This window comes from Engystomops pustulosus, unplaced genomic scaffold, assembly GCF_040894005.1.
Source record: "Engystomops pustulosus unplaced genomic scaffold, aEngPut4.maternal MAT_SCAFFOLD_195, whole genome shotgun sequence".
Classification (NCBI taxonomy): domain Eukaryota; kingdom Metazoa; phylum Chordata; class Amphibia; order Anura; family Leptodactylidae; genus Engystomops; species Engystomops pustulosus.
The window spans coordinates 2208-143453 of NW_027285075.1; the positions used below are offsets into that span (position 1 = coordinate 2208).

Here is a 141246-nt window from a genome sequence, read left to right on the forward strand (position 1 = left end):
GGGAGGAGGTACATGTCAGGAGGAGGAGTAGGGGGGGGGGACTCTGGGAGGAGGTACATGTCAGGAGGAGGAGTAGGGGGAGGGGTGACTCTGGGAGGAGGTACATGTCAGGAGGAGGAGGAGTAGGGGGGGGACTCTGGGAGGAGGTACATGTCAGGAGGAGGAGGAGTAGGGGGGGGGACTCTGGGAGGAGGTACATGTCAGGAGGAGGAGTAGGGGGGGGTGACTCTGGGAGGAGGTACATGTCAGGAGGAGGAGGAGTAGGGGGGTGGGGGCTCTGGGAGGAGGTACATGTCAGGAGGAGGAGTAGGGGGGGGGACTCTGGGTGGAGGTGCATGTCAGGAGGAGGAGGAGTAGGGGGGGGTGACTCTGGGAGGAGGTACATGTCAGGAGGAGGAGTAGGGGGGGGGACTCTGGGAGGAGGTACATGTCAGGAGGAGGAGTAGGGGGGGGGGTGACTCTGGGAGGAGGTACATGTCAGGAGGAGGAGTAGGGGGGTGACTCTGGGAGGAGGTACATGTCAGGAGGAGGAGTAGGGGGGGGGACTCTGGGAGGAGGTACATGTCAGGAGGAGGAGTAGGAGGGGGGGTGACTCTGGGAGGCGGTACATGTCAGGAGGAGGAGGAGTAGGGGGGAGGGGACTCTGGAGGAGGTACATGTCAGGAGGAGGAGGAGTAGGGGGGGGGGACTCTGGGAGGAGGTACATGTCAGGAGGAGGAGTAGGAGTAGGGGGGGGGACTCTGGGAGGAGGTACATGTCAGGAGGAGGAGTAGGAGTAGGGGGGGGGGGGGACTCTGGGAGGAGGTACATGTCAGGAGGAGGAGGAGTAGGGGGGGGGGACTCTGGGAGGAGGTACATGTCAGGAGGAGGAGGAGTAGGGGGGGGGGGGACTCTGGGAGGAGGTACATGTCAGGAGGAGGAGTAGGAGTAGGGGGGGGGGGGGACTCTGGGAGGAGGTACATGTCAGGAGGAGGAGGAGTAGGGGGGGGGGGGACTCTGGGAGGAGGTACATGTCAGGAGGAGGAGGAGTAGGGGGGGGGGGACTCTGGGAGGAGGTACATGTCAGGAGGAGGAGGAGTAGGGGGGGGGGACTCTGGGAGGAGGTACATGTCAGGAGGAGGAGTAGGAGTAGGGGGGGGGGGACTCTGGGAGGAGGTACATGTCAGGAGGAGGAGGAGTAGGGGGGGGGGGACTCTGGGAGGAGGTACATGTCAGGAGGAGGAGGAGTAGGGGGGGGGGGGACTCTGGGAGGAGGTACATGTCAGGAGGAGGAGGAGTAGGGGGGGGGGGACTCTGGGAGGAGGTACATGTCAGGAGGAGGAGGAGTAGGGGGGGGGGGACTCTGGGAGGAGGTACATGTCAGGAGGAGGAGTAGGAGTAGGGGGGGGGGACTCTGGGAGGAGGTACATGTCAGGAGGAGGAGGAGTAGGGGGGGGGGTGCTCTGGGAGGAGGTATAAGTAATAGCCCCTTGAGCAGTCCTTGTGAAGGGACCAGTTTGTGCTTTCGGGTGGCCCTTATAGTAATGTATAAGGTAGGTGATGATGGTGGCCCTTATAGTAATGTATAAGGTAGGTGATTATGGTGGCCCTTATAGTAATGTATAAGGTAGGTGATGATGGTGGCCCTTATAGTAATGTATAAGGTAGGTGATGGTGGCCCTTATAGTAATGTATAAGGTAGGTGATGGTGGCCCTTATAGTAATGTATAAGGTAGGTGATGAAGGTGGCCCTTATAGTAATGTATAAGGTAGGTGATGATGGTGGCCCTTATAGTAATGTATAAGGTAGGTGATGATGGTGGCCCTTATAGTAATGTATAAGGTAGGTGATGATGGTGGCCCTTATAGTAATGTATAAGGTAGGTGATGGTGGCCCTTATAGTAATGTATAAGGTAGGTGATGGTGGCCCTTATAGTAATGTATAAGGTAGGTGATTATGGTGGCCCTTATAGTAATGTATAAGGTAGGTGATGATGGTGACCCTTATAGTAATGTATAAGGTAGGTGATGAAGGTGGCCCTTATAGTAATGTATAAGGTAGGTGATGATGGTGGCCCTTATAGTAATGTATAAGGTAGGTGATGATGGTGGCCCTTATAGTAATGTATAAGGTAGGTGATGGTGGCCCTTATAGTAATGTATAAGGTAGGTGATGATGGTGGCCCTTATAGTAATGTATAAGGTAGGTGATGGTGGCCCTTATAGTAATGTATAAGGTAGGTGATGGTGGCCCTTATAGTAATGTATAAGGTAGGTGATGATGGTGGCCCTTATAGTAATGTATAAGGTAGGTGATGATGGTGGCCCTTATAGTAATGTATAAGGTAGGTGATGGTGGCCCTTATAGTAATGTATAAGGTAGGTGATGGTGGCCCTTATAGTAATGTATAAGGTAGGTGATTATGGTGGCCCTTATAGTAATGTATAAGGTAGGTGATGATGGTGACCCTTATAGTAATGTATAAGGTAGGTGATGAAGGTGGCCCTTATAGTAATGTATAAGGTAGGTGATGATGGTGGCCCTTATAGTAATGTATAAGGTAGGTGATGATGGTGGCCCTTATAGTAATGTATAAGGTAGGTGATGATGGTGGCCCTTATAGTAATGTATAAGGTAGGTGATGGAGGCCCTTATAGTAATGTATAAGGTAGGTGATGGTGGCCCTTATAGTAATGTATAAGGTAGGCGATGATGGTGACCCTTATAGTAATGTATAAGGTAGGTGATGGTGGCCCTTATAGTAATGTATAAGGTAGGTGATGGTGGCCCTTATAGTAATGTATAAGGTAGGTGATGGTGGCCCTTATAGTAATGTATAAGGTAGGTGATTATGGTGGCCCTTATAGTAATGTATAAGGTAGGTGATGAAGGTGGCCCTTATAGTAATGTATAAGGTAGGTGATGGTGGCCCTTATAGTAATGTATAAGGTAGGCGATGGTGGCCCTTATAGTAATGTATAAGGTAGGTGATGATGGTGGCCCTTATAGTAATGTATAAGGTAGGTGATGATGGAGGCCCTTATAGTAATGTATAAGGTAGGTGATGGTGGTGGCCCTTATAGTAATGTATAAGGTAGGTGATGGAGGCCCTTATAGTAATGTATAAGGTAGGTGATGATGGTGGCCCTTATAGTAATGTATAAGGTAGGTGATGGAGGCCCTTATAGTAATGTATAAGGTAGGTGATGGTGGCCCTTATAGTAATGTATAAGGTAGGCGATGATGGTGACCCTTATAGTAATGTATAAGGTAGGTGATGGTGGCCCTTATAGTAATGTATAAGGTAGGTGATGGTGGCCCTTATAGTAATGTATAAGGTAGGCGATGATGGTGACCCTTATAGTAATGTATAAGGTAGGTGATGGTGGCCCTTATAGTAATGTATAAGGTAGGTGATGATGGTGGCCCTTATAGTAATGTATAAGGTAGGCGATGATGGTGGCCCTTATAGTAATGTATAAGGTAGGTGATGATGGCGGCCCTTATAGTAATGTATAAGGTAGGCGATGATGGTGGCCCTTATAGTAATGTATAAGGTAGGTGATGATGGCCCTTATAGTAATGTATAAGGTAGGTGATGGAGGCCCTTATAGTAATGTATAAGGTAGGTGATTATGGTGGCCCTTATAGTAATGTATAAGGTAGGTGATGGTGGCCCTTATAGTAATGTATAAGGTAGGTGATGGTGGCCCTTATAGTAATGTATAAGGTAGGCGATGAAGGCCCTTATAGTAATGTATAAGGTAGGTGATGGTGGCCCTTATAGTAATGTATAAGGTAGGTGATGATGGTGGCCCTTATAGTAATGTATAAGGTAGGTGATGGTGGCCCTTATAGTAATGTATAAGGTAGGCGATGATGGTGACCCTTATAGTAATGTATAAGGTAGGTGATGGAGGCCCTTATAGTAATGTATAAGGTAGGTGATGATGGTGGCCCTTATAGTAATGTATAAGGTAGGTGATGGTGGCCCTTATAGTAATGTATAAGGTAGGTGATGATGGCCCTTATAGTAATGTATAAGGTAGGTGATGGTGGCCCTTATAGTAATGTATAAGGTAGGTGATGATGGTGGCCCTTATAGTAATGTATAAGGTAGGCGATGATGGTGACCCTTATACTAATGTATAAGGTAGGTGATGGTGGCCCTTATAGTAATGTATAAGGTAGGTGATGGAGGCCCTTATAGTAATGTATAAGGTAGGTGATGGTGGCCCTTATAGTAATGTATAAGGTAGGCGATGATGGTGACCCTTATAGTAATGTATAAGGTAGGTGATGGTGGCCCTTATAGTAATGTATAAGGTAGGTGATGGTGGCCCTTATAGTAATGTATAAGGTAGGTGATGATGGTGGCCCTTATAGTAATGTATAAGGTAGGTGATGGAGGCCCTTATAGTAATGTATAAGGTAGGTGATTATGGTGGCCCTTATAGTAATGTATAAGGTAGGCGATGGTGGCCCTTATAGTAATGTATAAGGTAGGCGATGATGGTGACCCTTATAGTAATGTATAAGGTAGGTGATGATGGTGGCCCTTATAGTAATGTATAAGGTAGGTGATGATGGTGGCCCTTATAGTAATGTATAAGGTAGGTGATGATGGTGGCCCTTATAGTAATGTATAAGGTAGGTGATGATGGTGACCCTTATAGTAATGTATACGGTAGGTGATGGTGGCCCTTATAGTAATGTATAAGGTAGGTGATGATGGTGACCCTTATAGTAATGTATAAGGTAGGTGATGGTGGCCCTTATAGTAATGTATAAGGTAGGTGATGGAGGCCCTTATAGTAATGTATAAGGTAGGCAATGGTGGCCCTTGCTGCATCCATCTCTCGTCTTGTAGGCCATGCCTCGTGCAGCCGCCTCTAAGTCTCGTGGTGACAAGTCGCGGTCAGTGACTGTAGCCCCCCTCCCACAAGTCAGTGTGGACATCATACCGGGGCGCTTCACCGAGGACGACTGGATGACCATGGTAGGTGCTGAAGATGGAGAAGATGTGGTGGGAGACATTGTAGACTCTCTGATTGACCGCGTCATGGAGGAGTGCCTCATGGTCCATCTCCAGAGCCAGGTGGGTGTCAGCTGGAGGAGGAGTTATGATGCATCATGGGAGGAGATGTACATCTAGTGGGAGGGATTACATGGATAGAGGGAGGGGTTATGCATCATGGGAGGGGTTATTTGAATAGTGGGAGGGATTACATGGATAGAGGGAGGGGTTATTATGCATCATGGGAGGGGTTTTTTGAATACTGGGCGGAATTACATGGATAGAGGAGGGATCATTATGCATCATGGGAGGGGTTATTTGAATACTGGGCGGGATTATATGGATAGAGGGGTTATTTGAATAGTGGGCGGGATTATATGGATAGAGGAGGGGTTATTTGAATACTGGGCGGGATTACATGGATAGAGGAGGGGTTATTTGAATAGTGGGCGGGATTATATACATAGAGGAGGGGTTATCATATGTTCCGATTCCCCTGCAGCTGATCCCGTACACGGTCGGTCAGGCCAGAGACGCCATGCTGCAGATCGTACAGTGGACATTTGTTCCCAGAGATGAAGGGGACGTTGACCTGGATACAGGGAAGGACTGGCGAGAAGAACCACTACCTTGTCCACATGACTCGTGGGCACAGGGGTGTGTGCCAGTCACCCAGCACGTCCTCACACCCCGCTCCAGCCAGTCTCAGGTATGTGCAGTAACATCTACACCCCGTACCCCCTACACTCCTCATCACTGTACCCTGCAGGAGAATAACACCCCTGGCTTCCAGCAGGGACCACCCCAACACCTTGCCATCCCAGAAGAAGAGTCACTGCAGGACATAACACCCCCGGAGCCTGAGAAGAGTCCTCCCGCATCCTCCGAGGAGCAGACCACCCCACCAGAGGCAGAGACCAAGAGAGCATCTGAGCCAACCAGAAAGCCAACTCCTCCTGCTGCTCCTCCAAAGAACAGGCCTGGATATCGTCCCCATCGCGGTCCCCTGCCCTCCGCTGGCCTGAAGAACATCACAAAGTCCCTGGAGGAGACAGAGAAGGAGATGTTCCTGGAGCAGCTGGTCAGGGAGGAAGGTGTGACAAGCGAGAACCTCCTCCCCACCTCCTTACACAACATCCTGAAGATCCAGCTGGGCAGACCTCCCCAGAAGAAGGACGTCATGTATGATGATGCAGGCAATGTCCTGTCCATGCCCAAGGTGGCCATCTCCCGGCTGCCCCAGCATCATGTCCGACCCCGCATACAGGTCCTAGATGTCAGCAGGGAATCTACAGACAACGATACACGGAGGAGGAACCGACAGAATCTCAGAAAGGGCAAGGAGGCAAGAAAGGCGTCTCCTGTTATAGGGACACGGGTCTGCTCCTTCTCAAATGATCCCCCTCACCTGCACTCCACCAGAGCAGAGGACCTTCCAGGCAGGGCCTCCATGCCAGCTGCCATACATTTAGACACCATGCCACTGACTCATGGGGTGATCCTGAGACTGGGGGACAGCACAGAACGGGGGTCCGTGTATAGCCTGCAGCAGAGGGAGCGTGCCCAAACGGAGAGGGGGGAACTAAGGCCCATTCAAGCCGCCATCCCCCACCCCAACCTCCGCGTGGAGCAGCTTCTCAGGAACAACATCCCCCAGGTGCAGCCGCTTGTCTCCTTCATGTCACATTGACACAACTCCACCACCATTGTAACCTGGTGCCCAGAAGATGGCGCCACTCATGTAACCAGCGCCTCCCCGTGCCCCCCGCTCCCATGTAACCAGCGCCTCCCCGTGCCCCCCGCTCCCATGTAACCAGCGCCTCCCCGTGCCCCCCGCTCCCATGTAACCAGCGCCTCCCCGTGCCCCCCGCTCCCATGTAACCAGCGCCTCCCCGTGCCCCTCTCTCCCATGTACCCAGCGCCTCCCAGTGCCCCCCTCTCCCATGTAACCAGCGCCTCCCCGTGCCCCCCTCTCCCATGTACCCAGCGCCTCCCCGTGCCCCTCGCTCCCATGTACCCAGCGCCTCCCCGTGCCCCACGCTCCCATGTAACCAGCGCCTCCCCGTGCCCCATGCTCCCATGTAACCAGCGCCTCCCCGTGCCCCCCGCTCCCATGTAACCAGCGCCTCCCAGTGCCCCCCACTCCCATGTAACCAGCGCCTCCCAGTGCCCCTCGCTCCCATGTAACCAGCGCCTCCCAGTGCCCCTCGCTCCCATGTAACCAGCGCCTCCCCATGCCCCCATGTAACCAGCGCCTCCCCGTGCCCCTCTCTCCCATGTAACCAGCGCCTCCCAGTGCCCCTCGCTCCCATGTAACCAGCGCCTCCCCGTGCCCCTCGCTCCCATGTAACCAGCGCCTCCCCGTGCCCCTCGCTCCCATGTAACCAGCGCCTCCCCGTGCCCCTCGCTCCCATGTAACCAGCGCCTCCCCGTGCCCCTCGCTCCCATGTAACCAGCGCCTCCCCGTGCCCCTCGCTCCCATGTAACCAGCGCCTCCCAGTGCCCCTCGCTCCCATGTAACCAGCGCCTCCCCGTGCCCCTCGCTCCCATGTAACCAGCGCCTCCCCGTGCCCCTCGCTCCCATGTAACCAGCGCCTCCCCGTGCCCCCCGCTCCCATGTAACCAGCGCCTCCCCGTGCCCCCCGCTCCCATGTAACCAGCGCCTCCCAGTGCCCCTCGCTCCCATGTACCCAGCGCCTCCCCGTGCCCCTCTCTCCCATGTAACCAGCGCCTCCCAGTGCCCCTCGCTCCCATGTAACCAGCGCCTCCCAGTGCCCCTCGCTCCCATGTACCCAGCGCCTCCCAGTGCCCCTCGCTCCCATGTAACCAGCGCCTCCCAGTGCCCCCCGCTCCCATGTAACCAGCGCCTCCCAGTGCCCCTCGCTCCCATGAACCAGCGCCTCCCCGTGCCCCTCGCTCCCATGTAACCAGCGCCTCCCAGTGCCCCTCGCTCCCATGTACCCAGCGCCTCCCCGTGCCCCTCTCTCCCATGTAACCAGCGCCTCCCAGTGCCCCTCGCTCCCATGTAACCAGCGCCTCCCAGTGCCCCTCGCTCCCATGTACCCAGCGCCTCCCAGTGCCCCTCGCTCCCATGTAACCAGCGCCTCCCAGTGCCCCCCGCTCCCATGTAACCAGCGCCTCCCAGTGCCCCTCGCTCCCATGTACCCAGCGCCTCCCAGTGCCCCTCGCTCCCATGTACCCAGCGCCTCCCAGTGCCCCTCGCTCCCATGTAACCAGCGCCTCCCCGTGCCCCCACAACTAATAAAGGTTTTGTCTCCATCTATGGCTACATTGGTTATTCAAAATATAGCACAGGGCATGGTCAGGAAGGGAGTGTTCTGTCATAAAGAGCATGCGGCATTTAGAGTGTGGGAGGAGAGGACATGTACGGTGTAATAGGAGGGAGCCCTGGGCGTGTAGGGTGTGATAGGAGGGAGCATGGGGCGTGTAGGGTCAACATCCCCCATCCCCCTAACCTTTTCATGGGACCTGGCAGCCGGGGCCCAGAATACCGGAGTGACATCGCTAGTGTCCTGGTGCTTGGTATGGGGACCGGAGGACTGTCCTACAGCCTGGCAGCTCTCCAGCAGGTGGTGTGTGCAAGAAATATGGAGGGAGAGGCTGATGTACTGGATCTCCCTGGGGCAACCCCTGAGTGTCTGTAAGACGAGTCCCTGGGTAATGGATGGGGAGCCCGTGGTGGTAACAGCCGTATCCAGGGAAAAGACAGAGGCAACGTAGTGTAAAATAACTCACGGTTCTTTATTGGATCAATTGCAGGCAACGCGCCTAAACAATCTTAGAACAGATGCCGGATTGTTGGAGATTCCTGATTACTGGAGTGGTCATAGAGAGTGATCCTCAGGAGTAGATTCACCAGCCTGGTAGTAGATACAGGCTGGGATGGGGCTGTGTACAGATGAGAATGCTGCAGCCCTTGTCCTGGGTGTTCTATGTGTCTAGTGGTGTTCTAGAAGAAGTGCTGAGGCCTAGGAGGCCAGTGGTCAGAGTATGTGCTCCAAGAGAGGTCTCTGGTAAAAGAGATGGGTTCCAATAGGCTGACCTCTCTGGTGAGAGGTGGCTGGCCAGAGAGATTTGCCCCTTCCTCTCCAGGGGTTTTGTTAAACTCTGGTCAGGTGGTGGCTCACTCTCCAATCACACTCCAGTTCACATGAAGGAATACAAATTAAAAAATAAACAATAACTTTAGTAAACTTAACCCTTGCCTGTACAGGCAGAATCTACAGCAACTAATTACCTTAATTGACTGCATTACCCTAAAGGTGAGTTGATCAGACTCCCCTAGAGGGGTCCTACAGGCAGAGGGCCTTATTTGCAAGCACCCCCTTTCCTATACATTGGCAGGGGTGTTGCATACCCCTTAGGTAATTGAGAGTGCAGCCGACGGCTCGGCTATGGACCAGATGGGTATAGGATTACCATTGGTGACCAGCGGCAGATGGCAAAGGTTGCACTTGCTAGGAAGTGCTGGCTATGTGCAGTGTAGGGGACAAACCACCCATGGTCCTGGCTATAGGTACCTGGGTTGGTGTCAGGCTGGGTACACAAAATACAATGAAGATATATGATAGCTAACGCAATTAAACCAACTGTTTGTGAGGGAAAGGTGTGGTGTCTTGTCCTTGCACCAAGGCCTGACAATTTGTTCTCAAACACTTCGTCCTTGGCGACAAGTCTAATACACATAACCGTATATTTAGTGCATACAATACATTAACAATTTACCTGGCGTCTGACGGTCTTACCCTGAGTGTATGACATGTAGGTGCTTCTATGTGAACACCACGGTCCACTAAGGACCCGGAGTTTACAGATCTCATACAGTACTGAGTTCCAATTCTAGGTGTAAGCCTGCGGTCAGGATTTGCATATAAAGATACAGCCTCAACTACAGTCCTGCAAAGCCTATGAAAATGTTAGCTGCAAACTCACTGACAGTACTATGACAGTGGTGCAAACATAGGATATCTGGCTTTGGGAGCCCAATGGGTACATGAATTTAACATTACATAGGATTACCTGCTCAGGTAGCAGGAGAGAATCAAAATGCATAATGTCCATTCCCTGTAAAGAAAGGCATAAATAGCATACATATGAAAATGGCGATTTCTTTCTTGCACAGGATGGCTACGAGTCTCTCAGACGGCTTCCAGAAAAAGTCCATAGTCTGGGTGCAGCCCTTGTTATGGGAAAGAATTGTAAAACAAAGCGTCTCCTCTTCAGTGGAGGGACAGAGTCCTTTGTGGAGATCTCTGCTTCAGATTGGTGCTAACATAGCACATATAAATGGATTACATTTCAAGGAAAGTCTCTTGACTGAACAATAAATAAATAGGGGGAGAGTCAGCATAGTCTCTGGGTCAGAGGGTATGAGAGCACAGACCAACTGGGATTTAGCAGCATATCCACATATATTTACAATGTACAGTACCTGTTAAGGGCTACAGCCCATCAGGGGTTACTCTGCATCAGTGTCTGAGAGTGCAAGATCTGGGAGAAGAACAAGATCCGGGTGAGAAGAAATAACAGCCAGCTGGGGATACCCACCGGCAGCTTCAGAAACTGCAGGCTCCTCAGGTCAGGGGTCAGCATGGGTGCTCTGACCCCTCTGTGACTACACCCCCCAAACACAGCGAGCTGCCATGTCCTGTGTGTCCTGACACCTTTCTATCATAGCCAGCAGTGGTCAGGGGTCAGCATGGGTGCTCTGACCCCTCTGTGACTACACCTCCCATACACAGCGAGCTGCCATGTCCAGTGTCCTGACACCTTTCTATCATAGCCAGCAGTGGTCAGGGGGCAGCATGGGCGCTCTGACCCCTCTGACTACATCCCCCCATACACAGCGAGCTGCCATGTCCTGTGTCCTGACACCTTTCTATCATAGCCAGCAGTGGTCAGGGGTCAGCATGGGCGCTCTGACCCCTCTGTGACTACACCCCCCATACACAGCGAGCTGCCATGTCCTGTGTGTCCTGACACCTTTCTATCATAGCCAGCAGTGGTCAGGGGTCAGCATGGGCGCTCTGACCCCTCTGTGACTACAACCCCCATACACAGCAAGCTGCCATGTCCTGTGTGTCCTGACACCTTTCTATCATAGCCAGCAGTGGTCAGGGGTCAGCATGGGTGCTCTGACCTCTCTGTGACTACACCCCCCATACACAGCGAGCTGCCATGTCCTGTGTGTCCTGACACCTTTCTATCATAGCCAGCAGTGGTCAGGGGTCAGCATGGGCGCTCTGACCCCTCTGTGACTACAACCCCCATACACAGCAAGCTGCCATGTCCTGTGTGTCCTGACACCTTTCTATCATAGCCAGCAGTGGTCAGGGGTCAGCATGGGTGCTCTGACCCATCTGTGACTACACCCCCCATACACAGCGAGCTGCCATGTCCTGTGTGTCCTGACACCTTTCTATCATAGCCGGCAGTGGTCAGGGGTCAGCATGGGCGCTCTGACCTCTCTGTGACTACACCCACCATACACAGCGAGCTGCCATGTCCTGTGTCCTGACACCTTTCTATCATAGCCAGCAGTGGTCAGGGGTCAGCATGGGCGCTCTGACCCCCCTGTGACTACACCCCCCATACACAGCGAGCTGCCATGTCCTGTGTGTCCTGACACCTTTCTGTCATAGCCAGCAGTGGTCAGGGGTCAGCATGGGTGCTCTTACCTCTGTGGCTACACCCACCATGCACAGCGAGCTGCCCAACGCTTTAACCACCCGCAGGTCTGCTTCTTATATGCGAATGCATCTGCCAGTGACTCCCACAAAGGCGGAGCTAAAATAGCATCACAATATACAGACTGATTTTGTTAAAACTTTTAAAAACAAATCAGAAAGTTGTTACTGACCTGATATTATACCCCATGTGCCATGAAAAATGTGGGATTATTATCGTAGGATTCTCCTCAAGCCCTTCTGGTTATTTAATCTTGTTTTTTCATCATCTAATCACATGTTTACCTGAGGGCATGTGCACGTCTCCAAGTAATCCTCCTATTACCAAAGGGCTTGAGTTAGACACATAATCCGTCTCACGATGGGTCGTCTAGAATAAAATGGGAAGAGTGCCTGCCCTGGTAAATGTGAGGTTCAATTGGGTGTCCTGACACCTTTCTATCATAGCCAGCAGTGGTCAGGGGTCAGCATGGGCGGTCTGACCTCTCTGTGACTACACCCCCCATACACAGCGAGCTGCCATGTCCTGTGTGTCCTGACACCTTTCTATCATAGCCAGCAGTGGTCAGGGGTCAGCATGGGCGCTCTGACCCCTCTGTGACTACACCCCCCATACATAGCGAGCTGCCATGTCCTGTGTCCTGACACCTTTCTATCATAGCCAGCAGTGGTTAGGGGTCAGCATGGGCGCTCTGACCCCTCTGTGCCTACACCCCCATACACAGCGAGCTGCCATGTCCTGTGTGTCCTGACACCTTTCTACCATAGCCAGCAGTGGTCAGGGGTCAGCATGGGCGCTCTGACCCCTCTCTGACTACACCCCCCATATACAGCGAGCTGCCATGTCCTGTGTCCTGACACCTTTCTATCATAGCCAGCAGTGGTCAGGGGTCAGCATGGGAGCTCTGACCCCTCTGTGACTACACCCCCCATACACAGCGAGCTGCCATGTCCTGTGTGTCCTGACACCTTTCTGTCATAGCCAGCAGTGGTCAGGGGTCAGCATGGGTGCTCTTACCTCTGTGGCTACACCCACCATGCACAGCGAGCTGCCCAACGCTTTAACCACCCGCAGGTCTGCTTCTTATATGCGAATGCATCTGCCAGTGACTCCCACAAAGGCGGAGCTAAAATAGCATCACAATATACAGACTGATTTTGTTAAAACTTTTAAAAACAAATCAGAAAGTTGTTACTGACCTGATATTATACCCCATGTGCCATGAAAAAAGTGGGATTATTATCGTAGGATTCTCCTCAAGCCCTTCTGGTTATTTAATCTTGTTTTTTCATCATCTAATCACATGTTTACCTGAGGGCATGTGCACGTCTCCAAGTAATCCTCCTATTACCAAAGGGCTTGAGTTAGACACATAATCCGTCTCACGATGGGTCGTCTAGAATAAAATGGGAAGAGTGCCTGCCCTGGTAAATGTGAGGTTCAATTGGGTGTCCTGACACCTTTCTATCATAACCAGCAGTGGTCAGGGGTCAGCATGGGCGCTCTGACCCCTCTGTGACTACACCCCCATACACAGGGAGCTGCCATGTCCTGTGTCCTGACACCTTTCTATCATAGCCAGCAGTGGTCAGGGGTCAGCATGGGTGCTCTGACCCCTCTGTGACTACACCCCCCATACACAGCGAGCTGCCATGTCCTGTGTCCTGACACCTTTCTATCATAGCCAGCAGTAGTCAGGGGTCAGCATGGGCGCTCTTACCCCTCTGTGACTACACCCCCCATACACAGGGAGCTGCCATGTCCTGTGTCCTGACACCTTTCTATCATAGCCAGCAGGGGTCAGGGGTCAGCATGGGTGCTCTGACCCCTCTGTGACTACACCCCCATACACAGCGAGCTGCCATGTCCTGTGTGTCCTGACACCTTTCTATCATAGCCAGCAGTGGTCAGGGGTCAGCATGGGCGGTCTGACCTCTCTGTGACTACACCCCCCATACACAGCGAGCTGCCATGTCCTGTGTGTCCTGACACCTTTCTATCATAGCCAGCAGTGGTCAGGGGTCAGCATGGGCGCTCTGACCCCTCTGTGACTACACCCCCCATACACAGCGAGCTGCCATGTCCTGTGTGTCCTGACACCTTTCTATCATAGCCAGCACAGATCCTGACCCTGTGAGGACAGAGACCTGAGCATTGTGCAGAGGTTTCTGGTTGTAGACAGTGGGGAGGGTAAGGTTTGTTAATATGTAATAGAGGGTAGGCTCTAGGACCTGGCGTAGGCTCGGGCACTATAGTAGTGAGGGTGCGCTGCACTATTTCCTGCACTCTACTCGCAGCTGTCATGGAGCTCCCGTCCTTCCTCAGTCACCCGCTCTGGTTCTTGTGCTCTGTGGTCCTGGCTGTGGTGCTGCGTCTGCAGAGGAAGGGGAGCTGGGAGGCTCGAAAGTGCCGCGCCGACCTGACCGGGAAGACCGCCATAGTGACCGGCGCCAACACTGGTGAGCACCCACGCCTGGGACTCTGCGCATGTCTACTTTTTCCTTTGGGTTTTGGGCTATTTGGTTTATTTTAGAGGGGGTGGATTTGCTCGGCAGCTGAGAAAGTTGCACATTTTTGCGGATTATACGCAAATGCGCAGAAAAAGTCATAAAAATATGAGAAAAAAAATGAAGGTAAATGACCATGTAGATTTCTATAAGGACTGATGGCGAGGTGGTGTCCTGCTCCATCACAGAGAGGGAACCTGTCAGCACAGACGTCATCCAGTGTGATGCATTGTCCCTGGTGAGATGTGTAATCATACCGCTGTGCATGTGTTTAGTAGCAGCAGGACTGTGAAATATTTATTCTCTGGGATTGTACTGGGGGCCGTGTCCAGCACCCCAAATAACTGCCCAGAATCCATAGATCACAGTCCTGCTGCTACTAATAACATACACAGAGGTCTGATCGCACATCTCTCCAGGGACATGACACTGGCTGCGGTCTGTAAGGTCCCTTCCTGTATGATCTGCAGGATATAGAGGAAGCGGAGGAGGAACGTGTGAGACTGCGGGGTGAGGGGCACGATGTAAGGAAAGCGACCTCCCTGATAATCCACAGATGTCCCTGTACACAGAGGACGACCTCTAGAGGAGGACCTGACAGGAGGTCAAAGTGCAAGGAGATAGTGACTGGGGCAAAGTGCCGACTCCTGGTCTCTAAGAGGAATAATGGGCCAGGGTCAGCACGTGGTGGCGCACATTACATAGCACAACACTATGGGGCTTATTTACGAAGGGTCCACGGACGCACTTTTGTGGGATTTTCCAAGGTTTTCTGGTATTTGCGGCGCTGGGACAGGGATTTAACAAGGGATTGTGTCACATGATCGGATTTTGGCGCCGCTTTCATGCAACAGAAATTGGGGCGGGTAGGACTATCCGACTGATTTGGACTGAGCGCATTCCGGTCGGACAATGCACGTCTGGGGAATGGGTAAGGACGGGACTGACGGCTTCTGAAATAATGGGGGTCATTTACTAAGGGCCCGATTCGCGTTTTACCCGAATATTTCCGATATCCGCCGATTCTCTCTGAATTGCCCCGGGATTTTGGCGCACACGATCAGATTGTGGCGCATCGGTGTCGGCATGCACGCAACGGAAATCGGGGGCCATGGCCGAACGAAAACCCGACGGATTCGGAAAAACCACCGCATTTAAAAAAAAAATATCCCGCTGGTCCCGCTGCCCAGCGAGGAATAAGCGGGGGGGGGGGGGGGTCGGATCCCGTCACCTGGAGTCCAGTGAGGAGGGGGTCCTAGTAATAGTGCTGTACGCGGATGCCCTATACCTCTCCCATCAGACCCTCTTGCCCCATGTTCACACTTCTCCTCTGACTGATATCATTGCTCAGCAATCCCAGGAGAAGGATCCCACAGTGCAGAGACCCGAGGTCAATAACCCTCAGGCTGAGACAACAGAGATAAGGGAACCTCCAAGGTCCTGTGAGAAGATGAAGGCTGTGAGAAGATAAGATAACGCTGCTGTCAGAGCAGAGGTGACAATGGGACCCCACGCATGGAAGTGGTAGAGCATCTGGTGTGTATAGAGGCGTCTAACCAGGGAATTCAGCTGTAGGGAAGACACCTGAATAACACAATAGATCAGACAAGTCACCACCGAGAAGGACCCTCAGTGGACATGGACACCACTGCACGAGTCTGGAGAACATTCAGACAATCATGAATCCAGCCATGGAGAAGACCCCTGGAGGTGACCACCAGCGAGCCGGGAGGACTGAGTGTGCATGGAGACCTCCAACCTTCACCAATGGGAGCTGTACACAATCATGAATCCAGCCATGGAGAAGACCCCTGGAGGTGACCACCAGCGAGCCGTGTGTGTGCATGGAGACCTCCAACCTTCACCTATGGGAGCTGTACACAATCATAAATCCAGCCATAGAGAAGACCCCTGGAGGTGACCACCAGCGAGCCGGGAGGACTGAGTGTGCATGGAGACCTCCAACCTTCACCTATGGGAGCTGTACACAATCATAAATCCAGCCATGGAGAAGACCCCTGGAGGTGACCACCAGCGAGCCGTGTGTGCATGGAGACCTCCAACCTTCACCTATGGGAGCTGTACACAATCATAAATCCAGCCATGGAGAAGACCCCTGTAGGTGACCACCAGCGAGCCGGGAGGACTGAGTGTGCATGGAGAACTCCAACCTTCACCTATGGGAGCTGTACACAATCATAAATCCAGCCATGGAGAAGACCCCTGGAGGTGACCACCAGCGAGCCGTGTGTGCATAGAGACCTCCAACCTTCACCTATGGGAGCTTACACAATCATGAATCCAGCCATAGAGAAGACCCCTGGAGGTGACCACCAGCGAGCCGGGAGGACTGAGTGTGCATGGAGACCTCCAACCTTCACCTATGGGAGCTGTACACAATCATAAATCCAGCCATGAAGAAGACCCCTGGAGGTGACCACCAGCGAGCCGTGTGTGCATGGAGACCTCCAACCTTCACCTATGGGAGCTGTACACAATCATAAATCCAGCCATGAAGACCCCTGGAGGTGACCACCAGCGAGCCGTGTGTGCATGGAGACCTCCAACCTTCACCTATGGGAGCTTACACAATCATAAATCCAGCCATGGAGAAGACCCCTGGAGGTGACCACCAGCGAGCCGTGTGTGCATGGAGACCTCCAACCTTCACCAATGGGAGTTGTACACAATCATAAATCCAGCCATGGAGAAGACCCCTGGAGGTGACCACCAGCGAGCCGTGTGTGCATGGAGACCTCCAACCTTCACCTATGGGAGCTTACACAATCATAAACCCAGCCATGGAGAAGACCCCTGGAGGTGACCACCAGCGAGCCGTGTGTGTGCATGGAGACCTCCAACCTTCACCAATGGGAGTTGTACACAATCATGAATCCAGCCATAGAGAAGACCCCTGGAGGTGACCACCAGCGAGCCGTGTGTGCATGGAGACCTCCAACCTTCACCAATGGGAGCTTACACAATCATAAACCCAGCCATGGAGAAGACCCCTGGAGGTGACCACCAGCGAGCCGTGTGTGCCTGGAGACCTCCAACCTTCACCAATGGGAGCTGTACACAATCATGAATCCAGCCATAGAGAAGACATTGGGTCACAGGTCGCAATAACGCTGCTACAAGCGTCTATGACACTGATTGACTACCGAAAATAACATTTTCTTGTATCACTGCCCGGCGGCTCTGAGCTGCTCCGGCGCTCACTCCTATCCTGAAGGCAGCGTGTGGGTCACCAGGACATGCGATGCCTGCAGGGGGCGACAGATTCAGGATCTTCATGCATCTGGCGCCCCCTGCAGTGCCACGACAGAGTAAAACACTTTTTTTCTGGTGCACCTGTAACATGGGGCGTGTGACACATTTCTGTCAGACTCTGCATTATAAATGTGGCGCACGGTGGGCCTGAGCACCAGACCCCCCTGCAGTGCTGACATTAGTGGCGGCAGGAACAATGCAGCTGCGCTACAAAACGGTTGCGGGCGACGCTTCTTATATACACGTACAAGCAGTTTACACTAGACACAAGGTGCAAAGTCCAACAGAAAACTGGCGCACGGAGCTTAGTGAATGAGCCCCAGTAAAAAAATGTGATTAAACAACAACAAAAAAATTTAATCTTTATGCACATGGCTAGAAATCCACACGTCACATGGAAACTCCAAAACACAAACACCAATAATAATCATAACAACAATAATAATCAACAATAACAAATAACAATAACAATAAATAACAACAATAATAATAACCTTCCGCAGATTCTACTCACTGATTCTCACTGTTACGATGGCCCCAGACTCCTTGCACCTTCCCCAGCTGCAGCTCCAGGACCCGCTGAAGGCGCCGGGGGCCATTTATCTGTAATTGGGCTGGAGGCAGAACTGGACACCTGAGGCTCTTAACCCCTTAGTGACCGGGCCCTTTCCTGTTTTTTCATTTCCATTTATCACTCCGCACCTTCACAAATCTAGAACTGTTTTATTTTCCATGTGCAGGGCTGAGCGGGGGCTTGTTTTCTGCGTAACACATCGCACTTCATAGTGATGGTATTAAATATTCTGCGCCGTGTACTGGGAAGCGGGAAAAAAATTCCAAATGCAGTGAAAATGATGAAACACGCATTTGCTCCGTTTTCTTGTGGGCTTGGATATTACAGGTCTGCTTTATTCTATGGGTCGGTGCGATCACGGGGATAACACATTTATAGGTTTTATAATGTTTTCATACATTTAAAAAACTTTTGGGGGATTTTGCCATCTTCTGGCGCTAATAACTTTTTCATACTTCGTTGTACGGAGCTGTGGGTGGGGTCATTTTGTACGACTTTTGTTGATGTTTTCAATTATATCAATTTTAGGACTGTACGACCTTTTGGTCACTTTTTATAGATTTTTTTTTATTTTTCAAAATAGCAAAAAAAGGGCCATTTTCGACTTTGGGCGCTATTTTCCGTTACGGGGTTAAACGCAGTGAAAAAACATTATTATATTTTGATAGATCTGGCATTTGTGTTTATGATTTTTTATTCATATTTATATCAGTTCTAAGGAAAGGGGGGAATTTGAATTTTTAGGTTTTTTTATAATAATTTTTTTTTAAAACTTTTTTTCTATTTTTCTTTTTACTATTTTTCAGTACTTTAACCCTAGGTTGTCTGTATGATCCTATCATGTACTGCCATACTATAGTATATGGGGATGTCCCTCATTCATTACAATGTGCTGATAGCTGATAGCACATTGTAATGAATGGGTGAAGACAAGCAGCCTAGGGTCTTCAGGAGACCCAAGGCTGTCATGGCGACGGATCATGGGTGTTACCGGTAAGTCTATGCTGCAGTATGCAGCGGTTCTGTGGCTGATCTGTTGATAGGACACCAGCACCTGGACAGGAGCCCCTGAGCATTGGAAGAGGCTGGGGAGAGGCTTTTCAGTTCAGTCTCAGCCTCTGGAATATTATACATCTGGTAATTACCTTTGTATTGTAGGTGTCCGTTTCTTTCTCTAACATTTGATCCTTTGATTTAATGTCCATCTCTTCCCCACATGTGTAACGTCTCCTAGAATAATTGTTTTACGAGCTGAATGGGGGCCTGGTCTCTTGTCTTCTCTGGGCATAAATTTAGTGGTTAAATGCGCTTACATTCATTGATTGTTTGCTTAGCATCATAGTATGAGACTGCTGTTACACATTGCAGTATAATATTCTAACAAGTATGCTGCTGCCGTTATACATTGCAGTATAATATTCTGACAAGTATGCTGCTGCAGTTATACATTGCGGTATAATATTCTGACAAGTATGCTGCTGCAGTTATACATTGCAGTATAATATTCTGACAAGTATGCTGCTGCAGTTACACATTGCAGTATAATATTCTGACAAGTATGCTGCTGCAGTTATACATTGCAGTATAATATTCTGACAAGTATGAGACTGCAGTTATACATTGCAGTATAATATTCTGACAAGTATGCTGCTGCAGTTATACATTGCAGTATAATATTCTGACAAGTATGCTGCTGCAGTTATACATTGCAGTATAATATTCTGACAAGTATGCTGCTGCAGTTATACATTGCAGTGTAATATTCTGACAAGTATGCTGCTGCAGTTATACATTGCAGTATAATATTCTGACAAGTATGCTGCTGCAGTTATACATTGTAGTATAATATTCTGACAAGTATGCTGCTGCAGTTATACATTGAAGTATAATATTCTGACAAGTATGCTGCTGCAGTTATACATTGCAGTATAATATTCTGACAAGTATGCTGCTGCAGTTATACATTGTAGTATAATATTCTGACAAGTATGCTGCTGCAGTTATACATTGCAGTATAATATTCTGACAAGTATGCTGCTGCAGTTATACATTGCAGTGTGATATTCTGACAAGTATGCTGCTGCAGTTATACATTGCAGTATAATATTCTGACAAGTATGAGACTGCAGTTATACATTGCAGTATAATATTCTAACAAGTATGCTGCTGCAGTTATACATTGCAGTATAATATTCTGACAAGTATGCTGCTGCAGTTATACATTGCAGTATAATATTCTGACAAGTATGCTGCTGCAGTTATACATTGCAGTATAATATTCTGACAAGTACGCTGCAGTTATACATTGCAGTATAATATTCTGACAAGTATGCTGCTGCAGTTATACATTGCAGTGTAATATTCTGACAAGTATGCTGCTGCAGTTATACATTGCAGCATAATATTCTGACAAGTATGCTGCTGCAGTTATACATTGCAGTATAATATTCTGACAAGTATGCTGCTGCAGTTATACATTGCAGTATAATATTCTGACAAGTATGCTGCAGTTATACATTGCAGTATAATATTCTGAAAGTATGCTGCTGCCGTTATACATTGCAGTATAATATTCTGACAAGTATGCTGCTGCAGTTATACATTGCAGTATAATATTCTGACAAGTATGCTGCTGCAGTTATACATTGCAGTGTAATATTCTGACAAGTATGCTGCTGCAGTTATACATTGCAGTATAATATTCTGACAAGTATGCTGCTGCAGTTATACATTGCAGTATAATATTCTGACAAGTATGCTTCTGCAGTTATACATTGCAGTATAATATTCTGACAAGTATGAGACTGCAGTTATACATTGCAGTATAATATTCTAACAAGTATGCTGCTGCAGTTATACATTGCAGTATAATATTCTGACAAGTATGCTGCTGCAGTTATACATTGCAGTATAATATTCTGACAAGTATGCTGCTGCAGTTATACATTGCAGTATAATATTCTGACAAGTACGCTGCAGTTATACATTGCAGTATAATATTCTGACAAGTATGCTGCTGCAGTTATACATTGCAGTGTAATATTCTGACAAGTATGCTGCTGCAGTTATACATTGCAGTATAATATTCTGACAAGTATGCTGCTGCAGTTATACATTGCAGTATAATATTCTGACAAGTATGCTGCTGCAGTTATACATTGCAGTATAATATTCTGACAAGTATGCTGCTGCAGTAATACATTGCGGTATAATATTCTGACAAGTATGCTGCTGCAGTTATACATTGCGGTATAATATTCTGACAAGTATGCTGCTGCAGTTATACATTGCAGTGTAATACTCTGACTAGTATGCTGCTGCAGTTATACATTGCAGTATAATATTCTGACAAGTATGCTGCTGCAGTTATACATTGCGGTATAATATTCTGACAAGTATGCTGCTGCAGTTATACATTGCAGTATAATATTCTGACAAGTATGCTGCAGTTATACATTGCAGTATAATATTATGACAAGTATGCTGCTGCAGTTATACATTGCAGTATAATATTCTGACAAGTATGCTGCTGCAGTTATACATTGCGGTATAATATTCTGACAAGTATGCTGCTGCAGTTATACATTGCAGTATAATATTCTGACAAGTATGCTGCTGCAGTTATACATTGCAGTATAATATTCTGACAAGTATGCTGCTGCAGTTATACATTGCGGTATAATATTCTGACAAGTATGCTGCTGCAGTTATACATTGCAGTATAATATTCTGACAAGTATGCTGCAGTTATACATTGCGGTATAATATTCTGACAAGTATGCTGCTGCAGTTATACATTGCAGTATAATATTCTGACAAGTATGCTGCTGCAGTTATACATTGCAGTATAATATTCTGACAAGTATGAGACTGCAGTTATACATTGCAGTATAATATTCTGACAAGTATGCTGCTGCAGTTATACATTGCAGTATAATATTCTGACAAGTATGCTGCTGCAGTTATACATTGCAGTATAATATTCTGACAAGTATGCTGCTGCAGTTATACATTGCAGTATAATATTCTGACAAGTATGCGACTACAGTTATACATTACAGTATAATATTCTGACAAGTATGCTGCTGCAGTTATACATTGCAGTATAATATTCTGACAAGTATGCTGCTGCAGTTATACATTGCAGTATAATATTCTGACAAGTATGAGACTGCAGTTATACATTGCAGTATAATATTCTGACAAGTATGCTGCTGCAGTTATACATTGCAGTATAATATTCTGACAAGTATGCTGCTGCAGTTATACATTGCAGTATAATATTCTGACAAGTATGAGACTGCAGTTATACATTGCAGTATGATATTCTGACAAGTATGAGACTGTAGTTATACAATGCAGTATACATGTATCCAGCAGGATAACTCTGCCTCACTTGCTGCTTTTCTTATGGTGGCTTACATTTTTCCACTGCTCCAGCCCTGTGAATAGGCAGGGAGGAGGCATACTAAGCCGTGCTGCATCCGGAAGCTAAGCGCAGCATTTCAGATATATTGTAAGCTCCCGGCTTCTTCCCCCCCCCCCTCAAGCTCTTGTGTCACCCCTCATCCTCATAGACTGTAAGCCCTTGTGTCACCCCCTCATCCTCATAGACTGTAAGCTCTTGTGTCCTCCCCTCATCCTCATAGACTGTAAGCTCTTGTGTCACCCCTCATCCTCATAGACTGTAAGCTCTTGTGTCACCCCTCATCCTCATAGACTGTAAGCTCTTGTGTCACTCCCTCATCCTCATAGACTGTAAGCTCTTGTGTCCTCCTCATAGACTGTAAGCTCCTGTGTCACCCCCTCATCCTCATAGACTATAAGCTCTTATGTCCCCCTCATCCTCATAGACTGTAAGCTCTTGTGTCCCCCTCATCCTCATAGACTGTAAGCTCTTGTGTCCTCTCCTAACCCTCATAGACTTTAAGCTCTTGTGTCACCCCCTCATCCTCATAGACTGTAAGCTCTTGTGTCCTCCTCATCCTCATAGACTGTAAGCTCTTGTGTCACCCCTCATCCTCATAGACTGTAAGCTCTTGTGTCCTCCTCATCCTCATAGACTGTAAGCTCTTGTGTCACCCCCTCATCCTCATAGACTGTAAGCTCTTGTGTCACCCCTCATCCTCATAGACTGTAAGCTCTTGTGTCACTCCCTCATCCTCATAGACTGTAAGCTCTTGTGTCCTCCTCATCCTCATAGACTGTAAGCTCCTGTGTCACCCCCTCATCCTCATAGACTATAAGCCCTTATGTCCCCCTCATCCTCATAGACTGTAAGCTCTTGTGTCCCCCTCATCCTCATAGACTGTAAGCTCTTGTGTCCTCTCCTCATCCTCATAGACTTTAAGCTCTTGTGTCACCCCCTCATCCTCATAGACTGTAAGCTCTTGTGTCCCCCTCATCCTCATAGACTGTAAGCTCTTGTGTCCTCTCCTCATCCGCATAGACTGTAAGCTCTTGTGTCACCCCCTCATCCTCATAGACTGTAAGCTCTTGTGTCCCCCCTCATCCTCATAGACTGTAAGCTCTTGTGTCCCCCCTAATCCTCATAGACTGTAAGCTCTTGTGTCACCCCCTCATCCTCATAGACTGTAAGCTCTTGTATCACCCCCTCATCCTCATAGACTGAAAGCTCTTGTGTCACCCCTCATCCTCATAGACTGTAAGCTCTTGTGTCACCCCCTCATCCTCATAGACTGTAAGCTCTTGTGTCCCCCTCATCCTCATAGACTGTAAGCTCTTGTGTCACCCCTCATCCTCATAGACTGTAAGGTCTTGTGTCACCCCCTCATCCTTATAGACTGTAAGCTCTTGTGTCCTCCTCATCCTCATAGACTGTAAGCTCTTGTGTCCCCCCTAATCCTCATAGACTGTAAGCTCTTGTGTCACCCTCATCCTCATAGACTGTAAGCTCTTGTATCACCCCCTCATCCTCATAGACTGTAAGCTCTTGTGTCACCCCTCATCCTCATAGACTGTAAGCTCTTGTGTCACCCCCTCATCCTCATAGACTGTAAGCTCTTGTGTCCCCCTCATCCTCATAGACTGTAAGCTCTTGTGTCAACCCTCATCCTCATAGACTGTAAGCTCTTGTGTCACCCCCTCATCCTTATAGACTGTAAGCTCTTGTGTCCTCCTCATCCTCATAGACTGTAAGCTCTTGTGTTCCCCCTGATCCTCATAGACTGTAAGCTCTTGTGTCATCCCTCATGCTCATAGACTGTAAGCTCTTGTGTCACCCTCATCCTCATAGACTGTAAGCTCTTGTGTCACTCTCATCCTCATAGACTGTAAGCTCTTGTGTCTCCCCCTCATCCTCATAGACTGTAAGCTCTTGTGTCATCCCTCATGCTCATAGACTGTAAGCTCTTGTGTCACCCTCATCCTCATAGACTGTAAGCTCTTGTGTCTCCCCCTCATCCTCATAGACTGTAAGCTCTTGTGTCCCCCCTCATCCTCATAGACTGTAAGCTCTTGTGTCTCCCCCTCATCCTCATAGACTGTAAGCTCTTGTGTCCCCCCTCATCCTCATAGACTGTAAGCTCTTGTGTCCCCCCCTCATCCTCATAGACTGTAAGCTCTTGTGTCACCCCCTCATCCTCATAGACTGTAAGCTCTTGTGTCCCCCCATCATCCTCATAGATTGTAAGCTCTTGTGTCACCTCCTCATCCTCATAGACTGTAAGCTCTTGTGTCACCTCCTCATCCTCATAGGCTGTAAGCTCTTGTGTCACCCCCTCATCCTCATAGACTGTAAGCTCTTGTGTCCCCCCCTCATCCTCATAGACTGTAAGCTCTTGTGTCACCTCCTCATCCTCATAGACTGTAAGCTCTTGTGTCCCCCCTAATCCTCATAGACTGTAAGCTCTTGTGTCACCCTCTCATCCTCATAGACTGTAAGCTCTTGTATCACCCCCTCATCCTCATAGACTGTAAGCTCTTGTGTCACCCCTCATCCTCATAGACTGTAAGCTCTTGTGTCACCCCCTCATCCTCATAGACTGTAAGCTCTTGTGTCCCCCTCATCCTCATAGACTGTAAGCTCTTGTGTCAACCCTCATCCTCATAGACTGTAAGCTCTTGTGTCACCCCCTCATCCTTATAGACTGTAAGCTCTTTTGTCCTCCTCATCCTCATAGACTGTAAGCTCTTGTGTCAACCCTCATCCTCATAGACTGTAAGCTCTTGTGTCACCCCCTCATCCTCATAGACTGTAAGCTCTTGTGTCACCCCCTTATCCTCATAGACTGTAAGCTCTTGTGTCATCCCTCCTGCTCATAGACTGTAAGCTCTTGTGTCACCCTCATCCTCATAGACTGTAAGCTCTTGTGTCTCCCCCTCATCCTCATAGACTGTAAGCTCTTGTGTCCCCCCTCATCCTCATAGACTGTAAGCTCTTGTGTCACCCCCTCATCCTCATAGACTGTAAGCTCTTGTGCCCCCTCATCCTCATAGAGTGTAAGCTCTTGTGTCTCCCCCTCATCCTCATAGACTGTAAGCTCTTGTGTCCTCCCCTCATCCTCATAGACTGTAGGCTCTTGTCTCACCCCCTCATCCTCATAGACTGTAAGCTCTTGTGTCACCCCCTCATCCTCATAGACTGTAAGCTCCTGTGTCCTCCCCCTCATCTTCATAGACTGTAAGCTCTTGTGTCCTCCCCTCATCCTCATAGACTGTAAGCTCTTGTGTCACCTCCTCATCCTCATAGACTGTAACCTCTTGTGTCACCCCTTCATCCTCATAGACTGTAAGCTCTTGTGTTCCCCCTTATCCTCATAGACTGTAAGCTCTTGTGTCCTCCTCATTCTCATAGACTGTAAGCTCTTGTGTCACCCCTCATCCTCATAGACTGTAAGCTCTTGTGTCCTCCTCATTCTCATAGACTGTAAGCTCTTGTGTCACCCCTCATCCTCATAGACTGTAAGCTCTTGTGTCACCCTCATCCTCATAGACTATAAGCTCTTGTGTCCCCCCCCTCATCCTCATAGACTGTAAGCTCTTGTGTCCCCCCTTATCCTCATAGACTGTAAGCTCTTGTGTCCTCCTCATTCTCATAGACTGTAAGCTCTTGTGTCACCCCTCATCCTCATAGACTGTAAGCTCTTGTGTCACCCTCATCCTCATAGACTATAAGCTCTTGTGTCCCCCCCTCATCCTCATAGACTGTAAGCTCTTGTGTCCCCCCCTCATCCTCATAGACTATAAGCTCTTGTGTCCCCCCCTCATCCTCATAGACTGTAAGCTCTTGTGTCCTCCCCTCATCCTCATAGACTGTAAGCTCTTGTGTCCCCCCTCATCCTCATAGACTGTAAGCTCTTGTGTCCTCCTCACCCTCATAGACTGTAAGCTCTTGTGTCACCCTCATCCTCATGGACTGTAAGCTCTTGTGCCCCCTCATCCTTATAGACTGTAAGCTCTTGTGTCACCCCTCATCCTCATGGACTATAAGCTCTTGTGTCACCCCTCATCCTCATAGACTGTAAGCTCTTGTGTCACCCCCTCATCCTCATAGACTGTAAGCTCTTGTGTCACCCCTTCATCCTCATAGACTGTAAGCTCTTGTGTCCCCCCTTATCCTCATAGACTGTAAGCTCTTGTGTCCTCCTCATTCTCATAGACTGTAAGCTCTTGTGTCACCCCTCATCCTCATAGACTGTAAGCTCTTGTGTCCTCCTCATTCTCATAGACTGTAAGCTCTTGTGTCACCCCTCATCCTCATAGACTGTAAGCTCTTGTGTCACCCTCATCCTCATAGACTATAAGCTCTTGTGTCCCCCCCCTCATCCTCATAGACTGTAAGCTCTTGTGTCCCCCCTTATCCTCATAGACTGTAAGCTCTTGTGTCCTCCTCATTCTCATAGACTGTAAGCTCTTGTGTCACCCCTCATCCTCATAGACTGTAAGCTCTTGTGTCACCCTCATCCTCATAGACTATAAGCTCTTGTGTCCCCCCCTCATCCTCATAGACTGTAAGCTCTTGTGTCACCCCTCACCCTCATAGACTGTAAGCTCTTGTGTCACCCTCATCCTCATGGACTGTAAGCTCTTGTGCCCCCTCATCCTCATAGACTGTAAGCTCTTGTGTCACCCCTCATCCTCATGGACTATAAGCTCTTGTGTCACCCCTCATCCTCATAGACTGTAAGCTCTTGTGTCACCCCCTCATCCTCATAGACTGTAAGCTCTTGTTTCCCTCCTCTTCCTCATAGACTGTAAGCTCTTGTGTCACCCCTCACCCTCATAGACTGTAAGCTCTTGTGTCTCCCCTCATCCTCATAGACTGTAAGCTCTTGTTTCCCTCCTCTTCCTCATAGACTGTAAGCTCTTGTGTCACCCCTCATCCTCATGGACTATAAGCTCTTGTGTCACCCCTCATCCTCATAGACTGTAAGCTCTTGTGTCACCCCCTCATCCTCATAGACTGTAAGCTCTTGTTTCCCTCCTCTTCCTCATAGACTGTAAGCTCTTGTGTCACCCCTCACCCTCATAGAATGTATGCTCTTGTGTCCTCCCCTCATCCTCATGGACTGTAAGCTCTTGTGCCCCTCTCATCCTCATAGACTGTAAGCTCTTGTGTCTCCCCCTCATCCTCATAGACTGTAAGCTTTTGTGTCATCCCTCATCCTCATAGACTGTAAGCTCTTGTGTCCCCCTCATCCTCATAGACTGTAAGCTCTTGTGTCCCCCCCTCATCCTCATAGACTGTAAGCTCATGTGTCCCTCCTCTTCCTCATAGACTGTAAGCTCTTGTGTCACCCCCTCATCCTCATAGACTGTAAGCTCTTGTGCCCCCCTCATCCTCATAGACTGTAAGCTCTTGTGTCACCCCCTCATCCTCATAGACTGTAAGCTCTTGTGTCACCTCCTCATCCTCATAGACTGTAAGCTCTTGTGTCACCCCCTCATCCTCATAGACTGTAAGCTCTTGTGCCCCCCCATCCTCATAGACTGTAAGCTCTTGTGCCCCCCCATCCTCATAGACTGTAATCTCTTGTGTCACCCCCTCATCCTCATAGACTGTAAGCTCTTGTGTCACCCCCCCATCCTCATAGACTGTAAGCTCTTGTGTCATCCCTCATCCTCATAGACTGTTAGCTCTTGTGCCCCCTCATCCTCATAAACTGTAAGCTCTTGTGTCACCCTCTCATCCTCATAGACTGTAAGCTCTTGTGTCCCCCCTCATCCTCATAGACTGTAAGCTCTTGTGTCACCCCCTCATCCTAATAGACTGTAAGCTCTTATGTCACCCCCTCATCCTCATAGACTGTAAGCTCTTGTGTCACCCCCTCATCCTCATAGACTGTAAGCTCTTGTGTCACCCTCATCCTCATAGTTTGTAATCTCTTGTGTCCCCCCTCATCCTCATAGACTGTAAGCTCCTGTGTCACTCCCTCATCCTCATAGACTGTAAGCTCTTGTGTCCTCCTCATCCTCATAGACTGTAAGCTCTTGTGTCCCCCCCTCATCCTCATAGACTGTAAGCTCTTGTGTCCTCCTCATCCTCATAGACTGTAAGCTCTTGTGTCCCCCCCTCATCCTCATAGTCTGTAAGCTCTTGTGCCCCCCTCATCCTCATAGACTGTAAGCTCTTGTGTCCCCCTCATCCTCATAGACTGTAAGCTCCTGTGTCACTCCCTCATCCTCATAGACTGTAAGCTCTTGTGTCCTCCTCATCCTCATAGACTGTAAGCTCTTGTGTCCCCCCCTCATCCTCATAGACTGTAAGCTCTTGTGCCCCCCTCATCCTCATAGACTGTAAGCTCTTGTGCCCCCCTCATCCTCATAGACTGTAAGCTCCTGTGTCACTCCCTCATCCTCATAGACTGTAAGCTCTTGTGTCCTTCTCATCCTCATAGACTGTAAGCTCTTGTGTCCCCCCCTCATCCTCATAGATTGTAAGCTCTTGAGCCCCCCTCATCCTCATAGACTGTAAGCTCTTGTGCCCCCCTCATCCTCATAGACTATAAGCTCCTGTGTCACTCCCTCATCCTCATAGACTGTAAGCTCTTGTGTCCTCCTCATCCTCATAGACTGTAAGCTCTTGTGTCCCCCCCTCATCCTCATAGACTGTAAGCTCTTGTGTCCTCCTCACCCTCATAGACTGTAAGCTCTTGTGTCCCCCCCTCATCCTCATAGTCTGTAAGCTCTTGTGCCCCCCTCATCTTTATAGACTGTAAGCTCTTGTGCCCCCCTCATCCTCATAGACTGTAAGCTCCTGTGTCACTCCCTCATCCTCATAGACTGTAAGCTCTTGTGTCTCCCCCCTCATCCTCATAGACTGTAAGCTGTTATGTCACCCCCTCATCCTCCTAGACTGTAAGCTCTTGTGTCCTCCTCATCCTCATAGACTGTAAGCTCTTGTGTCCCCCCCTCATCCTCATAGACTGTAAGCTCTTGTGTGTCCCCCTCATCCTCATAGACTGTAAGCTCTTGTGTCCTCCTCATCCTCATAGACTGTAAGCTCTTGTGTCCCCCCCTCATCCTCATAGTCTGTAAGCTTTTGTGCCCCCCTCATCCTCATAGACTGTAAGCTCTTGTGCCCCCCTCATCCTCATAGACTGTAAGCTCTTGTGCCCCCCTCATCCTCATACACTGTAAGCTCTTGTGTCACCCCCTCATCCTCATAGACTGTAAGCTCTTGTGTCCTCCCCTCATCCTCATAGACTGTAAGCTCTTGTGTCCCCCCCTCATCCTCATAGATTGTAAGCTCTTGAGCCCCCCCCCCTCATCCTCATAGACTGTAAGCTCTTGTGTCCCCCCTCATCCTCATAGTCTGTAAGCTCTTGTGTCCCCTCTCATCCTCATAGACTGTAAGCTCTTGTGCCCCCCTCATCCTCATAGACTGTAAGCTTCTGTGTCACTCCCTCATCCTCATAGACTGTAAGCTCTTGTGTCTCCCCCCTCATCCTCATAGACTGTAAGCTCTTATGTCACTCCCTCATCCTCATAGACTGTAAGCTCTTGTGTCTCCCCCCTCATCCTCATAGACTGTAAGCTCTTGTGTCACCCCCTCATCCTCATAGACTGTAAGCTCTTGTGTCACCCCCTCATCCTCATAGACTGTAAGCTCTTGTGTCCTCTCCTCATCCTCATAGACCCTAAGCTCTTGTGTCACCCCCTCATCCTCATAGACTGTAAGCTCTTGTGTCACCCTCTCATCCTCATAGACTGTAAGCTCTTGTGTCACCCCCTCATCCTCATAGACTGTAAGCTCTTGTGTCCTCCTCATCCTCATAGACTGTAAGCTCTTGTGTCCACCCCTCATCCCCATAGACTGTAAGCTCTTGAGCCCCCCCCCTCTTCCACATAGACTGTAAGCTCTTGTGTCACCCCTCATCCTCATAGACTGTAAGCTCTTGGGTCACCCCCTTATCCTCATAGACTGTAAGCTCTTGTGTCACCCTCTCATCCTCATAGACTGTAAGCTCTTGTGTCTCCCTCATCCTCATAGAATGTAAGCTCTTTGCCCCCTCATCCTTATAGACTGTAAGCTCTTGTTTCACCCCCTCATCCTCATAGACTGTAAGCTCTTGTGTCACCCCCTCATCCTCATAGACTGTAAGCTCTTGTGTCACCCCTCATCCTCATAGACTGTAAGCTCTTGTGTCACCCCCTCATCCTCATAGACTGTAAGCTCTTGTGTCACCCCCTCATCCTCATAGACTGTAAGCTCTTGTGTCCACCCCTCATCCCCATAGACTGTAAGCTCTTGAGCCCCCCCCCTCATCCACATAGACTGTAAGCTCTTGTGTCACCCCTCATCCTCATAGACTGTAAGCTCTTGGGTCACCCCCTTATCCTCATAGACTGTAAGCTCTTGTGTCACCCTCTCATCCTCATAGACTGTAAGCTCTTGTGTCTCCCTCATCCTCATAGAATGTAAGCTCTTTGCCCCCTCATCCTTATAGACTGTAAGCTCTTGTTTCACCCCCTCATCCTCATAGACTGTAAGCTCTTGTGTCACCCCCTCATCCTCATAGACTGTAAGCTCTTGTGTCACCCCTCATCCTCATAGACTGTAAGCTCTTGTGTCACCCCCTCATCCTCATAGACTGTAAGCTCTTGTGTCACCCCCTCATCCTCATAGACTGTAAGCTCTTGTGTCACCCCTCATCCTCATACACTGTAAGCTCTTGTGTCACCCCCTCATCCTCATAGACTGTAAGCTCTTGTGTCTCCTCCTCATCCTCATAGACTGTAAGCTCTTGTATCCCCCTCATCCTCATAGACTGTAAGCTCTTGTGTCACCCCCTCATCCATATAGACTGTAAACTCTTGTATCCCCCTCATCCTCATAGACTGTAAACTCCTGTGTCCTCCCCTCATCCTCATAGACTGTAAGCTCGTGTGTCCTCCACATCCTCATAGACTGTAAGCTCTTGTGTCCTCCTCATCCTCATAGACTGTAAGCTCTTGTGTCACCCCCTCATCCATATAGACTGTAAACTCTTTTATCCCCCTCATCCTCATAGACTGTAAACTCCTGTGTCCTCCCCTCATCCTCATAGACTGTAAGCTCGTGTGTCCTCCACACCCTCATAGACTGTAAGCTCTTGTGTCCTCCTCATCCTCATAGACTGTAAGCTCTTGTGTCACCCCCTCATCCTCATAGACTGTAAGCTCTTGTGTCACCTCCTCATCCTCATAGACTGTAAGCTCTTGTGCCCCCCTCATCCTCATAGACTGTAAGCTCTTGTGTCCTCCCCTCATCCTCATAGGCTATAAGCTCTTGTGTCACCCCTCATCCTCATAGACTGTAAGCTCTTGTGTCCTCCTCATCCTCATAGACTGTAAGCTCTTGTGTCCCCCCCTCATCCTCATAGTCTGTAAGCTCTTGTGCCCCGCTCATCCTCATAGACTGTAAGCTCTTGTGCCCCCCTCATCCTCATAGACTGTAAGCTCTTGTGTCACTCCCTCATCCTCATAGACTGTAAGCTCTTGTGTCTCCCCCCTCATCCTCATAGACTGTAAGCTCTTGTGTCCTCCTCATCCTCATAGACTGTAAGCTCTTGTGTCCCCCCCTCATCCTCATAGACTGTAAGCTCTTGTGTCCTCCTCATCCCCAAAGACTGTAAGCTCTTGTGTCCCCCCCTCATCCTCATAGTCTGTAAGCTCTTGTGCCCCCCTCATCCTCATAGACTGTAAGCTCTTGTGCCCCCCTCATCCTCATAGACTGTAAGCTCTTGTGACCCCCTCATCCTCATAGAGTGTAAGCTCTTGTGTCACCCCCTCATCCTCATAGACTGTAAGCTCTTGTGTCATCCCTCATCCTCATACACTGTAAGCTCTTGTGTCCTCCTCATCCTCATAGACTGTAAGCTCTTGTGTCCCCCCCTCATCCTCATAGATTGTAAGCTCTTAACCCCCCCCCCCCTCATCCTCATAGACTGTAAGCTCTTGTGTCCCCCCCTCATCCTCATAGTCTGTAAACTCTTGTGCCACCCTCATCCTCATAGACTGTAAGCTCTTGTGCCCCTCTCATCCTCATAGACTGTAAGCTCCTGTGTTACTCCCTCATCCTCATAGACTGTAAGCTCTTGTGTCTTCCTCATCCTCATAGACTGTAAGCTCTTGTGTCCCCCCCTCATCCTCATAGACTGTAAGCTCTTGTGTCCTCCTCATACTCATAGACTGTAAGCTCTTGTGTCACCCCCTCATCCTCATAGTCTGTAAGCTCTTGTGCCCCCCTCATCCTCATAGACTGTAAGCTCTTGTGCCCCCCTCATCCTCATAGACTGTAAGCTCTTGTGTCCTCCTCATCCTCATAGACTGTAAGCTCTTGTGTCCCCCCCTCATCCTCATAGACTGTAAGCTCTTAAACCCCCCCCCTCATCCTCATAGACTGTAAGCTCTTGTGTCCCCCCCTCATCCTCATAGTCTGTAAGCTCTTGTGCCCCCCTCATCCTCATAGACTGTAAGCTCTTGTGCCCCCCTCATCCTCATAGACTGTAAGCTCCTGTGTCACTCCCTCATCCTCATAGACTGTAAGCTCTTGTGTCCTCCTCATCCTCATAGACTGTAAGCTCTTGTGTCACCCCTCACCCTCATAGACTGTAAGCTCTTGTGTCCTCCTCATCCTCATAGACTGTAAGCTCTTGTGTCACCCCCTCATCCTCATAGACTGTAAGCTCTTGTGTCCTCCTCATCCTCATAGACTGTAAGCTCTTGTGCCCCCCCCTCATCCTCATAGATTGTAAGCTCTTAAACCCCCCCCCCTCATCCTCATAGACTGTAAGCTCTTGTGTCCCCCCCTCATCCTCATAGTCTGTAAGCTCTTGTGTCCCCCCCTCATCCTCATAGTCTGTAAGCTCTTGTGCCACCCCCTCATCCTCATAGCCTGTAAGCTCTTGTGCCCCCCTCATCCTCATAGACTGTAAGCTCTTGTGCCCCCCTCATCCTCATAGACTGTAAGCTCTTGTGTCCTCCTCATCCTCATAGACTGTAAGCTCTTGTGTCCCCCCCTCATCCTCATAGACTGTAAGCTCTTGAGCCCCCCCCCTCATCCTCATAGACTGTAAGCTCTTGTGTCCCCCCCTCATCCTCATAGTCTGTAAGCTCTTGTGCCCCGCTCATCCCCATAGACTGTAAGCTCTTGTGCCCCCCTCATCCTCATAGACTGTAAGCTCCTGTGTCACTCCCTCATCCTCATAGACTGTAAGCTCTTGTGTCTCCCTCATCCTCATAGAATGTAAGCTCTTGTGCCCCCTCATCCTTATAGACTGTAAGCTCTTGTGTCACCCCCTCATCCTCATAGACTGTAAGCTCTTGTGTCACCCCCTCATCCTCATAGACTGTAAGCTCTTGTGTCCTCCTCATCCTCATAGACTGTAAGCTCTTGTGTCCCCCCCTCATCCTCATAGTCTGTAAGCTCTTGTGCCCCCCTCATCCTCATAGACTGTAAGCTCTTGTGCCCCCCTCATCCTCATAGACTGTAAGGTCCTGTGTCACTCCCTCATCCTCATAGACTGTAAGCTCTTGTGTCTCCCCCCTCATCCTCATAGACTGTAAGCTCTTATGTCACCCCCTCATCCTCCTAGACTGTAAGCTCTTGTGTCCCCCCTCATCCTCATAGACTGTAAGCTCTTGTGCCCCCCTCATCCTCATAGACTGTAAGCTCCTGTGTCACTCCCTCATCCTCATAGACTGTAAGCTCTTGTGTCCTCCTCATCCTCATAGACTGTAAGCTCTTGTGTCACCCCTCACCCTCATAGACTGTAAGCTCTTGTGTCCTCCTCATCCTCATAGACTGTAAGCTCTTGTGTCACCCCCTCATCCTCATAGACTGTAAGCTCTTGTGTCCTCCTCATCCTCATAGACTGTAAGCTCTTGTGTCCCCCCCTCATCCTCATAGTCTGTAAGCTCTTGTGCCCCCCTCATCCTCATAGACTGTAAGCTCTTGTGCCCCCCTCATCTTCATAGACTGTAAGCTCTTGTGTCTCCCCCCTCATCCTCATAGACTGTAAGCTCTTATGTCACCCCCTCATCCTCCTAGACTGTAAGCTCTTGTGTCCCCCCTCATCCTCATAGACTGTAAGCTCCTGTGTCACTGCCTCATCCTCATAGACTGTAAGCTCTTGTGTCTCCCCCCTCATCCTCATAGACTGTAAGCTCTTATGTCACCCCTCATCCTCCTAGACTGTAAGCTCTTGTGTCCCCCCTCATCCTCATAGACTGTAAGCTCTTGTGTCACCCCCTCATCCTCATAGACTGTAAGCTCTTGTGTCACCCCCTCATCCTCATAGACTGTAAGCTCTTGTGTCCTCTCCTCATCCTCATAGACCCTAAGCTCTTGTGTCACCCCCTCATCCTCATAGACTGTAAGCTCTTGTGTCACCCTCTCATCCTCATAGACTGTAAGCTCTCGTGTCACCCCCTCATCCTCATAGACTGTAAGCTCTTGTGTCCTCCTCATCCTCATAGACTGTAAGCTCTTGTGTCCCCCCCTCATCCCCATAGACTGTAAGCTCTTGAGTTCCCCCCCCCCTTCTCCACATAGACTGTAAGCTCTTGTGTCACCCCTCATCCTCATAGACTGTAAGCTCTTGTGTCACTCCCTCATCCTCATAGACTGTAAGCTCTTGTGTCACTCCCTCATCCTTATAGACTGTAAGCTCTTGTGTCCTCCTCATCCTCATAGACTGTAAGCTCTTGTGTCCTCCCTCATCCTCATAGTCTGTAAGCTCTTGTGCCCCCCTTATCCTCATAGACTGTAAGCTCTTGTGCCCCCCTCATCCTCATAGACTGTAAGCTCTTGTGTCACCACATCCTCACTCATCCTCATAGACTGTAAGCTCTTGTGTCCCCCCTCATCCTCATAGACTGTAAGCTCTCGTGTCACCCCCTCATCCTCATAGACTGTAAGCTCCTGTGTCACTCCCTCATCCTCATAGACTGTAAGCTCTTGTGTCACCCCTCATCCTCATAGACTGTAAGCTCTTGTGTCCCCCCTCATCCTCATAGACTGTAAGCTCTCGTGTCACCCCCTCATCCTCATAGACTGTAAGCTCCTGTGTCACTCCCTCATCCTCATAGACTGTAAGCTCTTGTGTCTCCCCCCTCATCCTCATAGACTGTAAGCTCTTATGTCACCCCCTTATCCTCCTAGACATTAAGCTCTTGTGTCCCTCCTCATCCTCATAGACTGTAAGCTCTTGTGTCACCCCCTCATCCTCATAGACTGTAAGCTCTTGTGTCCTCTCCTCATCCTCATAGACCCTAAGCTCTTGTGTCACCCCCTCATCCTCATAGACTGTAAGCTCTTGTGTCACCCTCTCATCCTCATAGACTGTAAGCTCTTGTGTCACCCCCTCATCCTCATAGACTGTAAGCTCTTGTGTCCTCCTCATCCTCATAGACTGTAAGCTCTTGTGTCCCCCCCTCATCCCCATAGACTGTAAGCTCTTGAGCCCCCCCCCTCATCCTCATAGACTGTAAGCTCTTGTGCCCCCCTCATCCTCATAGACTGTAAGCTCCTGTGTCACTCTCTCATCCTCATAGACTGTAAGCTCTTGTGTCCTCTCCTCATCCTCATAGACCCTAAGCTCTTGTGTCACCCCCTCATCCTCATAGACTGTAAGCTCTTGTGTCACCCTCTCATCCTCATAGACTGTAAGCTCTTGTGTCACCCCCTCATCCTCATAGACTGTAAGCTCTTGTGTCCTCCTCATCCTCATAGACTGTAAGCTCTTGTGTCCCCCCCCTCATCCCCATAGACTGTAAGCTCTTGAGCCCCCCCCCCTCATCCACATAGACTGTAAGCTCTTGTGTCACCCCTCATCCTCATAGACTGTAAGCTCTTGGGTCACCCCCTCATCCTCATAGACTGTAAGCTCTTGTGTCACCCTCTCATCCTCATAGACTGTAAGCTCTTGTGTCTCCCTCATCCTCATAGAATGTAAGCTCTTGTGCCCCCTCATCCTTATAGACTGTAAGCTCTTGTGTCACCCCCTCATCCTCATAGACTGTAAGCTCTTGTGTCACCCCCTCATCCTCATAGACTGTAAGCTCTTGTGTCACCCCCTCATCCTCATAGACTGTAAGCTCTTGTGTCCTCTCCTCATCCTCATAGACTGTAAGCTCTTGTGTCACCCCCTCATCCTCCTAGTCTGTAAGCTCTTGTGTCCCCCTCATCCTCATAGACTGTAAGCTCTTGTGTCACCCCCTCATCCTCATAGACTGTAAGCTCTTGTGTCACCCCCTCATCCTCATAGACTGTAAGCTCTTGTGTCCTCTCCTCATCCTCATAGACCCTAAGCTCTTGTGTCACCCCCTCATCCTCATAGACTGTAAGCTCTTGTGTCCCCCTCATCCTCATAGACTGTAAGCTCTTGTGTCACCCCCTCATCCTCATAGACTGTAAGCTCTTGTGTCCCCCTCATCCTCATAGACTGTAAGCTCTTGTGTCACCCCCTCATCCTCATAGACTGTAAGCTCTTGTGTCACCCCCTCATCCTCATAGACTGTAAGCTCTTGTGTCCTCTCCTCATCCTCATAGACCCTAAGCTCTTGTGTCACCCCCTCATCCTCATAGACTGTAAGCTCTTGTGTCACCCTCTCATCCTCATAGACTGTAAGCTCTTGTGTCACCCCCTCATCTTCATAGACTGTAAGCTCTTGTGTCCTCCTCATCCTCATAGACTGTAAGCTCTTGTGTCCCCCCCCTCATCCCCATAGACTGTAAGCTCTTGAGCCCCCCCCCCCTCATCCACATAGACTGTAAGCTCTTGTGTCACCCCTCATCCTCATAGACTGTAAGCTCTTGGGTCACCCCCTCATCCTCATAGACTGTAAGCTCTTGTGTCACCCTCTCATCCTCATAGACTGTAAGCTCTTGTGTCTCCCTCATCCTCATAGAATGTAAGCTCTTGTGCCCCCTCATCCTTATAGACTGTAAGCTCTTGTGTCACCCCCTCATCCTCATAGACTGTAAGCTCTTGTGTCACCCCCTCATCCTCATAGACTGTAAGCTCTTGTGTCACCCCTCATCCTCATAGACTGTAAGCTCTTGTGTCACCCCCTCATCCTCATAGACTGTAAGCTCTTGTGTCACCCCCTCATCCTCATAGACTGTAAGCTCTTGTGTCCCCCCTCATCCTCATAGACTGTAAGCTCTTGTGTCCCCCCTCATCCTCATAGACTGTAAGCTCTTGTGTCCCCCCTCATCCTCATAGACTGTAAGCTCTTGTGTCCCCCCTCATCCTCATAGACTGTAAGCTCTTGTGTCCCCCCTCATCCTCATAGACTGTAAGCTCTTGTATCACCCCCTCATCCTCATAGACTGTAAGCTCTTGTGTCCCCCCTCATCCTCATAGACTGTAAGGTCTTGTGTCCCCCTCATCCTCATAGACTGTAAGCTCTTGTATCCCCCTCATCCTCATAGACTGTAAGCTCTTGTGTCACCCCCTCATCCTCATAGACTGTAAGCTCTTGTGTCACCCCCTCATCCTTATAGACTGTAAACTCTTGTATCCCCCTCATCCTCATAGACTGTAAGCTCCTGTGTCCTCCCCTCATCCTCATAGACTGTAAGCTCTTGTGTCCTCCTCATCCTCATAGACTGTAAGCTCTTGTGTCCTCCTCATCCTCATAGACTGTAAGTTCTTGTGTTACCCCCTCATCCTCATAGACTGTAAGCTCTTGTGTCACCCCCTCATCCTCATAGACTGTAAGCTCTTGTGTCACCTCCTCATCCTCATAGACTGTAAGCTCTTGTGCCCCCCTCATCCTCATAGACTGTAAGCTCTTGTGTCCTCCCCTCATCCTCATAGGCTGTAAGCTCTTGTGTCACCCCTCATCCTCATAGACTGTAAGTTCTTGTGTCCTCCCTCATCCTCATAGACTGTAAGCTCTTGTGTCTCTCCTCATCCTCATGGACTGTAAGCTCTTGTGTACTCCCCTCATCCTCATAGACTGTAAGCTCTTGTGTCCTCCCCTCATCCTCATAGACTTTAAGCTCTTGTGTCACCCTCATCCTCATAGACTGTAAGCTCTTGTGTCACCCCTCATCCTCATAGACTGTAAGCTCTTGTGTCACCCCCTCATCCTCATAGACTGTAAGCTCTTGTGTCACCCCCTCATCCTCATAGACTGTAAGCTCTTGTGTCACTCCACTCATCCTCATAGACTGTAAGCTCTTGTATCACCCCCTTATCCTCATAAACTGTAAGCTCTTGTGTCACCCCCTCATCCTCATTGACTGTAAGCTCTTGTGTCCCCCCTCATCCTCATAGACTGTAAGCTCTTGTGTCACCCCCTCATCCTCATAGACTGTAAGCTCTTGTGTCACCCCCTCATCCTCATAGACTGTAAGCTCTTGTGTCACCCCCTCATCCTCATAGACTGTAAGCTCTTGTGTCACCCCCTCATCCTCATAGACTGTAAGCTCTTGTGTCCTCCTTATCCTCATAGACTGTAAGCTCTTGTGTCACCTCCTCTTCCTCAAAGACTGTAAGCTCTTGTATCACCCTCTCATCCTCATAGACTGTAAGCTCTTGTATCACCCCCTCATCCTCATAGACTGTAAGGTCTTGTGTCACCCCCTCATCCTCATAGACTGTAAGCTCTTGTGTCCCCCTCATCCTCATAGACTGTAAGCTCTTGTGCCCCCCCCCATCCTCATAGACTGTAAGCTCATGTGTCACCCCTCATCCTCATAGACTGTAACCTCTTGTGTCCTCCCCTCATCCTCATAGACTGTAAGCTCTTGTGTCACCCCCTCATTCTCATAGACTGTAAGCTCTTGTTTCCTCCCCTAATCCTCATAGACTGTAAGCTCTTGTGTCTCCCCCCTCATCCTCATAGACTGTAAGCTCTTGTGTCACTCCCTCATCCTTATAGACTGTAAGCTCTTGTGTCCTCCTCATCCTCATAGACTGTAAGCTCTTGTGTCCCCCTCATCCTCATAGACTGTAAGCTCTTGTGTCACCCCCTCATCCTCATAGACTGTAAGCTCTTGTGTCGCCCCCTCATCCTCATAGACTGTAAGCTCTTGTGTCCTCCCTCATCCTCATAGACTGTAAGCTCTTGTGTCACTCCCTCATCCTTATAGACTGTAAGCTCTTGTGTCCTCCTCATCCTCATAGACTGTAAGCTCTTGTGCCCCCCTTATCCTCATAGACTGTAAGCTCTTGTGCCCCCCTCATCCTCATAGACTGTAAGCTCTTGTGTCACCCACTCATCCTCATAGACTGTAAGCTCTTGTGTCTCCTCCTCATCCTCATAGACTGTAAGCTCTTGTGTCCCCCCTCATCCTCATAGACTGTAAGCTCTTGTGTCACCGCATCCTCACTCATCCTCATAGACTGTAAGCTCTTGTGTCCCCCCTCATCCTCATAGACTGTAAGCTCTCGTGTAACCCCCTTATCCTCATAGACTGTAAGCTCTTGTGTCACCCCCTTTCCTCATAGACTGTAAGCTCTCGTGTCACCCCTTCATCCTCATAGACTGTAAGCTCTTGTGTGTCCCCCCTCATCCTCATAGACTGTAAGCTCTTGTGTCCCCCCTCATCCTCATAGACTGTAAGCTCTTGTGTCACCTCCTCATCCTCATAGACTGTAAGCTCTTGTGTCACCCCCTCATCCTCATAGACTGTATGCTCTTGTGTCTCCCCCTCATCCTCATAGACTGTAAGCTCTTGTGTCCCCCTCATCCTCATAGACTGTAAGCTCTTGTGTCACCCCTTCATCCTCATAGACTGTAAGCTCTCGTGTCACCCCTTCATCCTCATAGACTGTAAGCTCTTGTGTGTCCCCCCTCATCCTCATAGACTGTAAGCTCTTGTGTCCCCCCTCATCCTCATAGACTGTAAGCTCTTGTGTCACCTCCTCATCCTCATAGACTGTAAGCTCTTGTGTCACCCCCTCATCCTCATAGACTGTATGCTCTTGTGTCTCCCCCTCATCCTCATAGACTGTAAGCTCTTGTGTGTCCCCCCTCATCCTCATAGACTGTAAGCTCTTGTGTCCCCCCTCATCCTCATAGACTGTAAGCTCTTGTGTCACCTCCTCATCCTCATAGACTGTAAGCTCTTGTGTCACCCCCTCATCCTCATAGACTGTATGCTCTTGTGTCTCCCCCTCATCCTCATAGACTGTAAGCTCTTGTGTCCCCCTCATCCTCATAGACTGTATGCTCTTGTGTCACCCCTTCATCCTCATAGACTGTAAGCTCTCGTGTCACCCCTTCATCCTCATAGACTGTAAGCTCTTGTGTCACCCCTCATCCTCATAGACTGTAAGCTCTTGTGTCACCCCTAATCCTCATAGACTGTAAGCTCTTGTGTCCCCCCTCATCCTCATAGACTGTAAGCTCTTGTGTCACCTCCTCATCCTCATAGACTGTAAGCTCTTGTGTCCCCCCCTCATCCTCATAGACTGTAAGCTCTTGTGTCACCCCTCATCCTCATAGACTGTAAGCTCTTGTGTCCCCCTCATCCTCATAGACTGTAAGCTCTTGTGTCACCCCCTCATCCTCATAGACTGTAAGCTCTTGTGTCACCCCCTCATCCTCATAGACTGTAAGCTCTTGTGTCACCCCCTTATCCTCATAGACTGTAAGCTCTTGTGCCCCCTCATCCTCATAGACTGTAAGCTCTTGTGTCCCCCCTCATCCTCATAGACTGTAAGCTCTTGTGTCTCCCCCTCATCCTCATAGACTGTAAGCTCTTGTGTCCCCCTCATCCTCATAGACTGTAAGCTCTTGTGTCACCCCCTCATCCTCATAGACTGTAAGCTCTTGTGTCACCCCCTCATCCTCATAGACTGTAAGCTCTTGTGTCACCCCCTCATCCTCATAGACTGTAAGCTCTTGTGTCACCCCCTCATCCTCATAGACTGTAAGCTCTTGTGTCACCCCCTCATCCTCATAGACTGTAAGCTCTTGTGTCCCCCCCTCATCCTCATAGACTGTAAGCTCTTGTGTCACCCCTCATCCTCATAGACTGTAAGCTGTTGTGTCCTCCTCATCCTCATAGACTGTAAGCTCTTGTGACCCCTCATCCTCATAGACTGTAAGCTCTTGTGTCACCCCCTCATCCTCATAGACTGTAAGCTCTTGTGTCACCCCCTCATCCTCATAGACTGTAAGCTCTTGTGTCCCCCCCTCATCCTCATAGACTGTAAGCTCTTGTGTCACCCCTCATCCTTATAGACTGTAAGCTGTTGTGTCCTCCTCATCCTCATAGACTGTAAGCTCTTGTGCCCCCTCATCCTCATAAACTGTAAGCTCTTGTGTCACCCCCTCATCCTCATAGACTGTAAGCTCTTGTGCCCCCTCATCCTCATAGACTGTAAGCTCTTGTGTCCCCCCTCATCCTCATAGACTGTAAGCTCTTGTGTCCCCCCCTCATCCTCATAGACTGTAAGCTCTTGTGCCCCCTCATCCTCATAGACTGTAAGCTCTTGTGTCACCCCTCATCCTCATAGACTGTAAGCTCTTGTGTCCCCCCTCATCCTCATAGACTGTAAGCTCTTGTGTCACCCCCTCATCCTCATAGACTGTAAGCTCTTGTGTCACCCCCTCATCCTCATAGACTGTAAGCTCTTGTGCCCCCTCATCCTCATAGACTGTAAGCTCTTGTGTCCCCCCTCATCCTCATAGACTGTAAGCTCTTGTGTCTCCCCCTTATCCTCATAGACTGTAAGCTCTTGTGTCCCCCTCATCCTCATAGACTGTAAGCTCTTGTGTCACCCCCTCATCCTCATAGACTGTAAGCTCTTGTGTCACCCCCTCATCCTCATAGACTGTAAGCTCTTGTGTCACCCCCTCATCCTCATAGACTGTAAGCTCTTGTGTCACCCCCTCATCCTCATAGACTGTAAGCTCTTGTGTCACCCCCTCATCCTCATAGACTGTAAGCTCTTGTGTCCCCCCCCTCATCCTCATAGACTGTAAGCTCTTGTGTCACCCCTCATCCTCATAGACTGTAAGCTGTTGTGTCCTCCTCATCCTCATAGACTGTAAGCTCTTGTGCCCCCTCATCCTCATAGACTGTAAGCTCTTGTGTCACCCCCTCATCCTCATAGACTGTAAGCTCTTGTGTCACCCCCTCATCCTCATAGACTGTAAGCTCTTGTGTCCCCCCCTCATCCTCATAGACTGTAAGCTCTTGTGTCACCCCTCATCCTTATAGACTGTAAGCTGTTGTGTCCTCCTCATCCTCATAGACTGTAAGCTCTTGTGCCCCCTCATCCTCATAGACTGTAAGCTCTTGTGTCACCCCCTCATCCTCATAGACTGTAAGCTCTTGTGCCCCCTCATCCTCATAGACTGTAAGCTCTTGTGTCCCCCCTCATCCTCATAGACTGTAAGCTCTTGTGTCCCCCCTCATCCTCATAGACTGTAAGCTCTTGTGCCCCCTCATCCTCATAGACTGTAAGCTCTTGTGTCCCCCCTCATCCTCATAGACTGTAAGCTCTTGTGTCACCCCCTCATCCTCATAGACTGTAAGCTCTTGTGTCACCCCCTCATCCTCATAGACTGTAAGCTCTTGTGTCACCCCTCATCCTCATAGACTGTAAGCTCTTGTGTCCCCCCTCATCCTCATAGACTGTAAGCTCTTGTGTCACCCCCTCATCCTCATAGACTGTAAGCTCTTGTGTCACCCCCTTATCCTCATAGACTGTAAGCTCTTGTGATCAGGGCCCTCCCTGTGTAGCTGTGCTCTCCCCATGCTTCCTCTCTCCTGCCGTCCTTGTGGCGTCTCCCGCTGTGTCTTTCTTCTCACAGTCCATCTCAGTGACAGATATAAGGAAGGAGCAGAATGAGTCACAACTCTCCTTCTGCAGCTCCTCCTATTCATCACTGCTCAGACTAGTGATGGGAATTCTAGCTCTTCTTAGTGAGCTGGATCTTTAGGCTGCACTCACTGAGAAGAGCCGGCTTGTCTCTCTCCTGAACGGCTCCCTATTAAATATATAATAGGGAGCCTCAGGCAAGTCATCACCCCAAAATACCCTACTTGAGTGTATGAGTGTATCATGTGTGGCGAGGTAGCTGCCACTACAGTAGATTTTGGGTATAGAATGAGGGTGTGGCTGGATGGATGTGGGAAAGCTGGGTGTTTTGCCACTAATGAGCATCCAGCTGGAAGTCCTGCCTAACTACCTGGTGCACAATGGCTCCACCGGGGGAAGAGCGCGGCTACGGCAGAGGCCTGTGGAGCTGTGGCAGTGACCTGTTACTGTGAGTTTTTGGGGTGCCTGGCAGTAGGCAGCACCTGGTGAGGTAGGTAACCTCGATGTGTAGTTAGTGCCGGAGAGGCGGAGGCTTTATTTTTGCTGTTTTTGTTTATTTTGTTTTTACTGCCAAATAAAACCGTCTGCGGTCCGTTATACCCAAGTGGCGCAAGTGACGTTACTGGTGTGCTGGTGAATGGTGCCCGTCTACCCCAGGAGACGACGATCCCGGACCTAATCGCTTACATATGTTAAAAGGGGTGTGGTGAACATTTAGGGGCGGGGTTAGGTGAGGTATTGGCTCACAGAGAGGAGCCGCCTCCCTCAATTTAATGCAAAACAACGGTGGCTCGTTCCCAATCGCAGGCGTTTCCATAGAAACTCCAATGCGATCGGGCCGCGGCCTGCCCCGGTGGGTGCGGCTTTGTCTGCGTTTTCAAACACACCAGCCTAAGTCTGATCATGGAAAAGATCATGCTGCCCCCCATCGGAGATACCAGGTGATGGCCCCCTGTGTCCTCCTCTCTCCATCAGGGATTGGGAAACATGTGGCATTGGACTTTGCCAGGAGGAACGCCCGTGTGATCCTGGCGTGCCGCAGCCGCGAGCGTGGACAGAAAGCCACGGATGAGATCAAGAAGGAGACTGGAAACCGGAACGTCCACCTCAGTATCCTGGACACCAGCAGCATGGCGTCCGTCCGAGCCTTCACTGAACGCATCCTGAGGGAGGAGAAGAGGCTGGACATCTTAGTCAACAATGCTGGAGCCTCAGGTACTGCCCCGAGACACACACGTGGCACTCAGAGACTACACAGAGACACACGTGGCACTGACACTGAGACAAGCACGGCTCCCAGACACTTCACAGTGACACGTGTGGTACCCAAACACTACACCATAATGCACGAGTCTACGCCTTGACACTATGGGCTCCCAGAGACTACACCGTGACATGTGACATATATTGCACTCAGAGACTACACCGTGACATGTGACATATATGGCGCTCAGAGACTACACCGTGACATGTGACATATATGGCGCTCAGAGACTACACCGTGACATGTGACATATATGGTGCTCAGAGACTACACCGTGACATGTGACATATATGGCGCTCAGAGACTACACCGAGACATGTGACATATGGCGCTCATAGACTACACCGTGACATGTGACATATATGGCGCTCAGAGACTACACCGTGACATGTGACATATGGCACTCAGAGACTACACCGTGACATGTGACATATATGGTGCTCAGAGACTACACTGTGACATGTGACATATATGGCGCTCAGAGACTACACCGTGACATGTGACATATATGGCGCTCAGAGACTACACCGTGACATGTGACATATATGGTGCCCAGAGATTACACCGTGACATGTGACATATATGGCGCTCAGAGACTACACCGTGACATGTGACATATGGCACTCAGAGACTACACTGTGACATGTGACATATATGGTGCTCAGAGACTACACCGTGACATGTGACATGTATGGCGCTCAGAGACTACACCGAGACATGTGACATATATGGTGCTCAGAGACTACACCGTGACATGTGACATATATGGCGCTCAGAGACTACACCGTGACATGTGACATATATGGCGCTCAGAGACTACACCGTGACATGTGACATATATGGTGCTCAGAGACTACACCGTGACATGTGACATATATGGTGCTCAGAGACTACACCGTGACATGTGACTTATATGGCGCTCAGAGACTACACCGTGACATGTGACTTATATGGTGCCCAGAGATTACACCGTGACATGTGACATATATGGCGCTCAGAGACTACACCGTGACATGTGACATATATGGCGCTCAGAGACTACACCGTGACATGTGACATATATGGCGCTCAGAGACTACACCGTGACATGTGACATATATGGCGCTCAGAGACTACACCGTGACATGTGACATGTATGGCGCTCAGAGACTACACCGTGACATGTGACATATATGGCGCTCAGAGACTACACCGTGACATGTGACATATATGGCGCTCAGAAACTACACCGTGACATGTGACATATATGGCGCTCAGAGACTACACCGTGACATGTGACATGTATGGCGCTCAGAGACTACACCGAGACATGTGACATATGGCGCTCATAGACTACACCGTGACATGTGACGTATATGGCGCTCAGAGACTACACTGTGACATGTGACATATGGCGCTCAGAGACTACACCGTGACATGTGACATATATGGCGCTCAGAGACTACACCGTGACATGTGACATATATGGCGCTCAGAGACTACACCGTGACATGTGACATATATGGCGCTCAGAGACTACACCGTGACATGTGACATATATGGCGCTCAGAGACTACACCGTGACATGTGACATACATGGCGCTCAGAGACTACACCGTGACATGTGACATATATGGCGCTCAGAGACTACACCGTGACATGTGACATATATGACGCTCAGAGACTACACCGAGACATGTGACATATATGGCGCTCAGAGACTACACCGTGACATGTGACATATATGGCGCTCAGAGACTACACCGTGACATGTGACATATATGGCGCTCAGAGACTACACCGTGACATGTGACATGTATGGCGCTCAGAGACTACACCGAGACATGTGACATATGGCGCTCATAGACTACACCGTGACATGTGACATATATGGCGCTCATAGACTACACCGTGACATGTGACATATATGGTGCTCAGAGACTACACCGTGACATGTGACATATATGGCGCTCAGAGACTACACCGTGACATGTGACTTATATGGCGCTCAGAGACTACACCGTGACATGTGACATATATGTCGCTCAGATACTACACCATGACATGTGACATATGGTGCTCAGATACTACACCGTGACATGTGACTTATATGGCGCTCAGAGACTACACCGTGACATGTGACATATATGGCGCTCAGAGACTACACCGTGACATGTGACATGTATGGCGCTCAGAGACTACACCGTGACATGTGACATATATGGCGCTCAGAGACTACACCGTGACATGTGACATATATGGCGCTCAGAAACGACACCGTGACATGTGACTTATATGGCGCTCAGAGACTACACCGTGACATGTGACATATATGGCGCTCAGATACTACACCATGACATGTGACATATGGTGCTCAGATACTACACCGTGACATGTGACATATATGGCGCTCAGAGACTACACCTTGACATGTGACATGTATGGCGCTCAGAGACTACACCGTGACATGTGACATATATGGCGCTCAGAGACTACACCGTGACATGTGACATATATGGCGCTCAGAGACTACACCTTGACATGTGACATGTATGGCGCTCAGAGACTACACCGTGACATGTGACATATATGGCGCTCAGAGACTACACCGTGACATGTGACATATATGGCGCTCAGAGACTACACCGTGACATGTGACATATATGGCGCTCAGAAACGACACCGTGACATGTGACATATATGGCGCTCAGAGACTACACCGTGACATGTGACATATATGGCGCTTAGAGACTACACCGTGACATGTGACATATATGGCGCTCAGAGACTACACCGTGACATGTGACATATATGGCGCTCAGAGACTACACCGTGACATGTGACATATATGGCGCTCAGAGACTACACCGTGACATGTGACATATATGGTGCTCAGAGACTACACCGTGACATGTGACATATATGGTGCTCAGAGACTACACCGTGACATGTGACATATGGCACTCAGAGACTACACTGTGACATGTGACATATATGGTGCTCAGAGACTACACCGTGACATGTGACATATGGCACTCAGAGACTACACTGTGACATGTGACATATATGGCGCTCAGAGACTACACCGTGACATGTGACATATATGGCGCTCAGAGACTACACCGTGACATGTGACATATATGGTGCTCAGAGACTACACCCTGACATGTGACACACGCGGTGGTAGGTTTCAGACGATATATAACATAATATTGTCATTTCAGGACTGCCATACGCCATCACTCCGGAAGGACTGGAGCTCACATTTGCCACGAATCACCTAGGCCCCTTCCTGCTCACCCACCTGCTGCTAGGTAAGTACCTCCTGTTGCAGGGGAGGTATACTATGTGCAGTGTGTACTATGTGCAGGGGAGGTGTACTATGTGCAGTGTGTACTATGTGCAGGGGATGTGTACTATGTGCAGGGGATGTGTACTATGTGCAGGGGGTACTATGTGCAGGGGGTACTATGTGCAGGGTGTACTATGTGCAGGGGGTGTACTATGTGCAGTGTGTACTATGTGCAGTGTGTAATATGTGCAGGGTGTGTACTATGTGCAGTGTGTAATATGTGCAGGGGATGTGTACTATGTGCAGGGTGTACTATGTGCAGGGTGTACTATGTGTAATGTGCACTATGTGCAGTGTGTACTATGTGCAGTGTGTACTATGTGCAGGGGAGGTGTACTATGTGCAGGGTGTACTATGTGCAGGGGGTGCACTATGTGCAGGGTGTACTATGTGCAGAGTGTGTACTATGTGCAGTGTGTAATATGTGCAGGGGATGTACTATGTGCAGTGTGTACTATGTGCAGTGTGTACTATGTGCAGTGTGTGTACTATGTGCAGTGTGTAATATGTGCAGGGGATGTGTACTATGTGCAGGGGATGTGTACTATGTGCAGGGTGTACTATGTGCAGGGGGTGTACTATGTGCAGGGTGTACTATGTGCAGTGTGTACTATGTGCAGTGTGTAATATGTGCAGGGTGTGTACTATGTGCAGTGTGTAATATGTGCAGGGGATGTGTACTATGTGCAGGGTGTACTATGTGTAATGTACACTATGTGCAGTGTGTACTATGTGCAGTGTGTACTATGTGCAGTGTGTACTATGTGCAGTGTGTAATATGTGCAGGGGATGTGTACTATGTGCAGGGTGTACTATGTGTAATGTACACTATGTGCAGTGTGTACTATGTGCAGTGTGTACTATGTGCAGTGTGTAATATGTGCAGGGTGTGTACTATGTGCAGTGTGTACTATGTGCAGGGGAGGTGTACTATGTGCAGGGTGTACTATGTGCAGGGGGTGCACTATGTGTAGGGTGTACTATGTGCAGTGTGTACTATGTGCAGTGTGTACTATGTGCAGAGTGTGTACTATGTGCAGTGTGTAATATGTGCAGGGGATGTACTATGTGCAGTGTGTACTATGTGCAGGGGGTGTAATATGTGCAGGGGGTGTAATATGTGCAGGGTGTGTACTATGTGCAGGGGGTGTGTACTATGTGCAGGGGGTGTGTACTATGTGCAGGGGGTGTACTATGTGCAGTGTGTACTATGTGCAGGGTGTGTACTATGTGCAGGGTGTACTATGTGTAATGTACACTATGTGCAGTGTGTACTATGTGCAGTGTGTACTATGTGCAGTGTGTACTATGTGCAGTGTGTAATATGTGCAGGGGATGTGTACTATGTGCAGGGTGTACTATGTGTAATGTACACTATGTGCAGTGTGTACTATGTGCAGTGTGTACTATGTGCAGTGTGTAATATGTGCAGGGTGTGTACTATGTGCAGTGTGTACTATGTGCAGGGGAGGTGTACTATGTGCAGGGTGTACTATGTGCAGGGGGTGCACTATGTGTAGGGTGTACTATGTGCAGTGTGTACTATGTGCAGTGTGTACTATGTGCAGAGTGTGTACTATGTGCAGTGTGTAATATGTGCAGGGGATGTACTATGTGCAGTGTGTACTATGTGCAGGGGGTGTAATATGTGCAGGGGGTGTAATATGTGCAGGGTGTGTACTATGTGCAGGGGGTGTGTACTATGTGCAGGGGGTGTGTACTATGTGCAGGGGGTGTACTATGTGCAGTGTGTACTATGTGCAGGGTGTGTACTATGTGCAGGGGGTGTACTATGTGCAGGGTGTGTACTATGTGCAGAGTGTACTATGTGCAGGGGGTGTACTATGTGCAGGTAGTAATATGTGCAGTGTGTAATATGTGCAGTGTGTAATATGTGCAGGGGGTGTACTATGTGCAGTGTGTACTATGTGCAGGGGGTGTACTATGTGCAGGGTGTACTATGTGCAGGGGGTGTACTATGTGCAGGGTGTACTATGTGCAGTGTGTAATATGTGCAGGGGGTGTACTATGTGCATGGTGTACTATGTGCAGGGTGTGCACTATGTGCAGGGTGTGTACTATGTGCAGGGGGTGTACTATGTGCAGGGGGTGTACTATGTGCAGTGTGTACTATGTGCAGGGTGTACTATGTGCAGGGTGTACTATGTGCAGTGTGTAATATGTGCAGGGGGTGTACTATGTGCATGGTGTACTATGTGCAGGGGGTGTACTATGTGCAGGGTGTACTATGTGCAGTGTGTACTATGTGCAGGGGGTGTGTACTATGTGCAGGGGGTGTACTATGTGCAGTGTGTACTATGTGCAGGGAGTGTACTATGTGCAGTGTGTACTATGTGCAGGGGGTGTGTACTATGTGCAGGGGGTGTACTATGTGCAGTGTGTACTATGTGCAGGGTGTACTATGTGCAGTGTGTGCTATGAACTTGTCTTTGTGGGAATACCCCTTTAAAGGAAATCAACCACCAAAAAACAGATGAGACATGATTAATCCATGTGATCACCTTACTATACATATCAGACAAGATCAATCTATCCACATGATCTCCTTACCATACAGATCAGAAAAGATCAATCTATCCACATGATCTCCTTACCATACAGATCAGACAAGATCAATCTATCCACATGATCTCCTTACCATACAGATCAGACAAGATCAATCTATCCACATGATCTCCTATACATGTAAGACAGAACCAATCAATCCATGTCATCTCTTGACCGTACAGTTAAAACATGACAGGTGCACATGATCACATGTCTCACTCCCCCCCCAGGTCTCCTAAAGCGAACAGCTCCGAGCCGCATCATCTTCCTGTCCTCATTCATGCATGGACAAGGCAACGTGGACACCAGCAACATCTGGGGCAAGAACCTGGAGAAAAATAGATACAACGACACATACAACTGCACCAAACTAATGAACACCATCTGCGCCAAGGAGCTGGCCACCAGGATGCAGGGGACGGGTAAGATCCGGCAGGACAAAGGAGGGAAGGGTAGGTCAGGAGAAGGGTGTTATGGAGAGGGGGAGGGAGATGAGAGACTACATCATAAAGGGTCCTGATGGTGCAGGAGAGGTGAGCTGCGGGGAAGCGAGGAGCCAGACAGGAGATGTGAGCTGCGGGGAGCCGGAAAGGGGAGGTGAGCTGAGGGGGAGCCGGACAGGAGAGGTGAGCTGTGGGGAAGCGAGGAGCAGGACAGGAGAGGTGAGCTGTGGGGAAGCGAAGAGCAGGACAGGAAAGGTGAGCTGTGGGGAAGCGAGGAGCAGGACAGAAGAGGTGAGCTGCGGGGAAGCGAGGAGTAGGACAGGAGAGGTGAGCTGCTGGGAAGCGAGGAGCAGGACAGGAGAGGTGAGCTGCGGGGAAGCGAGGAGTAGGACAGGAGAGGTGAGCTGCTGGGAAGCGAGGAGCAGGACAGGAGAGGTGAGCTGCGGGGAAGCGAGGAGCAGGACAGGAGAGGTGAGCTGCGGGGAAGCGAGGAGCAGGACAGGAGAGGTGAGCTGCGGGGAAGCGAGGAGCAGGACAGGAGAGGTGAGCTGCGGGGGAGCGAGGAGCAGGACAGGAGAGGTGAGCTGCGGGGAAGCGAGGAGCAGGACAGGAGAGGTGAGCTGCGGGGAAGCGAGGAGCAGGACAGGAGAGGTGAGCTGCGGGGAAGCAGGGAGCAGGACAGGAGAGGTGAGCTGCGGGGAAGCGAGGAGCAGGACAGGAGAGGTGAGCTGCGGGGAAGCGAGAAGCAGGACAGGAGAGGTGAGCTGCGGGGAGCAGGACAGGAGAGGTGAGCTGCGGGGAAGCGGGGAGCAGGACAGGAGAGGTGAGCTGCGGGGAAGCGAGGAGCAGAACAGGAGAGGTGAGCTGCGGGGAAGCGAGGAGCAGGACAGGAGAGGTGAGCTGCGGGGAAGCGGGGAGCAGGACAGGAGAGGTGAGCTGCGGGGAAGCGAGGAGCAGGACAGGAGAGGTGAGCTGCGGGGAAGCGAGGAGCAGGACAGGAGAGGTGAGCTGCGGGGAAGCAAGGAGCAGGACAGGAGAGGTGAGCTGCGGGAAAGCGGGGAGCAGGACAGGAGAGGTGAGCTGCGGGGAAGCGAGGAGCAGGACAGGAGAGGTGAGCTGCGGGGAAGCGAGGAGCGGGACAGGAGAGGTGAGCTGCGGGGAAGCGAGGAGCAGGACAGGAGAGGTGAGCTGCGGGGAAGCGAGGAGCAGGACAGGAGAGGTGAGCTGCGGGGAAGCGAGGAGCAGGACAGGAGAGGTGAGCTGCAGGGAAGCGAGGAGCAGGACAGGAGAGGTGAGCTGCGGGGAAGCGAGGAGTAGGACAGGAGAGGTGAGCTGCGGGGAAGCGGGGAGCAGGACAGGAGAGGTGAGCTGCGGGGAAGCGAGGAGCAGGACAGGAGAGGTGAGCTGCGGGGAAGCGAGGAGCAGGACAGGAGAGGTGAGCTGCGGGGAAGCGGGGAGCAGGACAGGAGAGGTGAGCTGCGGGGAAGCGAGGAGCAGGACAGGAGAGGTGAGCTGCGGGGAAGCGAGGAGCAGGACAGGAGAGGTGAGCTGCGGGGAAGCGAGGAGCAGGACAGGAGAGGGCAGCGAGGATGTTATTGCAGCTAAATGTACACAAGTTCCTTAGCTGTTTCAATGTTTCCTAGATTCTTCACAGCCCATCAGTCCCTCATGACGTGCGCCTTTGGGTAGACATGGAGCATGGGAGATATAGTGGCAGCACTTACATGATGAACACATGGTTACAATCTATATTTCACTTTATTACCTCAGGAGTGACGGTGAACAGTGTAAATCCTGGGATAGTCATGACTGAGGCCATGAGGAACTACAGCGTCCTGCTCCGAAGCATCTTCAATATTATAGGATTCTTCTTCTTTAAGGCCAGTGTCCAATCCCCACCTACATTCATTTTAGTCATTACCTCCTCCATTGCCCTCCCCCATGTCCTCACTTCCTATCTCCTGTCCCCTCCAAATCCTTCCTTCCTCATGTCCTTCCCTTGCATGTCCTTCCTTCTTATTCCCTGCCCCCTCCACATCCTTCCTTCTTATTCCCTGCCCCCTCCACATCCTTCCTTCTTATTCCCTGCCCCCTCCACATCCTTCCTTCTTATTCCCTGTCCCCTCCATGTCCTTCCTTCCTATGTCCTGCTGCCTCCATGTCCTTCCTTCTTATTCCCTGCCCCCTCCATGTCCTTCCTATGTCCTGCCCCCTCCATGTCCTTCCTTCTTATTCCCTGCCCCCTCCATGTCCTTCCTTCCTATGTCCTACCCCCTCCATGTCCTTCCTTCCTATGTCCTGCCCCCTCCATGTCCTTCCTTCCTATGTCCTGCCCCCTCCATGTCCTTCCTTCTTATTCCCTGCCCCCTCCATGTCCTTCCTTCCTATGTCCTGCCCCCTCCATGTCCTTCCTTCCTATGTCCTGCCCCCTCCATGTCCTTCCTTCTTATTCCCTGTCCCCTCCATGTCCTTCCTTTCTATGTCCTGCCCCCTCATGTCCTTCCTTCTTATTCCCTGCCCCCTCCATGTCCTTCCTTCCTATGCCCTACGCCCTCCACATCCTTCCTTCTTATTCCTTGCCCCCTCCACATCCTTCCTTCTTATGCCCTGCGCCCTCCACATCCTTCCTTCTTATTCCCTGCCCCCTCCACATCCTTCCTTCTTATGTCCTGCCCCTCCACATCCTTCCTTCTTATGTCCTGCCCCCTCCACATCCTTCCTTCTTATGTCCTGCCCCTCCACATCCTTCCTTCTTATGTCCTGCCCCCTCCATGTCCTTCCTTCCTATATCCTGCCCCCTCCATGTCCTTCCTTCCTATATCCTGCCCCCTCCATGTCCTTCCTTCCTATGCCCTGCCCCCTCCATGTCCTTCCTTCTCATACCCTGCCCCCTCCACTTCCTTTCTATTTTATACCCTATCCCCCACGTCTTTCCATCCTATGTCCTACACCCTCTACATCCTTCCTTCTTATACCCTCTCATGTCTATTCTCCTCTCTATGACCAATGGTTCCCTTCATGACTGCCCCCCCCCACCTTCCCCTTCCTCCATCTTATGCCTATAACCCTCTTCCTCTTGTTTGCAGACCGCTGAGGAGGGGGCCGCCAGCACCATTTTCTGCTCTGTATCAGAGGAGGCGGAAGGGCTGAACGGGAAGTACATAGACAGTGACTGCACCATTGTGCTGCCCTCAGAGAAGACCCAGGATCCAGCTGTCAACAGGAAGCTGTGGGAGGCTTGCGAGTCAGCGACTAACCTCAATACTCACCCAACAAAATAACCCAAGCCTCCAGGAACTAATGGGGCGCACCATTGTATGAGCATAGATGCCCCGTGGACTCCTGACAATAGGATGAGGCTCTAGGGTCTTGGTTTCTCCACCTCGGAGATAACGGGTGACGACCCCATGAGCCCCAATAGATGCAGTGACCAAGTAACACCAAAAGACGTGTAATAAATAAAAACGTGTCATTTTTATACAATGTTACAGGTGTTATAATCTCATTTAACGTGGAGGTCCTAAGACACAAGAGCTTACAATCTGGATTTCAGTAACCATTGGGACCGCGGTGATATCACGGTGGTCACATTATGACAAGGCACTGGTGTCATGAGGGGTGGCTTATTAGGTTATTATGAGGTCATCTATGACTCTAGAGAAGTGACCCCTGGCCCCAGGTCACTGCCATGTGATACTCAAAGGCTTCTTCTCCTTCCTCGCCCTCTCCTGGAGCTGGTGGTAGTCTCTGAATGTCACCTCCTTGCAGTGAGACAAGTCAAGAGTCTGCAGCTGATTCTTGGCCCTAAGGATAAGACCCACTCCCCACTCGGTGATGTTACTACTGCAAAGTGACACCTTCTGAAGTCTCTGGAGAGGCTGGGGATGTGACGACCCATAAACTTTCTCAAGTACCCCATCAAGGAGGACAGGAACCCCATAAAGGGACAGTATCTCCAGCTTAGGACACCCCTTCAGAACAGAAACCAAGAAACCCCCAAGTTTGTGCTGAAAAGTGGCCTGAAAGGCATCGTCTTTCTCTAGAAGTAGGCTGAAAGTGTGCAGGTGCGGTAGAGGCAGTGGGTCACCTGCCCAGGGGGGAAGCTCTGGTGCAATGTGTAAGTCAGTATGGTGGAGCACAGTGAGGTGACTCTGGAAGCTCTGCAGGTTTGGGCACCAGGTTAGCAAGGTGATCAATGACTCCTGCTGGCACCACAGCAGGTTCTGAAGTGACAGGAAGCGTAGGTTCTTGCTGATAGGATGGATGCTGCTCAGGATCTCCTCTAGGGGCCTCAGGGGATGGTCTGAGCAGTGCAGGGTCAGGTGACTGAGGTTTGGCCACTGAACAAGACTCCATGAATGTACATTTTGGTTCCCCAGAGAGATGGAGACCTCCTCCACACCTTGGCACAGAGACCCCAGTGTGGACATGTCTTTCTCATCAAAGTCTTCAAGCTTCTTCAGATGTAGTGTGGTATCTGGGGCAGCCATCCTTGCATCATCTGTCCGGACCACTTCATTACAATCCCTTCTGGCCTTGGTCCGTAGTACCTCCAGCAATGAGGGAAAGTTTCCAGGGGGAAACCCAGATGGGGTCAAGTTCTTGAGGTAGAGAAGACGTATGGCGTCAGTCAGACAAGGGTTGGTTAGCTGCTCCAGGCCAGGAAGGGCCAGTAATACAAAACACAAGGCATACACCCAGTGCACTGGGTCACCCTGTGGACTGACATCCTGCAGAAGCAGAACTCGTAGAGCCTGGCAGCTGAAACATCCTCGTCTTACATCGTACACTAGTGACAGCAACGAGCACGGCGATATCTTCTTACATCGGGACACGTCCAGCTCACGCAGTCTCTGACAAAAGCTGCCAATGGCAGCCAAGACCACAGAGTCGCACTGGGTATCCGAGAAACAGAGCTTCTGGAGACGAGGCAAATGCTCCACCAGAGAGGCCAGAGAGGCAGCGGGGACACGGTTACAGGAGTGTAGGTCCAGAGATATCAGGTACTGTGGAGGAACAGAGGATAGCTCAGCATTTGGAAGGATGAAGGTCAAGAGAGTCACAACGGGGGAGATGAGGGTGATGGCCAAGTAGGAAGATGGGAGGGTGACAATGAAGGATTGTAAGAAAGTAAGATGGAAGGGCCTGGGGAAAGACAGGATAAAGAATCTACTAAGAATACAAATGTGCCAAATAAGAGGAGGGTGACAGAGGAGGAGGCCCCGGTGGTTGCAGAGGAGGATGAGAGGTTGACAGAGCAAGACAACAAGGTTGGCGGAGGAAGACAAGAGGATCATGGTGTAGGATAAGAGGATAGCGGAGGGGGACAAGAAGGTAGTGATGCAGAACGGACTGCACACACAAGGACCGGATGGTGATCCAGGAGGATAGAAGGGCCACAGTGGGTACGGTGATGACACTTACCTTACAGCGCACAGTCACAAGCTGAGCCATGGCCTTACTGACCAGTCCTGCACAGGAGCGGAGGCTCAGATCAGTCAGGTGAGGCTGGAGCAGCAGATGGAGTCCAGCTTTTGTCAACTTATGAGAGTCTCCAAGGAGTCTGATCAGTTCCTGCACCAAGGCCCCGGCTGTAGAGGATGGAGAATGAGTAGGACCCTGTACATTACTGTCTGGGTGATGGTCCTCAGCCCCGGGGACCTGTACATTACTGTCTGGGTGATGGCCCTAAGCCCCGGGGACCTGTACATTACTGTCTGGGTGATGTTCCTCAGCCCCGGGGACCTGTACATTACTGTCTGGGTGATGTTCCTCAGCCCCGGGGACCTGTACATTACTGTCTGGGTGATGACCCTCAGCCCCGGGGACCTGTACATTACTGTCTGGGTGACGGCCCTCAGCCCCGGGGACCTGTACATTACTGTCTGGGTGATGGCCCTCAGCCCCGGGGACCTGTACATTACTGTCTGGGTGATGGCCCTCAGCCCCGGGGACCTGTACATTACTGTCTGGGTGATGGCCCTCAGCCCCCGGGGACCTGTACATTACTGTCTGGGTGATGGCCCTCAGCCCCGGGGACCTGTACATTACTGTCTGGGTGATGGCCCTCAGCCCCGGGGACCTGTACATTACTGTCTGGGTGATGGCCCTCAGCCCCGGGGACCTGTACATTACTGTCTGGGTGATGGCCCTCAGCCCCGGGGTCCTGTACATTACTGTCTGGGTGATGGCCCTCAGCCCCGGGGACCTGTACATTACTGTCTGGGTGATGACCCTCAGCCCCGGGGACCTGTACATTACTGTCTGGGTGATGGCCCTCAGCCCCGGGGACCTGTACATTACTGTCTGGGTGATGGCCCTCAGCCCCAGGGACCTGTACATTACTGTCTGGGTGATGGTCCTCAGCCCCGGGGACCTGTACATTACTGTCTGGGTGATGGCCCTCAGCCCCGGGGACCTGTACATTACTGTCTGGGTGATGGCCCTCAGCCCCGGGGACCTGTACATTACTGTCTGGGTGATGGCCCTCAGCCCCGGGGACCTGTACATTACTGTCTGGGTGATGGCCCTCAGCCCCGGGGACCTGTACATTACTGTCTGGGTGATGGCCCTCAGCCCCAGGGACCTGTACATTACTGTCTGGGTGATGACCCTCAGCCCCGGGGACCTGTACATTACTGTCTGGGTGATGGCCCTCAGCCCCGGGGACCTGTACATTACTGTCTGGGTGATGGCCCTCAGCCCCGGGGACCTGTACATTACTGTCTGGGTGATGGCCCTCAGCCCCGGGGACCTGTACATTACTGTCTGGGTGATGACCCTCAGCCCCGGGGACCTGTACATTACTGTCTGGGTGATGGCCCTCAGCCCCGGGGACCTGTACATTACTGTCTGGGTGATGGCCCTCAGCCCCGGGGACCTGTACATTACTGTCTGGGTGATGGCCCTCAGCCCCGGGGACCTGTACATTACTGTCTGGGTGATGACCCTCAGCCCCGGGGACCTGTACATTACTGTCTGGGTGATGGCCCTCAGCCCCGGGGACCTGTACATTACTGTCTGGGTGATGACCCTCAGCCCCGGGGACCTGTACATTACTGTCTGGGTGATGGCCCTCAGCCCCGGGGACCTGTACATTACTGTCTGGGTGATGGCCCTCAGCCCCGGGGACCTGTACATTACTGTCTGGGTGATGACCCTCAGCCCCGGGGACCTGTACATTACTGTCTGGGTGATGGCCCTCAGCCCCGGGGACCTGTACATTACTGTCTGGGTGATGACCCTCAGCCCCGGGGTCCTGTACATTACTGTCTGGGTGATGGCCCTCAGCCCCGGGGACCTGTACATTACTGTCTGGGTGATGACCCTCAGCCCCGGGGTCCTGTACATTACTGTCTGGGTGATGGCCCTCAGCCCCGGGGACCTGTACATTACTGTCTGGGTGATGACCCTCAGCCCCGGGGTCCTGTACATTACTGTCTGGGTGATGGCCCTCAGCCCCGGGGACCTGTACATTACTGTCTGGGGGATGGTCCTCAGCCCCTGGGACCTGTACATTACTGTCTGGGTGATGGCCCTCAGCCCCGGGGACCTGTACATTACTGTCTGGGTGATGACCCTCAGCCCCGGGGACCTGTACATTACTGTCTGGGTGATGTTCCTCAGCCCCGGGGTCCTGTACATTACTGTCTGGGTGATGACCCTCAGCCCCGGGGACCTGTACATTACTGTCTGGGTGATGTTCCTCAGCCCCGGGGACCTGTACATTACTGTCTGGATGATGGTCCTCAGCCCCTGGGACCTGTACATTACTGTCTGGGTGATGGCCCTCAGCCCCGGGGACCTGTACATTACTGTCTGGGTGATGGCCCTCAGCCCCGGGGACCTGTACATTACTGTCTGGGTGATGTTCCTCAGCCCCGGGGACCTGTACATTACTGTCTGGGTGATGGTCCTCAGCCCCGGGGACCTGTACATTACTGTCTGGGTGATGGCCCTCAGCCCCGGGGACCTGTACATTACTGTCTGGGTGATGGCCCTCAGCCCCGGGGACCTGTACATTACTGTCTGGGTGATGGCCCTCAGCCCCGGGGACCTGTACATTACTGTCTGGGTGATGGTTCTCAGCCCCGGGGACCTGTACATTACTGTCTGGGTGATGACCCTCAGCCCCGGGGACCTGTACATTACTGTCTGGGTGATGGCCCTCAGCCCCGGGGACCTGTACATTACTGTCTGGGTGATGGCCCTCAGCCCCGGGGACCTGTACATTACTGTCTGGGTGATGGTCCTCAGCCCCGGGGACCTGTACATTACTGTCTGGGTGATGACCCTCAGCCCCGGGGACCTGTACATTACTGTCTGGATGATGGTCCTCAGCCCCGGGGACCTGTACATTACTGTCTGGATGATGGCCCTCAGCCACGGGGACCTGTACATTACTGTCTGGGTGATGGCCCTCAGCCCCGGGGACCTGTACATTACTGTCTGGGTGATGGCCCTCAGCCCCGGGGACCTGTACATTACTGTCTGGGTGATGGCCCTCAGCCCCGGGGACCTGTACATTACTGTCTGGGTGATGGCCCTCAGCCCCGGGGACCTGTACATTACTGTCTGGGTGATGGCCCTCAGCCCCGGGGACCTGTACATTACTGTCTGGGTGATGGCCCTCAGCCCCGGGGACCTGTACATTACTGTCTGGGTGATGGTCCTCAGCCCCGGGGACCTGTACATTACTGTCTGGGTGATGGCCCTCAGCCCCGGGGACCTGTACATTACTGTCTGGGTGATGACCCTCAGCCCCGGGGACCTGTACATTACTGTCTGGGTGATGACCCTCAGCCCCGGGGACCTGTACATTACTGTCTGGATGATGGTCCTCAGCCCCGGGGACCTGTACATTACTGTCTGGGTGATGGCCCTCAGCCCCGGGGACCTGTACATTACTGTCTGGGTGATGGCCCTCAGCCCCGGGGACCTGTACATTACTGTCTGGATGATGGCCCTCAGCCCCGGGGACCTGTACATTACTGTCTGGGTGATGGTCCTCAGCCCCGGGGACCTGTACATTACTGTCTGGGTGATGGCCCTCAGCCCCGGGGACCTGTACATTACTGTCTGGGTGATGGTCCTCAGCCCCGGGGACCTGTACATTACTGTCTGGGTGATGGTCCTCAGCCCCGGGGACCTGTACATTACTGTCTGGGTGATGACCCTCAGCCCCGGGGACCTGTACATTACTGTCTGGGTGATGGTCCTCAGCCCCGGGGACCTGTACATTACTGTCTGGGTGATGACCCTCAGCCCCGGGGACCTGTACATTACTGTCTGGGTGATGGCCCTCAGCCCCGGGGACCTGTACATTACTGTCTGGGTGATGGTCCTCAGCCCCGGGGACCTGTACATTACTGTCTGGGTGATGGTCCTCAGCCCCGGGGACCTGTACATTACTGTCTGGGTGATGGCCCTCAGCCCCGGGGACCTGTACATTACTGTCTGGGTGATGGCCCTCAGCCCCGGGGACCTGTACATTACTGTCTGGGTGATGGCCCTCAGCCCCGGGGACCTGTACATTACTGTCTGGGTGATGGCCCTCAGCCCCGGGGACCTGTACATTACTGTCTGGGTGATGACCCTCAGCCCCGGGGACCTGTACATTACTGTCTGGGTGATGGCCCTCAGCCCCGGGGACCTGTACATTACTGTCTGGGTGATGACCCTCAGCCCCGGGGTCCTGTACATTACTGTCTGGGTGATGGCCCTCAGCCCCGGGGACCTGTACATTACTGTCTGGGTGATGGCCCTCAGCCCCGGGGACCTGTACATTACTGTCTGGGTGATGGCCCTCAGCCCCGGGGACCTGTACATTACTGTCTGGGTGATGGTCCTCAGCCCCGGGGACCTGTACATTACTGTCTGGGTGATGGACCTCAGCCCCGGGGACCTGTACATTACTGTCTGGGTGATGGACCTCAGCCCCGGGGACCTGTACATTACTGTCTGGGTGATGACCCTCAGCCCCGGGGTCCTGTACATTACTGTCTGGGTGATGGCCCTCAGCCCCGGGGACCTGTACATTACTGTCTGGGTGATGGCCCTCAGCCCCGGGGACCTGTACATTACTGTCTGGGTGATGGTCCTCAGCCCCGGGGACCTGTACATTACTGTCTGGGTGATGGTCCTCAGCCCCGGGGACCTGTACATTACTGTCTGGGTGATGACCCTCAGCCCCGGGGTCCTGTACATTACTGTCTGGGTGATGGCCCTCAGCCCCGGGGACCTGTACATTACTGTCTGGGTGATGGTCCTCAGCCCCGGGGACCTGTACATTACTGTCTGGGTGATGGCCCTCAGCCCCGGGGACCTGTACATTACTGTCTGGGTGATGGTCCTCAGCCCCGGGGACCTGTACATTACTGTCTGGGTGATGGCCCTCAGCCCCGGGGACCTGTACATTACTGTCTGGGTGATGGTCCTCAGCCCCGGGGACCTGTACATTACTGTCTGGGTGATGGCCCTCAGCTCCGGGGACCTGTACATTACTGTCTGGGTGATGACCCTCAGCCCCGGGGACCTGTACATTACTGTCTGGGTGATGGACCTCAGCCCCGGGGACCCTGTACATTACTGTCTGGGTGATGGCCCTCAGCCCCGGGGACCTGTACATTACTGTCTGGGTGATGGCCCTCAGCCCCGGGGACCTGTACATTACTGTCTGGGTGATGGCCCTCAGCCCCGGGGACCTGTACATTACTGTCTGGGTGATGGCCCTCAGCCCCGGGGACCTGTACATTACTGTCTGGGTGATGGCCCTGGGGACCTGTACATTACTGTCTGGGTGATGGCCCTCAGCCCCGGGGACCTGTACATTACTGTCTGGGTGATGGCCCTGGGGACCTGTACATTACTGTCTGGGTGATGGCCCTCAGCCCCGGGGACCTGTACATTACTGTCTGGGTGATGGCCCTCAGCCCCGGGGACCTGTACATTACTGTCTGGGTGATGGCCCTCAGCCCCCGGGGACCTGTACATTACTGTCTGGGTGATGGCCCTCAGCCCCGGGGACCTGTACATTACTGTCTGGGTGATGGCCCTCAGCCCCGGGGACCTGTACATTACTGTCTGGGTGATGGCCCTCAGCCCCGGGGACCTGTACATTACTGTCTGGGTGATGGCCCTCAGCCCCGGGGACCTGTACATTACTGTCTGGGTGATGGCCCTCAGCCCCGGGGACCTGTACATTACTGTCTGGGTGATGGCCCTCAGCCCCGGGGACCTGTACATTACTGTCTGGGTGATGGCCCTCAGCCCCCGGGGACCTGTACATTACTGTCTGGGTGATGGCCCTCAGCCCCGGGGACCTGTACATTACTGTCTGGGTGATGGCCCTCAGCCCCGGGGACCTGTACATTACTGTCTGGGTGATGGCCCTCAGCCCCGGGGACCTGTACATTACTGTCTGGGTGATGGCCCTCAGCCCCGGGGACCTGTACATTACTGTCTGGGTGATGGCCCTCAGCCCCGGGGACCTGTACATTACTGTCTGGGTGATGGTCCTCAGCCCCGGGGACCTGTACATTACTGTCTGGGTGATGGCCCTCAGCCCCGGGGACCTGTACATTACTGTCTGGGTGATGGCCCTCAGCCCCGGGGTCCTGTACATTACTGTCTGGGTGATGGCCCTCAGCCCCGGGGACCTGTACATTACTGTCTGGGTGATGGCCCTCAGCCCCGGGGACCTGTACATTACTGTCTGGGTGATGGCCCTCAGCCCCAGGGACCTGTACATTACTGTCTGGGTGATGGCCCTCAGCCCCGGGGACCTGTACATTACTGTCTGGGTGATGGCCCTCAGCCCCAGGGACCTGTACATTACTGTCTGGGTGATGGCCCTCAGCCCCAGGGACCTGTACATTACTGTCTGGGTGATGGCCCTCAGCCCCGGGGTCCTGTACATTACTGTCTGGGTGATGGCCCTCAGCCCCGTGGACCTGTACATTACTGTCTGGGTGATGACCCTCAGCCCCGGGGTCCTGTACATTACTGTCTGGGTGATGGCCCTCAGCCCCGGGGACCTGTACATTACTGTCTGGATGATGGTCCTCAGCCCCGGGGACCTGTACATTACTGTCTGGGTGATGGCCCTCAGCCCCGGGGACCTGTACATTACTGTCTGGGTGATGGTCCTCAGCCCCGGGGACCTGTACATTACTGTCTGGGTGATGGCCCTCAGCCCCGGGGACCTGTACATTACTGTCTGGGTGATGGCCCTCAGCCCCGGGGACCTGTACATTACTGTCTGGGTGATGGCCCTGGGGACCTGTACATTACTGTCTGGGTGATGGCCCTCAGCCCCGGGGACCTGTACATTACTGTCTGGGTGATGACCCTCAGCCCCGGGGACCTGTACATTACTGTCTGGGTGATGACCCTCAGCCCCGGGGTCCTGTACATTACTGTCTGGGTGATGGCCCTCAGCCCCGGGGTCCTGTACATTACTGTCTGGGTGATGGCCCTCAGCCCCGGGGTCCTGTACATTACTGTCTGGGTGATGGCCCTCAGCCCCGGGGACCTGTACATTACTGTCTGGGTGATGGCCCTCAGCCCCGGGGACCTGTACATTACTGTCTGGGTGATGGCCCTCAGCCCCAGGGACCTGTACATTACTGTCTGGGTGATGGTCCTCAGCCCCGGGGACCTGTACATTACTGTCTGGGTGATGGCCCTCAGCCCCGGGGACCTGTACATTACTGTCTGGGTGATGTTCCTCAGCCCCGGGGACCTGTACATTACTGTCTGGGTGATGGACCTCACCCCGGGGACCTGTACATTACTGTCTGGGTGATGGTCCTCAGCCCCGGGGACCTGTACATTACTGTCTGGGTGATGACCCTCAGCCCCGGGGTCCTGTACATTACTGTCTGGGTGATGGCCCTCGGCCCCGGGGACCTGTACATTACTGTCTGGGTGATGGCCCTCAGCCCCGGGGACCTGTACATTACTGTCTGGGTGATGGCCCTCAGCCCCGGGGACCTGTACATTACTGTCTGGGTGATGGCCCTCAGCCCCGGGGACCTGTACATTACTGTCTGGGTGATGACCCTCAGCCCCGGGGTCCTGTACATTACTGTCTGGGTGATGGCCCTCAGCCCCGGGGACCTGTACATTACTGTCTGGGTGATGGCCCTCAGCCCCGGGGACCTGTACATTACTGTCTGGGTGATGGCCCTCAGCCCCGGGGACCTGTACATTACTGTCTGGGTGATGACCCTCAGCCCCGGGGTCCTGTACATTACTGTCTGGGTGATGGCCCTCAGCCCCGGGGACCTGTACATTACTGTCTGGGTGATGGTCCTCAGCCCCGGGGACCTGTACATTACTGTCTGGGTGATGACCCTCAGCCCCGGGGACCTGTACATTACTGTCTGGGTGATGGTCCTCAGCCCCAGGGACCTGTACATTACTGTCTGGGTGATGGTCCTCAGCCCCAGGGACCTGTACATTACTGTCTGGGTGATGGTCCTCAGCCCCGGGGACCTGTACATTACTGTCTGGGTGATGGCCCTCAGCCCCGGGGACCTGTACATTACTGTCTGGGTGATGACCCTCAGCCTCGGGGACCTGTACATTACTGTCTGGGTGATGGCCCTCAGCCCCGGGGACCTGTACATTACTGTCTGGGTGATGGTCCTCAGCCCCGGGGACCTGTACATTACTGTCTGGGTGATGACCCTCAGCCCCGGGGACCTGTACATTACTGTCTGGGTGATGGCCCTCAGCCCCGGGGACCTGTACATTACTGTCTGGGTGATGGCCCTCAGCCCCGGGGACCTGTACATTACTGTCTGGGTGATGTTCCTCAGCCCCGGGGACCTGTACATTACTGTCTGGGTGATGGACCTCACCCCGGGGACCTGTACATTACTGTCTGGGTGATGGCCCTCAGCCCCGGGGACCTGTACATTACTGTCTGGGTGATGGCCCTCAGCCCCGGGGACCTGTACATTACTGTCTGGGTGATGGCCCTCAGCCCCGGGGACCTGTACATTACTGTCTGGGTGATGGCCCTCAGCCCCGGGGACCTGTACATTACTGTCTGGGTGATGGCCCTCAGCCCCGGGGTCCTGTACATTACTGTCTGGGTGATGGTCCTCAGCCCCGGGGACCTGTACATTACTGTCTGGGTGATGGCCCTCAGCCCCGGGGACCTGTACATTACTGTCCGGGTGATGGCCCTCAGCCCCGGGGACCTGTACATTACTGTCTGGGTGATGGTCCTCAGCCCCGGGGACCTGTACATTACTGTCTGGGTGATGTTCCTCAGCCCCGGGGACCTGTACATTACTGTCTGGGTGATGGTCCTCAGCCCCGGGGACCTGTACATTACTGTCTGGGTGATGACCCTCAGCCCCGGGGTCCTGTACATTACTGTCTGGGTGATGGCCCTCAGCCCCGGGGACCTGTACATTACTGTCTGGGTGATGGTCCTCAGCCCCGGGGACCTGTACATTACTGTCTGGGTGATGACCCTCAGCCCCGGGGACCTGTACATTACTGTCTGGGTGATGGTCCTCAGCCCCGGGGACCTGTACATTACTGTCTGGGTGATGGCCCTCAGCCCCGGGGACCTGTACATTACTGTCTGGGTGATGGCCCTCAGCCCGGGGGACCTGTACATTACTGTCTGGGTGATGGACCTCAGCCCCGGGGACCTGTACATTACTGTCTGGGTGATGGCCCTCAGCCCCGGGGACCTGTACATTACTGTCTGGGTGATGACCCTCAGCCCCGGGGACCTGTACATTACTGTCTGGGTGATGGTCCTCAGCCCCGGGGACCTGTACATTACTGTCTGGGTGATGGTCCTCAGCCCCGGGGACCTGTACATTACTGTCTGGGTGATGGCCCTCAGCCCCGGGGACCTGTACATTACTGTCTGGGTGATGGCCCTCAGCCCCGGGGACCTGTACATTACTGTCTGGGTGATGGCCCTCAGCCCCGGGGACCTGTACATTACTGTCTGGGTGATGGCCCTCAGCCCCGGGGACCTGTACATTACTGTCTGGGTGATGGTCCTCAGCCCCGGGGACCTGTACATTACTGTCTGGGTGATGGTCCTCAGCCCCTGGGACCTGTACATTACTGTCTGGGTGATGGTCCTCAGCCCCGGGGACCTGTACATTACTGTCTGGGTGATGGTCCTCAGCCCCGGGGATCTGTACATTACTGTCTGGGTGATGGTCCTCAGCCCCCGGGGACCTGTACATTACTGTCTGGGTGATGGCCCTCAGCCCCCGGGGACCTGTACATTACTGTCTGGGTGATGGCCCTCAGCCCCGGGGACCTGTACATTACTGTCTGGGTGATGGTCCTCAGCCCCGGGGACCTGTACATTACTGTCTGGGTGATGGCCCTCAGCCCCGGGGACCTGTACATTACTGTCTGGGTGATGGTCCTCAGCCCCGGGGACCTGTACATTACTGTCTGGGTGATGGCCCTCAGCCCCGGGGACCTGTACATTACTGTCTGGGTGATGGCCCTCAGCCCCGGGGTCCTGTACATTACTGTCTGGGTGATGACCCTCAGCCCCGGGGACCTGTACATTACTGTCTGGGTGATGTTCCTCAGCGCCGGGGACCTGTACATTACTGTCTGGGTGATGGTCCTCAGCCCCGGGGACCTGTACATTACTGTCTGGATGATGGTCCTCAGCCCCTGGGACCTGTACATTACTGTCTGGGTGATGGCCCTCAGCCCCGGGGACCTGTACATTACTGTCTGGGTGATGACCCTCAGCCCCGGGGACCTGTACATTACTGTCTGGGTGATGGCCCTCAGCCCCGGGGACCTGTACATTACTGTCTGGGTGATGGCCCTCAGCCCCGGGGACCTGTACATTACTGTCTGGGTGATGACCCTCAGCGCCGGGGACCTGTACATTACTGTCTGGGTGATGGTCCTCAGCCCCGGGGACCTGTACATTACTGTCTGGATGATGGTCCTCAGCCCCTGGGACCTGTACATTACTGTCTGGGTGATGGCCCTCAGCCCCGGGGACCTGTACATTACTGTCTGGGTGATGACCCTCAGCCCCGGGGACCTGTACATTACTGTCTGGGTGATGACCCTCAGCCCCGGGGACCTGTACATTACTGTCTGGGTGATGGCCCTCAGCCCCGGGGACCTGTACATTACTGTCTGGGTGATGGCCCTCAGCCCCGGGGACCTGTACATTACTGTCTGGGTGATGACCCTCAGCCCCGGGGACCTGTACATTACTGTCTGGGTGATGACCCTCAGCCCCGGGGACCTGTACATTACTGTCTGGGTGATGGCCCTCAGCCCCGGGGACCTGTACATTACTGTCTGGGTGATGGCCCTCAGACCCGGGGACCTGTACATTACTGTCTGGGTGATGGTCCTCAGCCCCGGGGACCTGTACATTACTGTCTGGGTGATGGCCCTCAGCCCCAGGGACCTGTACATTACTGTCTGGGTGATGGCCCTCAGCCCCGGGGACCTGTACATTACTGTCTGGGTGATGGTCCTCAGCCCCAGGGACCTGTACATTACTGTCTGGGTGATGGCCCTCAGCCCCGGGGACCTGTACATTACTGTCTGGGTGATGGCCCTCAGCCCCGGGGACCTGTACATTACTGTCTGGGTGATGGCCCTGGGGACCTGTACATTACTGTCTGGGTGATGGTCCCGGGGACCTGTACATTACTGTCTGGGTGATGGCCCTCAGCCCCGGGGACCTGTACATTACTGTCTGGGTGATGGCCCTCAGCCCCGGGGACCTGTACATTACTGTCTGGGTGATGGTCCTCAGCCCCGGGGACCTGTACATTACTGTCTGGGTGATGGTCCTCAGCCCCGGGGACCTGTACATTACTGTCTGGGTGATGGCCCTCAGCCCCGGGGACCTGTACATTACTGTCTGGGTGATGGTCCTCAGCCCCGGGGACCTGTACATTACTGTCTGGGTGATGGCCCTCAGCCCCGGGGACCTGTACATTACTGTCTGGGTGATGGCCCTCAGCCCCGGGGACCTGTACATTACTGTCTGGGTGATGACCCTCAGCCCCGGAGACCTGTACATTACTGTCTGGGTGATGGCCCTCAGCCCCGGGGACCTGTACATTACTGTCTGGGTGATGGTCCTCAGCCCCGGGGACCTGTACATTACTGTCTGGGTGATGGTCCTCAGCCCCGGGGACCTGTACATTACTGTCTGGGTGATGGCCCTCAGCCCCGGGGACCTGTACATTACTGTCTGGGTGATGGCCCTCAGCCCCGGGGACCTGTACATTACTGTCTGGGTGATGGCCCTCAGCCCCGGGACCTGTACATTACTGTCTGGGTGATGGTCCTCAGCCCCGGGGATCTGTACATTACTGTCTGGGTGATGGTCCTCAGCCCCGGGGACCTGTACATTACGGTCTGGGTGATGGCCCTCAGCCCCGGGGTCCTGTACATTACTGTCTGGGTGATGGCCCTCAGCCCCGGGACCTGTACATTACTGTCTGGGTGATGGCCCTCAGCCCCGGGACCTGTACATTACTGTCTGGGTGATGGCCCTCAGCCCCGGGACCTGTACATTACTGTCTGGGTGATGGCCCTCAGCCCCGGGGACCTGTACATTACTGTCTGGGTGATGGTCCTCAGCCCCCGGGGACCTGTACATTACTGTCTGGGTGATGGCCCTCAGCCCCGGGGACCTGTACATTACTGTCTGGGTGATGGCCCTCAGCCCCGGGGACCTGTACATTACTGTCTGGGTGATGGCCCTCAGCCCCGGGGTCCTGTACATTACTGTCTGGATGATGGCCCTCAGCCCCGGGGACCTGTACATTACTGTCTGGGTGATGGCCCTCAGCCCCGGGGACCTGTACATTACTGTCTGGGTGATGACCCTCAGCCCCGGGGACCTGTACATTACTGTCTGGGTGATGGCCCCGGGGACCTGTACATTACTGTCTGGGTGATGGCCCTCAGCCCCGGGGACCTGTACATTACTGTCTGGGTGATGACCCTCAGCCCCGGGGACCTGTACATTACTGTCTGGGTGATGGCCCTCAGCCCCGGGGACCTGTACATTACTGTCTGGGTGATGACCCTCAGCCCCGGGGACCTGTACATTACTGTCTGGGTGATGACCCTCAGCCCCGGGGACCTGTACATTACTGTCTGGGTGATGGCCCTCAGCCCCGGGGACCTGTACATTACTGTCTGGGTGATGGCCCTCAGCCCCGGGGACCTGTACATTACTGTCTGGGTGATGGCCCTCGGCCCCGGGGACCTGTACATTACTGTCTGGGTGATGGCCCTCAGCCCCGGGGACCTGTACATTACTGTCTGGGTGATGGCCCTCAGCCCCGGGGACCTGTACATTACTGTCTGGGTGATGACCCTCAGCCCCGGGGACCTGTACATTACTGTCTGGGTGATGACCCTCAGCCCCGGGGACCTGTACATTACTGTCTGGGTGATGGCCCTCAGCCCCGGGGACCTGTACATTACTGTCTGGGTGATGGCCCTCAGCCCCGGGACCTGTACATTACTGTCTGGGTGATGGCCCTCAGCCCCGGGGACCTGTACATTACTGTCTGGGTGATGGTCCTCAGCCCCGGGGACCTGTACATTACTGTCTGGATGATGGCCCTCAGCCCCGGGGACCTGTACATTACTGTCTGGGTGATGACCCTCAGCCCCGGGGACCTGTACATTACTGTCTGGGTGATGACCCTCAGCTCCGGGGACCTGTACATTACTGTCTGGGTGATGGCCCTCAGCCCCGGGACCTGTACATTACTGTCTGGGTGATGGCCCTCAGCCCTGGGGACCTGTACATTACTGTCTGGGTGATGGCCCTCAGCCCCGGGACCTGTACATTACTGTCTGGGTGATGGCCCTCAGCCCTGGGGACCTGTACATTACTGTCTGGGTGATGGCCCTCGGCCCCGGGGACCTGTACATTACTGTCTGGGTGATGGCCCTCAGCCCCGGGACCTGTACATTACTGTCTGGGTGATGGCCCTCAACCCCCGGGACCTGTACATTACTGTCTGGGTGATGGCCCTCGGCCCCGGGGACCTGTACATTACTGTCTGGGTGATGGCCCTCAGCCCCGGGGACCTGTACATTACTGTCTGGGTGATGGCCCTCAGCCCCGGGACCTGTACATTACTGTCTGGGTGATGACCCTCAGCCCCGGGGACCTGTACATTACTGTCTGGGTGATGGTCCTCAGCCCCGGGGACCTGTACATTACTGTCTGGGTGATGGCCCTCAGCCCCGGGGACCTGTACATTACTGTCTGGATGATGGCCCTCAGCCCCGGGGACCTGTACATTACTGTCTGGGTGATGGTCCTCAGCCCCGGGGACCTGTACATTACTGTCTGGGTGATGGCCCTCAGCCCCGGGGACCTGTACATTACTGTCTGGGTGATGGCCCTCAGCCCCGGGGACCTGTACATTACTGTCTGGGTGATGGCCCTCAGCTCCGGGGACCTGTACATTACTGTCTGGGTGATGACCCTCAGCCCCGGGGACCTGTACATTACTGTCTGGGTGATGGACCTCAGCCCCGGGGACCCTGTACATTACTGTCTGGGTGATGGCCCTCAGCCCCGGGGACCTGTACATTACTGTCTGGGTGATGGCCCTCAGCCCCGGGGACCTGTACATTACTGTCTGGGTGATGGCCCTCAGCCCCGGGGACCTGTACATTACTGTCTGGGTGATGGCCCTCAGCCCCGGGGACCTGTACATTACTGTCTGGGTGATGGCCCTGGGGACCTGTACATTACTGTCTGGGTGATGGCCCTCAGCCCCGGGGACCTGTACATTACTGTCTGGGTGATGGCCCTGGGGACCTGTACATTACTGTCTGGGTGATGGCCCTCAGCCCCGGGGACCTGTACATTACTGTCTGGGTGATGACCCTCAGCCCCGGGGACCTGTACATTACTGTCTGGGTGATGGCCCTGGGGACCTGTACATTACTGTCTGGGTGATGACCCTCAGCCCCGGGGACCTGTACATTACTGTCTGAGTGATGGTCCTCAGCCCCGGGGACCTGTACATTACTGTCTGGGTGATGGTCCTCAGCCCCGGGGACCTGTACATTACTGTCTGGGTGATGGCCCTCAGCCCCGGGGACCTGTACATTACTGTCTGGGTGATGGCCCTCAGCCCCGGGGACCTGTACATTACTGTCTGGGTGATGGCCCTCAGCCCCGGGGACCTGTACATTACTGTCTGGGTGATGACCCTCAGCCCCGGGGACCTGTACATTACTGTCTGGGTGATGGTCCTCAGCCCCGGGGACCTGTACATTACTGTCTGGGTGATGGTCCTCAGCCCCGGGGACCTGTACATTACTGTCTGGGTGATGGTCCTCAGCCCCGGGGACCTGTACATTACTGTCTGGGTGATGGCCCTCAGCCCCGGGGACCTGTACATTACTGTCTGGGTGATGGCCCTCAGCCCCGGGGACCTGTACATTACTGTCTGGGTGATGGCCCTCAGCCCCGGGGACCTGTACATTACTGTCTGGGTGATGACCCTCAGCCCCGGGGACCTGTACATTACTGTCTGGGTGATGGCCCTCAGCCCCGGGGACCTGTACATTACTGTCTGGGTGATGACCCTCAGCCCCGGGGACCTGTACATTACTGTCTGGGTGATGGTCCTCAGCCCCGGGGACCTGTACATTACTGTCTGGGTGATGGTCCTCAGCCCCGGGGACCTGTACATTACTGTCTGGGTGATGGTCCTCAGCCCCGGGGACCTGTACATTACTGTCTGGGTGATGGCCCTCAGCCCCGGGGACCTGTACATTACTGTCTGGGTGATGGCCCTCAGCCCCGGGGACCTGTACATTACTGTCTGGGTGATGGTCCTCAGCCCCGGGGACCTGTACATTACTGTCTGGGTGATGGCCCTCAGCCCCGGGGACCTGTACATTACTGTCTGGGTGATGGCCCTCAGCCCCGGGGTCCTGTACATTACTGTCTGGGTGATGACCCTCAGCCTCGGGGACCTGTACATTACTGTCTGGGTGATGGTCCTCAGCCCCGGGGACCTGTACATTACTGTCTGGGTGATGGCCCTCAGCCCCGGGGACCTGTACATTACTGTCTGGGTGATGACCCTCAGCCCCGGGGACCTGTACATTACTGTCTGGGTGATGACCCTCAGCCCCGGGGACCTGTACATTACTGTCTGGGTGATGACCCTCAGCCCCGGGGACCTGTACATTACTGTCTGGGTGATGACCCTCAGCCCCGGGGACCTGTACATTACTGTCTGGGTGATGGCCCTCAGCCCCGGGGACCTGTACATTACTGTCTGGGTGATGACCCTCAGCCCCGGGGACCTGTACATTACTGTCTGGGTGATGGTCCTCAGCCCCTGGGACCTGTACATTACTGTCTGGGTGATGGCCCTGGGGACCTGTACATTACTGTCTGGGTGATGGCCCTCAGCCCCGGGGACCTGTACATTACTGTCTGGGGGATGGTCCTCAGCCCCTGGGACCTGTACATTACTGTCTGGGTGATGGTCCTCAGCCCCGGGGACCTGTACATTACTGTCTGGGTGATGACCCTCAGCCCCGGGGACCTGTACATTACTGTCTGGGTGATGGCCCTCAGCCCCGGGGACCTGTACATTACTGTCTGGGTGATGGCCCTCAGCCCCGGGGACCTGTACATTACTGTCTGGGTGATGGTCCTCAGCCCCGGGGACCTGTACATTACTGTCTGGGTGATGACCCTCAGCCCCGGGGACCTGTACATTACTGTCTGGGTGATGGTCCTCAGCCCCGGGGACCTGTACATTACTGTCTGGGTGATGACCCTCAGCCCCGGGGACCTGTACATTACTGTCTGGGTGATGGTCCTCAGCCCCGGGGACCTGTACATTACTGTCTGGGTGATGGCCCTCAGCCCCGGGGACCTGTACATTACTGTCTGGGTGATGACCCTCAGCCTCGGGGACCTGTACATTACTGTCTGGGTGATGGCCCTCAGCCCCGGGGACCTGTACATTACTGTCTGGGTGATGGCCCTCAGCCCCGGGGACCTGTACATTACTGTCTGGGTGATGGCCCTCAGCCCCGGGGTCCTGTACATTACTGTCTGGGTGATGGTCCTCAGCCCCGGGGACCTGTACATTACTGTCTGGGTGATGTTCCTCAGCCCCGGGGACCTGTACATTACTGTCTGGGTGATGGCCCTCAGCCCCGGGGACCTGTACATTACTGTCTGGGTGATGGTCCTCAGCCCCGGGGACCTGTACATTACTGTCTGGGTGATGGACCTCAGCCCCGGGGACCTGTACATTACTGTCTGGGTGATGGACCTCAGCCCCGGGGACCTGTACATTACTGTCTGGGTGATGACCCTCAGCCCCGGGGTCCTGTACATTACTGTCTGGGTGATGGCCCTCAGCCCCGGGGACCTGTACATTACTGTCTGGGTGATGGCCCTCAGCCCCGGGGACCTGTACATTACTGTCTGGGTGATGGTCCTCAGCCCCGGGGACCTGTACATTACTGTCTGGGTGATGGTCCTCAGCCCCGGGGACCTGTACATTACTGTCTGGGTGATGACCCTCAGCCCCGGGGTCCTGTACATTACTGTCTGGGTGATGGCCCTCAGCCCCGGGGACCTGTACATTACTGTCTGGGTGATGGTCCTCAGCCCCGGGGACCTGTACATTACTGTCTGGGTGATGGCCCTCAGCCCCGGGGACCTGTACATTACTGTCTGGGTGATGGTCCTCAGCCCCGGGGACCTGTACATTACTGTCTGGGTGATGGCCCTCAGCCCCGGGGACCTGTACATTACTGTCTGGGTGATGGCCCTCAGCCCCGGGGACCTGTACATTACTGTCTGGGTGATGGTCCTCAGCCCCGGGGACCTGTACATTACTGTCTGGGTGATGGTCCTCAGCCCCGGGGACCTGTACATTACTGTCTGGGTGATGTTCCTCAGCCCCGGGGACCTGTACATTACTGTCTGGGTGATGGTCCTCAGCCCCGGGGACCTGTACATTACTGTCTGGGTGATGGCCCTCAGCCCCGGGGACCTGTACATTACTGTCTGGGTGATGGTCCTCAGCCCCGGGGACCTGTACATTACTGTCTGGGTGATGGCCCTCAGCCCCGGGGACCTGTACATTACTGTCTGGGTGATGGCCCTCAGCCCCCGGGGACCTGTACATTACTGTCTGGGTGATGGCCCTCAGCCCCGGGGACCTGTACATTACTGTCTGGGTGATGGCCCTCAGCCCCGGGGACCTGTACATTACTGTCTGGGTGATGGCCCTCAGCCCCGGGGACCTGTACATTACTGTCTGGGTGATGGCCCTCAGCCCCGGGGACCTGTACATTACTGTCTGGGTGATGGCCCTCAGCCCCGGGGACCTGTACATTACTGTCTGGGTGATGGTCCTCAGCCCCGGGGACCTGTACATTACTGTCTGGGTGATGGCCCTCAGCCCCGGGGACCTGTACATTACTGTCTGGGTGATGGCCCTCAGCCCCGGGGTCCTGTACATTACTGTCTGGGTGATGGCCCTCAGCCCCGGGGACCTGTACATTACTGTCTGGGTGATGGCCCTCAGCCCCGGGGACCTGTACATTACTGTCTGGGTGATGGCCCTCAGCCCCAGGGACCTGTACATTACTGTCTGGGTGATGGCCCTCAGCCCCGGGGACCTGTACATTACTGTCTGGGTGATGGCCCTCAGCCCCAGGGACCTGTACATTACTGTCTGGGTGATGGCCCTCAGCCCCAGGGACCTGTACATTACTGTCTGGGTGATGGCCCTCAGCCCCGGGGTCCTGTACATTACTGTCTGGGTGATGGCCCTCAGCCCCGTGGACCTGTACATTACTGTCTGGGTGATGACCCTCAGCCCCGGGGTCCTGTACATTACTGTCTGGGTGATGGCCCTCAGCCCCGGGGACCTGTACATTACTGTCTGGATGATGGTCCTCAGCCCCGGGGACCTGTACATTACTGTCTGGGTGATGGCCCTCAGCCCCGGGGACCTGTACATTACTGTCTGGGTGATGGTCCTCAGCCCCGGGGACCTGTACATTACTGTCTGGGTGATGGCCCTCAGCCCCGGGGACCTGTACATTACTGTCTGGGTGATGGCCCTCAGCCCCGGGGACCTGTACATTACTGTCTGGGTGATGGCCCTGGGGACCTGTACATTACTGTCTGGGTGATGGCCCTCAGCCCCGGGGACCTGTACATTACTGTCTGGGTGATGACCCTCAGCCCCGGGGACCTGTACATTACTGTCTGGGTGATGACCCTCAGCCCCGGGGTCCTGTACATTACTGTCTGGGTGATGGCCCTCAGCCCCGGGGTCCTGTACATTACTGTCTGGGTGATGGCCCTCAGCCCCGGGGTCCTGTACATTACTGTCTGGGTGATGGCCCTCAGCCCCGGGGACCTGTACATTACTGTCTGGGTGATGGCCCTCAGCCCCGGGGACCTGTACATTACTGTCTGGGTGATGGCCCTCAGCCCCAGGGACCTGTACATTACTGTCTGGGTGATGGTCCTCAGCCCCGGGGACCTGTACATTACTGTCTGGGTGATGGCCCTCAGCCCCGGGGACCTGTACATTACTGTCTGGGTGATGTTCCTCAGCCCCGGGGACCTGTACATTACTGTCTGGGTGATGGACCTCACCCCGGGGACCTGTACATTACTGTCTGGGTGATGGTCCTCAGCCCCGGGGACCTGTACATTACTGTCTGGGTGATGACCCTCAGCCCCGGGGTCCTGTACATTACTGTCTGGGTGATGGCCCTCGGCCCCGGGGACCTGTACATTACTGTCTGGGTGATGGCCCTCAGCCCCGGGGACCTGTACATTACTGTCTGGGTGATGGCCCTCAGCCCCGGGGACCTGTACATTACTGTCTGGGTGATGGCCCTCAGCCCCGGGGACCTGTACATTACTGTCTGGGTGATGACCCTCAGCCCCGGGGTCCTGTACATTACTGTCTGGGTGATGGCCCTCAGCCCCGGGGACCTGTACATTACTGTCTGGGTGATGGCCCTCAGCCCCGGGGACCTGTACATTACTGTCTGGGTGATGGCCCTCAGCCCCGGGGACCTGTACATTACTGTCTGGGTGATGACCCTCAGCCCCGGGGTCCTGTACATTACTGTCTGGGTGATGGCCCTCAGCCCCGGGGACCTGTACATTACTGTCTGGGTGATGGTCCTCAGCCCCGGGGACCTGTACATTACTGTCTGGGTGATGACCCTCAGCCCCGGGGACCTGTACATTACTGTCTGGGTGATGGTCCTCAGCCCCAGGGACCTGTACATTACTGTCTGGGTGATGGTCCTCAGCCCCAGGGACCTGTACATTACTGTCTGGGTGATGGTCCTCAGCCCCGGGGACCTGTACATTACTGTCTGGGTGATGGCCCTCAGCCCCGGGGACCTGTACATTACTGTCTGGGTGATGGTCCTCAGCCCCGGGGACCTGTACATTACTGTCTGGGTGATGGTCCTCAGCCCCGGGGACCTGTACATTACTGTCTGGGTGATGGCCCTCAGCCCCGGGGTCCTGTACATTACTGTCTGGGTGATGGCCCTCAGCCCCGGGGACCTGTACATTACTGTCTGGGTGATGGCCCTCAGCCCCGGGGACCTTTACATTACTGTCTGGGTGATGGCCCTCAGCCCCGGGGACCTGTACATTACTGTCTGGGTGATGGTCCTCAGCCCCGGGGACCTGTACATTACTGTCTGGGTGATGGCCCTCAGCCCCGGGGACCTGTACATTACTGTCTGGGTGATGGTCCTCAGCCCCGGGGACCTGTACATTACTGTCTGGGTGATGGCCCTCAGCCCCGGGGTCCTGTACATTACTGTCTGGGTGATGGTCCTCAGCCCCGGGGACCTGTACATTACTGTCTGGGTGATGGCCCTCAGCCCCGGGGACCTGTACATTACTGTCTGGGTGATGGCCCTCAGCCCCCGGGGACCTGTACATTACTGTCTGGGTGATGGTCCTCAGCCCCGGGGACCTGTACATTACTGTCTGGATGATGGCCCTCAGCCACGGGGACCTGTACATTACTGTCTGGGTGATGGCCCTCAGCCCCGGGGACCTGTACATTACTGTCTGGGTGATGACCCTCAGCCCCGGGGACCTGTACATTACTGTCTGGGTGATGGTCCTCAGCCCCGGGGACCTGTACATTACTGTCTGGGTGATGGACCTCAGCCCCGGGGACCTGTACATTACTGTCTGGGTGATGGCCCTCAGCCCCGGGGACCTGTACATTACTGTCTGGGTGATGGCCCTCAGCCCCGGGGACCTGTACATTACTGTCTGGGTGATGGCCCTCAGCCCCGGGGACCTGTACATTACTGTCTGGGTGATGACCCTCAGCCCCGGGGACCTGTACATTACTGTCTGGGTGATGACCCTCAGCCTCGGGGACCTGTACATTACTGTCTGGGTGATGGCCCTCAGCCCCGGGGACCTGTACATTACTGTCTGGGTGATGGTCCTCAGCCCCGGGGACCTGTACATTACTGTCTGGGTGATGACCCTCAGCCCCGGGGACCTGTACATTACTGTCTGGGTGATGGCCCTCAGCCCCGGGGACCTGTACATTACTGTCTGGGTGATGGCCCTCAGCCCCGGGGACCTGTACATTACTGTCTGGGTGATGTTCCTCAGCCCCGGGGACCTGTACATTACTGTCTGGGTGATGGACCTCACCCCGGGGACCTGTACATTACTGTCTGGGTGATGGCCCTCAGCCCCGGGGACCTGTACATTACTGTCTGGGTGATGGCCCTCAGCCCCGGGGACCTGTACATTACTGTCTGGGTGATGGCCCTCAGCCCCGGGGACCTGTACATTACTGTCTGGGTGATGGCCCTCAGCCCCGGGGACCTGTACATTACTGTCTGGGTGATGGCCCTCAGCCCCGGGGTCCTGTACATTACTGTCTGGGTGATGGTCCTCAGCCCCGGGGACCTGTACATTACTGTCTGGGTGATGGCCCTCAGCCCCGGGGACCTGTACATTACTGTCCGGGTGATGGCCCTCAGCCCCGGGGACCTGTACATTACTGTCTGGGTGATGGTCCTCAGCCCCGGGGACCTGTACATTACTGTCTGGGTGATGTTCCTCAGCCCCGGGGACCTGTACATTACTGTCTGGGTGATGGTCCTCAGCCCCGGGGACCTGTACATTACTGTCTGGGTGATGACCCTCAGCCCCGGGGTCCTGTACATTACTGTCTGGGTGATGGCCCTCAGCCCCGGGGACCTGTACATTACTGTCTGGGTGATGGTCCTCAGCCCCGGGGACCTGTACATTACTGTCTGGGTGATGACCCTCAGCCCCGGGGACCTGTACATTACTGTCTGGGTGATGGTCCTCAGCCCCGGGGACCTGTACATTACTGTCTGGGTGATGGCCCTCAGCCCCGGGGACCTGTACATTACTGTCTGGGTGATGGCCCTCAGCCCGGGGGACCTGTACATTACTGTCTGGGTGATGGACCTCAGCCCCGGGGACCTGTACATTACTGTCTGGGTGATGGCCCTCAGCCCCGGGGACCTGTACATTACTGTCTGGGTGATGACCCTCAGCCCCGGGGACCTGTACATTACTGTCTGGGTGATGGTCCTCAGCCCCGGGGACCTGTACATTACTGTCTGGGTGATGGTCCTCAGCCCCGGGGACCTGTACATTACTGTCTGGGTGATGGCCCTCAGCCCCGGGGACCTGTACATTACTGTCTGGGTGATGGCCCTCAGCCCCGGGGACCTGTACATTACTGTCTGGGTGATGGCCCTCAGCCCCGGGGACCTGTACATTACTGTCTGGGTGATGGCCCTCAGCCCCGGGGACCTGTACATTACTGTCTGGGTGATGGTCCTCAGCCCCGGGGACCTGTACATTACTGTCTGGGTGATGGTCCTCAGCCCCTGGGACCTGTACATTACTGTCTGGGTGATGGTCCTCAGCCCCGGGGACCTGTACATTACTGTCTGGGTGATGGTCCTCAGCCCCGGGGATCTGTACATTACTGTCTGGGTGATGGTCCTCAGCCCCCGGGGACCTGTACATTACTGTCTGGGTGATGGCCCTCAGCCCCCGGGGACCTGTACATTACTGTCTGGGTGATGGCCCTCAGCCCCGGGGACCTGTACATTACTGTCTGGGTGATGGTCCTCAGCCCCGGGGACCTGTACATTACTGTCTGGGTGATGGCCCTCAGCCCCGGGGACCTGTACATTACTGTCTGGGTGATGGTCCTCAGCCCCGGGGACCTGTACATTACTGTCTGGGTGATGGCCCTCAGCCCCGGGGACCTGTACATTACTGTCTGGGTGATGGCCCTCAGCCCCGGGGTCCTGTACATTACTGTCTGGGTGATGACCCTCAGCCCCGGGGACCTGTACATTACTGTCTGGGTGATGTTCCTCAGCGCCGGGGACCTGTACATTACTGTCTGGGTGATGGTCCTCAGCCCCGGGGACCTGTACATTACTGTCTGGATGATGGTCCTCAGCCCCTGGGACCTGTACATTACTGTCTGGGTGATGGCCCTCAGCCCCGGGGACCTGTACATTACTGTCTGGGTGATGACCCTCAGCCCCGGGGACCTGTACATTACTGTCTGGGTGATGACCCTCAGCCCCGGGGACCTGTACATTACTGTCTGGGTGATGGCCCTCAGCCCCGGGGACCTGTACATTACTGTCTGGGTGATGGCCCTCAGCCCCGGGGACCTGTACATTACTGTCTGGGTGATGACCCTCAGCGCCGGGGACCTGTACATTACTGTCTGGGTGATGGTCCTCAGCCCCGGGGACCTGTACATTACTGTCTGGATGATGGTCCTCAGCCCCGGGGACCTGTACATTACTGTCTGGGTGATGGCCCTCAGCCCCGGGGACCTGTACATTACTGTCTGGGTGATGACCCTCAGCCCCGGGGACCTGTACATTACTGTCTGGGTGATGACCCTCAGCCCCGGGGACCTGTACATTACTGTCTGGGTGATGGCCCTCAGCCCCGGGGACCTGTACATTACTGTCTGGGTGATGGCCCTCAGACCCGGGGACCTGTACATTACTGTCTGGGTGATGGTCCTCAGCCCCGGGGACCTGTACATTACTGTCTGGGTGATGGCCCTCAGCCCCAGGGACCTGTACATTACTGTCTGGGTGATGGCCCTCAGCCCCGGGGACCTGTACATTACTGTCTGGGTGATGGTCCTCAGCCCCAGGGACCTGTACATTACTGTCTGGGTGATGGCCCTCAGCCCCGGGGACCTGTACATTACTGTCTGGGTGATGGCCCTCAGCCCCGGGGACCTGTACATTACTGTCTGGGTGATGGCCCTGGGGACCTGTACATTACTGTCTGGGTGATGGTCCCGGGGACCTGTACATTACTGTCTGGGTGATGGCCCTCAGCCCCGGGGACCTGTACATTACTGTCTGGGTGATGGCCCTCAGCCCCGGGGACCTGTACATTACTGTCTGGGTGATGGTCCTCAGCCCCGGGGACCTGTACATTACTGTCTGGGTGATGGTCCTCAGCCCCGGGGACCTGTACATTACTGTCTGGGTGATGGCCCTCAGCCCCGGGGACCTGTACATTACTGTCTGGGTGATGGTCCTCAGCCCCGGGGACCTGTACATTACTGTCTGGGTGATGGCCCTCAGCCCCGGGGACCTGTACATTACTGTCTGGGTGATGGCCCTCAGCCCCGGGGACCTGTACATTACTGTCTGGGTGATGACCCTCAGCCCCGGAGACCTGTACATTACTGTCTGGGTGATGGCCCTCAGCCCCGGGGACCTGTACATTACTGTCTGGGTGATGGTCCTCAGCCCCGGGGACCTGTACATTACTGTCTGGGTGATGGTCCTCAGCCCCGGGGACCTGTACATTACTGTCTGGGTGATGGCCCTCAGCCCCGGGGACCTGTACATTACTGTCTGGGTGATGGCCCTCAGCCCCGGGGACCTGTACATTACTGTCTGGGTGATGGCCCTCAGCCCCGGGACCTGTACATTACTGTCTGGGTGATGGTCCTCAGCCCCGGGGATCTGTACATTACTGTCTGGGTGATGGTCCTCAGCCCCGGGGACCTGTACATTACGGTCTGGGTGATGGCCCTCAGCCCCGGGGTCCTGTACATTACTGTCTGGGTGATGGCCCTCAGCCCCGGGACCTGTACATTACTGTCTGGGTGATGGCCCTCAGCCCCGGGACCTGTACATTACTGTCTGGGTGATGGCCCTCAGCCCCGGGACCTGTACATTACTGTCTGGGTGATGGCCCTCAGCCCCGGGGACCTGTACATTACTGTCTGGGTGATGGTCCTCAGCCCCCGGGGACCTGTACATTACTGTCTGGGTGATGGCCCTCAGCCCCGGGGACCTGTACATTACTGTCTGGGTGATGGCCCTCAGCCCCGGGGACCTGTACATTACTGTCTGGGTGATGGCCCTCAGCCCCGGGGTCCTGTACATTACTGTCTGGATGATGGCCCTCAGCCCCGGGGACCTGTACATTACTGTCTGGGTGATGGCCCTCAGCCCCGGGGACCTGTACATTACTGTCTGGGTGATGACCCTCAGCCCCGGGGACCTGTACATTACTGTCTGGGTGATGGCCCCGGGGACCTGTACATTACTGTCTGGGTGATGGCCCTCAGCCCCGGGGACCTGTACATTACTGTCTGGGTGATGACCCTCAGCCCCGGGGACCTGTACATTACTGTCTGGGTGATGGCCCTCAGCCCCGGGGACCTGTACATTACTGTCTGGGTGATGACCCTCAGCCCCGGGGACCTGTACATTACTGTCTGGGTGATGACCCTCAGCCCCGGGGACCTGTACATTACTGTCTGGGTGATGGCCCTCAGCCCCGGGGACCTGTACATTACTGTCTGGGTGATGGCCCTCAGCCCCGGGGACCTGTACATTACTGTCTGGGTGATGGCCCTCGGCCCCGGGGACCTGTACATTACTGTCTGGGTGATGGCCCTCAGCCCCGGGGACCTGTACATTACTGTCTGGGTGATGGCCCTCAGCCCCGGGGACCTGTACATTACTGTCTGGGTGATGACCCTCAGCCCCGGGGACCTGTACATTACTGTCTGGGTGATGACCCTCAGCCCCGGGGACCTGTACATTACTGTCTGGGTGATGGCCCTCAGCCCCGGGGACCTGTACATTACTGTCTGGGTGATGGCCCTCAGCCCCGGGACCTGTACATTACTGTCTGGGTGATGGCCCTCAGCCCCGGGGACCTGTACATTACTGTCTGGGTGATGGTCCTCAGCCCCGGGGACCTGTACATTACTGTCTGGATGATGGCCCTCAGCCCCGGGGACCTGTACATTACTGTCTGGGTGATGACCCTCAGCCCCGGGGACCTGTACATTACTGTCTGGGTGATGACCCTCAGCTCCGGGGACCTGTACATTACTGTCTGGGTGATGGTCCTCAGCCCCGGGGACCTGTACATTACTGTCTGGGTGATGGCCCTCAGCCCCGGGGACCTGTACATTACTGTCTGGGTGATGGCCCTCAGCCCCGGGGACCTGTACATTACTGTCTGGGTGATGGTCCTCAGCCCCGGGGACCTGTACATTACTGTCTGGGTGATGGTCCTCAGCCCCGGGGACCTGTACATTACTGTCTGGGTGATGACCCTCAGCCCCGGGGACCTGTACATTACTGTCTGGGTGATGGTCCTCAGCCCCGGGGACCTGTACATTACTGTCTGGGTGATGACCCTCAGCCCCGGGGACCTGTACATTACTGTCTGGGTGATGGTCCTCAGCCCCGGGGACCTGTACATTACTGTCTGGGTGATGGCCCTCAGCCCCGGGGACCTGTACATTACTGTCTGGGTGATGACCCTCAGCCCCGGGGACCTGTACATTACTGTCTGGGTGATGGCCCTCAGCCCCGGGGACCTGTACATTACTGTCTGGGTGATGACCCTCAGCCCCGGGGACCTGTACATTACTGTCTGGGTGATGGCCCTCAGCCCCGGGGACCTGTACATTACTGTCTGGGTGATGGTCCTCAGCCCCGGGGACCTGTACATTACTGTCTGGGTGATGGCCCCGGGGACCTGTACATTACTGTCTGGGTGATGGCCCTCAGCCCCGGGGACCTGTACATTACTGTCTGGGTGATGGCCCCGGGGACCTGTACATTACTGTCTGGGTGATGACCCTCAGCTCCGGGGACCTGTACATTACTGTCTGGGTGATGGCCCTCAGCCCCGGGGACCTGTACATTACTGTCTGGGTGATGGCCCTCAGCCCCGGGGACCTGTACATTACTGTCTGGGTGATGACCCTCAGCCCCGGGGACCTGTACATTACTGTCTGGGTGATGGCCCTCAGCCCCGGGGACCTGTACATTACTGTCTGGGTGATGGCCCTCAGCCCCGTGGACCTGTACATTACTGTCTGGGTGATGACCCTCAGCCCCGGGGACCTGTACATTACTGTCTGGGTGATGGTCCTCAGCCCCGGGGACCTGTACATTACTGTCTGGGTGATGGCCCTCAGCCCCGGGGACCTGTACATTACTGTCTGGGTGATGGTCCTCAGCCCCGGGGACCTGTACATTACTGTCTGGGTGATGACCCTCAGCCCCGGGGACCTGTACATTACTGTCTGGGTGATGGCCCTCAGCCCCGGGGACCTGTACATTACTGTCTGGGTGATGGCCCTCAGCCCCGGGGATCTGTACATTACTGTCTGGGTGATGGTCCTCAGCCCCGGGGACCTGTACATTACTGTCTGGGTGATGGTCCTCAGCCCCGGGGACCTGTACATTACTGTCTGGGTGATGACCCTCAGCCCCGGGGACCTGTACATTACTGTCTGGGTGATGGTCCTCAGCCCCGGGGACCTGTACATTACTGTCTGGGTGATGGCCCTCAGCCCCGGGTACCTGTACATTACTGTCTGGGTGATGACCCTCAGCCCCGGGGTCCTGTACATTACTGTCTGGGTGATGTTCCTCAGCCCCGGGGACCTGTACATTACTGTCTGGGTGATGGCCCTCAGCCCCGGGGACCTGTACATTACTGTCTGGGTGATGACCCTCAGCCCCGGGGACCTGTACATTACTGTCTGGGTGATGGCCCTCAGCCCCGGGGACCTGTACATTACTGTCTGGGTGATGACCCTCAGCCCCGGGGACCTGTACATTACTGTCTGGATGATGGCCCTCAGCCCCGGGGACCTGTACATTACTGTCTGGGTGATGACCCTCAGCCCCGGGGACCTGTACATTACTGTCTGGGTGATGGCCCTCAGCCCCGGGGACCTGTACATTACTGTCTGGGTGATGGCCCTCAGCCCCGGGGACCTGTACATTACTGTATGGGTGATGGCCCTCAGCCCCGGGGACCTGTACATTACTGTCTGGGTGATGGCCCTCAGCCCCGGGGACCTGTACATTACTGTCTGGGTGATGGTCCTCAGCCCCGGGGACCTGTACATTACTGTCTGGGTGATGGACCTCAGCCCCGGGGACCTGTACATTACTGTCTGGGTGATGACCCTCAGCCCCGGGGACCTGTACATTACTGTCTGGGTGATGACCCTCAGCCCCGGGGACCTGTACATTACTGTCTGGGTGATGGTCCTCAGCCCCGGGGACCTGTACATTACTGTCTGGGTGATGGTCCTCAGCCCCGGGGACCTGTACATTACTGTCTGGGTGATGGTCCTCAGCCCCGGGGACCTGTACATTACTGTCTGGGTGATGACCCTCAGCCCCGGGGACCTGTACATTACTGTCTGGGTGATGGTCCTCAGCCCCGGGGACCTGTACATTACTGTCTGGGTGATGACCCTCAGCCCCGGGGACCTGTACATTACTGTCTGGGTGATGACCCTCAGCCCCGGGGACCTGTACATTACTGTCTGGGTGATGGCCCTCAGCCCCGGGGACCTGTACATTACTGTCTGGATGATGGTCCTCAGCCCCGGGGACCTGTACATTACTGTCTGGGTGATGGTCCTCAGCCCCGGGGACCTGTACATTACTGTCTGGATGATGGTCCTCAGCCCCGGGGACCTGTACATTACTGTCTGGGTGATGGTCCTCAGCCCCGGGGACCTGTACATTACTGTCTGGGTGATGGCCCTCAGCCCCGGGGACCTGTACATTACTGTCTGGGTGATGACCCTCAGCCCCGGGGACCTGTACATTACTGTCTGGGTGATGGCCCTCAGCCCCGGGGACCTGTACATTACTGTCTGGGTGATGACCCTCAGCCCCGGGGACCTGTACATTACTGTCTGGGTGATGACCCTCAGCCCCGGGGACCTGTACATTACTGTCTGGGTGATGGCCCTCAGCCCCGGGGACCTGTACATTACTGTCTGGGTGATGGCCCTCAGCCCCGGGGTCCTGTACATTACTGTCTGGGTGATGGTCCTCAGCCCCGGGGACCTGTACATTACTGTCTGGGTGATGGCCCTCAGCCCCGGGGACCTGTACATTACTGTCTGGGTGATGACCCTCAGCCCCGGGGACCTGTACATTACTGTCTGGGTGATGACCCTCAGCCCCGGGGACCTGTACATTACTGTCTGGGTGATGACCCTCAGCCCCGGGGACCTGTACATTACTGTCTGGGTGATGGCCCTCAGCCCCGGGGACCTGTACATTACTGTCTGGGTGATGGCCCTCAGCCCCCGGGGACCTGTACATTACTGTCTGGGTGATGGCCCTCAGCCCCGGGGACCTGTACATTACTGTCTGGGTGATGGCCCTCAGCCCCGGGGACCTGTACATTACTGTCTGGGTGATGGCCCTCAGCCCCGGGGACCTGTACATTACTGTCTGGGTGATGGCCCTCAGCCCCCGGGGACCTGTACATTACTGTCTGGGTGATGGCCCTCAGCCCCGGGGACCTGTACATTACTGTCTGGGTGATGGCCCTCAGCCCCGGGGACCTGTACATTACTGTCTGGGTGATGGCCCTCAGCCCCGGGGACCTGTACATTACTGTCTGGGTGATGGTCCTCAGCCCCTGGGACCTGTACATTACTGTCTGGGTGATGGTCCTCAGCCCCGGGGACCTGTACATTACTGTCTGGGTGATGACCCTCAGCCCCGGGGACCTGTACATTACTGTCTGGATGATGGTCCTCAGCCCCGGGGACCTGTACATTACTGTCTGGGTGATGGCCCTCAGCCCCGGGGACCTGTACATTACTGTCTGGGTGATGGCCCTCAGCCCCGGGGACCTGTACATTACTGTCTGGGTGATGGCCCTCAGCCCCGGGGACCTGTACATTACTGTCTGGGTGATGGCCCTCAGCCCCGGGGACCTGTACATTACTGTCTGGGTGATGGCCCTCAGCCCCGGGGACCTGTACATTACTGTCTGGGTGATGGCCCTCAGCCCCGGGGACCTGTACATTACTGTCTGGGTGATGGTCCTCAGCCCCGGGGACCTGTACATTACTGTCTGGGTGATGACCCTCAGCCCCGGGGACCTGTACATTACTGTCTGGGTGATGGCCCTCAGCCCCGGGGACCTGTACATTACTGTCTGGGTGATGACCCTCAGCCCCGGGGTCCTGTACATTACTGTCTGGGTGATGGCCCTCAGCCCCGGGGTCCTGTACATTACTGTCTGGGTGATGGCCCTCAGCCCCGGGGACCTGTACATTACTGTCTGGGTGATGGCCCTCAGCCCCGGGGACCTGTACATTACTGTCTGGGTGATGGCCCTCAGCCCCGGGGACCTGTACATTACTGTCTGGGTGATGGTCCTCAGCCCCGGGGACCTGTACATTACTGTCTGGGTGATGACCCTCAGCCCCGGGGACCTGTACATTACTGTCTGGGTGATGGCCCTCAGCCCCGGGGACCTGTACATTACTGTCTGGGTGATGGTCCTCAGCCCCGGGGACCTGTACATTACTGTCTGGGTGATGGTCCTCAGCCCCGGGGACCTGTACATTACTGTCTGGGTGATGGTCCTCAGCCCCGGGGACCTGTACATTACTGTCTGGGTGATGGTCCTCAGCCCCGGGGACCTGTACATTACTGTCTGGGTGATGGTCCTCAGCCCCGGGGACCTGTACATTACTGTCTGGGTGATGGCCCTCAGCCCCGGGGACCTGTACATTACTGTCTGGGTGATGGCCCTCAGCCCCGGGGACCTGTACATTACTGTCTGGGTGATGGTCCTCAGCCCCGGGGACCTGTACATTACTGTCTGGGTGATGGTCCTCAGCCCCGGGGACCTGTACATTACTGTCTGGGTGATGACCCTCAGCCCCGGGGACCTGTACATTACTGTCTGGGTGATGGTCCTCAGCCCCGGGGACCTGTACATTACTGTCTGGGTGATGGTCCTCAGCCCCGGGGACCTGTACATTACTGTCTGGGTGATGGCCCTCAGCCCCGGGGACCTGTACATTACTGTCTGGGTGATGGCCCTCAGCCCCGGGGACCTGTACATTACTGTCTGGGTGATGGCCCTCAGCCCCGGGGACCTGTACATTACTGTCTGGGTGATGGCCCTCAGCCCCGGGGACCTGTACATTACTGTCTGGATGATGGCCCTCAGCCCCGGGGACCTGTACATTACTGTCTGGGTGATGACCCTCAGCCCCGGGGACCTGTACATTACTGTCTGGGTGATGGTCCTCAGCCCCGGGGACCTGTACATTACTGTCTGGGTGATGGTCCTCAGCCCCTGGGACCTGTACATTACTGTCTGGGTGATGGCCCTCAGCCCCGGGGACCTGTACATTACTGTCTGGGTGATGGCCCTCAGCCCCGGGGACCTGTACATTACTGTCTGGGTGATGGTCCTCAGCCCCGGGGACCTGTACATTACTGTCTGGGTGATGACCCTCAGCCCCGGGGACCTGTACATTACTGTCTGGGTGATGACCCTCAGCCCCGGGGACCTGTACATTACTGTCTGGATGATGGTCCTCAGCCCCGGGGACCTGTACATTACTGTCTGGGTGATGGCCCTCAGCCCCGGGGACCTGTACATTACTGTCTGGGTGATGGCCCTCAGCCCCGGGGACCTGTACATTACTGTCTGGGTGATGGTCCTCAGCCCCGGGGACCTGTACATTACTGTCTGGGTGATGGCCCTCAGCCCCGGGGACCTGTACATTACTGTCTGGGTGATGACCCTCAGCCCCGGGGACCTGTACATTACTGTCTGGGTGATGGCCCTCAGCCCCGGGGACCTGTACATTACTGTCTGGGTGATGGCCCTCAGCCCCGGGGACCTGTACATTACTGTCTGGGTGATGACCCTCAGCCCCGGGGACCTGTACATTACTGTCTGGGTGATGGCCCTCAGCCCCGGGGACCTGTACATTACTGTCTGGGTGATGGCCCTCAGCCCCGGGGACCTGTACATTACTGTCTGGGTGATGGCCCTCAGCCCCGGGGACCTGTACATTACTGTCTGGGTGATGGCCCTCAGCCCCGGGGACCTGTACATTACTGTCTGGGTGATGGCCCTCAGCCCCGGGGACCTGTACATTACTGTCTGGGTGATGGCCCTCAGCCCCGGGGACCTGTACATTACTGTCTGGGTGATGGTCCTCAGCCCCAGGGACCTGTACATTACTGTCTGGGTGATGGACCTCAGCCCCGGGGACCTGTACATTACTGTCTGGGTGATGACCCTCAGCCCCGGGGACCTGTACATTACTGTCTGGGTGATGACCCTCAGCCCCGGGGACCTGTACATTACTGTCTGGGTGATGGCCCTCAGCCCCGGGGACCTGTACATTACTGTCTGGGTGATGGCCCTCAGCCCCGGGGACCTGTACATTACTGTCTGGGTGATGGCCCTCAGCCCCGGGGACCTGTACATTACTGTCTGGGTGATGGCCCTCAGCCCCGGGGACCTGTACATTACTGTCTGGGTGATGACCCTCAGCCCCGGGGACCTGTACATTACTGTCTGGGTGATGGCCCTCAGCCCCGGGGACCTGTACATTACTGTCTGGGTGATGGCCCTCAGCCCCGGGGACCTGTACATTACTGTCTGGGTGATGGTCCTCAGCCCCAGGGACCTGTACATTACTGTCTGGGTGATGGCCCTCAGCCCCGGGGTCCTGTACATTACTGTCTGGGTGATGGCCCTCAGCCCCGGGGACCTGTACATTACTGTCTGGGTGATGACCCTCAGCCCCGGGGACCTGTACATTACTGTCTGGGTGATGACCCTCAGCCCCGGGGACCTGTACATTACTGTCTGGGTGATGGCCCTCAGCCCCGGGGACCTGTACATTACTGTCTGGGTGATGGCCCTCAGCCCCGGGGACCTGTACATTACTGTCTGGGTGATGGCCCTCAGCCCCGGGGACCTGTACATTACTGTCTGGGTGATGGCCCTCAGCCCCGGGGACCTGTACATTACTGTCTGGGTGATGGTCCTCAGCCCCGGGGACCTGTACATTACTGTCTGGGTGATGGCCCTCAGCCCCCGGGGACCTGTACATTACTGTCTGGGTGATGGCCCTCAGCCCCGGGGACCTGTACATTACTGTCTGGGTGATGGCCCTCAGCCCCGGGGACCTGTACATTACTGTCTGGGTGATGGCCCTCAGCCCCGGGGACCTGTACATTACTGTCTGGGTGATGGCCCTCAGCCCCGGGGACCTGTACATTACTGTCTGGGTGATGGTCCTCAGCCCCGGGGACCTGTACATTACTGTCTGGGTGATGGCCCTCAGCCCGGGGGACCTGTACATTACTGTCTGGGTGATGGACCTCAGCCCCGGGGACCTGTACATTACTGTCTGGGTGATGGCCCTCAGCCCCGGGGACCTGTACATTACTGTCTGGGTGATGGCCCTCAGCCCCGGGGACCTGTACATTACTGTCTGGGTGATGGTCCTCAGCCCCGGGGACCTGTACATTACTGTCTGGGTGATGGCCCTCAGCCCCGGGGACCTGTACATTACTGTCTGGGTGATGGCCCTCAGCCCCGGGGACCTGTACATTACTGTCTGGGTGATGGCCCTCAGCCCCGGGGACCTGTACATTACTGTCTGGGTGATGACCCTCAGCCCCGGGGACCTGTACATTACTGTCTGGGTGATGACCCTCAGCCCCGGGGACCTGTACATTACTGTCTGGGTGATGGCCCTCAGCCCCGGGGTCCTGTACATTACTGTCTGGATGATGGCCCTCAGCCCCGGGGACCTGTACATTACTGTCTGGGTGATGGCCCTCAGCCCCGGGGACCTGTACATTACTGTCTGGGTGATGGCCCTCAGCCCCGGGGACCTGTACATTACTGTCTGGGTGATGGCCCTCAGCCCCGGGGACCTGTACATTACTGTCTGGGTGATGGCCCTCAGTCCCGGGGACCTGTACATTACTGTCTGGGTGATGGCCCTCAGCCCCGGGGACCTGTACATTACTGTCTGGGTGATGACCCTCAGCCCCGGGGACCTGTACATTACTGTCTGGGTGATGGCCCTCAGCCCCGGGGACCTGTACATTACTGTCTGGGTGATGGTCCTCAGCCCCGGGGACCTGTACATTACTGTATGGGTGATGGCCGTCAGCCCCGGGGACCTGTACATTACTGTCTGGGTGATGGTCCTCAGCCCCGGGGACCTGTACATTACTGTCTGGGTGATGGCCCTCAGCCCCGGGGTCCTGTACATTACTGTCTGGGTGATGGCCCTCAGCCCCCGGGGACCTGTACATTACTGTCTGGGTGATGGCCCTCAGCCCCGGGGACCTGTACATTACTGTCTGGGTGATGACCCTCAGCCCCGGGGACCTGTACATTACTGTCTGGGTGATGGCCCTCAGCCCCGGGGACCTGTACATTACTGTCTGGGTGATGACCCTCAGCCCCGGGGACCTGTACATTACTGTCTGGGTGATGGCCCCGGGGACCTGTACATTACTGTCTGGGTGATGACCCTCAGCCCCGGGGACCTGTACATTACTGTCTGGGTGATGACCCTCAGCCCCGGGGACCTGTACATTACTGTCTGGGTGATGGCCCTCAGCCCCGGGGACCTGTACATTACTGTCTGGGTGATGGCCCTCAGCCCCGGGGACCTGTACATTACTGTCTGGGTGATGGCCCTCAGCCCCGGGGACCTGTACATTACTGTCTGGGTGATGGCCCTCAGCCCCGGGGACCTGTACATTACTGTCTGGGTGATGGCCCTCAGCCCCGGGGACCTGTACATTACTGTCTGGGTGATGGTCCTCAGCCCCGGGGACCTGTACATTACTGTCTGGGTGATGGCCCTCAGCCCCGGGGACCTGTACATTACTGTCTGGGTGATGACCCTCAGCCCCGGGGACCTGTACATTACTGTCTGGGTGATGGCCCTCAGCCCCGGGGACCTGTACATTACTGTCTGGATGATGGCCCTCAGCCCCGGGGACCTGTACATTACTGTCTGGGTGATGGCCCTCAGCCCCGGGGACCTGTACATTACTGTCTGGGTGATGGCCCTCAGCCCCGGGGACCTGTACATTACTGTCTGGGTGATGGCCCTCAGCCCCGGGGAACTGTACATTACTGCCTGGGTGATGGTCCTCAGCCCCGGGGACCTGTACATTACTGTCTGGGTGATGGCCCTCAGCCCCGGGGACCTGTACATTACTGTCTGGGTGATGGCCCTCAGCCCCGGGGACCTGTACATTACTGTCTGGGTGATGACCCTCAGCCTCGGGGACCTGTACATTACTGTCTGGGTGATGGCCCTCAGCCCCGGGGACCTGTACATTACTGTCTGGGTGATGACCCTCAGCCCCGGGGACCTGTACATTACTGTCTGGGTGATGGCCCTCAGCCCCGGGGACCTGTACATTACTGTCTGGGTGATGGCCCTCAGCCCCGGGGACCTGTACATTGCTGTCTGGGTGATGGCCCTCAGCCCCGGGGACCTGTACATTACTGTCTGGGTGATGGTCCTCAGCCCCGGGGACCTGTACATTACTGTCTGGGTGATGGCCCTCAGCCCCGGGGACCTGTACATTACTGTCTGGGTGATGACCCTCAGCCCCGGGGACCTGTACATTACTGTCTGGGTGATGTTCCTCAGTCCCGGGGACCTGTACATTACAGTCTGGGTGATGACCCTCAGCCCCGGGGACCTGTACATTACTGTCTGGGTGATGGTCCTCAGCCCCGGGGACCTGTACATTACTGTCTGGGTGATGGTCCTCAGCCCCGGGGACCTGTACATTACTGTCTGGGTGATGGCCCTCAGCCCCGGGGTCCTGTACATTACTGTCTGGGTGATGGCCCTCAGCCCCGGGGACCTGTACATTACTGTCTGGGTGATGGTCCTCAGCCCCGGGGTCCTGTACATTACTGTCTGGGTGATGGCCCTCAGCCCCGGGGACCTGTACATTACTGTCTGGGTGATGGTCCTCAGCCCCGGGGACCTGTACATTACTGTCTGGGTGATGGCCCTCAGCCCCGGGGACCTGTACATTACTGTCTGGATGATGGCCCTCAGCCCCGGGGACCTGTACATTACTGTCTGGGTGATGGCCCTCAGCCCCGGGGACCTGTACATTACTGTCTGGGTGATGGCCCTCAGCCCCGGGGACCTGTACATTACTGTCTGGGTGATGGCCCTCAGCCCCGGGGACCTGTACATTACTGTCTGGGTGATGGTCCTCAGCCCCGGGGACCTGTACATTACTGTCTGGGTGATGGTCCTCAGCCCCGGGGACCTGTACATTACTGTCTGGGTGATGACCCTCAGCCCCGGGGTCCTGTACATTACTGTCTGGGTGATGGTCCTCAGCCCCGGGGACCTGTACATTACTGTCTGGGTGATGGCCCTCAGCCCCGGGGACCTGTACATTACTGTCTGGGTGATGGCCCTCAGCCCCGGGGACCTGTACATTACTGTCTGAGTGATGGTCCTCAGCCCCGGGGACCTGTACATTACTGTCTGGGTGATGACCCTCAGCCCCGGGGACCTGTACATTACTGTCTGGGTGATGGCCCTCAGCCCCGCTACCTGTACATTACTGTCTGGGTGATGGTCCTCAGCCCCGGGGACCTGTACATTACTGTCTGGGTGATGGCCCTCAGCCCCGGGGACCTGTACATTACTGTCTGGGTGATGGTCCTCAGCCCCGGGGACCTGTACATTACTGTCTGGGTGATGGTCCTCAGCCCCGGGGACCTGTACATTACTGTCTGGGTGATGGTCCTCAGCCCCGGGGACCTGTACATTACTGTCTGGGTGATGGCCCTCAGCCCCGGGGACCTGTACATTACTGTCTGGGTGATGGCCCTCAGCCCCGGGGACCTGTACATTACTGTCTGGGTGATGACCCTCAGCCCCGGGGACCTGTACATTACTGTCTGGGTGATGACCCTCAGCCCCGGGGACCTGTACATTACTGTCTGGATGATGGTCCTCAGCCCCGGGGACCTGTACATTACTGTCTGGGTGATGACCCTCAGCCCCGGGGACCTGTACATTACTGTCTGGGTGATGGCCCTCAGCCCCGGGGACCTGTACATTACTGTCTGGGTGATGACCCTCAGCCCCGGGGACCTGTACATTACTGTCTGGGTGATGGCCCTCAGCCCCGGGGACCTGTACATTACTGTCTGGGTGATGGCCCTCAGCCCCGGGGTCCTGTACATTACTGTCTGGGTGATGGCCCTCGGCCCCGGGGACCTGTACATTACTGTCTGGGTGATGGCCCTCGGCCCCAGGGACCTGTACATTACTGTCTGGGTGATGGCCCTCAGCCCCAGGGACCTGTACATTACTGTCTGGGTGATGGCCCTCAGCCCCGGGGACCTGTACATTACTGTCTGGGTGATGGCCCTCAGCCCCCGGGGACCTGTACATTACTGTCTGGGTGATGACCCTCAGCCCCGGGGACCTGTACATTACTGTCTGGGTGATGGTTCTCAGCCCCGGGGACCTGTACATTACTGTCTGGGTGATGGCCCTCAGCACCGGGGACCTGTACATTACTGTCTGGGTGATGGTCCTCAGCCCCGGGGACCTGTACATTACTGTCTGGGTGATGGTCCTCAGCCCCGGGGACCTGTACATTACTGTCTGGGTGATGGCCCTCAGCCCCGGGGACCTGTACATTACTGTCTGGGTGATGGTCCTCAGCCCCGGGGACCTGTACACTACTGTCTGGGTGATGGCCCTCAGCCCCGGGGACCTGTACATTACTGTCTGGGTGATGGTCCTCAGCCCCGGGGACCTGTACATTACTGTCTGGGTGATGGTCCTCAGCCCCGGGGACCTGTACATTACTGTCTGGGTGATGGTCCTCAGCCCCGGGGACCTGTACATTACTGTCTGGGTGATGACCCTTAGCCCCGGGGTCCTGTACATTACTGTCTGGGTGATGACCCTCAGCCCCGGGGACCTGTACATTACTGTCTGGGTGATGGTCCTCAGCCCCGGGGACCTGTACATTACTGTCTGGGTGATGGTCCTCAGCCCCGGGGACCTGTACATTACTGTCTGGGTGATGACCCTCAGCCTCGGGGACCTGTACATTACTGTCTGGGTGATGGTCCTCAGCCCCGGAGACCTGTACATTACTGTCTGGGTGATGGCCCTCAGCCCCGGGGACCTGTACATTACTGTCTGGGTGATGGCCCTCAGCCCCGGGGACCTGTACATTACTGTCTGGGTGATGACACTCAGCCCCGGGGACCTGTACATTACTGTCTGGGTGATGGTCCTCAGCCCCGGGGACCTGTACATTACTGTCTGGGTGATGGCCCTCAGCCCCGGGGACCTGTACATTACTGTCTGGGTGATGGCCCTCAGCCCCGGGGACCTGTACATTACTGTCTGGGTGATGGTCCTCAGCCCCGGGGACCTGTACATTACTGTCTGGGTGATGGCCCTCAGACCCGGGGACCTGTACATTACTGTCTGGGTGATGGTCCTCAGCCCCGGGGACCTGTACATTACTGTCTGGGTGATGACCCTCAGCCCCGGGGACCTGTACATTACTGTCTGGGTGATGGCCCTCAGCCCCTGGGACCTGTACATTACTGTCTGGGTGATGGCCCTCAGCCCCGGGGACCTGTACATTACTGTCTGGGTGATGGTCCTCAGCCCCGGGGACCTGTACATTACTGTCTGGGTGATGACCCTCAGCCCCGGGGACCTGTACATTACTGTCTGGGTGATGGTCCTCAGCCCCGGGGACCTGTACATTACTGTCTGGGTGATGGTCCTCAGCCCCGGGGACCTGTACATTACTGTCTGGGTGATGGCCCTCAGCCCCGGGGACCTGTACATTACTGTCTGGGTGATGACCCTCAGCCCCTGGGACCTGTACATTACTGTCTGGGTGATGGTCCTCAGCCCCAGGGACCTGTACATTACTGTCTGGGTGATGGTCCTCAGCCCCGGGGACCTGTACATTACTGTCTGGGTGATGGCCCCGGGGACCTGTACATTACTGTCTGGGTGATGGCCCTCAGCCCCGGGGACCTGTACATTACTGTCTGGGTGATGGCCCTCAGCCCCGGGGACCTGTACATTACTGTCTGGGTGATGACCCTCAGCCCCGGGGACCTGTACATTACTGTCTGGGTGATGGCCCTCAGCCCCGGGGACCTGTACATTACTGTCTGGGTGATGGCCCTAAGCCCCGGGGACCTGTACATTACTGTCTGGGTGATGGCCCTCAGCCCCGGGGACCTGTACATTACTGTCTGGGTGATGGCCCTAAGCCCCGGGGACCTGTACATTACTGTCTGGGTGATGGCCCTCAGCCCCGGGGACCTGTACATTACTGTCTGGGTGATGGTCCTCAGCCCCGGGGACCTGTACATTACTGTCTGGGTGATGGCCCTAAGCCCCGGGGACCTGTACATTACTGTCTGGGTGATGGCCCTCAGCCCCGGGGACCTGTACATTACTGTCTGGGTGATGGTCCTCAGCCCCGGGGACCTGTACATTACTGTCTGGGTGATGACCCTCAGCCCCGGGGACCTGTACATTACTGTCTGGGTGATGGTCCTCAGCCCCGGGGACCTGTACATTACTGTCTGGGTGATGGCCCTCAGCCCCGGGGACCTGTACATTACTGTCTGGGTGATGGCCCTCAGCCCCGGGGACCTGTACATTACTGTCTGGGTGATGGCCCTCAGCCCCGGGGACCTGTACATTACTGTCTGGGTGATGGCCCTCAGCCCCGGGGACCTGTACATTACTGTCTGGGTGATGGCCCTCAGCCCCGGGGACCTGTACATTACTGTCTGGGTGATGACCCTCAGCCCCGGGGACCTGTACATTACTGTCTGGGTGATGGCCCTCAGCCCCGGGGACCTGTACATTACTGTCTGGGTGATGGCCCTCAGCCCCGGGGACCTGTACATTACTGTCTGGGTGATGGCCCTCAGCCCCGGGGACCTGTACATTACTGTCTGGGTGATGACCCTCAGCCCCGGGGACCTGTACATTACTGTCTGGGTGATGACCCTCAGCCCCGGGGACCTGTACATTACTGTCTGGGTGATGGCCCTCAGCCCCGGGGACCTGTACATTACTGTCTGGGTGATGGTCCTCAGCCCCGGGGACCTGTACATTACTGTCTGGGTGATGGTCCTCAGCCCCGGGGACCTGTACATTACTGTCTGGGTGATGGCCCTCAGCCCCGGGGACCTGTACATTACTGTCTGGGTGATGGTCCTCAGCCCCGGGGACCTGTACATTACTGTCTGGGTGATGTTCCTCAGCCCCGGGGACCTGTACATTACTGTCTGGGTGATGGTCCTCAGCCCCGGGGACCTGTACATTACTGTCTGGGTGATGGCCCTCAGCCCCGGGGACCTGTACATTACTGTCTGGATGATGGCCCTCAGCCCCGGGGACCTGTACATTACTGTCTGGGTGATGGTCCTCAGCCCCGGGGACCTGTACATTACTGTCTGGGTGATGGCCCTCAGCCCCGGGGACCTGTACATTACTGTCTGGGTGATGGCCCTCAGCCCCGGGGTCCTGTACATTACTGTCTGGGTGATGACCCTCAGCCCCGGGGACCTGTACATTACTGTCTGGGTGATGGCCCTCAGCCCCGGGGACCTGTACATTACTGTCTGGGTGATAGTCCTCAGCCCCGGGGACCTGTACATTACTGTCTGGGTGATGACCCTCAGCCCCGGGGACCTGTACATTACTGTCTGGGTGATGGCCCTCAGCCCCGGGGACCTGTACATTACTGTCTGGGTGATGGCCCTCAGCCCCGGGGACCTGTACATTACTGTCTGGGTGATGGCCCCGGGGACCTGTACATTACTGTCTGGGTGATGGCCCTCAGCCCCGGGGACCTGTACATTACTGTCTGGGTGATGGTCCTCAGCCCCGGGGACCTGTACATTACTGTCTGGGTGATGACCCTCAGCCCCGGGGTCCTGTACATTACTGTCTGGGTGATGGCCCTCAGCCCCGGGGACCTGTACATTACTGTCTGGGTGATGGTCCTCAGCCCCGGGGACCTGTACATTACTGTCTGGGTGATGGCCCTCAGCCCCGGGGACCTGTACATTACTGTCTGGGTGATGACCCTCAGCCCCGGGGACCTGTACATTACTGTCTGGGTGATGGCCCTCAGCCCCGGGGACCTGTACATTACTGTCTGGGTGATGGCCCTCAGCCCCGGGGACCTGTACATTACTGTCTGGGTGATGGACCTCACCCCGGGGACCTGTACATTACTGTCTGGGTGATGGCCCTCAGCCCCGGGGACCTGTACATTACTGTCTGGGTGATGGCCCTCAGCCCCGGGGACCTGTACATTACTGTCTGGGTGATGGTCCTCAGCCCCGGGGACCTGTACATTACTGTCTGGGTGATGGCCCTCAGCCCCGGGGACCTGTACATTACTGTCTGGGTGATGACCCTCAGCCCCGGGGACCTGTACATTACTGTCTGGGTGATGGCCCTCAGCCCCGGGGACCTGTACATTACTGTCTGGGTGATGGCCCTCAGCCCCGGGGTCCTGTACATTACTGTCTGGATGATGGCCCTCAGCCCCGGGGACCTGTACATTACTGTCTGGGTGATGGCCCTCAGCCCCGGGGACCTGTACATTACTGTCTGGGTGATGGCCCTCAGCCCCGGGGACCTGTACATTACTGTCTGGGTGATGGCCCTCAGCCCCGGGGACCTGTACATTACTGTCTGGGTGATGGTCCTCAGCCCCGGGGACCTGTACATTACTGTCTGGGTGATGGTCCTCAGCCCCGGGGACCTGTACATTACTGTCTGGGTGATGGCCCTCAGCCCCGGGGACCTGTACATTACTGTCTGGGTGATGGTCCTCAGCCCCGGGGACCTGTACATTACTGTCTGGGTGATGGCCCTCAGCCCCGGGGACCTGTACATTACTGTCTGGGTGATGGCCCTCAGCCCCGGGGACCTGTACATTACTGTCTGGGTGATGGTCCTCAGCCCCGGGGACCTGTACATTACTGTCTGGGTGATGACCCTCAGCCCCGGGGTCCTGTACATTACTGTCTGGGTGATGGCCCTCAGCCCCGGGGACCTGTACATTACTGTCTGGGTGATGGCCCTCAGCCCCGGGGACCTGTACATTACTGTCTGGGTGATGGCCCTCAGCCCCGGGGACCTGTACATTACTGTCTGGGTGATGGCCCTCAGCCCCGGGGACCTGTACATTACTGTCTGGGTGATGACCCTCAGCCCCGGGGACCTGTACATTACTGTCTGGGTGATGTTCCTCAGCCCCGGGGACCTGTACATTACTGTCTGGGTGATGTTCCTCAGCCCCGGGGACCTGTACATTACTGTCTGGGTGATGGTCCTCAGCCCCGGGGACCTGTACATTACTGTCTGGGTGATGGTCCTCAGCCCCGGGGACCTGTACATTACTGTCTGGGTGATGGCCCTCAGCCCCGGGGACCTGTACATTACTGTCTGGGTGATGGCCCTCGGCCCCGGGGACCTGTACATTACTGTCTGAGTGATGGTCCTCAGCCCCGGGGACCTGTACATTACTGTCTGGGTGATGGCCCTCAGCCCCGGGGACCTGTACATTACTGTCTGGGTGATGGCCCTCAGCCCCGGGGACCTGTACATTACTGTCTGGGTGATGGCCCTCAGCCCCGGGGACCTGTACATTACTGTCTGGGTGATGACCCTCAGCCCCGGGGACCTGTACATTACTGTCTGGGTGATGGTCCTCAGCCCCGGGGACCTGTACATTACTGTCTGGGTGATGGTCCTCAGCCCCGGGGACCTGTACATTACTGTCTGGGTGATGACCCTCAGCCCCGGGGACCTGTACATTACTGTCTGGGTGATGGTCCTCAGCCCCGGGGACCTGTACATTACTGTCTGGGTGATGGCCCTCAGCCCCGGGGACCTGTACATTACTGTCTGGGTGATGGCCCTCAGCCCCGGGGACCTGTACATTACTGTCTGGGTGATGGCCCTCAGCCCCGGGGACCTGTACATTACAGTCTGGGTGATGGTCCTCAGCCCCGGGGACCTGTACATTACTGTCTGGGTGATGGTCCTCAGCCCCGGGGACCTGTACATTACTGTCTGGGTGATGACCCTCAGCCCCGGGGACCTGTACATTACTGTCTGGGTGATGGTCCTCAGCCCGGGGGACCTGTACATTACTGTCTGGGTGATGACCCTCAGCCCCGGGGACCTGTACATTACTGTCTGGGTGATGGCCCTCAGCCCCGGGGACCTGTACATTACTGTCTGGGTGATGGCCCTCAGCCCCGGGGACCTGTACATTACAGTCTGGGTGATGGTCCTCAGCCCCGGGGACCTGTACATTACTGTCTGGGTGATGGTCCTCAGCCCCGGGGACCTGTACATTACTGTCTGGGTGATGACCCTCAGCCCCGGGGACCTGTACATTACTGTCTGGGTGATGGTCCTCAGCCCCGGGGACCTGTACATTACTGTCTGGGTGATGACCCTCAGCCCCGGGGACCTGTACATTACTGTCTGGGTGATGGTCCTCAGCCCCGGGGACCTGTACATTACTGTCTGGGTGATGGTCCTCAGCCCCAGGGAATCATACTTGCAGGACAACCCCAGGTTCCTACTTACCCAGCTGGTTGAAGGGCCCTTCGATGTACATGAAGTTGTACTCTTCCATGTACTTGTCGGTGTAGTCTGTCATCCAGACGCTCTGCATGTTCTCTGCGATGTTCTGCAGGCACAGCTTGGTGAGACTCGCCACATCCCTACACGGTGACATCCCGTAGACGTCCTATGACAGAGAGGTGGTACATGACCAGGCTGGGACTGCGGAGATGAGGGATCACATCGTGTAGCCCTCACACCATCTCCCAGGAACATAGTCCAATAGCCAGATAGACAGCACAATGTCAGGCAGCTGTCAGATAAGCTGTCACAGTGACTCATCCAGAAAATATGGAGCAAATAAATGCATAAGGGACTGTCTCTGCTGCCCAACCCTACTTTAAGTTTCTTCTATACATGTCTCTCGATCAGTCAGCATGCTTGTAAAGTCTCTCCAGCAATCAAAGATCTCCTGTACGTCTCTCGGGCAGTCAGCTCTCTCCTGTACGTCTCTCGGGCAGTCAGCGCTCTCCTGTACGTCTCTCGGGCAGTCAGCGCTCTCCTGTACGTCTCTCGGGCAGTCAGCTCTCTCCTGTACGTCTCTCGGGCAGTCAGCTCTCTCCTGTACGTATCTCGGACAGTAAGCGTTCTCCTGTACGTCTCTCGGGCAGTCAGCTCTCTAATAAATGTCTCTCGGGCAGTCAGCTCTCTAATAAATGTCTCTCGGACAGTCAGCACTCGTGCAAATGTCTCTCAGGTAGTCAGCATGCTTGTGAAGTCTCTCTTCTCTCAAAGCTCTTGTGAACGTCTCTTGGGCAGTCAGCGCTCTCCTGTACGTCTTTCGGGCATTCAGCGCTCTCCTGTACGTCTCTCGGGCATTCAGCGTTCTCCTGTACGTCTCTCGGGCAGTCAGCGCTCTCCTGTACGTCTCTAGGCAGTCAGCGCTCTCCTGTACGTCTCTCGGGAAGTCAGCGCTCTCCTGTGCGTCTCTCGGGAAGTCAGCGCTCTCCTGTACGTCTCTCGGGCAGTCAGCGCTCTCCTGTACATCTCTCGGGCAGTCAGCGCTCTCCTGTACGTCTTTCGGGCAGTCAGCGCTCTCCTGTACGTCTTTCGGGCAGTCAGCGCTCTCCTGTGCGTCTCTTGGGCAGTCAGCGCTCTCCTGTGCGTCTCTTGGGCAGTCAGCGCTCTCCTGTATGTCTCTCGGGCAGCTGGCTCTCTCCTGTGCATCTCTCGGGAAGTCAGCGCTTTCCTGTGCGTCTCTCGGGCAGTCAGCGCTCTCCTGTACGTCTCTCGGGCAGTCAGCGCTCTCCTGTACATCTCTCGGGCAGTCAGCGCTCTCCTGTACGTCTTTCGGGCAGTCAGCGCTCTCCTGTGCGTCTCTTGGGCAGTCAGCGCTCTCCTGTGCGTCTCTTGGGCAGTCAGCGCTCTCCTGTACGTCTCTCGGGCAGCCGGCTCTCTCCTGTGCATCTCTCGGGCAGTCAGCGCTCTCCTGTACATCTCTCGGGCAGTCAGCTCTCCCCTGTACGTCTCTCGGGCAGTCAGCGCTCTCCTGTACGTCTCTCGGGCAGTCAGCTCTCTCCTGTACGTCTCTCGGGCAGTCAGCGCTCTCCTGTACGTCTCTCGGGCAGTCAGCTCTCCCCTGTACGTCTCTCGGGCAGTCAGCTCTCCCCTGTACGTCTCTCGGGCAGTCAGCGCTCTCCTGTACGTCTCTCAGGCAGTCAGCTCTCCCCTGTACGTCTCTCGGGCAGTCAGCGCTCTCCTGTACGTCTCTCGGGCAGTCAGCTCTCTCCTGTACGTCTCTCGGGCAGTCAGCGCTCTCCTGTACGTCTCTCGGGCAGTCAGCTCTCTCCTGTACGTCTCTCGGGCAGTCAGCTCTCCCCTGTACGTCTCTCGGGCAGTCAGCGCTCTCCTGTACGTCTCTCGGGCAGTCAGCTCTCCCCTGTACGTCTCTCGGGCAGTCAGCGCTCTCCTGTACGTCTCTCGGGCAGTCAGCGCTCTCCTGTACGTCTCTCGGGCAGTCAGCGCTCTCCTGTACGTCTCTCGGGCAGTCAGCTCTCCCCTGTACGTCTCTCGGGCAGTCAGCTCTCCCCTGTACGTCTCTCGGGCAGTCAGCGCTCTCCTGTACCTCTCTCGGGCAGTCAGTGATATCCGCTGTGTCCCTCTTACCTGCACTCTCTAGGTGTCTCCTTTCTCCTGAATTCACTGAACTCTGATTTCTCCTCTCCCTTCCAACAGCTTCACTTCCTGCTGAGTCACCGACTCCTCCCCAAAGCGACAACTACAGGAGTAGTAGTACTGTGCACTGTATATATATACAGGAGAAGTAGTACTGTGCACTGCATATATACAGGAGAAGTAGTACTGTGCACTGTATAAATATACAGGAGAAGTAGTACTGTGCACTGTATAAATATACAGGAGAAGTAGTACTGTGCACTGTATATATATACAGGAGAATAGTACTGTTCACTGCATATATACAGGAGAAGTAGTACTGTGCACTGTATATACAGGAGAAGTAGTACTGTGCACTGTATATACAGGAGAAGTAGTACTGTGCACTGTAAATACAGGAGAAGTAGTACTGTGCACTGTATATATATACAGGAGAAGTAGTACTGTGCACTGTAAATACAGGAGAAGTAGTACTGTGCACTGTATATATACACAGGAGAAGTAGTACTGTGCACTGTATATATACACAGGAGAAGTAGTACTGTGCACTGTATATATACAGGAGAAGTAGTACTGTGCACTGTATATATACAGGAGAAGTAGTACTGTGCACTGCATATATACAGGAGTAGTACTGTGCACTATATATATATACAGGAGAAGTAGTACTGTGCACTGTATATATATATATACAGGAGAAGTAGTACTGTGCACTGTATATATACAGGAGAAGTAGTACTGTACACTGTATATATATACAGGAGAAGTAGTACTGTGCACTGTATATATATACAGGAGAAGTAGTACTGTGCACTGTATATATATACAGGAGAAGTAGTACTGTGCACTGTATATATATATACAGGAGAAGTAGTACTGTGCACTGCATATATACAGGAGAAGTAGTACTGTACACTGTATATATACAGGAGAAGTAGTACTGTGCACTGTATATATACAGGAGAAGTAGTACTGTGTACTGTATATATACAGGAGAAGTAGTACTGTGCACTGTATATATACAGGAGAAGTAGTACTGTACACTGTATATATATACAGGAGAAGTAGTACTGTGCACTGTATATATATATACAGGAGAAGTAGTACTGTGCACTGCATATATACAGGAGAAGTAGTACTGTGCACTGTATAAATATACAGGAGAAGTAGTACTGTGCACTGTATAAATATACAGGAGAAGTAGTACTGTGCACTGTATAAATATACAGGAGAAGTAGTACTGTGCACTGTATAAATATACAGGAGAAGTAGTACTGTGCACTGTATATATATACAGGAGAAGTAGTACTGTGCACTGTATATATATACAGGAGAAGTAGTACTGTGCACTGCATATATACAGGAGAAGTAGTACTGTGCACTATATATATATACAGGAGAAGTAGTACTGTGCACTGTATATATATATATACAGGAGAAGTAGTACTGTGCACTGCATATATACAGGAGTAGTACTGTGCACTATATATATATACAGGAGAAGTAGTACTGTGCACTGTATATATATATACAGGAGAAGTAGTACTGTGCACTGTAAATACAGGAGAAGTAGTACTGTGCACTGTATATATACAGGAGAAGTAGTACTGTGCACTGCATATATACAGGAGTAGTACTGTGCACTATATATATATACAGGAGAAGTAGTACTGTGCACTGTATATATATATATACAGGAGAAGTAGTACTGTGCACTGTATATATACAGGAGAAGTAGTACTGTACACTGTATATATATACAGGAGAAGTAGTACTGTGCACTGTATATATATACAGGAGAAGTAGTACTGTGCACTGTATATATATATACAGGAGAAGTAGTACTGTGCACTGCATATATACAGGAGAAGTAGTACTGTACACTGTATATATACAGGAGAAGTAGTACTGTGCACTGTATATATACAGGAGAAGTAGTACTGTGCACTGTATATATACAGGAGAAGTAGTACTGTACACTGTATATATATACAGGAGAAGTAGTACTGTGCACTGTATATATATATACAGGAGAAGTAGTACTGTGCACTGTATATATATATACAGGAGAAGTAGTACTGTGCACTGTATATATATACAGGAGAAGTAGTACTGTGCACTGCATATATACAGGAGAAGTAGTACTGTGCACTGTATAAATATACAGGAGAAGTAGTACTGTGCACTGTATAAATATACAGGAGAAGTAGTACTGTGCACTGTATATATATACAGGAGAAGTAGTACTGTGCACTGTATATATATACAGGAGAAGTAGTACTGTGCACTGCATATATACAGGAGAAGTAGTACTGTGCACTATATATATATACAGGAGAAGTAGTACTGTGCACTGTATATATATATATACAGGAGAAGTAGTACTGTGCACTGCATATATACAGGAGTAGTACTGTGCACTATATATATATACAGGAGAAGTAGTACTGTGCACTGTATATATATATACAGGAGAAGTAGTACTGTGCACTGTATATATACAGGAGAAGTAGTACTGTACACTGTATATATATACAGGAGAAGTAGTACTGTGCACTGTATATATATATACAGGAGAAGTAGTACTGTGCACTGCATATATACAGGAGAAGTAGTACTGTACACTGTATATATACAGGAGAAGTAGTACTGTGCACTGTATATATATACAGGAGAAGTAGTACTGTGCACTGTATATATACAGGAGAAGTAGTACTGTGCACTGTATATATACAGGAGAAGTAGTACTGTGCACTGTATATATACAGGAGAAGTAGTACTGTGCACTGCATATATACAGGAGAAGTAGTACTGTGCACTATATATATATACAGGAGAAGTAGTACTGTGCACTGTATATATATATACAGGAGAAGTAGTACTGTGCACTGTATATATACAGGAGAAGTAGTACTGTACACTGTATATATATATACAGGAGAAGTAGTACTGTGCACTGTATATATATATACAGGAGAAGTAGTACTGTGCACTGTATATATACAGGAGAAGTAGTACTGTACACTGTATATATATACAGGAGAAGTAGTACTGTGCACTGTATATATATACAGGAGAAGTAGTACTGTGCACTGTATATATATATACAGGAGAAGTAGTACTGTGCACTGCATATATACAGGAGAAGTAGTACTGTGCACTATATATATACAGGAGAAGTAGTACTGTGCACTGTATATACAGGAGAAGTAGTACTGTGCACTGTATATATATATATATATATATATATATATATATACAGGAGAAGTAGTACTGTGCACTGCATATATACAGGAGTAGTACTGTGCACTATATATATATACAGGAGAAGTAGTACTGTGCACTGTATATATATACAGGAGAAGTAGTACTGTGCACTGCATATATACAGGAGTAGTACTGTGCACTATATATATATACAGGAGAAGTAGTACTGTGCACTGTATATATACAGGAGAAGTAGTACTGTGCACTGTATATATATACAGGAGAAGTAGTACTGTGCACTGCATATATACAGGAGAAGTAGTACTGTGCACTGTATAAATATACAGGAGAAGTAGTACTGTGCACTGTATAAATATACAGGAGAAGTAGTACTGTGCACTGTATATATATACAGGAGAAGTAGTACTGTGCACTGCATATATACAGGAGAAGTAGTACTGTGCACTGTATATACAGGAGAAGTAGTACTGTATATATATATATATATATATATACACAGGAGAAGTAGTACTGTGCACTGCATATATACAGGAGTAGTACTGTGCACTATATATATATATACAGGAGAAGTAGTACTGTGCACTGTATATATATATATACAGGAAAAGTAGTACTGTGCACTGCATATATACAGGAGTAGTACTGTGCACTATATATATATACAGGAGAAGTAGTACTGTGCACTGTATATATATATACAGGAGAAGTAGTACTGTGCACTGTATATATACAGGAGAAGTAGTACTGTACACTGTATATATATACAGGAGAAGTAGTACTGTGCACTGTTTATATACACAGGAGAAGTAGTACTGTGCACTGTATATATACACAGGAGAAGTAGTACTGTGCACTGTATATATACAGGAGAAGTAGTACTGTGCACTGTATATATATACAGGAGAAGTAGTACTGTGCACTGTATATATACAGGAGAAGTAGTACTGTGCACTGTATATATACACAGGAGAAGTAGTACTGTGCACTGTATATATATACAGGAGAAGTAGTACTGTGCACTGTATATATACAGGAGAAGTAGTACTGTGCACTGTATATATACAGGAGAAGTAGTACTGTGCACTGTATATATACAGGAGAAGTAGTACTGTGCACTGCCCATATATACAGGAGAAGTAGTACTGTGCACTGTATATATACAGGAGAAGTAGTACTGTGCACTGTATATACAGGAGAAGTAGTACTGTGCACTGTGTACACAGAAGTAGTACTGTGCACTGTATATATACAGGAGAAGTAGTACTGTGCACTATATACAGGAGAAGTAGTACTGTGCACTGCCCGTATATACAGGAGAAGTAGTACTGTGCACTATATACAGGAGAAGTAGTACTGTGCACTGTATATATATACAGGAGAAGTAGTACTGTGCACTGTATATATATATATACAGGAGAAGTAGTACTGTACACTGTATATATATATATATACAGGAGAAGTAGTACTGTGCACTGTCCATATACATAGCTCCCAACCGTCCCGATTTTGACGGGACTTTCCCGTTTTTCGTACCTCTGCCCCGCGTCACGGGCAGCTATGAGATTGTCACGGATTTTCCCCCCAGGTCCCGCTGTGTCCCGGCGCTGTGTCCGCATAGTAAATATATTTTGAAAGTCTGAACTCACAGTACAGAATGGCTTCTACAGACATCGGGGAGGAATCCTTTTCAGAGAAGTGTCGGCTTAGCGGAGAGCAGGGACCACGTCATCAGCTTCAGATCAGCATCTATCCATATATGGTCACTGCATCTCCTAGGGTTCCCCAGAGCAGACATCGGGCAGGGAATCCTTCTCAGAGAAGTGTCAGGTTAGCGGAGAGCAGGCACCACGTCATCAGGTCAGATCAGCATCTCTCCATATATGGTCACTGCATCTCCTAGGGTTCCCCAGAGCAGACATCGGGCAGGGAATCCTTTTCAGAGAAGTGTCGGGTTAGTGGAGAGCAGGGACCACGTCATCAGTTTCAGATCAGCATCTGTCCATATATGGTCACTGCATCTCCTAGGGTTCCCCAGAGCAGACATCGGGCAGGGAATCCTTCTCAGAGAAGTGTCAGGTTAGCGGAGAGCAGGGACCACGTCATCAGCTTCAGATCATCATCTGTCCATATATGGTCACTGCATCTTCTAGGGTTCCCCAGAGCAGGCATCGGGCAGGGAATCCTTTTCAGAGAAGTGTCGGCTCAGCCAGAGAGCAGGGACCACGTCATCAGCTTCAGATCAGCATCTGTCCATATATGGTCACTGCATCTCCTAGGGTTCCCAGAGCAGACATCGGGCAGGGAATCCTTTTCAGAGAAGTGTCGGGCTTAGCGGAGAGCAGGGACCACGTCATCAGCTCAGATCAGCATCTGTCCATATATGGTCACTGCATCTCCTAGGGTTCCCAGAGCAGACATCGGGCAGGGAATCCTTTTCCGAGAAGTGTCGGGCTTAGCGGAGAGCAGGGACTACGTCATCAGGCTCAGATCTCTATCCATATATGGTCACTGCATCTCCTAGGGTTCCCCAGAACAGACATCGGGCAGGGAATCCTTTTCAGAGAAGTGTCGGGCTTAGCGGAGAGCAGGGACCACGTCATCAGGCTCAGATCTCTATCCATATATGGTCACTGCATCTCCTAGGGTTCCCCAGAGCAGACATCGGGCAGGGAATCCTTTTCAGAGAAGTGTCGGGCTTAGCGGAGAGAGCAGGGACCACGTCATCAGCTTCAGATCAGCATCTATCCATATATGGTCACTGCATCTCCTAGGGTTCCCCAGAGCAGACATCGGGCAGGGAATCCTTTTCAGAGAAGTGTCGGCTTAGCGGAGAGCAGGGACCACGTCATCAGGTCAGATCAGCATCTGTCCATATATGGTCTCCAGGGCTTCCCCAGACACAAGCTCTTTATATAATTAAATTAAATAAAGTTTTGGCCAGGCTGAGATTCGAACCTGGGACCCTCTGCACCATAGACAGGAGCTTAACTAACTGAGCTATAAGCCCAGTGATACAGAGCTGAGGATTTCTGGTAAGTAAGACATGTTATCTGCCATTTACACTGTGACACAGACTAATGCACTGATATATAGAGAGGGATCTTCTCAGAGATTATTATTGTAATTATTGAGACTATTATTATTATTATTATAAATTTTATTATTTTTATTATTATGGAGATGATTATTAATAATGGTAAAAATAATAATAATCATCTCAATAATAATAATAATAATAATAGTCTCAATAATTACAATAATCTGAGAAGATCCCTCCCTATATACTAAGGCAGTATATAGTCATAGTTCACAGTATATAGTCATCATCACTGAGGCTATAGCTCAGTTGGTTGAGGCGCTGTGTTATTATTGTACATGGACACTGCAGGTTCTGGGTTCAAATCCCAATGAGGATAATTTTTTATGTACTTTTTAATCAAAGCAGCTTTTATAGCGTCATAGTCCTCATCAAGCTCAAGAGGAGGGTCAGAAAATGCTTCCAGGGCTTTGTCTCTTAGCCCTGGGCTCTAAATACTGTGCCCACTGCTCACGGGGAAGATGGTATTATCTGCAGGTCTTCTCAAATGACCCATCCTTGTCCAGTACTGGAAAACGTTCTTGACGAGGTTTACATCCTGGCATTGGGGTTGCACAGAATTGATACCCTTTTCAATACGAGTCATTTCCAACTTGAATTTTCTATCAAAAAGAAAACCAAATCCACTGTAGGAAACGGTGCAAGAGAAACAGAAATGGATAAAAGTCCAATATCCAAAGGCAAAATTACAAAATTACAAATGTCCCTCCGCATCAATGTCCCCCATACATATTAAGTATTGTGGAATATTATGGAATAAAACAGTCAATGAGAGAAAACACGGCACCTCTCCACTTCCAAACACATATACCCGAGTAGAGGCAAAAAAAACGTTTATCCCCCTTGGTGTAACGTTCTTTCAACTTGAAGTGCCTGTGGATCCTGCGGCTCCCCGTGGAATGCGGTCGAGCGTCCGGTCTTCTGACTCGGAAACTCAACTCCTCCAATGTTAGTTCCGCTCTGGTCCAAGAAGGGAAAACTTCAAATCCATTCACCGGAAAGGGAAGAGAAAACACACAACAGTGCAATAGGGTTTTTCATAAAAAACTTCTTCTTTTATTATATGTACTCACAAAACTCTCCAGATAAAAGGCCTTATAAAAATAGAGTGGTTGCACGTTCAGCAAAAACTCCCATTTTTTTACAACTTTTATACAAAAATACAAATTGATATGAGGGCATTATGAGAATGAAAAAACGATAATTATATATACAAGAGTGATTTCATAAAATGATATTTTTACATAAAAACAGATAGCTAAAAACTAGGGTTACCATCCATTTTATATTCTTCTATAATATTGTTAGAACTATAAAAAGCACTTTATTTCCAGGTCTGCATTCAGACCAAGTGGAAGCAGCGTTTTTAGGATTCCCTTTGGCTCATCTTTTTTATAAGGTTGTCTCCTCTCCAATGGGGAGACACCTTTTCTATACTAAAGAAGGAGGTACCTACAGGATTTTTACTGTGGGCCACGCTCCCGACTCTTTAAGAATTTAAAGGGCCAGTGTCCTCCTTATTGGCATTGGTATCCCGGCTCTGCTATATAGCCTGGCGACTCCCAGCATCCCCTACCGGATCTTCAGGTCATTCTACTGTCACAGTCTATGGAAATAGTCCCTTGGGACTAAAGTCTGTGGACTCCCGCAACCCGGGAGTGGAGTATAAGTGGACTCCTGGTCTTCGCCAGAGCCCGGCGCATAGCGGGATGGTCTTGCCGTGGCGGGGAGCCACCGGGTCGCTCCACGGGTGCGACTAGGCCCGTGGTGGCAGCCAAGGTAGGGACACGGGGCAGGCAGGACCATGGGAAGGCAGGCTGGCAGGACCTCAGATGGACGGCTACAATGTTACGTGTGAATTCGAGACCCCAATTATTATCGTTGAAGTCTTCCACAAAACTCAGTGCCTCCTGCTAGCTTCCCTCCCAAATAATAAAGATGTCGTCTATAAATCTTTTGTAAAGACAACAGTTTTTATAGGCAAGATTCCTTTATACTATATATGAATTGTTCAGGTTTTCTTATTTATGTGTGTAGGTATATGACGTCAGGAGTAAAGCCTTCACTATAGCGTTGTGTGCACTTGTCACCATGGCCTCCCGTTTCACCTATGTACTCCCCTGCACGTAGCTGGTGGGCGCCTATTCTCGTACATCTCCTGTTTCTCGCGATCCATTCCGCACACGTACGATGCAGACAATATGAGGCACCGGCTGTGCGCACTGTTTACGATTTAGAGTGCAGGCGCGGGCCTGCCACATCCCAGTGCGCATGCGCACGGCCAGCTAAACACGAGGTACTGGACGTACACGTTGTTTACCTCTGAGAGCGCAGGCGCGAGTCCCGACAGCAGGAACTTCAAACCAATTGTACACCTATACCTCCATTCTACCAGTACTTCCTTTAACCTTGTCCCTTGAGTGACAGCCGTACCAACCAATAGCCAGACACTTCCTAGGAGACTCCACCCAGTGATGTCCTGATTGGACCGTTACCATCAAAGTTTTAGATATAAGTCCAACACCACACCACATTTGGTCCATATTTTGAGAAAGGGTCTACGACCCGAAACGCAATAATAGGACTTTAATATATGCAACTACTGGGCCGCGCCTACTACCGGGCTGCGCCTACTACCGGGCTGCGCCTACCACCGGGCTGCGCCTACCACCGGGCTGCGCCTACTACCAGGCTGCAGCATGCCTGAGGATCCCTCTCCAGTACTAAAATCTGCTGTTGACCGTTTAGACCCGTTGCCTGTTGTTCAATGTTGCCTCCGTCTGATCCCTGCAGCTGTTACCACCACGGGCTCCCCATCCATTACCCAGGGGCATATATTACAGACACTCAGGGGTTGCCCCAGGGAGAACCAGTGCATCAGCCTCTCCCTACATATCATTGCACACACCAACTGCTGGAGAGCTGCCAAGCTGTAGGACAGTCCTCCTCTCCCCATACCAAGCACCGTGACCACAGCGTGCCCTAGGCCCCAACCGCCAGTCACTCCGGTATCCTGGGCCCGGCTTGTCCGGCAGCCCCCATAAAGTGACCCCTATTTCCTGTCTCTCATATTGTTGTATATCTTCTCTGTTTGGTTCAGGTGTCAGAACCTCCCAGGACTGGAGAAAGTGTTAATGAGGGGAAGGGTCCAGTTTCCGAGTCTTGCTGCGCGGGGGGGGGGGGGGGGGTGGGGGGGTGGGGGGGGTTCCAGGGTGTAGCTGACCCAGTGTCCTCTGGGGTCTTCAGGTCAGAGGTTATCAGGCTGTAAAAAGCTGCCGGACACTTCAATAGACGCCAATTGTCACAAATCTCAACATAGTTGGTAACTGTCTTGTAGTTCACCGAATCTTACACATTGGAGATGAATATTTTCCTGAGTGTCGGGTATTGGAATATTTGGGTGTTCCGCGCATGCTCAGCCAGGCTCCGCCCTCCCACGTGCTGCATAACTGTGCGCTGACTTCCGCAGTCCTCCCACTCACCATAGAGAACTTCCGGGCGGGCATCTCCGTACTTCCTGCAGAGGGCGTGTAGATGTGATTGGCGGGACGGGATTGGCTCTTACCTCCGCGGCTCTGCGCTGTGATTGGCTGCTCGGTGTGGGGCGGGGTGACGGGACGTGTGGTCAGGACGTACAGGGCCGGAGTCTCAGTCTGTTTCGGAGCGTCGGCGCGGGAGGATCGGAGTCACCATGGTGAGAGCGGGGGAGGCCCGGGGCGGCCTAGCGGGGGGTGTAGGAGGAGCACGAGCCGCACCAGCCGCCGGGGGGAGGAGGAGGAAGCGGCGGCTCCGGGCCTGCTGAGTGTGCGGGGGACCCGCCACGTGCTGCCCCGGGAGCGGCCATCGCCGGCCACGTGTGCGGGAGCGCAGCCTGCTGCCCGTGTGTCTGGGGGTGCGGGGGTCCCCGGTGTGTTTCACTGTCCCGGTGTTGGGTGCTGACTGGCTCCCCTCTCTCTGGCTGGGGGGGGGGGTCCCCGGTGTTGGGTGCTAACTGGCTCCCCTCTCTGGCTGGGGGGTACTTAGTGTTGGGTGCTGACTGGCTCCCCTCTCTCTGGCTGGGGGGTACCTGGTGTCGGCTGCTGACTGGCTCTCCTCTCTCTGGCTGGGGGGTACCTGGTGTCGGCTGCTGACTGGCTCTCCTCTCTCTGGCTGGGGGGTACCTAGTGTTGGGTGCTGACTGGCTCTCCTCTCTCTGGCTGGGGGGTACCTAGTGTTGGGTGCTGACTGGCTCTCCTCTCTCTGGCTGGGGGGTACCTGGTGTCGGCTGCTGACTGGCTCTCCTCTCTCTGGCTGGGGGGGTACCTAGTGTTGGGTGCTGTCTGGCTCTCCTCTCTCTGGCTGGGGGGGTACCTAGTGTTGGGTGCTGACTGGCTCTCCTCTCTCTGGCTGGGGGGGTACCTAGTGTTGGGTGCTGACTGGCTCTCCTCTCTGGCTGGGGGGTACCTAGTGTTGGGTGCTGACTGGCTCTCCTCTCTGGCTGGGGGGTACCTGGTGTTGGGTGCTGACTGGCTCTCCTCTCTGGCTGGGGGGTACCTGGTGTTGGGTGCTGACTGGCTCTCCTCTCTGGCTGGGGGGTACCTAGTGTTGGGTGTTGACTGGCTCCCCTCTCTCTGGCTGGGGGGTACCTAGTGTTGGGTGCTGACTGGCTCCCCTCTCTCTGGCCTGGGGGGTAACTGGTGTTGGGTGCTGACTGGCTCTCCTCTCTCTGGCTGGGGGGTACCTAGTGTTGGGTGCTGACTGGCTCTCCTCTCTCTGGCTGGGGGGTACCTAGTGTTGGGTGCTGACTGGCTCTCCTCTCTCTGGCTGGGGGGTACCTAGTGTTGGGTGCTGACTGGCTCTCCTCTCTCTGGCTGGGGGGTACCTAGTGTTGGGTGCTGACTGGCTCTCCTCTCTCTGGCTGGGGGGTACCTAGTGTTGGGTGCTGACTGGCTCTCCTCTCTCTGGCTGGGGGGTCTCCGGTGTTGGGTGCTGACTGGCTGTCCTCTCTCTGGCTGGGGGGTACCTAGTGTTGGGTGCTGACTGGCTGTCCTCTCTCTGGCTGGGGGGTACCTAGTGTTGGGTGCTGACTGGCTGTCCTCTCTCTGGCTGGGGGGTACCTAGTGTTGGGTGCTGACTGGCTCTCCTCTCTCTGGCTGGGGGGTACCTAGTGTTGGGTGCTGACTGGCTCTCCTCTCTCTGGCTGGGGGGTACCTGGTGTCGGCTGCTGACTGGCTCTCCTCTCTCTGGCTGGGGGGTACCTAGTGTTGGGTGCTGTCTGGCTCTCCTCTCTCTGGCTGGGGGGGTACCTAGTGTTGGGTGCTGACTGGCTCTCCTCTCTCTGGCTGGGGGGGTACCTAGTGTTGGGTGCTGACTGGCTCTCCTCTCTGGCTGGGGGGTACCTGGTGTTGGGTGCTGACTGGCTCTCCTCTCTGGCTGGGGGCTACCTGGTGTTGGGTGCTGACTGGCTCTCCTCTCTGGCTGGGGGCTACCTAGTGTTGGGTGCTGACTGGCTCTCCTCTCTGGCTGGGGGGTACCTGGTGTTGGGTGCTGACTGGCTCTCCTCTCTGGCTGGGGGGTACCTGGTGTTGGGTGCTGACTGGCTCTCCTCTCTGGCTGGGGGGTACCTAGTGTTGGGTGTTGACTGGCTCCCCTCTCTCTGGCTGGGGGGTACCTAGTGTTGGGTGCTGACTGGCTCCCCTCTCTCTGGCCTGGGGGGTAACTGGTGTTGGGTGCTGACTGGCTCTCCTCTCTCTGGCTGGGGGGTACCTAGTGTTGGGTGCTGACTGGCTCTCCTCTCTCTGGCTGGGGGGTACCTAGTGTTGGGTGCTGACTGGCTCTCCTCTCTCTGGCTGGGGGGTCTCCGGTGTTGGGTGCTGACTGGCTGTCCTCTCTCTGGCTGGGGGGTACCTAGTGTTGGGTGCTGACTGGCTGTCCTCTCTCTGGCTGGGGGGTACCTAGTGTTGGGTGCTGACTGGCTGTCCTCTCTCTGGCTGGGGGGTACCTAGTGTTGGGTGCTGACTGGCTCTCCTCTCTCTGGCTGGGGGGTACCTAGTGTTGGGTGCTGACTGGCTCTCCTCTCTCTGGCTGGGGGGTACCTGGTGTCGGCTGCTGACTGGCTCTCCTCTCTCTGGCTGGGGGGTACCTAGTGTTGGGTGCTGTCTGGCTCTCCTCTCTCTGGCTGGGGGGGTACCTAGTGTTGGGTGCTGACTGGCTCTCCTCTCTCTGGCTGGGGGGGTACCTAGTGTTGGGTGCTGACTGGCTCTCCTCTCTGGCTGGGGGGTACCTGGTGTTGGGTGCTGACTGGCTCTCCTCTCTGGCTGGGGGCTACCTGGTGTTGGGTGCTGACTGGCTCTCCTCTCTGGCTGGGGGCTACCTAGTGTTGGGTGCTGACTGGCTCTCCTCTCTGGCTGGGGGGTACCTGGTGTTGGGTGCTGACTGGCTCTCCTCTCTGGCTGGGGGGTACCTGGTGTTGGGTGCTGACTGGCTCTCCTCTCTGGCTGGGGGGTACCTAGTGTTGGGTGTTGACTGGCTCCCCTCTCTCTGGCTGGGGGGTACCTAGTGTTGGGTGCTGACTGGCTCCCCTCTCTCTGGCCTGGGGGGTAACTGGTGTTGGGTGCTGACTGGCTCTCCTCTCTCTGGCTGGGGGGTACCTAGTGTTGGGTGCTGACTGGCTCTCCTCTCTCTGGCTGGGGGGTACCTAGTGTTGGGTGCTGACTGGCTCTCCTCTCTCTGGCTGGGGGGTACCTAGTGTTGGGTGCTGACTGGCTCTCCTCTCTCTGGCTGGGGGGTACCTAGTGTTGGGTGCTGACTGGCTCTCCTCTCTCTGGCTGGGGGGTACCTAGTGTTGGGTGCTGACTGGCTCTCCTCTCTCTGGCTGGGGGGTCTCCGGTGTTGGGTGCTGACTGGCTGTCCTCTCTCTGGCTGGGGGGTACCTAGTGTTGGGTGCTGACTGGCTGTCCTCTCTCTGGCTGGGGGGTCCTCGGCGTCGGGTGCTGACTGGCTCTCCCCTCTCTGGCTGGGGGGTCCTCGGCGTCGGGTGCTGACTGGCTCCCCTCTCTGGCTGGGGGGGTCCCCGGCGTCGGGTGCTGACTGGCTCCCCTTTCTCTGGGGGGGGGGGGGGGTCCAGTGTGTCGCTGACTGTCTCCCCTCTTGCAGGTCCTGCTGCACGTCCTGTATGAGCACGCTGCGGGCTACGCCCTGTTTAGGGTGCAGGAGATGGAGGAGATCGGGATGTTGCTGCCGCAGGTGGAGGAGTCCATGACTAACATTGGGAAATTCAGTTCCATGGTGAAGCTTTCCGCCTTCTTGCCCTTCAGATCCGCCCAGAGCGCCCTGGAGAACGCCAACGCCATCTCTGAAGGTAATCACATGTCAGGGGGAGGGGCTACAGGACGAGCGATGATGTCATCAACAATCTGTCAATCCCCTGAGATCTGTGATGTCACACATGTTACTGAGCTCGTCCTGTGTGGGAGGGGCCTACACTGGCCACACCCTGTATATGAAGTACCTGGGGCACCTGATGGGTGGTGACGGGGTGTCTTGTCCTCTCCAGGTGTGCTACATGAAGACCTCAATCTCTTCCTGGACACCAACCTGCCGGCCAAGAGGAAGAAGGTGCTGCTGGGAGTGGGGGACCCCAAGATCGGAGCCGCCATCCAGGAGGAGCTAAAGGTCATCTGCCAGACCGGAGGCGTGGTGGTCGAGGTCATCAGAGGTGAGGCCCCCCCATATGAGGTGGTATGACCCATCCCGTGTCCTGCCCCTCCCTGCACCAGTCCTGAGGTGGTGGTATGACCCATCCCGTGTCCTGACCCTCCCTGCGCCAGTCCTGAGGTGGTGGTATGACCCATCCCGTGTCCTTCCCTGCACCAGTCCTGAGGTGGTGGTATGACCTGTCCCGTGTCCTCCCCTTCCCTGCACCAGTCCTGAGGTGGTGGTATGACCCGTCCCATGTCCTCCCCCCTCCCTGCATCAGTCCTGAGGTGGTGGTATGTCCTGCCCCTCCCTGCACCAGTCCTGAGGTGGTGGTATGACCTGTCCCGTGTCCTCCCCCCTCCCTGCACCAGTCCTGAGGTGGTGGTATGTCCTGCCCCTCCCTGCACCAGTCCTGAGGTGGTGGTATGTCCTGCCCCTCCCTGCACCAGTCCTGAGGTGGTGGTATGTCCTCCCCCCTCCCTGCACCAGTCCTGAGGTGGTGGTATGTCCTCCCCCCTCCCTGCACCAGTCCTGAGGTGGTGGTATGTCCTCCCCCCTCCCTGCACCAGTCCTGAGGTGGTGGTATGTCCTCCCCCCTCCCTGCACCAGTCCTGAGGTGGTGGTATGTCCTCCCCCCTCCCTGCACCAGTCCTGAGGTGGTGGTATGTCCCGTCCTCCCCCCTCCCTGCACCAGTCCTGAGGTGGTGGTATGTCCCGTCCTCCCCCCTCCCTGCACCAGTCCTGAGGTGGTGGTATGACCTGTCCCATGTCCTCCCCCCTCCCTGCACCAGTCCTGAGGTGGTGGTGGTATGACCCGTCCTCCCCCTCCCTGCGCCAGTCCTGAGGTGGTGGTGGTATGACCCGTCCTCCCCCCTCCCTGCGCCAGTCCTGAGGTGGTGGTGGTATGACCCTCGTCCTGCGCCAGTCCTGAGGTGGTGGTGGTGGTATGACCCGTCCTCCCCCTCCCTGCACCAGTCCTGAGGTGGTGGTGGTATGACCCGTCCCTCCCCCTCCCTGCACCAGTCCTGGGGTGGTGGTATGACCCATCCCTCCCTCTCCCTGCGCCAGTCCTGAGGTGGTGGTGGTGGTATGACCCGTCCTCCCCCCTCCCTGCGCCAGTCCTGAGGTGGTGGTGGTATGACCCTCGTCCTGCGCCAGTCCTGAGGTGGTGGTATGACCCGTCCTCCCCCTCCCTGCACCAGTCCTGAGGTGGTGGTGGTATGACCCGTCCCTCCCTCTCCCTGCGCCAGTCCTGAGGTGGTGGTATGACCCGTCCTCCCCCCTCCCTGCGCCAGTCCTGGGGTGGTGGTATGACCCGTCCTCCCCCCTCCCTGCGCCAGTCCTGGGGTGGTGGTATGACCCGTCCTCCCCCCTCCCTGCGCCAGTCCTGGGGTGGTGGTATGACCCGTCCTCCCCCCTCCCTGCGCCAGTCCTGGGGTGGTGGTATGACCCGTCCTCCCCCCTCCCTGCGCCAGTCCTGGTGTGGTGGTATGACCCGTCCTCCCCCCTCCCTGCTCCAGTCCTGGGGTGGTGGTATGACCCGTCCTCCCCCCTCCCTGCGCCAGTCCTGGGGTGGTGGTATGACCCGTCCTCCCCCCTCCCTGCGCCAGTCCTGGGGTGGTGGTATGACCCGTCCTCCCCCCTCCCTGCGCCAGTCCTGAGGTGGTGGTGGTGGTGGTATGACCCGTCCTCCCCCTCCCTGCACCAGTCCTGAGGTGGTGGTGGTATGACCCGTCCTCCCCCCTCCCTGCGCCAGTCCTGGGGTGGTGGTATGACCCGTCCTCCCCCCTCCCTGCGCCAGTCCTGGGGTGGTGGTATGACACTCGTCCCTCCCTCTCCGCAGGGATCCGCCTCTACTTCCACGCCCTGGTGAAGGGTCTCACGGCTCAGTCGGCCTCCAAGGCTCAGCTCGGGTTGGGTCACAGCTACTCCAGAGCCAAGGTCAAGTTCAACGTCAACAGAGTGGACAACATGATCATCCAATCCATCAGTCTCCTGGACCAGCTGGACAAGGACATCAACACCTTCTCCATGAGGGTGCGGTGAGTGGGCGGGGCTATGGCGGGGGGCGGGGCTGTGACACCTCCCGATGCTTACCACAGGCGGTGCGCCACCTCCTGCCGCCTGTATAGAGAGAGGAGGGATAGAAGGTTCTCCGCCTACACCACACACCTCCTGCCAGTGGGGGCGCTGTACTGTTATCGGGGAGACATCCTCTAGTCACACCCCAAGCTGCGGCTGACGCTCTTCTCCTCCCGCTGCAGAGAGTGGTACGGCTATCACTTCCCGGAGCTCATCAAGATCGTGAGCGACAACTACACCTACTGCCGCATGGCCAAGTACATCGGCAACCGCAAGGAGCTGAGCGAGGACAAGCTGGAGGCCATGGAGGAGATCGTCATGGACAGCGCCAAGGCCCAGGCCGTGCTGGACGCCTCCCGATCATCCATGGGTGGGTCCTGTGGGGGGGGTGCTGGTCCTCTATGGGGGGGGCACTAATGTGTGGGGGTCTCTGCTCCTCTATGGGTGGGTCCTGTGGGGGGGGGGGGTCTCTGCTCCTCTATGTGGGGGGTCTCTGCTCCATGGGTGGGTCCTGTGGGGGGTCTCTGCTCCTCTATGGGTGGGTCCTGTGGGGGGGTCTCTGCTCCTCTATGTGGGGGGTCTCTGCTCCTCCATGGGTGGGTCCTGTGGGGGGTCTCTGCTCCTCTATGGGTGGGGGCGCTTATGTGTGGGGGGTCTCTGCTCCTCTATGGGTGGGGGCGCTTATGTGTGGGGGGTCTCTGCTCCTCTATGGGTGGGGGCACTAATGTGTGGGGGGGGTCTCTGCTCCTCTATGGGTGGGGGCACTAATGTGTGGGGGGTCTCTGCTCCTCTATGGGTGGGGGCACTAATGTGTGGGGGGTCTCTGCTCTTCAGGCATGGACATCTCCCCCATCGACCTGATAAACATCGAGAGCTTCTCCAGCCGCGTCATCTCCCTGTCTGAATACCGCAAGGGTCTGCAGGATTATCTGAGGTCCAAGATGAACCAGGTGGCCCCCAGCCTGTCCGCCCTCATCGGAGAAGTGGTGAGTGAAGCTCCGCCCTATGCCCCCCCTCCTCCCCCTGCACGGACATGATGGAAGTGAAATCTGTCAATCCACTGAGAGATCTGCTGACACCTCACACTGCTGATCCGTGCCCCCTGCTCCACCTCCACCCTCTGCGGGGTGACCCCTGCTCTCTCCTCCTCCCCCCCTCTATTATCCTCCTCTGCGGGGTGACCCCTGCTCCACCTCCACCCTCTGCGGGGTGACCCCCTGCTCTCTCCTCCCCACTAACGCCTCTCCTTTCTGTGCAGGTTGGTGCCCGTCTGATCTCTCACGCAGGGAGCCTGACTAACCTGGCCAAGTACCCGGCGTCCACGGTGCAGATCCTGGGGGCGGAGAAGGCTTTGTTCAGGTATAACTGCGGGGCGCTTGTGGTGATGGCGGTGCGCTGGGCGCCGGCGTCTGACACGTTGTCTGGAGCAGCAGCGTGAGTGAGGACGGCCGCCCCAGAGTCTGAACAACCCCCTACATTATTAGTCACTCAGGTCAGACATTGTGGGGGGCTCATATACCCCGTGACCATGATGGGAGTTGTAGTTCTTGTGCAATTACCAAGTCTCAGTATTGACCTTCCAGAGCCCTGAAGACCAGAGGGAACACCCCAAAGTACGGCCTCATCTTCCACTCCACCTTCATCGGGCGCGCGGCGGCCAAGAACAAGGGGCGCATCTCCCGCTACCTGGCCAACAAGTGCACCATCGCCTCGCGCATCGACTGCTTCTCAGGTGAGACCCCCGACCACCCGCAGAGCCCCCCCCCCCCTCAGACACTCGCATATAGACTGCTTCTCAGGTGAGACCCCTGCAGTGCCCCCCCAGACACTCGCATATAGACTGCTTCTCAGGTGAGACCCCCACAACCCCCCCAACCAGACAAACCCCCCCGACACTCACACATCGACTGCTTCTCAGGTGAGACCCCCCCCCCCGACACTCACACATCGACTGCTTCTCAGGTGAGACCCCCCCCCGACACTCACACATCGACTGCTTCTCAGGTGAGACCCCCCCCCCGACACTCACACATCGACTGCTTCTCAGGTGAGACCCCCCCCGACACTCACGCATCGACTGCTTCTAAGGTGAGACCCCTGCAGTGCCCCCCCAGACACTCGCATATAGACTGCTTCTGAGACCCCCGCTCGTCCGCAGAACCTCGCTCTTGGCTTTGCTGTGATGTGTATTTTTCGTCAGCAGGATATCACCCCCGTGTATGTTGACAATTCTTATCTGAGCAAAGATCAAGTCCTGTTCTCCAGTCACATCCAGAGCTGCTCGGGCTGCTGCAGCTTGTGGTGTGACCTGAGTATTCATGGCTGTCACCTGCTGCTCTTGGCTTTAGTCTTTATACTTCTGTGATTTCAGAGATTCCCACCCCGGTGTTTGGGGACAAGCTGCGGGCGCAGGTGGAGGAGCGGCTCGCCTTCTACGAGACCGGGGAGGCGCCTCGCAAGAACCTGGAGGTGATGAAGGAGGCGCAGCAGGAGGTCAGTATTGTCCTGTGATAGGGGGGGGGGGGGGAGCGGGGAGGTCAGTATTGTCCTGTGATGGGGGGGGGGGAGCGGGAGGTCAGTATCGTCCTGTGATAGGGGGGGAAAGGAGGTCAGTATCGTCCTGTGATTGGGGGGGAAAGGAGGTCAGTATCGTCCTGTGATTGGGGGGGAAGCAGGTCAGGTCAGTATCGTCCTGTGATTGGGGGGGAAGCAGGTCAGGTCAGTATCGTCCTGTGATTGGGGGGGGGGAAGCAGCAGGTCAGGTCAGTATCGTCCTGTGATTGGGGGGGGGAAGCAGCAGGTCAGGTCAGTATCGTCCTGTGATTGGGGGGGGGGGGGGAAGCAGGTCAGGTCAGTATCGTCCTGTGATTGGGGGGGGGGAAGCAGCAGGTCAGGTCAGTATCGTCCTGTGATTGGGGGGGGGGGGGGGAAGCAGGTCAGGTCAGTATCGTCCTGTGATTGGGGGGGGGGGGGGAAGCAGGTCAGGTCAGTATCGTCCTGTGATTGGGGGGGGGGGGAGCGGGGAGGTCAGTATCGTCCTGTGATTTGGGGGGGGGGGGGTCAGGTCAGTATCGTCCTGTGATACGGGGGGGGGGAGCGGGGAGGTCAATGGTTGGAGGTCAGTATCGTCCTGTGATACAGGGGGGGTGTCAATGGTTGGAGGTGATGAGGCTTCTACTCCTGACTCAACTGCTGGAGGCAAAAACTGATTTAATGAGCCTGATCCAACCATGAGCCTGCCGGGGCCACATACTGCTGGGTGAGGGCCACACTCGGGCTGACGCACCTCTGCTTTCCCTCCAGGCCACGGAAGTTGTGTCTGAAATTAAAAGGAAGCTTGAGAAGAAGGAACGCAAGAAGAAGAAACGGGAGAAGCGGCGCCTGGAGGCCCTCGAAGCAACAGGCGAGGCGGCTGCACCCCAAGAGGTAGGTGGGGCCCTAATGGGTGGGTGCTGTAGTGCGGGGCCCTTCCTGCTGGATGGTTTCACTCACTGCCTTTATTCCAGGAGGAAACTCCAAGCAAGAAGAAAAAGAAACGAAAGTCTGAGGGCGACGTCTCTGAGAATGGGGTGGAGGAGGAGCCACAGGAAGAGCGCACCCCTGCCAAGAAAAAGAAGCACTCCGCCCCTGAGGAGACACCCACCTCTGCACAGAAGAAAAAGAGGAAGTCTAAAGGCTTACAGGAGGAAAGCTGAGGGGTGGAGCCACCTTATGGACTATTGGGTGGAGCTTAATGGAATTTGCATAGCTCCACCCTTGGATTATTTTTTTTGTTATGTTCCTGTACAGTGCCTGCGGCTCGGGGTCCTGAGCTGCCGAATGTCCGTTCAGAAGTATGAACCACAAAACATTAAACTTTGTATAAAACCTTCTGGATCTGCTGCATCTGTTCTTTAGGGAGGGTGGGGGGGTGTGTGCAGGGTGCTCTTACCTGCTGCTCGTGGCCTGGGGGGGGGGGCAGTACTGTGTACCTGCACCTCCATCAAAATGGTCCTTGTGGCAGAGATAAATGTGGTCATTCCTTTCCAGCACCTTATACCTCTGAACTGCTGAGCAGGTACATAAAGTGCAGCCACAGCTCGAACCCTGCTGTGTACAGACTGCTTACAGAACACTGGCAGGTGATTGGCGCAGAGAAGTTCTCACATGTCCTGATGTTGGTGTGTGTGCCCAGAGAGGAGGCAAAGCAAGTACGTGTGTGTGCCCCTCAGAGGAGACGAGGCAAGTACTGGTGTGTGTGTGTGTGCCCCGAGAGGAGACAAGGCAAGTACCGGGGATGTGTGTGCCCCGAGAGGAGGCGAGGCAAGTACTGGTATGTGTGTATGCCCCCGAGAGGAGGCAAGTACTGGTGTGTGTGTGTGTGCCCCGAGAGGAGGCGAGGCAAGTACTGGTGTGTGTGTGTGTGTGTGTGTGTGCCCCCGAGAGGAGACGAGGCAAGTACTGGTGTGTGTGTGTGTGCGCCCCGAGAGGAGGCGAGGCAAGTACTGGTATGTGTGTATGCCCCCGAGAGGAGGCAAGTACTGGTGTGTGTGTGTGTGTGTGCCCCGAGAGGAGGCGAGGCAAGTACGTGTGTGTGTGTGTGTGTGTGTGCCCCGAGAGGAGACGAGGCAAGTACTGGGGTGTGTGTGTGCCCCGAGAGGAGACGAGGCAAGTACCGGGGATGTGTGTGTGTGTGTGCCCCGAGAGGAGGCGAGGCTAGTACTGGGGTGTGTGTGTGCCCCCGAGAGGAGGCGAGGCAAGTACTGGGGTGTGTGTGTGTGCCCCCGAGAGGAGGCGAGGCAAAAGCAACACCCTCGCCGATGCAAGGTGGAGGGGTGGTTGCGAATACGTCCCACAGCATGTCACTACATCACACTACATAGTCCTTATAGGACACAGGGGAACATTGCAGTGGTAGATCCTGCCTGGTAAGGCAGGAGTTAAGTGTTTTTGTCTGATGTAATATGTGTCAGCCAATCACATGTATTGCACTTGTTAAAGATATTACACTGGACTCAGACGCCAACTTGCGTATTGTCGGACATTTTAAAGATTCAGTATCCATTTCACATAACTTTGTGTGGTGATAACTGAATCTTGGGTGGAGCTCATTCCTCTAGCAGAGCACACAAAGACTTAATGCTCACTAGCACTACCTAGAGGAAGGTATCCAGGCGAGCACCTGGGAAGTTTCAGTATTTGCATGTAGCCAATAGTATTAGACTCCTTTGTGTGAAGTTACCAAATAGTGTTACATTTCCTGGGTGAGAACACCCAATTATAGTTGCTGCTTTCCTGATTACACGCCTTATGTAAAGTGCCTTATGGTTTTCTATAAATGTCAGTCCCTCAATAAACTTATCAGTCTTGTTGCTAACTTCCTGCAAGGACAGGTCTTGTCTTTTCATTCAAGTTAGTCAATTCCAGCGCTGGACACAGACTCATTTAATTTGAAAGTCACCTTACAATGATTAGGGGTTTGAGCCCCAGATATAAATCTATAAGAATTGGCGTCTTTCTGGGTGGCCATACTTTTATGGACATATAACCATCGAGGTGACCTCCGCAAGAGTCCAGGCGGCCAGTGACCAGAACTGACAATGAGCGCTCGTCGGGGTAAGTAAAGTCTATTTCTGTCTGCCTTGAGTGTAGTTCTTTCACTGGCTGAAAGGGACTGGGTAAGGTCATCTCCTTGTGTGATATTATGTACTTTGCCTTACATGTCCATATATAATAGTATGTTCACGATGATTTCGGCAAAGGATCACTTGTACGGTGACCGACAGAGACTGGAAGTGACAATGTATGTTGTAGAAAAAGGTCTGCAGTGCCCTCTTGTGAATTGTTGAGAGTTCAGAAAGTTTGATGGTGGAGATTTTGTTCATGTAAGCGCGGATAGAATCTGGAAGTTTGCAGAGACAAATTCTGGCCAAATTTACGTATCGGTTCTTCGGGATTGATGCGGCCCCGTGATGCGGAAAGGACAGTAGAGACCAGAGGGACACTGACGGGAATTTTACAGTTGAGCGTTATCTCCTTGATTTCTGAAATATTGTGTGAAGGTCTCTAATTTGTACTTACTGATAGTTAGCGGGGTAGTCTGGAGCTGTATGTACGGAGGATATCTATAGCCCTTGAACAAAATCAGGTATTCCACAGATTCCACAAAATGGGTAGTGAGCAAAGTAAGACTGTAGCTGGACACTGCAGACCTAAAAAGGCAACTGACATAGTGTCACACAGGAAAGGTAAAGAGTGGGTAAAAGGAAGTTATGAGGTATTGAAGTTTTTGGGTATGTTAGATGATCCCCTGAGTGTGCAAAGGTGGGAGACAGCACTTGATGAAAATGGTGGCTAGCTCAAAGACAAAAAGTGGCACACCCAGGCAGAATGTTGTTTTGATGTAAGTAGAGAGTTAATGACAAAGGAAAGTGGATGGGGTTGATTACTGGAGACTTAGACCAGTGACTACGGACGGACCAGGACAGAGGGACAGTGCTCATAAAAAAAAAAAAAAAAATTGTTTGGAATGCAGACCAGCACCCTCTTAGACTCCACCCCCGTATCTGGGGGGTTAGAGAAGATGACACGCCCTACCATTTTTCAGTGGCGGCCATCTTAAGACAGTATATTCCCTTCAAGTCCCTGAAAGTTAACTGCCTATAACTCTATACTGTAGGCTGGTTGTAGGATAGCAGCTGAGTCACCCTTGAGGTGTCCTGGCGGATGTTTGAAATAAATGCCGGCAGGTGAATATTTTCATCAATTTCAAACATTTGCTAAGGGTCTTGAGTGTGCAACGCTGTTTGTTTATTTTGTTTATTTTATTTTTAAACTTATATGATCTTGACAATTGCAGAAAAATTACTAGAAAAAGTGTTGCAGTCTCTGGTACCTGCTTTCTGGAGTTGAAAGAGTTAATCAGGGGGAGATCTCTGTGCAGCTGGGCTTTGCTTTGTCTTATCTATGTCTGTGAGAAGTGGCCTTGAAGCACACAGAAAGCATCTGTGTTGAGTGGGGGAAACAGAGCTGACAATCTAAAAGACTTAAAGGAATTTGCTTGTGATAAGAATACAAAGAGACACACTCTAGGAAACGTAGACGGCCCCAACAGGGCGGGACAAGGGGGTGGTAATGGACAAGGATGTCAGCAAGAACAGTCCCCCTCTTCTGAAAGCCCCCCCCCAAATAGAGTTAGTGCCTTTCATTGTAGAACTCTTCCCTGTTGGCAAATGTTTTCCTCTCTGTGCCCCTACATGAAGATTGCCAGGACCTATTTGCCTTTACCAGTGTAGTAATCCAGTATATCTGATGCAGATTCCCACAAGGGGGGTAAAACTCCCCCAGCCAGTACTCCATACTACACGGCCCTACAGGGAGTAGACTGGCAGACTAGCCCCTTACTGGATGTTCTCCTTTTCAGTATGCGGAGGACCTACTGTTTCTGTTTGCCAGGATGCATTTATTGACCTTATGTGTTTTCTGTTCCAGAAGGGTTGCAAAGTTTCCTGAGCCAAGCTCCAGTACTGCCAGGAGAAGGTGGTCTTCCTAGGCCACTGCTTCTCAGCCACAGGCAGATACCTGACAGAGGAAAGAAAGCTGGCAGTCCAGAATGTGCCCCTGCCCTGAGGCCCTAAGCCTCTTCACATGATTCTAGGACTGGCCAGCTCCTGCAGCCTGGGATAAGGTCTGCTGCCTCCAGCCTGATGTTGCCCCTTGATAATTGAATTGCCTCTTCCCCATTTGCCCTTAGTCAGGAGGCAATTGATGCCTTCTATAGCCTTAAGGTAGCAAATCCTGTCTGCACCGGCCCTAGGCACATCTCACTGGATCAAACTTTTGTTTTATTTTGCACTGAGTATGTAGGCCACAGGTGTCGAGTCCAGGAACGTGGTGGCCTTACCAGTGGCCCATTATTAGGCCCGGTTAGACTCAGTCGTGAGGCGAACGCCCCTCATGTGTCAGTAGCTGCAGCAGCAAGGCCAGATCCCAGATCCTAGATCACTCAGTTACAACTCAAACCCCACATACCTTGCACAGTGTCCTCACCCAAGTACAGCCCAAGCATCTGAGTAAAGGCCAGACAGCTCAGACTCCAGTGCGCACTCCTGATGCCCCAGGATACACTGATAAGGTGCACAGCTCTGAATCCTTCATTCTATCGCCAGTCTTCCAGGATTCAGAGAGGGGGGAGAGAAGGGCGAGTAACCCAGATGTTGAGTTTTTTTCTCATAGATGGCTCCAGGTCTGCAGGAGAAGACAGACGGTTCTACACTGGATATACAGTGGTCAGTGGCGCACATGAGGTAGTACAAGCAGAACCACTCCCTCCACACAGGTCAGCGCAAGAGGTGAAGTGATGGCACTCAGGGAAGTGCTACAGCTGGTGGAAGGTAAAAGGGCAAACATCTATACTCAAGGTGTAGTCCTGGGGTCTAAACACGACTATGAACCCATATGGAAGGCTAGAGATTTCCTCACCTCTACAGGGACCCCCTCTAAGCATGGCACACTGATTAAAGAGCTTATGGATGCTCTCTTACTTCCAAAAGAGGTGGGGATAGTAAAAGCAAAAGCACACACAATTTGGTAACTCTACAAGCCAAGGGCAAGGATGTGACTGACGGGATGGTGAAGGCAGCTGCACAGATGGAGCCCAGAGACTGTCCTGAAGTCTCAGCGGTGAGTTCTGAGCTAAAAGTTTGATCCACAGGTGTTCCAGTCCCTGGTGGCCCGAGAGTCATCAGAAGTGAAGGGAGTGTGGAGGAAAGCTGGAGCCCAGATGCCGATGGGACCCGGATTCTGGGAGAGAGGGTGTGCCTGCCCAGAGCCCTGCACCCGACAGTAAGTCAAGTAGTCCACGAACACACATACACATCCAAAATGGCCATGCTAGTGCTCATAAACCGCAAGTGGTTTGCCCCGGGCATTACTACCCCTGTCACTAGGCTAGTGAGAGCCTGTATAGTCTGTGCCCGCCACAACCCGGGTAAGGTGGTAAAGACCCCACAGAAGGTGACACCCAAGCCGCTGTATCCCTTCCAGAGACTGCAGATGGATTTTATCCAGCTACCAAAAAGTGGTACGTAGGAATACGTGCCTGTGTGCATTGATCTCTTTCCAGGGTGTCCAGAAGCTTCTCCCATGACCAAGGCTACTGCCAGAGCTGCAGCCAAGAAGGTGGTGAGATTTTTCTGCAGGTTTGGACTTCCAGAGACCATAGAGTCCGGTCGCAGAACCAACTTCATTGGACAGGTAAAGACTGAAAGCCTTGTCCCTCCTGGGTGTAGAAGAGGCCCTGCACACCCCTTCCCGAATTAGTTGTGGGTTTGAGAGAATAAACGGCACTCTTAAGTTAGAGATCCGGGAGGCCATGGAAGTAACAGGGAAACCATGGTGCGAATGCTTTCCTGCTGCCCACCATTCAGTTAGGAACACCCCCAACAGAAAGATGGGATTGTTCCCCTTTGAAGTATTTTTTGGCTATGCACCCAGACTAGGTCCCTACTTCCCATAGACCCTATAGCTGATGGCAGGAAACCAGGTGGAACATGCCATACAGTTGGGCCAGGCCTTGGAAAAGGTCCGCAAAAGTGTTTCTGATTACTTTTTCAGATCCAGACAGAGACCTTAGGATGCATAACCTGAAGCCCGGAGACTACGTGGTGGTAAAGACACACCAGAGAGACAGTCTGGAGCCTCACTACGATGGTCCTTTCCAAGTCCTGCTGACCAGTGCCACGTCTGTGAAGCTAGAGGGAAGTCATCACGCTTCCACGCTTACTTATTCTTGCTGCTAGCTGGTTTCTTCTGAGTGACTGTATGCTCAGGGACACCCCAACCATGACTATCACTGTATCTATAGGGCTGACCAGGATGCCCCCAGGGTAGGAGACTTTACCTACGGTTGGTGCAACAAGACAATGACCTTCTATAACAATGACAGCACAGGTAGCCCTGTATTAGCAGTGTCTGGTGTGTACTGGATTTGTGGGGATAGGAGAGTCAGGTCAGGCCTAGAGGCTGGGAAGGTGAGTGTACGGTGATAACACTTGTGCATTCCTTCCTCGTGATCCCCAGGGATAAGTTGAATCAGACACATAAGAAAAGGTGGAGAATCCCAAAGGATTCTGGAGGTCTGAGAGAGAAGCACCTAGATGACAAGGAGCACCAAGGGGGGTCCCAGAAGAGTACAAGGCCCACAATCAGATATGGGCAGGTCTAGAGTCCATTATTCCCTAGAGAGCTATGAGCAAAGATGTTGGTTGGGTTAACTGGTTTTATTGTAATCAACAGAGATTTGTGATTGTATCCGAGATGCTTCCCAGAACCGCACGGCTTTGGACATGATCCTTGCTGAGAAGGGAGGAGTCTGTAAGATGGTGGGGGTGGCTTGTCGCATGTACATCCGGGATGACATCGCCCCCTATGGATCCATTACCCATGGACTTGAAGAGATTGAAGGACTGTCCAGGGAACTCAAGAGAAACTCTGGGGTGGACACTTTGTCCTTCACTTTGTAGTTGGGGGATTGGAGGGGTTTGCTTTAAGTGGGGGTGATATTGGGGATTGTGATTTTGCTCTCGTCACTTATTGTGTGTTGTGTGGTCCCCCTCATCAAGTCCACCATGTCCCAGATGGCCGTCCAGGTGGTAAGAACCATGACAGGAGAAGTCCCGGTGTGGAGGATACCGTCTTGTTGAAGAACCAGCTTGTTAATAAACCCATAAACTATGGAAACACAATTATGTGATTTGAGTGTGCAGGCCTGTAACCCCTGAGTGACTGGCCTCCAGGGGATCTGGTGAAGAGTTAACAAGTCCAGCAGGTACAGGTAAGGGCTTAGCCTACCTGTATGTACCTGGAGTTTGAGGAGGTCACTCTGGACAACAGTTACAGGCCATGCAAAGCTCAAAAGGGGGGAAATGTTAAAGATATTACACTGGACTCAGAAGCCATCTTACGTATTGTCGGACATTTTAAAGATTCAGTATCCATTTCACATAACTTTGTGTGGTGATAACTGAATCTTGGGTGGAGCTCATTCCTCTAGCAGAGCACACAAAGACTTAATGCTCACTAGCACTACCTAGAGGAAGGTATCCAGGCGAGCACCTGGGAAGTTTCAGTATTTGCATGTAGCCAATAGTATTAGACTCCTTTGTGTGAAGTTACCAAATAGTATTACATTTCCTGGGTGAGAACACCCAATTATAGTTGCTGCTTTCCTGATTACACGCCTTATGTAAAGTGCCTTATGGTTTTCTATAAATGTGTCAGTCCCTCAATAAACTTATCAGTCTTGTTGCTAACTTCCTGCGAGGACAGGTCTTGTCTTTTCATTCAAGTTAGTCAATTCCAGCGCTGGACACAGACTCATTTAATTTGAAAGTCACCTTACAATGATTAGGGGTTTGAGCCCCAGATATAAATCTATAAGACACTCTATTCTCTGTAAGCTCAGATGTAATTGGAGGAGTAGCTACCACCTGACCAGGGGAGTTACAAGACCCTGTCAGGAAACTTCCAGAAGTGAAGAGTCTCTCTCAGGAGAGAGAAGAGACCAGTTCTAGCCAGACCTAGGAGTCTGCAGAAGCAGACTGGAGTAACCCCAGTCTAAACTCTATACAGCTAGCATACCAGACCAGAGCAGGAAGAGCCTAGCCCCTGCCTGAAGAGTGGAGCTAATAGCTAAGAGTTAGTGAGGAAAGGGGTATCATCCTACCTTCAAGGGTGATACCTGAAGCACTCCAGGACAAGCTGAAGCTTCCTATTAGGACACAGCTACCTCCCAGCCTGCCCTCTGCATCCAGGCTGGCGATGTGGCTCCCTCCAACTGCATCTCAGCACTCTTCTGTTAAAGGCACGTTGCTGCGGTTCCTGTCGGTTCCAATAAAGAACTGTAAGTTGTTTTTGTTCAACCTCTGCCTCCGTCTGGTCCCTGCTACTATGGCTGCCATCATCACAGGCACCCTATCCATCACACAGAGACTCATACTCTAGACACTAAAGGGTTGCCCCAGGGAGATCCGCTATAGCAGCCTCTCCCTCATCATTTCTTGCCAACACCACCCTGCTGGAGACCTGCCAGGCTGTAGGACAGCCCTCCGGTTCCCCCATACCAAGCACCGCGACACTAGCGTGCCTAGGCCGCAACCGCCAGCCACTCAGGTACTGCGGGCCCCGGCTGACTCCAGGCCCCCAGAAAAGGCTAGGCCCCGGTGGGGGATGTTACAAGTGGCGTCACGAACCACAGGATATATACTTCTGTGCCTTATTCTGGCACTATAGACTGTACTTTATTACAAAGACTGTGCTGCCTAAGCCTGCTGCCATCCGGGTATAGGCCCAAGTGATTGTGTGTTTCTGCATTGAACAGTATTACTGCTGCCACGTGCTGTCGAGCACCGCTCCAGCACTCAAGAGGTTAATCCCTGCAAAGAACTTTGTCAGCTCTGCTACATCCGGCGCTGCCGCGCCTGAAGCATTTACCTTATGAAACTGTAGCAAGTATTTCCAGCCTGCCAAATCCTCACTGGCGGGAACTCCAGAGTCGTCACTAGGCTCCGCCCCCTGCTCGAGTGGCGCGAAGTATCGTGGAGGAGCTGGAGCTTGTGCGGCCGGCAACGAAGAGGGTTAATCGGCCATCTTGGATTTTGGCGCAGGCCGCGCCTGAAGCCTGCCAGCAGCGTGCGCCTCATCCGGAGTTCCGGCGCACATGTCCTGCGACTGGAGGAGAACACCGCTGAGCAACACCGAGCCCCTGCTGCCTGCCGGACATCGGGAACGGAGTCCTTCATGCACCGGAGCTGTCCTGACACCGCGGCTGATCCTGAGTGAGTACCGCTGGGGAAGTTAAAGGGGGGTAGAGATTGTTTCCGACGCTAGGTTATTGGCTCACCTCCCAGGGAATAGTGACTGTGTCTTAAAGTGCCCACGTCCCATTCTAGCCATCGCCCATAGCAACGGACATTGTGTAACCCTACAGACTTCCCTCAGCTAGGCCAGTCATGTCCGCCGAGGACGAAGATACGGGACTGGAGCAGGTCCCGTCCCCGGGTCCCTCCTCAGGGTACCGGAGCATTTTAAGCCCGCCAGAGAGTCCCTTCAGCCCTGCTACAGCCAGTGTCCCTGGGACCCCCACCATGATGCCTCTGACTATGCCCTACTATCTGGGGGCTCCCTGGTTACCCCACTACGAGGGAGAATCACACACTCTCCCTGAATTCAGAGACAAGTTGTAAGCCACCTTCGCCCTGTACCTGTTCACAGAGGAACAGAAAGTGGGCATTCTAACTGGGCAGTTGAAAGGACCCGCTCTCCGGGAAGTCAAGTCTTGGCCCCGAGAACAGTGTCAGAATGTGGTCCAAATTCTTGATAGGCTGCGCAACACCTTTGACAAGTGTACTGCCTCAGATTTGAAGCAGCAATTCTTCGGGAAAAGACAGAAGCCCCAAGAGTCCCTCCAAGACTTCGCCCTCTCCCTACAGGAGACATGGAAGGCCATAACCCGTCTTGATCCCAAAGACGCTGAAACCTCTGACCAAACCCTGAGGGAACAATTCATTAAAGGACTTGTTGATAGAAATCAAAGGTGTCAACTAAAGATTATCTCTTCTCAACATGCCCAGGCCTCCTTTCTTGAGTTTAAGGAAATTGCCATTGACATATTAGGGGACCGACCGCCTACTGGACCGCAGAAAGAGCCTGAGTCCGTGGAAATGGAGGAATCTGCTCTAGCTTGCCATCCAACGCAGTCGACATCACCTACTCCTGCAGCTACGGAAGTTGCTGGCTTAGCAGGACAGGTCTCTAATTTGGCAGACAGCCTGCATAAAATACTAGATCGGTTGACCCAGTTGGAAGTGACTGTCTCCGCCATGAGGAGGAAACCTCCAGAGAACTCTGTACGGTCAGCTACCCCTCGTGACTCCCCAGCCAAACAGCGCCCAAGGGAAGCGAAGTCGTTAAGCACCTGGAGTCAGAAGGAACCTCGTCAGCGGTGCAGTTACTGCCATAAATATGGGCATGAAGAGGATGGATGTCGCCAGTTAAACGACAAACCCTTGGAGCTAAGGGACGACCTCCAAGGGAAGTCCCCAAGATGCCAACTGGATGCCCAGGTTCGTGGGGACTCGCCCCATGGTTCATGTAACCATCAACGGAGTTACCCTACCGGCCTTAATTGATACCGGCTCTCAAGTGACCACCCTCTGGAGTGCTGCCTTCGAGAAATGCCGAGGAGGAGCATCCTTAGTCCAGCCTCCCAAGGCTTACTAGAACATTATTGCTACGAACGGAAAACCCGTACCCATCCGTGGCTACTGGGAGCCCACGCTAACCATTGGAAACACTGAGTTAACCAGACAGGGCGTAGTGGTGACACGAGTGCCCGAAAACGGTAACTTCTCCCTGGTACTGGGTACCAATTTCCTCCGCAATGCTACCAATGCTACCCTGAAGTGCTGAAAGCTATCCACGACTCCCTGCCAACAGTGCCCAACGGTTCCCGGAAGGTCATTCAGGAGACTATGCAGGTTCTAGCGGCGCAACAGAAGTTTGCTGGCCCTAATGGTGAAATCTGCAGAGCCCGGATCAAGGATCCCCAACCTGTCCGCCTTCAACCTGGGACTGAGACGTTAGTATGGTGTCGAGCCTGCATGGGCGTCCAAGGTCAAGACTACCAGGCGATAGTAGAACCTCTACCAGCTGATGAAGACCTGCCCATTCTAGCCGCCAGGAGTCTAGTCACTGTATCCCGAGGACAAGTACCCATTCGACTACTAAATGTGGGAGACTCCCCAGTGGATCTGAGAAAGTACCAAGCCGTAGCCACTCTCTTCAGCGTCCATCCTGAAGACTTGGTGGAAACCTCTCTGTCTGCCTCCCAACAGTTGGAACTGAAGCAAAGTGTTGAAGGTGAGCCTGCCGAGCAATCCTGGTGGCTTGAGCTCAATATTGGAGACGACGATTTTACTCCTGCAGACCAAGTACAAGGTGTCCTGGATGTCGTTATGAAGCACCACCAGGCCTTCAGCAAACACCCACTGGATTTTGGGCAGACTACCCTGATCCAACATACCATCCCTACTGGCTCTCATCCCCCTATCAAGGAGCGATACCAGCCCATACCTCCAGCCCACTACCAAGAGGTGAAAAAGCTGGTACAAGAGATGAAGACAGCCAACGTTATCCGGGAGAGTCACAGCCCATGGGCTGCCCCGCTGGTCCTTGTGAAGAAGAAGGATGGAACCCTTCGATTCTGTGTTGACTATAGGAAGATCAACAATATCACCCACAAGGACGCCTATCCTCTGCCTCGAATCGAGGAATCCCTCGCAGCCCTAGGGTCAGCTGCCTACTTCTCTACCCTGGACCTGACCACTGGCTACTGGCAAGTGGCCATGGCGCCGGAAAACAGAGAGAAGATGGCTTTCACCACCCCAATAGGCCTGTTCGAGTTCAACAACATGCCGTTCGGGCTATGCAACGCCCCAGGCACATTTCGGCTGATGGAGAGATGTTTGGGTCATCGCAACTTCGAGACCGTCCTGCTATATTTGGACGACATCATCATCTACTCCAAGACTTATGAAGACCACCTCCACCATCTGGCTGAAGTCTTCCAAATCCTGACCCAACATGGGTTGAAGGTCAAGCCATCCAAGTGCCACCTGCTACAACCTAGCGTCAAGTACTTGGGACATGTGGTGAGCGCTCATGGAATTTAGCCAGATCCAGAGAAAATTGCAGCTGTCCACGACTGGCCTACCCCATCAACCATACGGGACATCAAAAGCTTCCTGGCATTTGCCAGTTATTACAGGCGTTTCATCCCGAAGTTTGCCCAGCTGGCGGCTCCCCTGCAAGAACTTCTAAGGGGCCTGCCAAAAGAGAGCCAACGTTCCCGAGTATCCATTGAGTGGACAGCCGAACGAGAAGCTGCCTTCCAGATGCTCAAGCAACGGTTGACTGAGCCTCCGGTGTTGGGATATCCAGACTACAGTCTGCCTTTCACCCTATACACTGATGCCAGCAAGCAAGGCCTAGGGGCTGTACTATCCCAGCTCCAAAACAGAACTGAAAGGGTCATAGCCTAGGCCAGCCGTTCCCTCCGAGAACTGGAGCAAAACGACCAGAACTACAGTTCTTTCAAGTTGGAGTTTCTGGCGTTAGTCTGGGCTGTGACCGAAAAGTTCAAGGACTACCTGGCTGCATCCTTCACTGTCTTCACAGACAATAATCCCTTGGCGCATCTGAACACCGCTCGTCTTGGAGCACTGGAACAACGGTGGGCCTCCAGACTTGCCAACTTCAACTTTACCATCAAGTACCGGGCTGGTAAGACCAATGACAACGCCGACGCTCTGTCCCGTCTCCCTGACCAGTGGGAGGGACCCTCCACGGATGCTCAGTGGGAAGATGTCGAGATGCCAGCGTTCTATGCCCGGTTTGTGCGTCAAGATGCCCAGAGAGTTTACTCCTTACCGTCAGAGGCAGCGCCAGCTACTCCTCAAGAAGAGTCAGAGCCCCCTGCGGAAAAGGACCTCTGGATAAGTCTTCAGGCTGATAGCCGCGCCGGAGAAGTAATGGACTATCTCTCTAGTGGGCGAGTGCCTGAAAGAATCCGCCGCAGAAGAGCTGATGGAGAACTGTCTCAATTGTGGCGTCAGAGAAAGACTCTGAACATGCATCAGGGTCTGCTAAAGAGAAGAACTCTGGATCCTATCACTTATGACCGGCTGTACCAGATTGTGATTCCCAGGAGGGACGCCAAGATAGTACTGGATATGTACCATGACCAGTCCGGACACTTTAGCGCTCAGAGGACTGAAGCCACCCTCCGAAGGCGATTCTACTGGGTCAATATGAAGCCCGACATCGAAGCCTGGTGTCGGGAATGCCCAGCCTGCGGCATCGCTCGAGGAGAGCGACACAATCAAAGGGCCCCTCTACATCCCATTGTGAGCCAACGGCCCTTAGAGATCCTGGCATTGGATCATGTGAAGTTGGAGCCCAGCAGATCCGGTCACAGTTATGCTCTCACGATCATCGACCACTATACCAAATTTGTGGTTGCAGTACCTGTCAGAGATCTATCTGCAGGGACCACCGCAGCGGCCCTGTGGAAGAGCTTCATCCTCCCCTATGGCTGTCCGGACCAGATCCTTACAGACCAAGGAACAGCATTTGAGTCCCAAGTCTTCCAAGAGCTGTGCACTCTATATGGCTGCAAAAAGCTGAGGACCACAGCCTATCATCCCCAAGGCAACGGGCTTTGTGAAAAGATGAATCAGACTCTAATCAACATGCTGAGGACTCTGACCCCTGCAAAAAGGGCTGACTGGCCAAAACTGTTGCCCGAATTAGTGTACCTGTACAACAATACCATTCATTGCTCCACAGGATACACCCCGTATTATCTGATGTTCGGGAGACACGGCCATCTCCCTGCTGATATGACCTGGGACATGGAGTCCCCTGATTCCCAGTCTTTACTCCCCCAGACTGACTGGGTTCACAAACACCAGAGGCGCCTGGCGGATGCCAGAGAAGTTGTGGATCTGCGGATGGAAGAGGCCTGAGAGAAACAAAAAAGGGACTTCGATCGTAATGCCTGTGCTGAGTCTCTTGCCCCAGGAGATCAAGTGTGGCTGCGCAACAACCATCCCACCCGTAAGCTAGATGGGCGTTGGGAGCGTGAGCCATACCTAGTTAGGGACACTCTCTCCCCTGAAGTCTACGAGATTTCAAGAGGAGACCGTCCACTACTCCGGGTACATAGGAACCGGCTGAAGAGATGTCTTCGTCCTTTTGCCCCTATGTCCACACCTCTCACCTCGACCCCCAACTTACAGACCTCCTTGTGTTCACCTACCCCCAGTTTCTTAGAACTTGTGACTGTGCCTCAACTCTGTTTTGTTGTTTCCACTCCAGTAAGAGGTACCCCAGAGAGACCATCATCCCCACCGCAGTCTCCAATACTGCTGCCTGTGGAGGATGATCCGGCTCCAGAGTCTGCAACCCATGAAGCATCAGAGGCAGCTGAGACTCCGACTCCAGCACCTGACTCAGAGGAGGACGATGAGGAGGTTGTTATCTTCTCCAGGCCGGAACTTCGGAGGTCTCAAAGGGAGACAAAAGTAAAGCTCCTGCGTACCTGCAGGAGTATCAACTGGTGTCGCACAGAAGGAGGAGGCAGGCACGCTTTTCTGACACCGAAGTACTTACCACCGAAGAAGATACTGAGTAACCCCTGATGGGCTGAAAGCCTTGCCAGGTACTGTGCTTATTATACATATGTATATTTATTTCTGCGATCCCATTTGGGCTGAGCGCCCCTTTTCCACAAGAGCCAGAAACTTTCCTGAGACTCTCACCCTTATTTATCTCAGTCAAGAGACTCTCCTTGAACTGCCCACTGTCATGTGCTATGATAGCACCCTTCCTCTGCCACAGCAGAGATTCCTACAAAGGACTCTGTCCCTCTACACATAGAGGAGACCCTTTGCTTCTTTTATTGCACTTTTCCCAACATCAAGGGCTGTACCCAGAAGATGGACTCTGCTAGTAAAGACCTTCTGTGAGACTTTTGCCAGATACTCCAAGGAAAAGTTGCTATTGCTAATGACTTATTATATTGCACTTAATGCCTTCCTTTTAGGTATGGACATACTGCATGCACTACTATGCCTTTTCCTTTCCAGGTAAAGAGACATTTTATCCTGCTACCCTGAGTAGCCTACCTCTGTAACGTTTGTAACGTTTAAGATGTGTACCCATTGGGCTCCTAAGCCAATGTGAGTTTACAAAATGTTTGCACACTGTCAATTTATGCCAGTAGTTTGCACTAACCTTTTATAGGCTTTTCAGATTGTAGTGTGGCTGTGTCGGACCGTCCAATGTGTAAACCCTGACCGCTATCTTATGCCTCAAACCGAAGTTTGTAAGTGGGGGTAGTCCGTAAACTGCGGGTCCTTAGGGGACCGGGGGTGTTACAGAGATAGCACCTGGATGCCACTCATACAAGGGTAAGAATGTCAGTCGGCAGGTACTTATACATTTGTATAATGTTTTATTGTGTCATATATGGCCAATGTATGCATATATACACTATATATTTGTCGCCAGGGAAGAAGTGTTTATATAACAAATATATAGGCCTTGGTGCAAGGAGTGGATTACAGTACATGACACCACACCTTTCCTACTGTATAGTTTGGTTTAATGGCGTTAGCGACCAACTGTCATACTTCGCATTTACATGTCCTTGTCTTAGTCCGACACCAACCCAGGTGCCTGTCTCCAGGACCATGGGCAGTTTGTCCCTACAGATAATGTAGCCTGCACTTCACAGTGCAGTGTGTGTGTGTGTGTGCAGTGGGGTGTGTGTGCCCCCCCGAGAGGAGGCGAGGCAAGTACTGGGGTGTGTGTGTGCCCCCCCGAGAGGAGGCGAGGCAAGTACTGGGGTGTGTGTGTGCCCCCCCGAGAGGAGGCGAGGCAAGTACTGGGGTGTGTGTGTGCCCCCGAGAGGAGGCGAGGCAAGTACTGGGGTGTGTGTGTGCCCCCGAGAGGAGACGAGGCTAGTAATGGAGTGTGTGTGTGCGCCCCAAAAGGAGGCGAGGCAAGTACTGGGGGGGGGGTGCCCCCCCCGAGAGGAGGCGAGGCAAGTACGTGTGTGTGTCCCGAGAGGAGACGAGGCAAGTACTGGGGGGGGGGGGTGCCCCGAGAGGAGGCGAGGCAAGTAATAGTGTGTGTGTATGTGTGCCCCGAGAGGAGGCGAGGCAAGTACTGGGGTGTGTGTGTGTGCCCCGAGAGGAGGCGAGGCAATTACTGTGGGGGGGGGGGTGTGCCCCGAGAGGAGGCGAGGCAATTACTGGGGGGGGGGTGTGCCCCGAGAGGAGGCGAGGCAAGTACTGGGGGAGGGAGGTGTGCCCCCGAGAGGAGGCGAGGCAAGTAATGGTGTGTGTGTGTGCCCCCCCCCCCCCCGAGAGGAGGCGAGGCAAGTACTGGGGGGTGTGTGTGTGTGCCACGAGAGGAGGCGAGGCAAGTACTGGGGTGTTTGTGTGCCCCCGAGAGGAGGCGAGGCAACTACTGGGGGGTGTGTGTGCCCCCCGAGAGGAGACGAGGCAAGTAATAGTGTGTGTGTATGTGTGCCCCGAGAGGAGGCGAGGCAAGTACTGGGGTGTGTGTGTGTGTGCCCCGAGAGGAGGCGAGGCAATTACTGTGGGGGGGGTGTGTGCCCCGAGAGGAGGCGAGGCAATTACTGGGGGGGGGTGTGCCCCGAGAGGAGGCGAGGCAAGTACTGGGGGAGGGAGGTGTGCCCCCGAGAGGAGGCGAGGCAAGTAATGGTGTGTGTGTGTGCCCCCCCCCCCCGAGAGGAGGCGAGGCAAGTACTGGGGGGTGTGTGTGTGTGCCACGAGAGGAGGCGAGGCAAGTACTGGGGTGTTTGTGTGCCCCCGAGAGGAGGCGAGGCAACTACTGGGGGGTGTGTGTGCCCCCCGAGAGGAGACGAGGCAAGTACATGTGTGTGTGTGTGCCCCGAGAGGAGACGAGGCTAGTACCGGTGTATGTGTGTGCCCCCCCGAGAGGAGACGAGGCAAGTACTGGGGGGGGTGTGTGCCCCCGAGAGGAGGCGAGGCAAGGACTGGGGTGTGTGTGTGTGCCCCTGAGAGGAGACGAGGCAAGTACTGGGGTGTGTGTATGTGCCCCCGAGAGGAGACGAGGCAAGTACTGGGGTGTGTGTTTGCCCCCGAGAGGAGGCGAGGCAAGTACTGGGGTGTGTGTGGAGGTGAGGCAAGTACTGGGGTGTGTGTGTGCCCCGAGAGGAGGCGAGGCAAGTACTGGGGGGGGGGGTGCCCCCCCGAGAGGAGGCGAGGCAAGTACATGTGTGTGTGTGTGTGTCCCGAGAAGAGATGAGGCAAGTACTGGGGGGGGGGGTGCCCCGAGAGGAGACGAGGCAAGTAATAGTGTGTGTGTGTGTGTGTGTGTGTGTGCGTGCCCCGAGAGGAGGCGAGGCAAGTACTGGGGTGTGTGTGCCCCGAGAGGAGGCAAGTACTGGGGTGTGTGTGTGCCCCGAGAGGCGGCGAGGCAAGTACTGGGGTGTGTGTGTGTGTGTGCCCCCGAGAGGAGGCGAGGCAAGTACTGGTTTGTGTGTGTGCCCCCCCCCCCCCCCGAGAGGAGGCGAGGAGGCGAGGCAAGTACTAGGGGGTGTGTGTGCCCCTCCCCCCCCCGAGAGGAGGCGAGGCAAGTACTAGGGGATGTGTGTGCCCCCGAGAGTCTGTGTGTGTGTGTGTGTCTGTGTGTGTGTGTCTGTGTGTGTGTCTGTCTGTCTGTGTGTGTCTGTCTGTGTCTGTCTGTATGTGTGTGTCTGTGTGTGTGTCTGTGTGTGTGTGTGTCTGTCTGTGTGTGTGTGTGTCTGTCTGTCTGTATGTGTGTGTCTGTGCGTGTCTGTCTGTCTGTGTCTGTGTGTGTGTGTCTGTCTGTGTGTGTGTCTGTGTGTGTGTGTGTCTGTGTGTGTGTGTCTGGGTTTTTGTGTATGTGTCTGTGTGTCTGTGTGTGTCTGTGTGTGTGTCTGTGTGTGTGTCTGTGTGTGTGTCTGTGTCTAGAGAGGAGGCGAGGCAAGTAATAGTGTGTGTGTGTGTCCCGAGAGGAGGCGAGGCAAATAATGGTGTGTGTGTGTGTGCCCCCGAGAGGAGGCGAGGCAAATAATGGTGTGTGTGTGTGCCCCCGAAAGGAGGCGAGGCAAGTACATGTGTGTGTGTGTGTGTCCTGAGAAAAGGCGTGGCAAGTACTGGGGTGTGTGTGTGCTCCGAGAGGAGGCGAGGCAAGTACATGTGTGTGTGTGTGCCCCAAGAGGAGGCGAGGCAAGTACATGTGTGTGTGTGTGACCCGAGAGGAGACGAGGCAAGTACTGGGGGGGGTGTGCCCCCGAGAGGAGACGAGGCAAGTACTGGGGTGTGTGTGTGCCCCCGAGAGGAGACGAGGCAAGTACTGGGGTGTGTGTGTGCCCCCGAGAGGAGACGAGGCAAGTACTGGGGTGTGTGTGTGCCCCCGAGAGTCTGTGTGTGTGTGTGTGTGTCTGTGTGTGTCTGTGTGTGTGTGTGTCTGTGTGTGTGTGTCTGTGTGTGTGTGTCTGTCTGTCTGTGTGTGTGCCCCCCCCCCCCGAGAGGAGGCGAGGCAAGTACTAGGGGGTGTGTGTGCCCCCGAGAGTCTGTGTGTCTGTGTGTGTGTGTCTGTGTGTGTGTCTGTGTGTGTGTCTGTCTGTCTGTGTCTGTCTGTGTGTGTGTCTGTCTGTCTGTGTGTGTCTGTATGTATGTGTGTGTGTGTGTGTGTCTGTCTGTGTGTGTCTGTCTGTGTGTGTGTGTCTGTCTGTGTGTGTGTCTGTGTGTGTGTCTGTGTGTGTGTCTGGGTTTTTGTGTATGTGTCTGTGTGTCTGTCTGTGTGTGTGTCTGTGTGTGTGTCTGTGTCTAGAGAGGAGGCGAGGCAAGTGATAGTGTGTGTGTGTGTCCCGAGAGGAGGCGAGGCAAATAATGGTGTGTGTGTGTGTGCCTCCGAGAGGAGGCGAGGCAAATAATGGTGTGTGTGTGTGCCCCCGAAAGGAGGCGAGGCAAGTACATGTGTGTGTGTGTGTGTCCTGAGAAAAGGCGTGGCAAGTACTGGGGTGTGTGTGTGCCCCCGAGAGGAGGTGAGGCAAGTACTGGGGTGTGTGTGTGCCCCGAGAGGAGCCGAGGCAAGTACTGGTGTGTGTGTGTGTGCCCCCCCGAGAGGAGGCGAGGCAAGTACTGGGGGGTGTGTGTGTGCCCCCGAGAGGAGACGAGGCAAGTACTGGTGTGTGTGTGTGCCCCCCCCGAGAGGAGGCGAGGCAAGTACTGGGGGGTGTGTGTGCCTCCGAAGGAGACCAGGCAAGTACTGGTGTGTGTGCCCCCGAGAGGAGAAGAGGCTTGTACTGGTGTGTGTGTGCCCCCGAGAGGAGACGAGGCTAGTACTGGGGTGTGTGTGTGCCCCCGAGAGGAG

General features: G+C 54.0%; 4 protein-coding genes and 1 non-coding gene across 6 annotated transcripts; 4 read left to right on the top strand and 1 right to left on the bottom strand.

Moving 5' to 3' along the window:
• The first annotated feature begins 4818 nt into the window (after nt 1–4818).
• Nucleotides 4819–8277, top strand: CUNH2orf81 (chromosome unknown C2orf81 homolog). Of its 2 annotated transcripts, none has more exons than XM_072131995.1 (3): nt 4819–5079; nt 5501–5707; nt 5792–8277. In XM_072131995.1, exons 1-3 carry the CDS (start codon nt 4855–4857, stop codon nt 6686–6688), a joined length of 1329 nt encoding a protein of 442 aa, XP_071988096.1. In that variant the 5' UTR covers nt 4819–4854; the 3' UTR covers nt 6689–8277. The 2 variants fall into 2 exon arrangements, with proteins under 2 accessions (XP_071988096.1, XP_071988097.1); XM_072131996.1 differs by having other exon boundaries at nt 5795–8277.
• Nucleotides 8278–13953: 5676 nt separating this feature from the next.
• LOC140108908 (retinol dehydrogenase 12-like) lies at nt 13954–54386 on the top strand. The gene is made up of 6 exons (XM_072131992.1): nt 13954–14165; nt 44271–44510; nt 47763–47852; nt 50689–50880; nt 52672–52781; nt 53988–54386. Exons 1-6 carry the CDS (start codon nt 14009–14011, stop codon nt 54180–54182), a joined length of 984 nt encoding a protein of 327 aa, XP_071988093.1. The 5' UTR covers nt 13954–14008; the 3' UTR covers nt 54183–54386.
• On the bottom strand, nt 54352–102252 carry LOC140108906 (uncharacterized). Its single transcript, XM_072131991.1, has 4 exons — nt 102159–102252; nt 100017–100179; nt 56326–56492; nt 54352–55907 (listed from the first exon to the last, which is right to left on the bottom strand). The coding sequence occupies exons 2-4, from the start codon at nt 100165–100167 to the stop codon at nt 54582–54584; spliced, it is 1644 nt and encodes a 547-aa protein (XP_071988092.1). The 5' UTR covers nt 100168–100179; nt 102159–102252; the 3' UTR covers nt 54352–54581.
• Nucleotides 102253–112076: 9824 nt separating this feature from the next.
• Nucleotides 112077–122122, top strand: NOP56 (NOP56 ribonucleoprotein). Its single transcript, XM_072131993.1, has 11 exons — nt 112077–112186; nt 115627–115831; nt 116027–116188; nt 118013–118211; nt 118434–118621; nt 119086–119237; nt 119510–119610; nt 119835–119983; nt 120623–120744; nt 121555–121677; nt 121758–122122. Exons 1-11 carry the CDS (start codon nt 112184–112186, stop codon nt 121944–121946), a joined length of 1593 nt encoding a protein of 530 aa, XP_071988094.1. The 5' UTR covers nt 112077–112183; the 3' UTR covers nt 121947–122122.
• LOC140108912 (small nucleolar RNA SNORD57) lies at nt 121409–121477 on the top strand. Its single transcript, XR_011851344.1, has one exon. It is a non-coding gene; the product is annotated as a small nucleolar RNA SNORD57 (small nucleolar RNA).
• Nucleotides 122123–141246: the final 19124 nt, after the last annotated feature.

Bases quoted from the DNA above. Each gene is read 5' to 3' on its own strand.
- LOC140108908 (XM_072131992.1), top strand. From the start codon at position 14,009: ATGGAGCTCCCGTCCTTCCTCAGTCACCCGCTCTGGTTCTTGTGCTCT. The intron at 14,166-44,270 runs GTGAGCACCCAC...TCTCTCCATCAG, and splicing joins AGTGACCGGCGCCAACACTG to GGATTGGGAAACATGTGGCA. The intron at 44,511-47,762 runs GTACTGCCCCGA...TTGTCATTTCAG, and splicing joins CAACAATGCTGGAGCCTCAG to GACTGCCATACGCCATCACT.
- NOP56 (XM_072131993.1), top strand. The intron at 115,832-116,026 runs GTAATCACATGT...TGTCCTCTCCAG, and splicing joins CGCCAACGCCATCTCTGAAG to GTGTGCTACATGAAGACCTC. The intron at 119,238-119,509 runs GTGAGTGAAGCT...CTTTCTGTGCAG, and splicing joins CCGCCCTCATCGGAGAAGTG to GTTGGTGCCCGTCTGATCTC.
- LOC140108906 (XM_072131991.1), bottom strand. From the start codon at position 100,167: ATGTCACCGTGTAGGGATGTGGCGAGTCTCACCAAGCTGTGCCTGCAG. The intron at 56,493-100,016 runs GTAAGTAGGAAC...CATCCTCTACAG, and splicing joins AGGGCCCTTCAACCAGCTGG to CCGGGGCCTTGGTGCAGGAA. The intron at 55,908-56,325 runs GTAAGTGTCATC...GTTCCTCCACAG, and splicing joins TTGTGACTGTGCGCTGTAAG to TACCTGATATCTCTGGACCT.
- CUNH2orf81 (XM_072131995.1), top strand. From the start codon at position 4,855: ATGCCTCGTGCAGCCGCCTCTAAGTCTCGTGGTGACAAGTCGCGGTCA. The intron at 5,080-5,500 runs GTGGGTGTCAGC...ATTCCCCTGCAG, and splicing joins TGGTCCATCTCCAGAGCCAG to CTGATCCCGTACACGGTCGG. The intron at 5,708-5,791 runs GTATGTGCAGTA...CCTGGCTTCCAG, and splicing joins CCCGCTCCAGCCAGTCTCAG to CAGGGACCACCCCAACACCT.